This window comes from Rhinatrema bivittatum, chromosome 7, assembly GCF_901001135.1.
Source record: "Rhinatrema bivittatum chromosome 7, aRhiBiv1.1, whole genome shotgun sequence".
Taxonomy (NCBI): Eukaryota; Metazoa; Chordata; class Amphibia; order Gymnophiona; family Rhinatrematidae; genus Rhinatrema; species Rhinatrema bivittatum.
The window spans coordinates 114,151,203-114,295,381 of record NC_042621.1 but is presented as its reverse complement, the minus strand read 5'-3'; positions in this window follow the sequence as shown (position 1 = coordinate 114,295,381).

The window sequence follows — 144,179 nt, the reverse complement described above, 5'->3', positions numbered from 1 at the left end:
TGTACTTTCAAAACAGTATATGTGCTTACTTTGTAAAATACTTGCCTCCGTGTATAAATCAGGGTTATTACACATACTTGTTAGATTTTTATATCTACCTAAAACATACATGCATATGTTTATAAATAGGTAAAGTAACTATGCATTTTCTTGAACTAGAAATATTTGCATGTACTGAAACATATGCGCATACGTTTGGAGCAATAATATGCAGAATTCTATAAACTGTGTAGTTACCACCACACAGTTTATAAAATATTAGCATTGATCTCTGCGCATCCTCTTACACGCTTAAATGCTATATCACAAATAGGTTTGAAAATCATGTTGTATGTTTTTAGTATAAACAGAAAAAAGTCCTCCCTTGCTCAGACAGTCACATAACAATATAATGGACACTAGGTAAACAATTTGTCTATAAACCCGCCTGTATTGATGACTAAACACTCTATAAGAGGTTTCAGCAAGTTGGTAAACACGTCTGGCTTTAAAAACAGCCAATGTCGATCTTCTGCATTATCAATCCCAAGAATACTGTCTGGGCCCAATATTCAGCCAGCAGATAGCTGGTTAAGTAGGTTTTATCCAGCTATCTAGTGCCTGCTGAATATCTGCTTAAGTTCAGCAGCTGCTAAACAGCCAAATAAGTCACTTAAGAAAATGGTAGGATGTGAGGCGCTTCACCCGATGCTGACCACCATCCCCCGATGCAGTCAATGTTATGAAACACCAGCTGGTGCCAGGACTTTTATCTTTTTTTACTGTTTCCAATATATGGAGCTTTGGTGAAAGAAATGTTGAGAAACATGTTATTTGTAGATTAAATTTGAGTTATACCTTGGAACACTATAATAGTTAATGTAGATATCTGTGCATGAGCAAAAAATGACATTCACACTACTGCTAAAAAATAGACAGTATTCTTGGGGCTGATAATAGAGAAGTCCGGCATTGGCTGTTTTTAAAGCCCGACGTGTTTACCAGCTTACTGAAACTCATTATAGAGTGTCTAGAGTCATCAAGACAGATGGGTTTATTGTTTACCTTGACTCCATTATATTGTTGGTTTTAGCATACTACATTTCAAAGTTGTGCATTATGTTTCCTGTAATTTCTGTCACAAGGCTTTGAACATGCAATTTGTGCATAGTGTATTTGTGGATATCTCACATTGCCACCAGGGTGCCCTAGGCAAGAACTAACCACATAGAAATAATTAAAATCAGTTTCAGAGTACTACACTCCCTACTAGCATTGACTCTCACACCTCTTCCTTATTACCTTCCTCCTCACCTGGACCCTTTACCCACTTCCCCTGCCCCTGCCCTCCCTCGCCCCTTCTGGCTGCCTCCTCTGCCCCTTATCCAAAGGAACTGTCATGCTCGAATTGTTTATTTAAACTAGCTGCTAAATCAGCACACCAAGCTAGTCAATTGTTTTCTGCTTTGTTGCACTACTCCTTTAGTAGCGTTAAGTTAAACTAATTCTTTCTCTCTTAATGGCCCTGAATTGTACACCCTGTTTATTGTACCTTTCTTTCTAGTTAAATGGTTTTCCCCTGGTTATGATATAAACCGGTACGATAAGACTTCGTCTTGAGCATCGGTATATTAAAAGAATTTAAATAATAAATAAATAATAAATACATATCAAGTTAAACACCAAATGTAGTTATTTATTACACTTTCTCATCCCATGGCTTTGGTTCATTTTATTGAATGAAGTCACATTTCCTTGATTGACTGTTTCCCAGAAAGACAGTATATTGTAACACGAAAGTTTCTGAGAGGGAGAAGGGACAGGTGGAAGAGCTGTCTCGGCAACCTCTGTTTGACCCAGGGATACAAAGAAATTCACATCTGGGTCACCACTTCAGATCTGACTCAGGTTGGTGTTGAATGAAAGTCATTACCGTGTGGATGTCCCGATGTGAAATGAGTTGGCGACCTCAGCCCACTTTCCAATGACTGGTGTCCACATCATTAAAGCCAGCAGCAATATTGGCAATAATAGGTAAACCCTTCTGGTAGTTTTTGTAGATAAGCTAAGAACTGAATGGACTAGGAAACGGAAGCATCCTCTCATCCTTACTAAGGGTCTGTCTAGAACAAGTTTGAGGCACAGGAGAAACGTGCACTGCTATTCAAGCTGTTTCTATTCTGTGATAGGGCAGGGCGAGGGAAATTTACCTTACTGATGCCCAGGCTGCACCTCTTCTGTGGCAAAGCAATGTGAGTGGGAAGCTGACAGTGCTGTTCTCTGTGCTTTTTATCTGTTCTGTGGTGAGGCAATGTGTGGGGTGCTTTGCACTGCTTCCATCTTTCCTGTACCATTTCTGGGGGAAGGTAGTGTGTGTGTCTGTGAGGAGCTTGCACCACTGTCTCTGCTGTAACTATTTCCGGGCAGGTCTCTTTCAATAACTATTGCTGTGCATTATGTTGTGATTTATGTTGCTGTGTCACGTAACATCATGCAGTTTTGCTCCCTGGACCCCTTCTGTAAATTATTCATTTAGCTTACGTATGCTGTTCCAGTTGGAGAAGAATTTAATAATAATAAAAAAAAAATTACAATTTCAGGGGCTTTAAAACCTGCTCCAGCAAACCCTATTATGTATAGTGAACATTTGCTGAAGTTGCATTTTGTAACTAATGCATTTTGGTGGAGGAAAAATCAGGATAGATCATGTTTTCCAATGGCCTGTTGCCATTGTTCTTTTGTTAGTAGTACTAAAGTGATTTTTCCTACCTGTTAATTGGGTTTGCCAGAGTTCTATCATGAGCCTTTTTACTTTATTTGTCTTCCAGTGGATTAATTATCTCATCTATTATAGTGGACATTTCCTGAAACCACATCATTTTACACTGTACAATCCAGCTACAGCAACTCTTCTGCTGCAGAGAAACCCTTCCTAGCGGCAGTGCTGAAAACGCTGGCTTTCTCGATGTTTATTATCTCATACCCAGACAACACATATTGCAGCATCTTTATTCATGACAATGTCATAAAAGAATTGAATGAATAGAAGACTGGCACTGGGATAGGGAGATGACCAGCTCAAATCAGTGGTAAAATATGGTCTTGAATTGTGGCATTAATCTTGAGATGAAATTTATTTGCTGAAATATTTGGAGAAATCAGGAAAGATATATATGTGCAACTCTTCTTTTACTAGGGGCCATCTTCTGATAACTCAGTGCAACTCTGGAATCAGAATGCAGCTGTGGGGGACAGGCTAACGTGTAAGGCCTAAAGGGATCAAGCACAGACTCTTGTAAAAAAGCAAAACCAAAAGCAGTCTATACACAAACTTTGTGTTCCAAAACAAGAAGTCAGGTTTACTGGAAAGCAAAGGAAAAAGAGTTCATCAGCACAAAATGAAAGAAAATGCTAGAAGTAGTTCTTCCAAATGTAGCAAATGCAAAAATAGGAAAAACAGTCTGTAAAGAGTTCACAAACTCAAAATGCAAATCCTCATGCACACTGAGTAAAGTATGATAGGAAAAGTGGACTTAGGCTCCTGAAAGGTTTCCTGTCGCCCAGATATTATTCCCTCAGAACTCAGGATTCCTTTTCTACCAATCTGATAGGAATTCTAAAATACTGCGTAGGTGAAGCACTGCCTCCTGGATGAACTCCCCACCCCAAGCCCCGGGAATAGAACCCACCTGAACAGCTCTCAGTCTCTCTCATGGAAGCCCTGCCATTGACCAGGTTTATAAAGGAGTCACAACTATCCTGCTGGCAAGAAAGGCTGCTGTCCTTTCCTTCCCTGGAGACCTGCTGTTCTCACTTGACGACATCTGCCCAGTGACTCATCCAAACATCTTTTATAACCTCTGACCACTGACCCAACCCTGTAGAGGATGGACCTTACTATACCTCAAAATAGCAATTACTCCCATGGAACTTCCCATTGTTGGAACCTTCCTCATATAAACCTGTGGCAAAGCCTAGGGGCCTTTACAAATAGTAATATGCTGAGTTGAAAAATAGGTTGATGCATGTGCCATACATCTAGGCAGCTTCTTTTAATTGAAGTCCATGTAACTTCCAAGAGCTGCCCCTGTTTCCTGCCAAAAAATATATTAAGGTCAATATTCAGAAATGCAGCAAGCGAACAAATTATCCAGCTAATGTTAGATGAATGACTTCTCAGTGATAATCAGTGGGATAAATCTCCTGCTGAATATACTCGGCTGAAGTTATCAGGGGAAACTTTAACCTTAACCAGCTACATTTGTACTTAACATAAAGCTGGTTAAGAAAAAAACAAAGAAAACAAAACACCCTTGAGGGCAGCAGACCTGATCCTTCACATCCTACTACCCAAAATAATTAAATGTCATCTAGGGGGGGCACTCTCGAGCAGCGATTAAAATGGCCGCCTAAGCTAGCAGCTCCGCTTGACTTCTCTCCTATTTCTTGGGTAACCGTATCCACAGGAGCCTAATCCTCATCTCACTTCTTTTCTGAATGCGGTAAGACTATGGCTACCAACAAAGCAGGGAAAATTGAGGCGGCCTTCGCGGCTAGTACTGGATCTAAGCGGACCAAACCGGACCCTCCCTCGCCCGACAAGGCCCCACTGCCTAAAGTAATGGCGTCGGCGGATTTGGTCCTCACAGAACTTAAACAACTGAAGGACCTCGTTCAGGTCAATATAGACAACACTGCCGCCATTCGCACCGACTTGCAAACTATGGCCTGGATTTATCATAATGCGGTAAGTACCAATGCAATAGCAAAAGGGGTGTGTTTTATGCTAATATAGCATTTATCTGTGCAAAGAGCTAAGTTAGTACAAATTGTGATACCATTTTCAGATTCTGTGATAAGTGCCAGACCTGTTGTATTTCCTTCATTCAACCACCAGGGGACCAAGAGAGAGAGAGAGAGAGAGAGAGAGAGAGACTGGCTGTAATGTCATGGCAGGAGATCGACTGCAGGAGGTCGTTCAGCAAGGGTAGACCCCCGCTGAACGACCTCCTGCAGTCGATCTCCTGCCGGCGCCATTTTCCGTACGGAAACGATTCGCGGCAGGAGATCGCTCCAGGGCCCCCGCTGGACCCCCAGGAACTTTTGGCCAGCTTGGGGGGGCCTCCTGACCCCCACAAGACTTGCCAAAAGTCCAGCGGAGGTCCGGAACGACCTCCTGCGTCGAATCGTATTGGTCTATGGCCGCCGCCATTTTGCGGCGGCCATTTTGCAAAATGGCACCGGCTGAAGACACCACGATTTAGTGTGCCGGATTTCCTGCTCTCCCCCTTCCCCCGATTTAGCTACAGACCTGGGGGTAATTTAAGCTACGGACCGCCGCTACGGACCCCCAGGTAATTTAAGGCATTTGGGGTGGGGGATTTAATTTAAAGGGTCGGGGTGGGTTTTAGGGGGTTTTAGTGTGCCGGGAGTGGGTTTTAGGGTGCCGCTGGACCCCCAGGTAATTTAAGGCATTTGGGGGGGGGTTCAAGAGGGTGGGGGATTTAATTTAAAGGGTCGGGGGTGGGTTTTAGGGGGTTTTAGTGTGCCGGTTCACGATTTTAACGATTTTAACGATACTCTAAGCACCCAAATGGCGACGATACGATTCCCTCCCCCTCCCAGCCGAAATCGATCGTTAAGACGATTGAGGACACGATTCACATCTCTAATATCCATGTTAACTACTCACCCTAAACTAACCAATTGCTCTCCATCCCCTCCTCACCTCTCTTTCCCTCCTCTCTCCACCTCCCGTTCTGACCTGATCCTCCCACCTCCCGCCTCCAAACCCCAATCCCCCCCTCAGGCCATACACACCGTTATATTAGCTTGTTGCTAGAAATTATTATTATTATCACTCTGTTAAAATGTTATAGTTGATCAATAAGCATATATCATTCATCAATAAGCATATATCGTTCAATTGTAAAATATCTGTTCTATTCTGTTCCAATGTCATTTCGATGTAACAAGTTGTTCAACTGTAAACCGTGGTGAAGGCTAATTGCTAAACACCGGTATATAAAAGCTCTGAAATAAATAAATATATTCTTTGTTTATTCCTCATACTAATTTTCTTTTTTGTTCTCTACATCTCCTGTTTCCTTAGCCTCTTTCTGTATTTGCTTATTCTCCTTCTGCTTCTCTACCTCTTCTCTTACTTTGGTCTTACAAGCAGGCACCTTGTCTAATTTTTACTCTGATCTAGATCCTCGTATTGCTGGATACCCATAATTTTAAGAAAAGGGATCACTACTACTCGTTTGGATTTTACTATGGCATCGCAAAAATCATTGATTAATATTGTTTCACTGAATGTCAATGGTTTCACTAATCAGATCAAGAGGAAACAAATTCTCATTTATCTGCAGTCTCTACACGCAGATATTGCTTTGTTACAAGAGACTCATTTGTCGACTTCTGCATCACTAAAATTGAAACAACAATGGGTTGGACAAGTTTTTTTTAGTTCAGCGTATCATAAAAAAAGGGGTTAAGCTATATTACTGCGTAAAGGTCTGACAGCTATGGTCACTCATCAAGCTGCTGATCCAGATGGCCGGTAGAACCTTATTCAGGTTACGATTCATCAAGAAGATTTCACCGTTCTCAATTTGTATGCTCCCACCACGGATGATCCTTCTTTCTTCCAGACTGTTTTCCAACAAATTTTGACTGTAAATTCTTCCCCTACTTTTATTGGGGGAGATTTCAATCAACCACTGAATCCATATCTAGATAAGAAGTCTACAGTTCGGCCCTCACACTCTAGATCTTGTAAATTGCTCCACCACACTATGAAGACATTTGGTTTATCGGATCCCTGGAGATTGCTTAACCCCACAGAAAGAGACTACAATTTTTTCTCCTTTCCCAACTCATCTTATTCCAGAATTGACTATTTTTTGATCTCCAAGCAGCTGGTCCCCAGAATTGCTACCGCTTCTATCTGCCCAGTCTTGGTCTTTGATCATGCTGCCGTTCTTGTAACCTGTGATCTACAAACGCCTATTACTACGGATAGACAGTGGCGATTTAATCCTGCTCTATTAGCAGACTCGGAATTCATTACCAAGATACAGTCCAAAATCTCTGAATATTTTCATTTCAACAGCTCACCTGACATATCCAAGACTTCACTGTGGGCAGCCTTTAAAGCCTCGATATGTGGAAACGTTATTAGCTATACAAAGCTTCAAAAGGCGGAATTGGCCGATCTACAATCTACAGTCACAAAGATGGAACGGGCGCACGTTCAATCTCCCTCCTCATCAATGCTCAATGCGCTCATTAAAACAAAGATTCAATACAATCAAAAATTAAGTGCTAGCATTAAACTCCATCTTTTTCAATCAAAGGCACACTATTATGCAGAAAACAGTATATGTGGTCATCTCCTTGCTTCATACCTTAAAATACTGGCTGAAAAAAAGCGTATAGCCAAAATTCTCTCAGCCACCAACCAGATTCTCACCAAGGATGAAAACATCTTATAAGCCTTCCGGGATTTTTACGCTGATCTATACAAGTCAGAGATGTCAGCTACTCCCTCTAATGTACAACGATTTCTCTCACAATTGTCTCATCCTATTTTACCATCCAATCTCTCTGCAAAATTGGACCATCCAATTACACCTCTGGAAATCGAAGCTGCCATATCTGCTCTCCCTAGAGACAAAGCAACTGGCCCTGATGGCTTCATGATTGACTTTTTTCAAGCTTTTACAAAGGACCTTATACCACATCTTCATGATTATTTTACAATGTTTTCTTCTCATCCTGATGCTTCTGCGGCATTTACTGAGGCTTGTGTAGTAGTCCTTCCTAAGCCAGGTCACGATGATACTCATGTAGTTAATTACAGACTGATCTCATTGTTGAATACTGATTATAAGATTTTCACCAAAATCCTAGCCACAAGATTATCTAAAGTACTCCCAATTCTTATCCATCCAGATCAATCTGGTTTTATTAAAAACCGCCTGATCTCCAATAACACTCGTCTTTTTTTTAACATTCATGCTATGGCCCAAACTATTTCGCAACCCGCTGCTGCAATTTCGTTAGATGTAGAAAAGGCCTTTGATCGTGTCGAATGGCCCTTCCTTTTCGCCAGCCTTCAAAAATATGGCCTCAGCCCTCAATTTGTGTCCTGGACCCATTTTCTTTACCATTCACCCACTTCCTACTTATACATTAATGATAGATCTTCACCAGTTTTTCCATTATTTCGAGGCACCCGACAAGGATGCCCTCTTTCACCCCTACTCTTCAACCTGGCTTTGGAACCTCTGTTCACAGCTATTCGTCAACAGCCGCTTATTGAAGGTTTTATAGTTGCGAATGATACTGTTAAGCTCTCTGCATATGCTGATAATGTTCTCCTTTTTCTCTTACACCCAGATAAATCATTACCTCATTTATTAACTTTAATTTCTGATTACTCTGATATCTCGGGTTACCGAATCAATTGGCATAAAACAGAGTTGCTCCCCTTAAATCATCTGGGAAAAATGGTTGACTTTGCACATTTACCTATTCAAACAGTTACCCAAGGCCTGAAATATTTAGGGATTAAATTGTTTGCAGATCCCTTTGCCACTATAGCTCAATATGAATCTCATATCCTACAATTGTTACGTGATATCACTCTTAAATGGTCACCATTTCATCTCACTTGGTGGGGCAGGCTGGAGTCTATGAAGATGGTATTGGTGCCAAAGATCACTTACATTCTTGCTATGGTGCCCATTTTTTTCTCCAAAGATTTTTATGTAATTGTGGAAAAACTCCTCTCCAGATTTCTTTGGCGGAATAAGGCACCAAGGATCTCTCTCGCCAAATTAAAGGCTAATAAGATACATGGTGGGGTAAATTTCCCTGACTTCTTGGCTTACCATCAGGCCTTTCTATTACAACAAGGTTATTATTACTTCTCAGACTTTTTGACATCCAACGGAGCCAGTGACCTGCCACGCTGGATGCTTTTTGAAAAACATTTTTTTTAATCCTTACCCACTTCATTTTCTTCCTGGTATGGTACTACCTCACTGTTATCTAGAGAATGCCATCCTTCACTCGATGCACAGGGCTTTCACTGATTTTGGCTCCAGGCTCTCTCATGTAAGTGGCACTTGGCACAACTCTAAATTTGCTCCACTCTGGCATAACTCGCTCATCAAGAGCGGCAATCACCAGCTCAGTTGGCCTATTTGGCAGAAACAAGGTATTTGGTCTCTCGAAGATGTTTGTGAAAATGCTAGTCTCATGTCTTTTACTCTTCTCCAGCAAAAATGTGATTTGCCTCCTACTCAGTTTTATGCCTGGTTACGCTTACACAGTATTCTCATCACTGGTAAAAGTGCTCAGTTGAAAGTAGATTTTCTGCCGTTGTTGTATCAGATTTATTTGGATTATGGTTCTAAAGGACACCTGGCTTCTAGAATATATAAAATGATTAAGAATGCTTCTATTCCTATCTCTGAAAGGAAGTTATATCCGCTCTGGGCGGCTGATATGAGTGAGTCTCTTACAACAGAGAAGTGGACTTATCTGTGGTCCATTTCAAATCATATGTCATTTAGAGATGTGAATCGGAACCGGAATCAGTTCGGATTCCGGTTCCGATTCACATCGTGGGGGGTTTTTTTCGTCCGGCCTGATCACGGTTTTGTTTATCGGCTGTGCCCGAGCTGATAAACAAAAAACCCACCCCGACTCTTTAAAAGTAATCCCTTAGCTTCCCCCACCCTCCCGACCCCCCAAAAAACATTTTACAGGTACCTAGTGGTCCAGTGGGGGTCCCGGGAGTGATCTCTTTAAAGAATCACTTTAAAGATAGAAACTATCCTGAGACTTATCTTAACAGTGGGTTATTAGGTGCCACACAAAAAACCTGCTGACACCTAGAATTAAGTCTAACAATATGAAGATTGTCTGTCTGATCACATATACTCATATGTCTAAAGGCATCACCAAGATCCTAAAGAAACACTGGCACATCATGCAGTCCTTACTTGTTCTCAGAGACAAAGATGGTATTAATCAGAATATCAGGCCTGCGGGACACAGACCTTGTGGTCGCTGCACGGTCTGTAATGTGAACATGAAGACATGGGGTAGATTTTACAAATCTACGCGCATGCGTACTTTAGTTCGCGCACCAGGCGCGAACAAAAGTACGCGGGATTTTATAAGATACGCGCGTAGCTGCGCGCGTATCTTATAAAATCCGGGGTCGGCGCGCGCAAGGGGGTGCACATTTGTGCACCTTGCACGCGGCCTCGGAGGGAACTTGGAGCGGCCTCGGAGGGAACTTTCCATTCACCCCCCCCCAACCTTCCCCTCCCTTCCCCTACCTAACCCCCCCCCCCCCCCGGCCCTATCTAAACCCCCTCCCTACCTTTATCTTAAAAGTTACTACTGCCTCTGGGCAGTAGTAACTTACGTGCGCCAGTGCGGCAGGCCCCGACACAGGCCGCTGTGTCGGGGCACTCGGCCATGCCCCCGAGCCGGAAACACGCTCCCAGACACGCCCCAAAAATGCCGTGTCACTCCCGACACCCCCCCCCCCCAGGCAAGCCCCGGGACATACGCGTGTCCCGGGGCTTGCGCGCGCCGCCGAGCCTATGCAAAATAGGCTCAGCGCGCAGGGGTTTTTTTAAAAGGGTTATGCGCGTACCTTATGCGCGTAACCCTTTAAAAATCCGGCCCTAATAGCATTAACGTCACAACCACAAATAGGTCATTCAAATTGAATAGTTTGTTAGCTTCACCAACTGTAAAAGTGAAGATGTCATTTATGTAGCCATTTGCTCATGTAATAATAAGATGTATATTGGAAAGATCATTAGAGCCTTCAACAAAAGAATTATCAAACACAAAAGTGCTATAAACCACAAAAAACACAGAAAACTGGTTGTTGAACACTCAGTTGTAGCTCAACATAGGTTTGAAGAATATAAATTCTGTGTAATTCATAAACCTATAACAAAATGCAGAGGTGGTGATTTAGATAATCTCTTGCTTAGACTGGAACAAAAATGTATTTACGAGTTTAATACTATGATTCCGCATAGTCTAAACCAAGAAATGGATCTCTTGTTTTTTTGTAGTTCATATTCAGACTCAGGAACATTTCATCTTTTTTATTTATAGTTTTAATTCTTTATTTATTTACAATTTATATCTGATGTCATTCATTTTCAATATTCTAGCTTTTGACATTTTTTTTTAACCATATTTAAGTATTAATTTTTAACAGATATTTAATTATATGTTCTTCTTAAGCTGTAAATACTAGTGTCCATCTTTATGAGATATCATGCAATATGTGTTCGCAGTATGATCTGATGTGGAGTTTTTATCAGTTATTCTGGTTGAAGTGCTACTATTTAACAATGAAGTATCTATTGCTGCAAGTTTGTTTCAACTGAGACAATCACTCTCGGTTCATGACAAGGGTACAGGACACATTTTTTACACACATTCTTTCAAAAAATGGCTTGGCCACTTTTAATTAACCTTCACTTTTCCTCTATTGGGTTTGATATGATTTTTATGCCTTCTGATTTTTATTTATATGTTTATATTTTTGTAATAGCAAGACTTTTCTATATGTGCACTTTTTAGCATACAATTTAATATTTTTAGTTTCAATTTTTTACTATTGCTTAAAAAAATGATTTGAAATAAAGAAGAGTTTTATTACATATATTTAAATGATTATATAAAGAGCTAGGATTCAGCGGGAACACTAAAACTGTAAACTTCCGGTCTGTAGAACACCGGCTGGTTTATTATCGTTGTTCAATTCAAGTGAGTACTTGTTTAGTTCAAGTGAGTACTTCTCCTTTATCTTGTATTTCAAATTTTTGTTTAAGAATCTAGAGCATTAAATACATCTTTATTAATTGTAAACAATTTTATGTACTAAGGGGTAGATTTTCAAATAGCGCAAATTGGCCTACTTTTGCTGGCGCATCAAGCGCAAGCAAAAGTAAGCTGGATTTTAGTAGATACGCGCGGAGCCGTGCGTATCTGCTAAAAACCTGGATCGGCGCACGCAAGGCTATTGATTTTGTATAGCCGGCGCGCGCCGAGCCGCGCAGCCTACCCCCGTTCCCTCGGAGGCCGCTCCGAAATCGGAGCGGCCTCGGAGGGAATCCTCTAACGCCCTCCCCTCCCCCTCCCTTCCTCTACCTAACCCACCCGCCCAGCCCTGTCTAAACCCCATCCTTACCTTTCTCGGGGGATTTACGCCTCCTGGAGGGAGAAGTAAATCCCTGCGCGCCAGCGGGCCGCTAGCGCGCCGGGACGCGACCTGGGGGCGGGTCCGGAGGGCGCGGCCATGCCCCCGGACCGCCCCGGGCCGTAGCCACGCCCCCGAGCCTGCCCCCGGAATGCTCCCGACACACCCCGAAAATGCCGCTGCGCTCGGTCCCGCCCCGACACGCCCCCCTCCGAAAACCCCGGGACTTACACGAGTCCCGGGGCTCTGCGCGCGCCGGTAGGCCTATGTAAAATAGGCTCACCGGCGCGCAGGGCCCTGCTCACCTAAATCCGCCCAGTTTTGGGCGGATTTAGGCAAGCAGGGCTCTGAAAATCCGCCCCTAAGATAATATATACACAAGCAGTATGAGCGCGGCTGTGCTCCACTGAGACAAATGCAGGTTTACATACCACCCAGTTTTAAATAGGAGTAATGAATCTATAAAGATTTTTAATATTAGTGCACTATTACACTGGGCATGTGTATTTTATTTAGAGTTGTATTGTCTAATGCACTTATAGCAACATTTAGCGATAATGTTGTGCTTTGTTGTCAAATCTAAGTGGATACTTCCTCTTTACCTTGCGCTCCAAATTGTGCTGAAATTTCAATTACAGCAGTATGAATGCGGCAATGTACACACCACCAAGATTTTAGCTCATAAATAATGTGCTTATAACTACTTCTAATATCTTGTTGACCATCATTGAGAGCATGTACCTTTTCTAAAGTTTGATTACATATTTGGTACTAATGCATTATCGTTTTGCCAGCATTGAACTGGGCAAGTAGTTTTTTGCTATATGGGTTTTCACATTTTTTAATGTCTTTCATTACATCTTTTTTTCTTTATTATTTTTCATCTTTTGATTTAGTAAGATTTTATAATCATTTTATAATCATTTAGCAAGGGTTTCACTTTAATATATTTGGCACTAATGCTATGTTTTTTGAATGTGTGAGTTCTACAATGCACATAAACCACAAGATCCATTGTTATATTTGTCTTGCTACTTTGGGTGTTTTTTTTGGGTAAGACGCTATAATCAACTTAGTTGGACTTTATTTTTCTCAATGTATTAAATAATCTACATATGTACTAATAAATGATATTTATGATCCCAATAGAATAGAATTGAAGCTGTGCTCTAAATTTCTAAGAGAGAGCCATTGACTATAATTACGGTTTGACTTGTCACCCATTTCATAAGCAGTCTGGACTAATATAGGTAATATTAGTTTGTATCAATTATCATATTTATTTTGTATGTGAACATATGTGTCTAGTTATTTATATGTGTTTTATGCTGTTCGTATCAGATATATATGTGTGTACTTTTTTTTACATATGATTTTCATGTATTTATTACTGTTTATTATTGTTTAGGTATTTTAATTATCAATACTAATCTATTGATTTTACTATTGACACAGCCCCTGAAGCAGCCCATGTTGATGGATGAAACTCGGCCCGAGTGGGTTGGAGTAGGGATAGGCGCAGGAGTAGAGAGAGGCAGTATGGAAGGGATAGAAGGGTGTGGGAAGGGGAAGGGTCTAGTCAGGTGAGTTCTGAGGGAGAAGTAGGGCAGGCTAGGGATAGACAAAGAGGGCAGAAGGGAAGGGAGTTGGTAGGGCAAGTGCGGGGGGGGGGGGGGGGGAGGAAGGGTGGGAAGAGAGGAGTGGGACTGAGAGTGAGAAAAGGGAGGACACCTCTCCGGAAGAGGAAGTGAAACCCCTTCAGGCTGCCAACCAGCACCACGTGTTCATGTAAGGGCCATATAGTTCAGCATGCAGGAGAACAACCTGGTGATCATAGGGGTTCTGCAGAACTATCCTCTGCTGTTTGGAAAATGGGCAGCAAAGATGTCTAAGGTAGTGAAGGGGCAGATATGGTGCAACATGGCGCAGTCCATCAGCAGACAGAGCGGCGTGGTAAGAAGTGGGGAGCAGGTCGCCCACTGATACAGGGACATTAAAGCCCAGCTCAATGCCAAGGTGGTGGTGAGAGCCAAGTACCAACACCTGACAGGCGGAGGAGGAGCACCCTGTCCAATCCAGCTGATGCAGATGGAGGAGTGACTGATTGAGAGGCTGGGACCGGACATGTTTGAGGTCATGGCTGAGCAGCTGGACATGACGCATGCTGCAGCCGGTAAGTTCACCACACCAGTAAATGGGCAGGCTGCAAGGGGTGCACAATGCACATATCATTTGGCAAAAGATGCTCACTATGCAAAGAAGCTGTGCCCCTCTCATGCCAAATTAAAAAAAAGGATACTTGCTGGCATATGTACTTATGTTTGTTTTTTTTTTGGTTTCTTCTCTTTTGTTTCTACCACTCTCAAGCGCCAAGCTGCCGGTCCCAGCCAGGAATGCCCAGGGCCCAGTTGGGAAGCCCCAGGGCCTAGCTGGGAAGCCCCAGGGACCAGCCAGTATGCTCCAGGAGCAGCTTCCCACTTGCAATACTACAGAGGCCCTTACTGATGGATGCCGAAATGCAATGGAACGAGGAGGAGGAGGAGAAGCAATAGCCACAGGATTCAGAGCCATCGCTGTTGCTATACCAGCTGACCTCATCAAGCCCACATCAGGTATCCCTCAATCTGTCCAGATTCATGAAGGAAGGCGATTTTGACTGCCACCCTTCAGAACCGCATGTACCATGAGCCAGCACCCCACACCAGCATGTGGATCCACCATCCCCAGACCGTGGAGGGCACCACCCCACTGATGCCCATCTTGTGCCCTCACACACCAGCAGCACCATCAGAACCATCAACAACAGTCCCACCATCAATGACACCGCCACCATCAATGACAGCACCAGCAGTACCGACACTGCCACTGAACCAGTACCAGCACTGGCACCAGCAGCAAGCATGCCTGTAGCTGAACCGAGGCACTTGCAGGGAGAAATACAGCTACTTAGAAGGTCTGTGGACTGGCAGAACAGGATCCTCCAACAGAATATGGCTGCCAACAGTCAAAATATTAGCACCCTTGTTGCTGCCATCAGCAATATAAGTAATGTGCTGACAGAAATACTGCACCGCATGTCAGAGCAGCCTTCTGAGTCCTTAGCCCTATCCCTCGAATCAACACCATGCCACAGTCCTGGAGAGACAAGATGCTGGAGGGGTAGGCCCACAAAAGTTATAGCCCCCCTCAAGTGGGAAGGCACTATGGCAAGGGGCCTTGAATATGTAAAGAAAATGGCCAGTAAGGGTCAAGAAGACAAATTTTGTGACAAGACTGGGTTGGCCTCTTCACAGAGTTTCTATGTCATCTAGATGGAAGAAACCTGCTATGTGTGTCCTTACCACAGAGTTGCTGTACCATCTAGATAGAAGAAACCTGTTTTGCGTGTCCTCACTGCAGAGTTGCTGTGCCAGCACGTGGAATGCATTGTGTTCTGTGAAGCATTTTCATCAGCAAACTAACTAAGAAGTCCTATTTGAGATTATGCCCCTATTACAGGGTTGTTTAAGTAGCCTACAATCTTTACTGCTGCTGGCTTTTGTCATGCTGTCCCATCTCTGCCTCCATACTGCTGTGTGCCATCTGAGCTCATCTCCTGCCAGTGGTGCCTCCATGCTGCTGGGTCTTGTGCTGCTCCTGCTGTGGCGATGCTGCACTCTGCAGTCCTGCTCCTGCTGTTTTCATGCTGCTGGGTCTTGTGCTGCTCCTGCTGTGGCGATGCTGCACTCTGCGGTCCTGCTCCTGCTGTTTTCATGCTGCTGGGTCTTGTGCTGTTCCTGCTGCCTTCATGCTGAACTGTTTGGTCCTGCTGCTGCTGCTGCTGCCACCTTCATGCTGAACTTTGCTACCATGGCCCTTAGGCTGTCTCCTTTGAGTGCACTCTTTCAACATGGACTGTGTGGAGCCTTTGGCTTGACAGCACATAGTAGTGCTGCATGTAGCTGTAACTTAACAACACTACTATCGTTTTGGGGTGCCACTTCCTCTTTCTATATTCTTAGTTGTAATTATGATTGTGCCTGAAGGATAAGATGCAATGCCTGTATATGTAATGATGCTATTTCAATCTATGAATGCACAGGTGTACACTGTATGTGCTGTTCATGAAATGTACAATGTTTTTTGCTATTAGTTATCTATCTTGTCCTTGCAAAATGTGATTACATAAGACATTGCGTTTATCACTGTTTGGAAAAATCTACTTTCTGGTTGTGTCCTTTCATTGTATAGTTTTAGTGCTTATGGTACTGAAGATTAAAGGTTTGCTCTCTACATGACCTTGCATGCTAGAATGGCCTGCCTCTTTCCAATTGTGCAGTTATCGAGCATGCCAAACCATATGGGCTATGGCATAAAAATAAAAGCTGTGTTTATGTTGATAAAGAAGACAGCCAGAGGTCAAGAAGAAGTTTGTTACTGGGGATGAGGTACTGTCTCTTGGTGCCTTTATCACACACCATACCATTTGGTAACTCTTGCTTACATGCAGCTGTTTGTGACCTGCTCAGTATCTTCATGGGCAACACATTAAATAGTGTGCATGGTTGGGTAGTGAAAAGCCTAACTTGGAGTCATCATGACACAACAGTTAATTTTCTGTCTCCTTATTTCTGTCAGTAGTGCAAAGGTATTGGACCAGATACATTTGTAGCTTACACTGTAAATCTAATATGATGTGTACTTGCTGCGTGTTGCTACACACTGTTAGCTGCTGCGTTACAAGTAGGGATGAGGAGTGAGGGAGTACCATCTTCACTACAATGTCCACGGCAATCACCAGAGGGCCTAGAGGGATGCTGCTGGTGCTGGGGGCCAGGCTCACTTCCACACTGTGGCTCCCACCCCAGAACTGGCATGGCTTGGGGGTCTGTATAATACGTGTATGGTAAGGATAACCTTACAGGTAGCATCCAGATCTCAAAGGCAGGCCACTATAGCAATGTCAGTCTATGGAAGTCTGCCTGGTCCACAATACCAGCAGCACCCCTCTACGCCCTGTGCTCTATACCTGTGCAGATCCTGTACCACACACTACTCACTCACTCCTCCTCCCTACTTGGCACACAGCAGCTGACACTATGTTCCAAGAGTCATCAAGTACACAGTGTAGTGGAAGTGAATGTTTGGTTACTGTAGAAGTTAAGCTCATACAGTGTTTAGGAAATGGTGCCTCCTCCAGTTGCAGGTATATATAGGCATACCACATCTACTTTTGAACACATAAGGTAGTGTCCTTCATATGGGCGAAAGACGGTAGGCCTAACTTTCCACTGTCTATACAGCACCAGACTGAGTGCTAAAAAATCGGGGCTGGTGTGGCAACTTCTATGTCACCTTTCCATGATATGAGCAATGGAGAGGTGCCAAATGAGAAAAGTGAGAGCAAAAAGGGACTATGTAATAGGAGATATACAACGCCTGTGGCACATGGCTAGCAAAGCAACAACAACCACACACACCCCACACATAAACCCAGGCACCAGCTTTCTTAGCACATGTAGCATGTAAAGCAGCATGATGCTAAGCACACATCTGAATCTGCCCTATAGATATTGCATTACATAGTAGAGATGTGAATCGGCTAGAGGGGGGAATTTTTTCCCCCCTCTAGCCGAACCCGATCGTCTTAACGATCGGGTTCGGCTAGAGGGGGGAAAAAATCTGATCGTGGGTGATGTGGGTGATGTGAATCGGAATTGGTTCCGATTCACATCGTTATTTTTTTTTTTAGTGAGGCCCGACCCTTTAAAATTAACCCCTTACCTTCCCCCACCCTCCCGAACCCCCGCAAAACATTTTACGATTACCTGGTGGTCCAGTGGGGGCGCGGGGACCGATCTCCCGTACTCGGGCCATCGGCGCTATTTTGGCTGCCACTCAAAAATGGTGCCGATGGCCCGATAAAAAAACCCCCACCCGACCCTTTAAAAACAACCCCTTAGCTTCCCCCACCCTCCCAAACCCCCCAAAACATTTTAAAATTACCTGGTGCTCTAGTGGGGGTCCCGGGAGCGATCTCCCGTTCTCGGGCCGTCAGCTGCCACTCATAAAGATGGTGCCGATGGCCCTTTGCCCTTACCATGTGACAGGGTATCCGTACCATTGGCCGGCTCCTGTCACATGGTAGGAGCACTGGATGGCCGGTGCCATCTTTAAAGATGGCGGCGGCCATCTTTACGACAGCGGCGGCCATCTTTAAATACGGTGGCAGCCATCTTTAAAGATGGCGCCGGCCAGCCAGTGCTCCTACCATGTGACAGGGCCAGCCAATGGCACGGATACCCTGTCATATGGTAAGGGCAAAGGGCCATCGGCGCCATCTTTATGAGTGGCAGCCTACGGCCTGAGAACGGGAGATCACTCCCGAGACCACCACTAGACCACCAGGTAATTTTAAAATGTTTTGGGGGGATCGGGAGGGTGGGGGAAGCTAAGGGGTCGTTTTCAAAGGGTCGGGTGGGTTTCTTTTTATCGGGCCATCAGCACCATTTTTGAGTGGCAGCCAAAATGGCGCCGATGGACCAAGAGCAGGAGATCGGTCCCCGCGCCCCCACTGGACCACCAGGTACTCGTAAAAAGTTTTGGGGGGGGGGGGGGTTCGGGAGGGTGGGGGAAGGTAAGGGATTCATTTTATAGGGTTGGGGTGGGTTTAGGGTTTTTTTTGGTGTGCCGGTTTTCTCCGCCCTTCCCCTCCCCCGATTTACGATTTTTTGCGTTAAATCGGGGGAATTTCTATTGTATCGCGACTCAACGATTTTTGACGATTTAAAATATATCTGACGATTGTTTTAAATCGTCAAAAAATGATTCACATCTCTATTACATAGTCCTTTATACTGCCTGTTCCATGTATCACAGCATTCCCACATTCACTGGTCAGTTTCTTAACCAGCATGACCTCCCTCCATTAATTTCCAAGCCTCTGCGCCAGGCCTAGGTGTGGATAGGCAGCACTATTCAGCCTATTTCAATGAGTAGGTGGTAAATCATCAGTGTGTGTGTGTGTGTGGTGGTGGGGGGGGGGGGGGGGGGAGGGAGCTCATGCTCACAACAACAGCGAAATGCTAACTATAACATTCAAGTTGTATAACATACTGGATGTGTCACCATGCACCTGCACACCTCTGCCCCTCTGTCAACACTACAGATAAACTGTGAGTATACTTGGGGAAAATGAGCAATACAAGGCATCAGACCATTCCTATCATTTTCCATATGCTGGCCTGACAGAAGCACACCTTCTCCAGAGGGCAAACACTCAATCAATGCTATACAAAAGATGTCTGTACTCACCTTAAGGAAACACATTGCCTGCTAAGTGGTATTGGATTGCAGGGCCAAAGGAGCAACCTCTGAATGCCACAGCACCTACACACACCCATAGAGCAAGCCACACATAGCACGTCAGTCACTGAGTCACACAATCACTTTAGCAATAGGGACTGCATGCTCCAGTTCCTGCCCCTACACATGTGCAAGACCTATGTTCCTGCAATGTTGGTCATAAAACAACACAGAGGTGTGTGTCAGTTTGCAGTAACTGCTAATGAGGCTGTGATATGATACAGATTTTCAGATACTTGAAAGGTTTTAATGATCCAAAGTCAATGACAAACCTTTTCTGTTGGAAAAAAACCAGCAGGACCAGGGGTCACGATTTAAAACTCCAGGGAGGAAGACTCAGAACCAATGTCAGGAATTATTTTTTCATGGAAAGGGTGGTGGATGCCTGGAACGCCCTTCTGGAGTAAGTGGTGAAGACCAAAACTGTGAAGGATTTCAAAGGTGCGTGGGATAAACACTGTGGATCCATAAAGTCTAGAGGATGTGAATGAAGAGAAGAGGCATGGGGTGGCTTGTGGGAATGATGGCTACTACCTGGTGATTAATACCCTTATTCAATAAACATACACAAGGTTAATGCGACTCCAACATTGCTCTATGCTTCAACGGTAAGAGGAAATGTGGGAAAAAGGATTTCCATTCACTAATAAGCGTGGGAGTAGCTTGCTTGTTGCGGCGGTTACTAACCCAAACCAAATAAACCTGATACTTCACTTTGAATACATATAGGGCCAGATTTTAAAAACTACACACAGGGGGCAAGGGAGAGAGGAAAGAGTTTGTGGGGAGAGGAGCAACTCCGGCCCTGCAACGTTTATTGCCTGTAAAGTTTACATGCTCTAAAGAAGTTCTTCTACAGAGCATATCTGTCCGGGTTCCTGCTTTGTCGCGCCGTAATGTCATCAAGAGGAGGGACCGGTAGGGCTAAAACAGGCCCCCCTGTGGTGCACAGTCGTCGCCGGCATGCTGCCGAAGCTGCGCGCTCCAAAGGGGCGCGCGGCTTTGTCTGGAACTTGGTGGGAAAACAAAAAATTGGAAAACAGAATTGCATTCTTCTCAAGAACTGTAAGTTTGTTTTTTATATTCTCTCCCTACCTCCAACGGAGATCCTATTTAAGATAAAGTGGGAGTGAATTGAGAAAGATTGAAACATTTTACTTTGAATTATGCCTCATACAAAGAGAAAGGGCAGACTGCGTCCGGAGACCCCAACTGTTCCTAGTTCTGCCCTACTCAGCCGTTAATTGAAAACTTTCTCAAGTCTTTAAATGCAACAGCATCAGGAGGTTCCGAATTGGATGCAGATCAGGAGCAGACCTTAACATCTCAGGAACAGCATCAGATCTCATTAAGTCCCGGCACACCTAAGACTCCAGAACTGCCTAATCCCACTTATAACACGAGTTCAGAGGCGACAATTTCTACCGAAGATATGACTTTGCCGTGAAACATCGGGGGTGAAAACGGGAAAGATGTGGGTATAAGAGGAAATATCAGAGATATCCCACTGGTGCTTGTAGAAGAGAGCAGCGGAGAAAGACATCTATCTCTTGATCCCTCAACTTCAACACCAAATGGCACTAACAGAGGGGTAGTATCCCCAATATTGAGGATAGAAAACTACCCGCAACCTGGGGAAAATATAGCCAAAGATGGGAGCTCTGTAGTGAAAGATACTCATGGGGTTACCTTGGAAAATATATGGGGTGTGTTAATGGACTTGAAAGTTTCTATGAACAATTTAGAAACAAAAATGTCTGATGTGCAAGCACAAGGTAAAATAATAGAGGAAAAAGTAAAGAAATACTCAGAGAAATATGAGAGTTTAGAAAAACAGTTAAATCAGGTACAGGAGGTCCAAATAGGATTAATAAAAGGGGAAACAGCAAATTCAAGAAGAATAGAGATAACTGGAAATAATCAATGATATAATAATGTTAGGATCTTAAATTTTCCTTCTGTAAAATTTATATTTCCTATGGAACAGTTTAAAAGATTTTTAGGTGAAAATTTATTAATTACCCCAGAAAAAATTCCTTTTGTAGAAAAAATCTTTTTCATTGTAACAAAAAAGAAGGAAAATGTTAACTCTTTGAGTCAATCCCAACAATTAGATAATCTCACAAACTTCTTAGAACAGTCAATGGAAGAACAAATTGAGTCAAGAGGTACCTTATGTGTACGGTTTCAGAAAACCAAAGATAGAGATAATATTTTAACATTATTTTTGAGAAATCGAGAAAAACTTTACCTTGCTGAGAAAATCTGGATGTATCCAGACATTACTAGAAACACCCAGATAAGAAGGAAATGTTTTCTTCAGATGGGCCCTTAAGTAAAGCATTTAGGAGCCCAGATGATAGTTTATGTTCCCTGTAAATGTGTTGTAAAACATTTAAATGAGCGATATGTATTTTTAGAACCTTCAGAGCTTAGGACATTTTTGGATTCAAGATTGTTAAAACAAAATCTCTAAGTTGGTCTCAGGTATATAGTATTAATGCATTTAATTCACCTAATTAAATGTAAATGTTTTCTTTATTTGCTCCAGTTTAGAACATATGTAGGATCTCCTGATTCTTTATAAAGGGCATTTATCTATTTATTTATTTATTTAATTATTTATAGTTTTTCCTATACCGACGTTCCTGTAAAATATACATAACACATCGGTTTACAATGCAACAAAAACGATCACTCAGGGCGGTACAGAGAACATAGGCGGCAATTAACAGTAAAACGAGTCATAACATAACTTATCCTAACATCTTAACTCAATGCAAATCAAAATTCAATGCAAGATCAAAACACCATGCAAATTCACTCTGAACAAATGAGATGTAATCTGAAAGAAGATGACAACTGAAATAATGAGCAGGACTATGGAGACCAATTAGAAGGAATACTTGAGCAAAAGAGGTCTCAGGTGAGGGAAGATTAAGTGTCCGTGAAGGCTTGGCTGAATAGCCAAGTTTTAAGTTTCTTAAAGGTCCGGGGGTAAGGCATTCCATTGATGGGATCCTGCTGTCGAAATGGCGCGTTTTCTTAGGGATGTTTTCGCTTGAGGGGCATATAAGGTGTCTATGTAGGCATTCCTGATTGGTCTAGAGGAGGTGTGGGGTCTTAGTTGAGTGGATGTGTGGAGGGAAGTGAGGTTGTTTTTAGCTTTATGAATAATTGTAAGGACTTTGAAGAGGATCCTGTATTTGATAGGTAGCCAGTGGAGGCTCCGAAGAATGGGGGTGATATGTTCCCTTTTATTGGTATTGATGAGGATCCTGGCTGTGGAGTTCTGCACATTTGAAGGGGTTTTATGGAGTTGGCCATGAGACCGAGAAGAAGGGAGTTGCAATAGTCCAATTTTGACATGATGATGGATTGCAGCACCAATCTGAAGTCCTGGAAGTGGAGCAGTGGTTTTAAGTTTCTGAGGACTTGCAGTTTGTGGAAGCACTCCTTAATGGTGGTGTTCACAAAATTCTTTAGGTTGAACTGTTTATCCAGGATTATGCCTAAGTCTCCAACCAATGGATAATTATTTGAAGTTGTGTTGGTTGGTTGGGCTGATTGAGAAGGGGACCGCAAGATAGGATACGAAGCGCTGTCGTCTTGTCAGATGATTAGGATCTCTGTCTTTTTGATATTCAAGACCAGGTTTAGTGTGGAGAGAAGGTGGTTAATTGTTTGGAGACAGTTGTTCCAGTGGTTGAAGGTTTTTTGTAGGGATTCTGTAAGAAAAGAAGATTATATAAGAAAGTTTGGGAATATTTCATAATATGTTGGATTACCTGTAATATAAGCCTTATCATTGACATGTATAATTACTGTCTAAAATTTGTAAAATTGTATAAATAAATAAATTTTAAAAAAACTATGCGCGGGCATAGATTTTATAACATGTGTGCGCAGCCACGTGCATGTTATAAAATCCAGGGTCGGCACGCGCAAGGGGGTGCACAATTGTGCAACTTGCGCATGCCAAGCCGAGCAGCCTTCCTTCGTTCCCTCCGAGGCTGCTCCAAAATCGGAGGGAACTTTCCTTCTGCCCCCCACCTTCCCCTCCCTTCCCCTACCTAGCCCACCCCCCAGCCCTACCGAAACCCCCCCTTACCTTTAATTTTTGTTGCGCCTGCCTCTGGGCAGGCGTAGGTTGCGTTCTCCGGTGCCGGCCGGCCCGCGATCCCAGGCACAGCGGCAAATGGCCACTGTGCCCGGAGGCTCTGCCACCCTGCCCCTGGCCCGCCCACTCCCAGCCCATTTTTTCAAGCCCCGGGACATACACGCGTCCCGGGGCTTGCGCGTGTCGCTAAGCCTATGCAAAATAGGCTCAGCGCGCGCAGGAGGCTTTTAAAAGGGTTACTCACATATATTACGTGCGTAACCCTTTTAAAATCCACCCCATACAGCGCAACTCACTGCTTCATTGGCAGGGGGAATGAAGAAAAGAGGATTTATATTCAGACAACAACCAACAAAGGACTAAATTGCACAGGCTGGATAAACAAATAAGCATGGGAGTAGATTGCTTATTGCAGCGTTTACTACCCCTAACCAATTAGGCTTGATACTTCACTTTGATGCAGCTCCAGCACTGCTCTCTACATCAATGGCGGGGGTGAAAGGAAATTAGAACCAGAAAGTTACAGATAAGGGCCCTGAACTCAGCAGTCAGAGTAACAGATAAGTAGAGATGTGAATCGTGTGATCGATCGTCTTAACGATCGATTTCGGCTGGGAGGGGGAGGGAATCGGATCGTCGCAGTTTGGGTTTTTTAAATATCGTGTAAATCGTGTAAATCGAAAACTGGTACACTAAAACATCCCTAAAACCCACCCCGACCCTTTAAAATAAATCCCCCACCCTCCCGAACCCCCCCAAAATGCCTTAAATTACCTGGGGTCCAGTGGGGGGGAGGGGAAGGGGGAGGGCGGGAAAACCGGCACACTAAAACAACCCTAAAACCCACCCCGACCCTTTAAAATAAATCCCCCACCCTCCCGAACCCCCCCAAAATGCCTTAAATTACCTGGGGTCCAGAGGAAGGGTCCCGGTGTGATCTTTTACTCTCGGACCTCCGTGCGTTGTAGAAATGGCGCCGGCGCTACCTTTGCCCTGTCATATGACAGGGCAAAGGTAGCGCCAGCGCCATTTTGTTTTTTTGTCCCCCGACGGCAGGAGCGTAGGAGATCGCTCCCGGACCCCCGCTGGACCCCCCAGGGACTTTTGACCAGCTTGGGGGAAGCCTCCTGACCCCCACAAGACTTGCCAAAAGTCCAGCGGGGGTCCGGGAATGACTTCCTGCACGCAAATCGTTTTTCCATACGGAAAAACGATTCGCGGCAGGAGCGTAGGAGATTGCTCCCGGCCCCCCGCTGGACCCCCAGGGACTTTTGGCGAGCTTGGGGGGCCTCCTGACCCCCACAAGACTTGCCAAAAGTCCAGCGGGGGTCCGGAACGACCTCCTGCAGTCGAATCGAGTTGCCGTACGGCCGGCGCCATTTTGCGCAAAATGGTGTCGGCCGTACGGCAACACGATTCGACTGCAGGAGGTAGTTCCGGACCCCCGCTGGACTTTTGGCAAGTCTTGTGGGGGTCAGGAGGCCCCCCCTAGCTGGCCAAAAGTCCCTGGGGGTCCAGCGGGGGTCCGGGAGCGATCTCCTACGCTCCTGACGTCGGGGGACAAAAAAACAAAATGGCGCCGGCGCCATTTCTACAACACACGGAGGTCTGAGAGTAAAAGATCACACCGGGACCCTTCCTCTGGACCCCAGGTAATTTAAGGCATTTTGGGGGGGTTCGGGAGGGTGGGGGATTTATTTTAAAGGGTCGGGGTGGGTTTTAGGGTTGTTTTAGTGTGCCGGTTTTCCCGCCCTCCCCCTTCCCCTCTCCCTTCCCCCGATTTACAATTTTTTGACGATAAATCGGGGGAATTGTTATTGTATCGCGGCTCTAACGATTTTTGACGATTTAAAATATATCGGACGATATTTTAAATCGTGAAAAAACGATTCACATTCCTACAGATAAGTATGAGAAAAATAAGTGTGAAAGCTTGCTGGGCAGATTGGATGGGCCGTTTGGTCTTCTTCTGCCGTCATTTCTATGTTTCTATGTTTCTATCCAAACACTGCCCACAGGAAACACTTCTGTCAAAGACATATATCTGAATGTCGCACTAAGTAGGGCTTAGTGCGACATTCTGACATGGACCCCTGAAGGTCTTAGGTGGCACAAAATGCATGTCTGTTAAGCTAGCAACACATAAAGGCCATCACCTATCATGGCTTTTTGCTAATGTAGACATGCAAAGTGTATAGTGGTTCCTCACTCAGCAACCTTTAAGTCCCATGCATTGTTTTCCCTCACTCATTTTGCCAGCCTATGAAACATGGGGACAAAAAAGCATGGCCTAGGTCAATGGCCTGCATACATGACTGTACAAGGCTCTTGATATGCCACCGATCGTGTCCTCCCCCTCAGCCACCCCCAATTTGGGTGCCATTAGCCACTTACCTATAAGCAGACATGGAATTGACAAAGAAAAGTGTATCTTACCTACGAACCCACCGTCACCATACAGCCCAACCTCAAAATTGTGAAACAACCCCAATTGCCTAAGCATAAAGGAATCATGTGCGGCTCCCGGTTACCTGGCCACCATGTCCAGGATGCACATTTCAATGTTGTAGACCACTTGGACATTGAGGGAGTAAAAGCGCTTTCTGTTGCAGTACATCTCCTCCCTCTGATGGGGTGGAACAATGGCCACATGAGTGCAGTCGATAGCACACTTGGGAAAGTCTGCAGAGGCATAGAAACTTCTCTTCAGGTCCATTAAGTCTTGCCAGTCGCAAGGAAAGTTTATATAGCGATTAATGCGATCGGTGACTACTTTGATGACCTGGATGAGATAGCATGAGAAAGTGGTTTGTGACATTCCCCCCACGACCCCTACTATACTTTGTAAGAAGCCACTTGCCATGAAATGGAGGGTGGCCAAGAGTTTGGCGTGGGAGCTTTGGGAGATCCAGATCCCCTTGGATGTCTTCATATAATTCATGGATTGCCCGAGAGCTGAGGTGATACCTGATAACCACAAAGTCCTCTGGCATGCCCAGCAAAGAGGTGGGTGGAGGAAAGATACACTCCTTGTATCTCCAATGTTGTGGCCGCCTATGTGATGGATGCTGGAGTGGGCCCTGAGCCAGCCACACCAGAGCCTCTGCCTGCACTGCTGGTATTTCCCTCAGAGGTCTTGGAAGTGGCCTTGGCTGTTGTTCAGGTTCTTCTTCTTCCATGTGTTGTCATCTGTGGTGAGCCTGCCAAGGAATCAAGTATACCTGTACAAGTACACTTGATACAAACAAAATGGCTTTAGGAAGGGTGACCTGGTAAAAACACACATTTTTATTGGCCCAAGAAGGCCCGGAAATGTGTTGGTAATGTTTGCAGTTTTTATCGCATGCAATACATGCCATGAGAATATCGCAGTCCGTGATACCAGCTGTGATAATTAATTTTCGTTTTATACTTCCAAGAAAAAAGGTGTACTTATTTCCCGCGAAAAAAAACCTCATGATAACATGTGATAGGCACTACCACCCCCTATTTTACATTAATCTCACTCACACTCCACCTACTTTAAGATTAATTTGAAATTTGCCTACACAATTTGTGATGTGCTGTTTATTGCATGCGTTACGGCGTTATCACATGTGATAATGCCATGACTTGTACAATAACGACCTATTGCAAAATGATGAATGACCCTGTTAGATGAATAACTTTTCATTTATCCAACTAAATGGCTTTTGAATATCTTTTGAACGACCGTCGCCCGTATGACATAGTGAGGGCAAAGGTAGCACCGGCACCATTTTGAATATTGGCAATACGGCCCGCGTGCAGGAGGTCGCTCCTGGACCCCCGCTGAACTTTTGGCAAGTCTTGTGGGGGTCAAGAGGCCCCCCCAAGCTGGCCAAAAGTCCCTGGGGGTCCAGCGGGGGTCCGGGAGCGATCTCCTGCATGCGTGACGTCGGGAGCCAGGAACCAAAATGGCACCGGCGCTACCTTTGCCCTGTCACATGATAAGGGCAAAGGGCCACCGGCGCCATTTCTCTTAACGCAGCCATGGCCAGAGAGCGGGAGATCGCGCCGGGACCCCCCCCCCCCCCGGACCCCAGGTAATTTAAAACATTTTGGGGGGGTTCGGGAGGGTTGGGGATTTGTTTTAAAGGGTCGGGGTAGGTTTTAGGGTTGTTTTGGTGTGCCGGTTTTCCCGCCCTCCCCCGATTTACGATTTTTAACGATTTAAACAAAAAAACAAAACACGACGATCAGATTTCCCTCTCCCCCCAGCCAAAATCGATCGTTAAGACAATCGATCACATGATTCACACCCGTAATATCTACCCCTTAGTTACCCTAATATCTTACATATTGGAGTTAAATAGATATTGAAGAGCACTGTGAAGAGGGCTGAGCCTTGGTGCACCCCTGATTTTATGGGGAACCAGGAGCAAGGTGAACCAATTTTAACCTGTTGAATCCATTCAGAGAGGTATGAGGAGAAACAGGCAAGTACTGCACAGATGTATCAATTTCCCTGAGACATGAAAGAAGAGTTCAATGATCTAATATGTCACTGCAGTGATATCTATAAATTGGTCTAAATAAATAAAAAAATAAATAAATAAATAAATAAATAAATAAAGAGAACTAGACTATAACAGAATCAAAACCGCGATGAATAGTGTCTAAACTGAAAATAAGTAATGTTTCAGTATTATAGAATCTGCAAAACTCAAACTGATATTGATCCAGTGCTGTATGGTCATCAAGGAATTCGGATAGCTGATACAGGACTGCTGATTTGATCACTTGAGTAATAAAAGGAAGAGATGATTTGGTATGGTAGTTAGAGAGATCTTCAACATTGTGAGGGCTTTTAAATGGTTTTACAGAGGCCTTCTTTAGGCTCTGTAGTAGCATGTCAGATAGTTAAGAAGCATTAACAGTTTCAGTAATGGGTTCACAGCAGTGAGCGTTTTGGAGAACGAAAGATACACGCCGGAGAAGGTGATGAAACAATGCGAAGCATTATAGCTCGCGACAGTTTTGACAAAAAAAAACTTTCCTGCAATTTAGAGTGTTGGGAAAGAAACATCTTCAAAGAAGTCAACAGTAATTCAGAAAGCCGCCTACCAGCAGCTTCATACAATGCTGCAAGTGTGGGAAACCATAGTGTAATGACAGTTTAAAAAGACGCCAGCAGTAGAAGACTCAGCTTAAGATAAGTAATTCCGACTATTTACTAATATAGCGTACATCCCCTGAAGAAAGACCTATCATGGTCAGAAACAAGGCCTTGTCGGGTGGACTTTAAATTTTATAGTTTATAAGTTGGTATTACGCTGGCAGAATGGACATTAAGCAGAATAGTATGTTTTGAACTTAAATGAGTTCATCTCACACTCTAACAAATTATTGTTAATAATTTTAAAATTCACTGCGCACTTTTCATTCACATAAAAAAGATTTTCAAGGTTGGTGGTGGAAAGTTCGTGATTAAAATGGAAACATTGCAAGCCAGTAATGCATTGTAAATTTATGAAACATTCCACTTCCTCCTTTAAAAATTTTTCAGCAAAGTCATTGCTTATTTAGTGTCTTTTATAAAGTTAGAGGTTTGTTACCTCTCAAAAAATCATAAATCTTCTAGAGTAATTCATTGGACATTTTTCTTTTAACCTGGGCATTATGAGCCTTGGCCTGGCTCCTGGGGCTGTTGGACTGTGTGGGGTCTTAGCCCCAGCACAGAGTGTGACCCCTGCCTTCATGGATACTGGATAATTAAGACCAGAATCATGCAAATATGTCTGAGGTATATTGATGATGTATATTCTGAAAATCAGACCTGTCTGTGAGTCTGAAGAACCAGAACAGAGTACCCCAGAAGTAGGACCACATATGAATTCTTCATGGAGAAAAAGCTGTTTTTTCTACAAAAAATTTTCAACAGAACAAATATAGCCATCTGATTTTGGATGCAAAAAATTGTGCAGATATCTTATCAGGGTAAATTGTGATGCTTCTTGCAAAATGATATGGCTGTTTCTGTGCCTGCTCTGTCACAGTAGAAAACCTGAATTTCTAGTGCTGCCATTTTTTTCTTCCAGAACCAAAATGGTAACTTTCAAACCAGTGTGTGGATGCACATGTGCGTGCATGCATCGGCCTGCACCCAGGGATATGGCTATTTTATAACTTGTGCCCATATATGCCGCATGCTATAAAATAGCCTGGCTTTGCACACATGTGGGCCAAATTTTAAATGGTTGCACAAATCCCTCTTCTACAGTGTAAATCAGTGGATTTTAAAAGGGGAGCACACCAATGCTATACCCAGTTTTACCAGTTCATCCCTAGTTCGCCCAGTTAAGAGATAGGTGTTATGATTCTGCTCACGGCTAGGGCTGCAAGCAGCCTCTCACCTCTACTGCCTGCCTGCTCTCTCACTGCCGACATCCTGCTTCACGGCGGGTTGGCCACCGCTGCCATCGTTCCTCCTGCGATGGGCTGGGCCGCTGTTGCCTTGCTTTCGTGCAGTGGTTGGAGCCTCTACTGTCCTGGAGGCCGCCTTTGATCCAGTGTTCTTGCGGCTGGTTGTTGCCGCCGTCGTCCCTCTCTTGCGACAGGAAGCTGCTTCAATGCCTCTGGTCTGCTTTGCAGCCTAGTGCCGCTCCTGCTCTCTCTTCACAGTAGAGATGTGAATCGTGTCCTCGATCGTCTTAACGATCGATTTCGGCTGGGAGGGGGAGGGAATCGTATTGTTATCGTTTGGGTGGTTAAAATATCGTGAAAATCGTGAGCCGGCACACTAAAACCCCCTAAAACCCACCCCCGACCCTTTAAATTAAATCCCCCACCCTCCCGAACCCCCCCCCCCCAAATGCCTTAAATTACCTGGGGGTCCAGCGGCGGTCCGGAACGGCAGCGGTCCGGAACGGGCTCCTGCAATAGAATCGTGTTGTCTTCAGTCGGCGCCATTTTTCAAAATGGCGGCGCAAAATGGCGGCGGCCATAGACCAACACGATTCGACTGCAGGTCGTTCCGGACCCCCGCTGAACTTTTGGCAAGTCTTGTGGGGGTCAGGAGGCCCCCCCAAGCTGGCCAAAAGTCCCTGGGGGTCCAGAGGGGGTCCAGAAAACGATCTCCTGCCGCGAATCGTTTTCCGTATGGCGCCATTTTGAAAAATGGCGCCGGCTGAAGACAACACGATTCTATTGCAGGAGGCCGTTCCGGACCGCTGCCGTTCCGGACCGCTGCTGGACCCCCAGGTAATTTAAGGCATTTGGGGGGGGGGGGTTCGGGAGGGTGGGGGATTTAATTTAAAGGGTCGGGGGTGGGTTTTAGGGGGTTTAGTGTGCCGATTTTCCTGCCCTCCCCGTTCCCCCGATTTATGATTTTTTGACAATAAATCGGGGGAATTGGTATTGTATCGTGGCCCTAACGATTTTTGATGATTTAAGATATATCGGACGATATTTTAAATCGTCAAAAAACGATTCACATCCCTACTTCACAGCATGGCCACTGCTGCCCTTGGTTCTGCCTCCTTAGGCGCGCGGCCGCACCTTCTTCAGCCTCTTAAAGGGCCCGCGGTGGGAGTAGTCCTGCGACCCCTCCTGATAATGACATCCTGGGTGTTCCTCTTCATCCCTATAAAAAGGGTCTTTTGTCAGTTCTTTGAGGCCTTTGCAAGGAGCCAGTCTGCTCCTGGACTTCTCTTCGTTGCCAGCTTCTTCAAGGCATCTCGTTCTTTATGGGAATTCCCTCGTCGTCTTCTTCTGTGTTCCTGGTCTCTCGTCAGATCCTATGTCTCCGTCTCGTTGGTTCCTGATGTCTTTGCCTTGATGTTCCTGATGTTTCAGATGTTCTCATGCCCAGATGTTCTGTCTCTCTGCACCTCCTTGATGCTCTTGACTGAGTGACTTGGGGGTCCGAAGTTCAGATGTCCTGATGTTCCAGATGCCCAGTTCTCCTGATGTCCTGATGACCAGCCATTCCGTGTCCAGATGTCCTGATGTCCCGTGTCCAGAGGTGGTGCATTACCTTCTTCAGTCAGCAGTCCTAGCCTCTGGAAGACCCTTGTTTTTAATGCCTAGTTCCAAGTATCCTGAGCCTTGAATCCTGAGTCTTGAATCCTGTCCTGGTCTTCGGAGTCCCTGGTGCTTGCTTCCACCCATGCCTAAAGACTTTGCCAGAGGCTGCTTCGCCTTCAGCGTTGTCAGCAACCTGTCTTGAGTGGTTGCGGCGAGGCAGCACTCAGTACCTTTTCCAAAATTCTGAACCCTTGCCTGAAACCTCCAAGCAATCTGCATCCTTGTCTGAGTCTTCTAAGTAACCTGAGTCCTCCGAGAATCCTGAGTCCTTGTCTGAGTCCCTTAAGTAACCTGAGTCTACGTCCGAGTCGTCTGAATTTCCTGAGTCTTCGTCTGAGTCTTCTTGTTCCTGCCCTCAGCTTCTGTCCGTCCTGTCGCATCTGCCGTACCCAGCAGCAGGTCCGAAAGGGCTATCAAGTGGCCAGAGGGCTACTCCAGAGACCAGCATTGCGTTGTTGGGTCTCGCTCAATGCGCTCAGGTTTGGCAGAGGTCAGGGCTCCTAGTCTTCAGCTTGTCTGCCCGTGCTTGGACATGCCTCGCCTGCCTCAGCACTTTTTCAGAGCTCTCTGCAGTCACGCCATGGTCTAAGGGCACACTACATCTCCAAAATGGGGACCACTCCTCAGAGGTCCCCTAACAATAGGTCTTCCAAACCCCCCTAGTTTAATAGCCATCACATTTAGAGCCTGACTTTAAAAAGCATTTACATGCTTAAAATTGGGTTTTACACATGTAAATGCACTTTGCCCAAGTAAATGGGCTTTTGAAAATTGCTACGATAGTATGTTACATTTACATGTATAACTCCTTTTGTAGTTGCCTCCATAAAATTGCCTCCAGTATGTGTAAAACCTTTTTAAAATTACCCCCTATGTGTTCAATGCATTAAAATACTGGCTTTCAATGCATTGCATGTATTTGCGCATATGCACACATGTGTGCTTATGTTCCAGGGTAAAGATACATGTATTTTATAACATATGCATGTATGATATGTGTGGGTTCTAAATTCCTATCATAAATCTACGCTGCTATGTGTAGTTTGAAAGTTACTCTCTTAGCATATTATTTTCAATGCCGTCCAAACATGCCCCAGGAATGCCTCCTCTACATGGAGGTAAAAAGACATACATTTTGGAGCACTACACAGTACACACACTTTTAGCTGTACTGAGGAATGGTAATTTTCAGCCAGCCACGTTTTATGCACGTAAATCACTATTAATTCATGTACATTACTGAAAATGATTCTGAGAGTCAGATTTTGTTTGGAGAGGCTCCCCTTCTGCCCTCAGTCCTCTAAATATCAACTTCATGAACTTGAGGCAAAATTTAATGCCGACTCATTTGACAGGGTGTAGGTGCAAAACAATGACACAGTTTATAAGAGAACTCCCAAGCTCCTTCATCACTCTGGAGTACCTGCCAGTCTTTATCACCTTAGTGAAAAAATCTCTAACATCAAGTGGCAGTTACAAGCTCTCATCTATTAATCAGGCTGCTGCCTGATGCCAACAGAGAAGAGATATTACCAAGAACTGGATGGAGATGACCATACAGAAACAGTGCCTGTGTACAGTTCTGCTACATAACAGTCCCTTCTATAAACAGGCTCTGAGAGCAGCACAGGAATTTGGGCAGAATGCTGCTGAAATCACCGACAGTCAGAAGGAAACAGCTGTTCCAGGTGCAGGGATGGCCTCACTCATCAGAAGGATCTACCCTCCTCCCTATGCAACACAGTCCATCATAGCAACAGTCCTCACAAGGAGACCATGGTCAACTGCTTTCTTTAAAGCAGAGCATTTCAACCAGTGCTATATAAAAAGGGGCAAAGTAGGGATTTTAAAATAGGAGACCTCAAATGGTGTTTACATTTAAACTTGTGCATAAACAGCAACAGGAGAAATATTGCTATACCCCATACAAACACCTCTACCACATCTATCTTCTTTTTATACAATCATAAAAGAAAATAACTCTTCTTTTGTTATTGTTAGCAGTTGTTTTGCTACGGGTATTGTTCATCTATCTAGTATCTGGTAAAATTGTATCTTTTATTTTTATTTTCTGTTGAAAATCACGGTATATAGACAGGGGAGCTGCTAGCATCGATTTTGTAGCTACAAACTAGTATTGAAGCTCATTGTATTTTTATGTATTTTTATTTTTGATGTGTTATTGTTATGACATATGAAGCAGTACATTTATGATATATTTCATAATGTGTTGCTATTTGAGGGGTTTTGTAAATTATTTTGGGTTGGACTGTGTCTAAGGAAGGCAGTATAGAAATATTAACATAACATAGCTTGTCTGTTTCCTAATTTTGTTGCTTCTTCTTTGCATCTTATTCCTAGGTCTCCTTTCCTTTTAAACTAATATTTTAAGTCTTACAGATTCTGTACATATAGTCAGCAACAGAGCAACCTGGATTTAGTGGACTAACTTCTCCATGTAGGAAAATTTGGAGTCTATTTTCTTGAAATGGAAACTCTTCTGAAATGCAAGTATTTAAAAGTCATTTTTCTAATCTGCCAGATGTTTAAGTTGTTCCATATTAGGATACAAATCAATTTGCCCTTTACTTTGTAATAATTTATTTAAGAAATAGTTATGTTTTGCAAAATAAAATCTTTTTTTTTTTTGCTGTAGCTGGTTTGTGTTGTTTGGAGCATAGCAAACACATGTGATTAATGTCCTTCATGGAGATGTATGCATTTGTGCAATAAAAAAAAAAAAAGACAGAGATGCATAAAGTCCAGGATCTGGATTAGAATGTTTGCACTGAGCATATTCTGCTATCCGGTCCTAAACTAAAACTGGACAGAATGTTTCATATTTCTTATTTTTAACTAGGGATGGTTATCCAGAGTTTGTCAGCAAAATTTAATAAATCAAGATTGGAATAATCTCTACGAAAGTTGTTTCTGGCAAGTCTCATGTGACACTGCCCTTATTCCATCTAGAGTATATGACACTAGTTAAGAAAGCATAAAGCTATCAGGTTACAGTATGATAGTTTTGAAAAATTGGCTTGTTCTACCTGTCTTGCCATTACAAATTGGGGAGTATTAGAAACCATTAGGTGATATGGGAAACTTCAACTCCCATCCGTGCCTAAGAAGGGGAAGGAAGCCCCCCGAGCAAAGAGGAGACTGGGTGAATAGAAAATCTTCCTGCCTTTTTCTCTATTGTAATTAACCCTGACGCTAATGAAGCAGAGCCATTCACTTTGTGTCACCTGATGGGGTGTTCATCAAGAGCAGTGGTGGCTAATGACACTATTATGGGCTCTTCTCCTTCCCTGTCTTTTCTTTCTATGTTTTCAATATTAGGTTAATTTGCCTTTGGTGTAAACTAATTAGCTCATCTCCATCTTTAGACAACAATAGACAGGTTTTTAAAATGAGATTTAAGGCTCCCCGTAGAACAAAGTCTCAGGAGCTCAATCCTGTATGTATGTTTATGCTGTTATGGAAAAGCAAAAGAGTTGGAGAGATGGGATGTTTTATCATCCTCTAGTGGCCAGAGGTTATCATTGCTGTTGATAGAGTTAATATAAGGCAGGGATGGCTAACTCAAGCCCTCAAGTGCCACACATAGGCCTAGTTTTCAGGATACCTCATGAATATTCATTGTGAATATCCTGAAAACTAGACCCGTTTGTGGCTCTTGAGGAACAGAGTTGGGCACCTCTGATATAGAAGCTGAAACCGAAAGAAGCCTTTATTCCACATACGGGGTCTCAAATAGTAATATAGAAGATAATAGATTTAATTTAAAGTGGACAAGTTCAAAGTGATGCACAAGGACAAAAATAATCCCAATTATGGCAGTAATTGTAAAAGGAGTTACATGTGAAAATGTAACATACTATTGAAGCAATTAAAAAAAACAATTTATGTGCATAAAAGGCCAAATTTTAATAGCCCAGTGTGTGCAAATACCGAGAGGTACACGTGTGGCCGGGCCGTATGCGCACTGAGTGAATTTTCACAATGGCCCGGCCACACGTGTATATCTCAATATATACACGTGTGGAAAGGCTGGGCTGAGGGGTGGGGTCTGGGTGGGGCAGGGCAGGGTGGGGGCCGAATGGGACAGTGGCCATTAGGCCCTGTACTGGGAAAATGCGCTCCGGCCGGCTGCCGGCGTGTGGAAGGAGCAGGTAGATTTGAAAATAAAAAGAAAGAGGTTAGGGTAAGTTTAGGGGTCGGGGAGGAGAGGAGAAAAGGGAGGAAGGTAAGGTAGAGGGATAGGAAAGTTCACATCCAGTCCTCTCCTTAATTGGAGCGGACTGGGAGGGAACTGGTGTAGGCTCGATTGCGTCACCTGCCCACACATGTACGCGCCGATATAAAAATTGATGCGCATGTGTGCAGGAATCATATTTTATAACATGCACACGGGATCGCACACACATGGATGCAAGCGCATGTCTTTGAAAATCAACCTCAAAGTGCACTTGTTCTATGGACCATTCAATGGCATATATTGTAGCAATTTTCAAAAGTCCACTAATACGGTCAAAATACATTTACATATGTAAAACCCAATTTTAAGTGTATACATGCTTTTTAAACTCAGGCTCTTAATGGACAAAATACAGGATCCCATTTTATGTATTTATTTATTTATTTGTAGCTTTTATATACCGACAGTTTAGTAACATCACATCGGTTTACTATTAACATAACGTCTAGCAACGGCGCTTTACAAATGAACAATTGAGCTAATTAGAATAATAACAAAACTCATTACATCTAAAGAACATTTGAAGAAATTAGAAAAGTACAAACTAGTTAAGTCAGTGATTAATTAAAAGATCAAAACACATGTTAAATAAAGTAAGTTAAAAATGCAAGTTGTAAACAAGATGTGTCCCATCTTAGGAGTTAATATTTAGAAAAAGGACCTTAAAGTCATTGTGGACAATTCATTGATATCTTTTGCTCACTGCACAGCAGGGACATAAAAAGCAAATTTGTTAGGAATTATTCATAAAGGAATATAAGTTAAAACAAAAAATATCCTTCTTCCTCTGTATAACTCCATGGTATGCCCACATCTTCAGTATGGTGTTCATTTCTAGTCACCCTCATCTCAAAAGATATAGCAGAAGTACAAATAAATTGCAGAGAAGGGAAACAAAAATGATAAAAGTCTATGGAAATTAAGGATTGGTTTTCAAAAGACTTAATGGGTTGTCTTTGGGATTTTGCTGGTTAAACCTCTGCTTTTACAAATATCCCTCCACTCACCAGCTAATTTTAGTCATCTAAATTCACACAGCAGGAAAATTTATGTAGAGCACCAAGTATAGGAATATTATTAAGCACCGTGTCAAGTATCAGTAGCCAAGTAGATTAAGTTAGTTTCCCCAATTATTGATATTTAGGATAGTTCCTCTATCTCCTTGTTTTTATAATACCAGATACTCTTCAGAAGAAAAAGAAAAAGATTACCAAAGGTAAATTTCAAAGTAATCAAAGGTTTATTTGTTATCAATAGTTAAACTAGTAAGGTGTGTGGTAACAACTCCATATTTTCGCAACAATTTGTTATATTCTATTGGCAAAATGGTTAAGATAATTTAAATCTATTAAACAAACTTTCACATAACAGTAAATATCTGCTGCTTTAAGATACCAAGCAAAAGGATGAACAATTCTGTATCACAAAATCGGATTCACATTTGATAAGTGTTATTATTTTCAGTTAAACACTCATGCATGAGTTCATATATGTATATGTATAATACTTGTATTTTTAAAGAAGTGATTGTTGAAAAATTTTTGTTTTTCAGGTGCACTATGGACTGCCAGAATACAGAATAGCACAGGTATAATACAGCGCTAAGTTGAGTAGAACTATAGAAATATTTAGATTATTAGTACTACTCAATATCTCTTGTGGTTGTGTGAATAATATTTGCTTAGCTTGTCTCATCAATTATTTGGAGATGGAGGGTGGAGCTTGTGAATGTGGCTGGTGATCATGGATTTGAGATACCCAAGGATGAGATGCATTAGTTGCTAGCAGTATGAGGTTGGCAAGCGATGCTGGCGTTCGCGGGCAGTGTTGCGCCGGAGGTGAACCCTTGGGCCGAGGTGGGGTTGACACTACCCGTAGGAGGGATGCTACAGGTCCCCACCATCGGCAGGTGGGGTGGGCTGAAGGACAGAGGCAGACTGGCGCTTCACCAATACCAGCCCTCATTCCCTGCGGGTTGAGCCTTTGGGTACCGGGGCCGGCTGGACTTAGGTGGGCCTCCATATGTCGTTGTCGATGAAAGGACCAAGGGGTCAACCCAGAAGCAGCAACAGTGGAATGAAGAAGTCTGTACTGGATGAGACGGAGTCCAGGAGACCCGAGCACCAATAGAATCAAAGTCAGACAGGGGGCGTCCGAGCAAGAACAGGCCGAAGCCTGAATAGGCCAAGTCCAGGATGTAGACTGAAGAGGCGTCATAGAGCAAGCTGGAGTCAGGGCTGGCGGCAATCAGGAAGCAGTGGAAAGACAAGGCTGAGGTCTGGACGAAGAGAGAGTCAATAGCATAGTCAGGCAATGCAGAGGTCCGGGCTTGGAGAGAGTCAACGGCAAGGTCAGGCAATGCAGAGGTCATGTCCGAGAAAGCAATCCGAGGAAAGGTTAGGAATCAGGAACGAAGTTGAACAGGAACAGGAACTAGCGAGGATCAGGAACCAGGAACGCAGGAGAATCACCAGGAGGCAATGAGTACATGACCAGCGTGGAGACCTATTGCAAATGCGATCATAGGGAGTCAAGCCCGGCCTTAAGAACCGGAGCTCAGGTGATGTCACTATCTGGGGCTGCGGCCAGGTTCCCGCCGCAGGACCTTCATAAGGATCAGTGATGCGCACGCCTAGGGAAGGGTGCGATGCTGGACAGCGGCGTCTCTCCATGGGCCACGTGGAGAGGCCCAATGCAGAGCCCATAGCTGAAACTGAGGCACCAGGGGCGGCCTGAAGATGGAGCCGTTGGCCCACCACTGCCAGGGATGAGGAACCAGGCACTGGATTCATCTGAGAAAGGTGAAGGGGCCGGGCCACGGGTCTGCCATGGCTGGCACATGTAACAGTTCCCCCTATTATGTCCCCCCCCTTTGGAGGTCTGGATTTGCCCTGATGGGCACGATGAAATTGAAGGAGGAGGTTTTTATCCAGGATGTTATGAGCTGGTTCTCACAAATTCTCTTCGGGGCTGTAACCCTCCCAGGAAAGGAGGTATTCCCACTGGCGACCCCTATGGCGAACATCAAGGAATTCAGGAACCTTGTAGATAATGTCGGTCTCCACAACCAACGGAGATGGTTCGGGAGCTTTTCGTGAATGCCAAGATAGGACTACTGGCTTCAGAAGTGACACGTGGAATGTATTATGGATTCCCAATGTAGGTGGCAACCGAAGCTGGTATTTAACTGGTCCAACACAATGAATGATGGGAAAAGGTCCAATGTACCTTGGTGCAAACCTTTGGGAAGGTATCTTAAGCCGAATATACTGAGTGTTCAGCCAGACTTTCTGGCCAGGAAGGAACTCAGGAGCCGAGCACCAATGGATGTCCACAGACTTCTTGGCCCGGGATGCAGCTTGTGTAAGCAAAGATTCGTCTGATTCCAGAGTGCCTTGAGGACATCAGCAGTAGCTTGCGCAGCAGGAGAGGGCACCGATAACGGTATGGGTAGTGGTGGTCGTGGTTACTTCCCATAAACGATGGGAAAGTGCGACCTACCTGTGGCAGTGGCAATATGGGAGTTGTGAGAGAACTCCACCCAAAGAAGGAGTTCAGACCAGTTGTCTTGACGGTCATTTATATAGGTGCGGAGGTCCGGGCTTGGAGAGAGTCAATAGCGTAGTCAGGCAATGCAGAGTTCTGGGCTTGGAGAGAGTCAACAGCGTGGTCAGGCAATGCAGACATCCGGGCTTTGAGAGAGTCAACGGCGTTATCAGGCAATGCAGAGGCCGTGTCCAAAAAGCAATCCGAGGAAAGGTTAGGAATCAGGGACACAGGAATGAAGGAGAATCACCAGGAGGCAACGAATACATGCCCAGCGTGGAGTCCTGTTGCAAAGGCGATCGTAGGGAGCTGAGCCCAGCCTTAAGTACCAGAGCTCAGTTGACATCATCATCCAGGCCGCGGCCAGGTTCCCGCAGAGGGCCCTTCATAAGGATCAGTGATGGGCGTGGCGCTGGATGGCAGTGTCTCTCCGCGGGTCACATGGAGAGGCCCAACACGGAGCACAGGAATCCGTAGCTGAAACTGAGGCACCGGGAGCAGCCTAAGGACGGAGCCGGCGGCCCACTGCCACCAGGGATGAGGAACCAGGCACTGGATTCATCTGAGAAAGGTAAGGGGGATGGGCTCCGGGTCTGCCACAGCCAGCACACGTAACAGCAGTATCTGGTGTAAACATATCTCTCACAGTGTCACAGCTCTTAGGATCAGTCTGATCAATCCACCTCTCGACCACGCTGTCTATATTTATTACCTGCTACTGACTGGAAGGATGACAGTAAGTAAATCCACGGCTCTAGCGCTGAACTTTCAAAGGGGAAACTTTGAGAAAATGAGAAAAAATAGAAAAAAACTGAAAGGTGCAGCTTCAAAGGTAAAAAGTGGCAACAGGCATGGACATTGTTAAAAAATACTATCCTATCTCCCTATTACCAATAGTCTTCTTCCTTTGTCTAGAGTCTTGCTGTGTGTATGTGACTGGAACATTAGTGGACAATAAAGTTTATTATCTATCAAAATAAGGGCTAATTATGTTCTCTACCTTTTTCAAAGAGAGATATTCTATTTGCTATCTATCTTAGTGTTAAACTTGCTAATAGAATATCTGTCATGAAGCAATATAAAAGAATTGTAGCAATTTCTCATTAACACATATGTACACACACTTTGGATATGCTCTATTAAAGTCAACAATAGTATTATGACTTAATTTTAAATAATTACTCTCGGGCTTAAATTAATTAAACTTTTAAATTACCATAACATGGTTCACAGAGGTACTGGTTTATGCACACCATTTTTAATCCCCTTTATATAAAGATACTGGTTTAGTGCACCAGTTTTATCTATTATTCTTCAAATAGTATTTTAAATTAATAATAATTTATTGCGCAAATTCTCTATTAATTTCACATTTATACTTTTCTACTCATACAACTATCAATGCTGATATAGAATCCCATGGGTTAGCTTAATTAAAATTAGTTGTTCACCAAACACTTTCCTACCTTTTTCATATTAATAATTATTACTAGGGTCACATTCTGTTGGCTGTTGCCAGCCGGAGTGTGGACCCTAGGCTGAGGTGAGGTGGGGCTACCACGAGGTGACCGTGGATCCTCACCATCAGCAGGCAGACTCAAAAGGTGGAACAGGAAAACTCCTCACCTGGTAGGATGGGATCCAGGCACGGTCCATGGTCAGAGGCAGGCAGCAGGCAGGCAGAGTCCAGAAGGTAATCCAGGTCAGAGACAGGCAGCAGACAGATATGCAGAGTCCGAGAGCAATCTGGGTCAGGGCAAGCGGAAGGCAAGCAGGCAATTCAGGCAATCCAGGTCAAAGGCAGGTGGCAGACAGGCAGGTAGAGTCCAAGAGCAATCCTGGTCAGGGCAGGTGGAAGGCAAGCAGGCAGTTCAGGCAATCCAGATCAAAGGCAGGCGGTAGACAGGCAGGCAGAGTCCGAGAGCAATCCGGGTCAAAGGCAGGTGGCAGACAGGCAGGCAGAGTCCAAGAGCAATCTGGGTCAAATACAGACGGCAGACAGGCAGGCTGGTCAAACAATCTGGGTCAAAGGCAGAGACAGGAAGGCACCAAAGCAGCTAGCACAAGAAGACCTGTTGCAAGGCAAGGCCGGCAGGCAGGGGCAAGGCTTTTAAAGAGGCTGTCTTCAGATGTCACTTCCTGGGGCTGGGACACTTCTTGGTCCCGGGCCCCTTTAAGAGGTGGGGCGAGTGCCTGGAGGCCCATCCGCATCCCTTGACGTTGGAGGTCCGACTAGGAGAGGTGTCCCGGATGCCCCATCGAGGAGTTATGGCCGAGGATCTGGCTGTATCGGTAAGCAGGGCCGGTTGTGCAACTGTGCAGCCATGCCGCACAACAGTACCCCCCCCCCCCCCCCCCCCTTTTAGGCCTCCTCCCAGGAGGTTTGAGTTTCCGGGGATGGGCACTGTGAAACTGGCGCAAGAGATTTTTATCAAGTATGTTGGATGCGGGTTCCCAAGTATTTTCTTCGGGGCCAAAGCCTCGCCACGATATGAGATACTCCTAGCGGTTCTGGCGACGACGGATGTCCAGAATTTCTTGAACTTCAAAGATCTAATCATCCTCTGTCGTCACCTTGGAGGGTTCAGGTAATTTGCGAGAAGGCCAGGATGAGAGTTTTCAACAAGGAGACGTGAAAGATCTCATGTATCTTGAGAGAGGATGGTAGCTCAGTTGGTAGGAGACTGGCCCCATGCACTGTACAACAGAAAAAGGGCCAATATAGCATGGTGCAAACTTTATGGATGGAACCTTAAAGCGGATGTTACATATACACAACCAGGCCTTTTCTCCAGGGTGAAATCGGGGCGCCGGTCGTCCATGCCGGTCAGCTACCTTCTTGGCCCATAGGCCAGCTTTACGGATCAATTCTTCAGTCTGTTGCCAGAAACTGCAGATTAGCAGCTGTCAACTGAGCAGCAGGGGAGGGTACGGAGAGTGGTAAGGGAAGGGGGGGGGGGGTAAAGGTTGTCTCCCATATACTACCTGGAAGGGAGAAGTGCCTGTAGAGGAACTGATGTGAGAATTATGTAAGAATTCTGCCCAGGGAAGAAGGTCAGCCCAATTGTCCTGAAGAGTATTGATAAATGTCCTTAAGAAGATTTTAAGGGTATGATTGAGTCTCTCCACTTGCTCATTGGTCTGGGCATGATAAGCACTAGTGAGACCTAGATAGATATTGAATTTCCGGCAAAGGGATTGCCAATATTTAGCTGTAAATTGTACACCTCAATCAGAGATGATATGACGAGGAAGGCCATGTAGACGGAAGACATGGGAGGTAAACAAATGTGCCAGTTCTGGCACAGATGGGAGGCCGGGGAGGGCCACAAAATGAGCCATCTTCGAAAATCGATCCATGACTACCCAGATGACAATACGAAAATGGGACGTGGGAAAATCCACAATAAAATTAGTAGATAAACGTGTCCAAGGTTGTTTGGGAGCAGTCAAAGGTTGCAGAAGACCCCACAGTCATCTACGAGTGGCTTGTGTTGGGCACAGGTGGGACAGGATTCTACATAGGATTTAACATCATGGATGGCCACCAGTAATGGATGGCTACCAGTAATATCGTTTGAGTAGATCCAAAGTATGGCGTTGGCCTGAATGTCCTGCCACGAGAGAGTCTTGGGCCCACTCCAAGACATTTTGATGATGCCTAGTGGGAATCACAGTCTTCTTTAAAATCGTCAGCTCACAGTCTTCTTTAAAATCGTCAGCTCAGTGTGCTGCAGCAGTCAAAAAAGCAAATAGAATGTTAGGAATTATTAGGAAGGGAATGGTTAATAGAACGGAAAATGTCATAATGCCTCTATATAGCTCCATGGTGAGGCCACACCTTGAATACTGTGTACAATTCTGGTCGCCGCATCTCAAAAAAGATATAGTTGCGATGGAGAAGGTACAGAGAAGGGCAACCAAAATGATAAAGGGGATGGAACAGCTTCCCTATGAGGAAAGGCTGAAGAGATTAGGGCTGTTCAGCTTGGAGAAGAGACGGCTGAGGGGGGATATGATAGAGGTCTTTAAGATCATGAGAGGTCTTGAATGAGTAGATGTGACTCGGTTATTTTCACTTTCGAATAATAGAAGGACTAGGGGGGGCATTCCATGAAGTTAGCAAGTAGCACATTTAAGACTAATCGGAGAAAATTCTTTTTCACTCAACGCACAATAAAGCTCTGGAATTTATTGCCAGAGGATGTGGTTAGTGCAGTTAGTGTAGCTGGGTTCAAAAAAGGTTTGGATAAGTTCTTGGAGGAGAAGTCCATTAATGGCTATTAATCAATTTTACTTAGGGAATAGCCACTGCTATTAATTGCATCAGTAGCATGGGATCTTCTTAGTGTTTGGGTAATTGCCAGGTTCTTGTGGCCTGGTTTTGGCCTCTGTTAGAAACAGGATGCTGGGCTTGATGGACCCTTGATCTGACCCAGCATGGCAATTTCTTATGTTCTTATGTTCCCAGAGGTTATAGGTAAGGTCACAGCTAGAAGAATCCGGGAAGGATCTATGATGTATGCTGGTGGGTCCGGGGTCTCATTGGCTTCAAAAGAGCGCTAGAGCGCATCCACCCTGGCATTCTTTTCGGCCGGGTGGTAACGTAGTTCAAAATCAAAAAGTGCAAAAAAAAGTGACCATCGGGCCTGACGAGGATTATGATGTTGTACCTGATGCAGGTATTCGAGGTTCTTTTGATTTGTGAAAATCGTGATTTGGTGATGTGCCCCCTCCAACCAGTGCCACCATTCCTCCAAGGCTAGCTTGATGGCAAGAAGCTCCTTATCCCCTATGCCGTAGTTACATTCCGTGGAAGTGAACTTGCATGAAAAAAATGAATGGTTGTCAGGTCCCGGAGTCTTCCATTTGGCTTAGCACTGCTCCCACTCTCAAGGAGGAAGCAGCCACTTCCATAATGAATGGGCGTTCTGGATCAGGGTGCCAGAGGCATGGTTCTTGTAGGAAGGCTTGCTTAAGTCTAGTAAAGGCTAAGCATGCCTCAGGTGGCCAGTTCTTTGAGTCAGATCCCTTTCGTGTAAGTGCAGTTAGAGGAGCCATTAGTTGGGAAAAATGCAGAATAAAATGTCAATAAAAGTTCGCAAATCCTAGGAATCTTTGGAGGCCCCGAAGGGTAGATGGTTGGACCCAATCCTGGATGCAGCGCAACTTTTCAGGGTCCATGTGGAAGCCTTGGCAGGACACAATGTAGCCCAGGAAAGGCAGACTCTCTTGCTCGAATGCCATTTTTCCAGCTTGGCATAAAGTTGGTTGACTCTCAGGTGTTGTAACACAGTTCATACCTGTTGTCGATGACTCTGAATGTCGCAGGAAAAAATAAGGATGTCATCAAGATAAACGACCACTGAGTCATATAGATCTCTAAAATTCTCATTCATCATATGCTGGAACACTGCAGGAGCATAACATAGGCCAAAGAGCATGATGAGGTACTCGTAGTGGCTGTCCCGAGTATTAAAGGCTGTCTTCCATTCATCCCCCGGCCGGATAAGGACAAGGTTGTATGCTCCACGCAGGTCCAGCTTTGAAAAAATGTTGTCAATTTTAAGACGATCTAGCAGTTCTGTGATGAGTGGCAGGGGATATCTATCCTTCTTAGTAATAGCATTGAGTTCTCGATAATCTATACATGGCCTTAGGGAACCATCTTTCTTGGTGACAAAGAAAAAACCCGCACCAGCCAGTGAAGAGGATGGTCGGATGAACCCTTTCTCGAGATTTTCCTGGATGTATTGGGACATGGCCCTGGTTTCTGCTGGAGAGAGAGGATACACCCTTCCCCAGGGAGAAAGAGTGCCTGGTAAGAGGTTAATTGCGCAATCAAAACTTCAGTGTTCAGGCAGGATCTCTGCTTTATTTTTGGAAGACATCTGCAAAGTCCCGATACTGTGGTGGAAGATCCAATGAAGTGGTAGCCAGGGCAATGACTCTTGGAGGATATACGTGCTGTAGGCAAGTTTTGAAGCATTGAAAACCCCAGATGGCAAGCTGGAGGGTCTTCCAATCAAGCATGGGAGAATGTTGCTGGAGCCAGGGTAACCCCAAACCATGGGGTGTATCACCTTGTCAAGGACATAGAAGGAGATCTGCTCCTTGTGCAAGAGTCCGGTGCAGAGATGAAAAGTCTTAGTTGTAAATCAGATATGCCCCAGAAGGGGCTCTCCATAGATAGAGGAAATATATAGAGGACGGTCTCGAATGCAGAGGGGTAGTTGTAGTTCTTCCACCAGGGATCTGGTGACAAATTTCCCCCCAGCCCCAGAGTCTACCAATGCCAGCGAAGGATACTCCCTTCCATCCTTCAGGATGGTTACCGGAAGAGTTAGTTGTGGGGATGCATGGGTGCAGCCTAGAAGCGTTTCCCCTCTGGCGACTAGGCTGGATCGTTTCCTGGCTTCTGGGGGCATGTATTCACCACATGCCCTCTACCGGCACAGAAAAAAACACAGCCCCAAACGGCGGCATCTAAGTTTTTCCTCAGACGAGATGTGGGTTCTTCCAAGCTGCATGGGTTCATCGGCTTGTCCCAAAGAAGAGGCCTCCGAGCTGGTGGGGAGAAGGGGATGAGAGAAGGAAGGTGGCAAAGGTAGGAATCTTCTTGGAGGGCATGACTCCCAAGCACGTTGCTGAAGGCGTCTATCAATTCTCCCTGCGAGATCAATCAGAGTATCCAACGAATCAGGTAACTCCCTCGCCGCTAATTCGTCTTTGATGCATGGTGACAATCCCTCAAGGAAGATTGCTCGCAAGCTGTCCTCATGCCAATTTAACTCTGAAGAAAGGGTGCGGAATTTGATAGCGTAGTCTATCAAGGGCCGGACACCCTGACGGAGGTGGAGCAGATCTGTGCTTAACGTGGCTGATCGTCCAAGGTCCTTGAAAGCCTGTTTAAACATTCATAGAAAAATTTGAATGTCCTGGAGCATAGGATCAGCCCTTTCCCATAAAGGTGATGCCCAGTCAAGCGCCTTACCATCCAGTAGTGAAATGATGAAGGTAGCCTTAAAGGCGTCGGTGGAGAACTGGGCCGGTTGGAAAGAAAAGTGCATCAAGCATTGATTCACGAATCCTTGACAAAGTTTGGGGTCCCCGATGTACCTGGGTGGTACTGGAAGATGAGGAGGAGCAGAAGCTGCTTCCAGACCTGGAGGTGCTGGGATGGGTTGGGCTGCAGCTGTCATTAGAGCGTCGAGACGTGTGTTGAGGCGATCCATGGTGGCTGCCACCATCTTGAGACATTGCTGTTGCTGATGAAGCTTCTGGGCTAACCTGGGAATGGCCCGGAGTCCGGAAAGGTCCGCTGGATCCATGGCCTTACAAACTGTTGGCTGTTGCCAGCAGGAGTGTGGACCCTAGGCCGAGGTGAGTGGGGCTACCATTCAGGAATAGATTTTAAGACCTGTGTGCGTGCGTCCATGTGCACGCGCTACCTGGCGTGCACACATGGAAGCCCAGTTTTATAACATGCTCGCACAGGTGCGTTCATGTTATAAAATCGGGGGTTGGCGCATGCAAGGGGGTGCACATTAGTGCAACTTGCATGCGCCGACGCCCGCGGGCTTCCCCGTTCCCTCCTAGGCCGCTCCGATTTCAGAGCAGCCTGGGAGGGAACTTCCCAACCCCTTCACTAACCTCCCTTCCCCTTCCCCTAACCTACCCACACCCGAGCCCTAACCTAGACCCCCCCCCCCCCCCAACCTTTGTCTTACCTTTAAGGCGCAGGTTGTGAGCCCCGGCAGCCTGCTGGAACACGATCCCCCGGCACAACATTAAATGGCCGCTGTGCCGGGAGCCTCTGACCCCGCCCCATCCTGCCCCACAGACCACCCTGCCCCCTCCCTGCCCCTTTTCCGAAGCCCTGGGACTTACTCGCATCCCAGGGTTTTATGCACATGGCTGGGTCTTTTTAAAATAGGCCCAGCACACGTAGGCTTTTGAAAATCAGGGCTTAAGGCTTTGGTGTTTTTACTAGGCCTCTACACAGCCAGGGACAGTGCAGGTCTCCCTCTGAAATTCAGCTCAGGACTCCCCACAGTATTCTAAACTGTTACTGCTAAGAATCTTTCAATGGATTCCTACTCTGGGTGATGTCATGAGGTAAAATAGTACATTCCCTATTTATTTTGTTCATACATTTTAATTTTAACCGACCTGGTTATGAGTATTAGGGCTAAAGATATTTTTTGTAAACTTTTAATTTTGTATAACTCAACAAAATAAGTGGTTACAGAACAGTAAAGTTACACTGACTTTTCACCATAAGAACTTTTCAGCAGGTTTCTGCTGTCATGCAGTCTCTATAAAAACGGCTTCCCTAACTACTGTATCTCCAATGCTTTGGCTAATAGAACTCTTTTTTTTTTTGACTGGCAGGGACATAATTTAAAATAAAATGAAATCAATGTTCTCCAAATAAAATGGTTTTTTTTCTACAAAACACAAAAGAAACACTTCAAACTCACTCACTCTTTACTGAGAATGCTTCAGAAATCTCCCTAATCTCATGGAAGATTTCTTGGAACTTCTTAGTTGCTCACTAATCCAGAACATATTTTTGTTTGTTTGAAAACTTTTGAATGGTTCCTAGTGCTTCTGTTTGGTACTTGTGGAGATAACTTTAAAAATATATACTTCCAAAATCCCCTCTTTACATGAATCATGTTTTTAAAGCTTCTCCATCAGACCACCACCAGCAAAGGTACTGATTTGTGTAGTTTTAATGGTACTCTGGCACCCCACCCCCCCCCCCCCCCCCCCTCACATCGGGTGTATAATTGGGTGGCATTTCACTTTAAACACAGAAACAGAGAAATGAAGGCAGAAAAGGACCAAATGGTCCATCCAGTCTGCCCAGTAAGCTTATGGTAGTTTGTGCTGTGCCGTGTAGCTTACCCCATGCTTATATGTTTCCTAGACCATAAAAGTCAGGGCTCTCATTGGTTGTTGTTTGAATCCAGTTTCCCATTACCTCCACCCCCTCTGTGCTTATCAGTTTCCCACATTAGCCCTGATTGATTGCTGTTGAATCCATTTCGTCTTTTCCCCCTGCTGTTGAAGCAGAGAGCAATGTTTGAGTTGCAACCAAGTATCAGTCTGGTTGGTTAAGGGTAGTAACCACCGCATCAGCAAGTTACCCCCATACTTGTTTCCCCAGTCCGTAAAAGTCGGGGCCCTTGGTTGCTGAATGAATCCAATTCCCCTTCTCCCCCTGCAGCGAGCAATGATGAAGTTGCATTAACAGTATCAAGACTTATTGGTTAAGGGTAATAACCGGCGCTGCACCATCGTTACTCCATGCACTCTTTTTTCATTTCCATCCTTTAGTCTTTAGGGATCCACAGTATTTATCCCATGCCCTTTTGAATTCTTTCACCACCTCCTCTGGAATTGCATTCCAGGAATCCGCTACCCTCTTCATTAAAAAATATTTTCTGACGTTGGTTCTGCAGCATCCTCCTTGGAGTTTCATTTTCTGACTCCCAGTTCTACTGATTTCTTTCCAATGGAAAATGTTTGACGTTTGCACATCATTAAAACCTTTCAGGTATCTGAAGGCCTGTATCATATCACCCCTGCACCTCCTCTCTGCCATGGTATGCATGTTCATATCCTTCAGGTTCTCCTCATAGGTTTTCTGACTCTGACCCCATACCATGTTGGTAGCCCTTCTCTGGACCACTTCCATCTTGTCTCTATCCCTTTTGAGAGACTATCTCCAGAACTGAACATAATGCCCTCGGTGAGGCCTCACCTGGAGTATTGTGGGAGCCTCCTCACTAGCTGCCCATCGAAATCGCTAAGGTTTTGAATCATAAAATTGTTTAAAACCTTACTGATAAATTTTAAATGGAACACACGTGCGCCCATAAATGTGCGTACTGCAGCACAAACAAAACTACGCCTTATTTTATGAGGTACACAAGTAGTATTTAAAATACTGTTGCCATGTGTCCTTCTCTACAACCTTTATATGCATATCTTGCATGCCTGGTGAGAGGGCAGAGAGAGATCAGTCTGATACTCTCTATAATATATAGGTACCACAGTAGAGGGGCTCTTTGAATCGCGATGGGTTTTCCAGAGTTGGGTTGGGGTTGGGGTTGGGGGGGGGGGTGCTGTTGTTACAGACACATTCAGAGGCATTCAAAGTAAAATTGACATCAGTAAAGAACTGTAGTCCTCATAAGTGATGAAAAGTCTAACAAGAGGAGTTGTACAATGCAGCTAGCACCCTGGAGTGCTAGCTGCATTGTACAAATCTACTCCTTTTCATCACTTTACTGATGTCAATTTTAATATGAATACCTCTGAATGTGTCTGTAACACCCCCCCCCCCCCCACCACACACACACACACACACACACACACACACACACACACACACACACACTCCAACCCAACTACTGAAAACCCACCCCGGTTCAAAGTCCCCTCTACATTGGTACCTATATATAGACCTCATACAGAGGTGCTCTCTCTCTCTCTTTCTCTGCACTAGCAAAGTTACATATGCACATTGCCTTTGCAAAAATTGTAGTTACAGGCACCAGTTTTGGCCCTGCCCCTTTTCTACCCCCTTATTCTGGATGCACATGACCTTCCTGGCTTCTTAAAATATACATGAGTACATTCTTGCTTCAGCAATGCTTTTAAAATCTACCTCTTATTTTTTAATTTAAAAACAGCTTTCAGGCACTCTATTAGTCAGTGCTGATGTCATCAGTGACATCAGCGGGGGCCTTTATTTTAAAAATATACTGGGAGCTACCCCATGGCTCCCGGTACTGAGTGTATGTACCCCTACTCAAATATATACAGCGGCAGATTTCCTAGGGCTGCCGCTGCCATTCTGGGAAATTGTGCAATGGTGCATCTTTTATTTTATTTTATATTTTTACTTTTTGGATTGGTGGGCCCAGCAGCTGCATGGGAGATCCGGAGTGGTGACAACACCGACATCTGCTGCCCGTTCTGGTCTCTCCCATGCACGTGACTGCGTTTGTTTACTGTGTTGAAGGGTGTCTCCACTCTCCTGTGGCACTTCAAAGACTGACCGGCAGCTTTGACGCACATCAGGAGACTCGGAACTTATCAGCCGCCCACTCTGACCTCTCAGTGCTTCTTTATGCCTCCCCACATGGCTTTTGCCAAGCTGATGGCCACATTGAAGAAAGCCTGGAGCATTCATTGCAGTCATTGCTCCAAGTTCCCAACACATGGTCTGCCTCTTATCGATTTGTGGCACTCATGCTACTTTCAACTTTAAGGACATGGCGCGAGCTGCTGAAGGCCATACTTGCTCCATCCGGGCCCCACCACACACACTCACGGTAAATGCCACTTTTACATTTAACAACACAGCACTTATGCTGCTAAGGCATAAGAACATAAGAAATTGCCATGCTGGGTCAGACCAAGGGTCCATCAAGCCCAGCATCCTGGTTCCAACAGTGGCCAATCCAGGACATAAGAACCTGGCAATTACCCAAACACTAAAAAGATCCCATGCTACTGATGCAATTAATAGCAGTGGCTAGTCCCTAAGTAAACTTGATTAATAGCAGTTAATGGACTTCTCCTCCAAGAACTTATCCAAACCTTTTTTGAACCCAGCTACACTAACTGTACTAACCACATCCTCTGGCAACAAATTGCAGAGCTTTATTGTGCGTTGAGTGAAAAAGAATTTTCTCCAATTAGTCTTAAATGTGCTACTTGCTAACTTCATGGAATGCCCCCTAGTCCTTCTATTATTCGAAAGTGTAAATAACCGATTCACATCTACTCGTTCAAGACCTCTCATGATCTTAAAGACCTCTATCATATCCCCCCTCATCCGTCTCTTCTCCCAGCTGAACATTCCTAACCTCTTCAGCCTTTCCTCATAGGGGAGCTGTTCCATCCCCTTTATCATTTTGGTTGCCCTTCTCTGTACCTTTTCCATCGCAACTATATCTTTTTTGAGATGTGGCGACCAGAATTGTACACAGAATTCAAGGTGCGATCTCACCATGGAGCGATATAGAAGCATTATGACATTTTTCATTTTATTAACCATTCCCTTCCTTATAATTCCTAACATTCTGTTTGCTTTTTTGACTGCTGCAGCACACTGAGCCGACGATTTTAAAGTATTATCCACTATGAAGCCTAGATCTTTTTCCTGGGTGGTAGCTCCTAATATGGAACCTAACATCGTGTAATTACAGGAAGGGCAGCACACTTCTCTGCCCGGCTCCGGACCTCTAAAAAAAAACAACATGTAGCCATGCTTTCCCTGGCCCCACAACAACGGGCTTCCTCCTTTTTCATTTTGTTTTTTAATCAGGCAAATCAGGGCAACATCTCCACAGTCTCCCAGATCCAGGCACCAGGGCAAAGGTAATTACTTTATTTTTCCATCCTATCTATATTTAGATGGGCAAAAATGGCAGTTTCAGGGCATTTCTAGAGCAAGCTCCTGACTTAGCTGGTTAGTTCTGATTTTCAGTGCTAACCAGCTAAGTTTAGGCGGATGAACCCAGCCACAAAGCTGTCCTATATCCAGCCAATCAGAATTTGAATGGATACACTTAGGGAAGTGTTCAGCAAAAATTGTGCCAGTTGGATGTGGCCATAAAGTTTCCTGAAGATAACTGAATAAATTACCTGTTAGGTTATCTACTCAGAGGATCTTTGAAAACTGATCCCACTCTAGTAACATAGTAGGTGATAGAGGAAAGAGATCACTTGGCCCATCCAGTCAGCCCACTTATTCCTGTTCATGCTGCAAGCATATAAAGTATACCAGCTGCCAGTCACAAAGGCTTGACTGCTTGCAGGATATCCATCTTATTCAAGTCAGCTTTTGTTTTCTTCTTCATTGGTTTTTTAATCCCATACACAACACCCAGACCCATGTCCCCCCATCCCCCCCCCCCCCCCCCCCCCCATCTCAGACAATCAAGTTTTATAATAATCCAAACATCTACCCAGCCCAATGATTCTGTTGCTGGACTACTGGGCCCCCTAGGTCCCCATGGCCTTACTGGACATTATCTGACAACCACTAATCTGCCGCATCTACCCAATTGGTTTCTGGGGAGGTGGAGTTTAAGTTTACCAATCTGGCTTTCCCATGGCCTGCAGTATCTCTAAGTTGTCTTTCCTCCATTTGCCCTTTGTGTTGTCTTTATCACCTTTGTGTTTGCCTCTGCTCTGTGAAGAGCAGGTTGCTTGCAATACTGAAACCTTACAACCCCTATTCCTTCTATTGTAATAGAATATGAGAGCAGATAAGGAATATTAGGTTCATATAGTCTGACCAATTTCATTTCTGGAACAATGCCATAAATCCCAGTTAATCTCTGACTTTCCCTTCATATCTTTCACATTGCAGATCATCTGTGCTTACTTCATACTTTTTAAATCCTGTTATCATTAGTGTCTCATCATCTCCACTGGGAGTTCATTCCATACATCCTCCACCCTTTATGTGAAAAAATATTTTTGATGTTTCTTCTTAGTCCACTCTTTCCTTGGAAACAGGTTGTTTTCTTGAAACTGATTTATACCTCTGATGTGTCTGAATGACTTTATCATACCTCCTCTGTCTCTCCTCTCGAGTACACATATTTAGGTCCTTCTCATTTCATAGGCTGTTGGTTCAGACCCTGGACTATTTTTGTAGTCTTTCTCGGGACTGCCTCTAGGCTGACTATATCCTTTCCAAGATACAGCATCGAGACTTGGACACAATGAGGCCAATAGTCAGTAGGCCATTTAGAGGATAAGTTATCCAGCTAATGTTCACTTTAGTGTAAAACTACACTTACAATGTTATTATCTATGAAACATAGAAATGAAATGACGGCAGAAGAAGACCAAACGGCCCATCTAGTCTGCCCAGCAAGCTACGCACTTTATCCATTTTTTTCCCCTTTTTTTCTCTCCCACCTGTTACTATTGGCTTCCAGTACCCTCCAGCCCTAATCAATTAGGGGTAGCAACCGCTGTAACAAGCAGGCCACACCCTTACCCCATACTCTTACCCACCCCTGTTTTTATTTTTTATTTTTTATTTTTTTTGAGATAGCAGCCCTCCATCCTTCTGCTCCGTGAAGGTGGAATACCAACTACTGGCCACTGGCATCCCGCTCCGTGAATGCCTCTGTGGCTACTGCCGCTCCGTGCAGTGTTTGAATGACTCTGTGGCTACTGCTGCTCCGTGCAGTGTTTGAATGCCTCTGTGGCTACTGCCGCTCCGTGCAGTGTTTGAATGCCGCTGTGGCTACTGCCGCTCCATGCAGTGTTTGAATGCCTCTGTGGCTACTGCCGCTCCATGCAGTGTTTGAATGCCTCTGTGGCTACTGCTGCTCCGTGCAGTGTTTGAATGCCGCTGTGGCTACTGCCGCTCCATGCAGTGTTTGAATGCCTCTGTGGCTACTGCCGCTCCGTGCAGTGTTTGAATGCCTCCTCTTTATTCACACCCTCTAGACTTGATGGATCCACAGTGTTTATCCCATGCCCCTTTGAAGTCGTTCACAGTTTTAGACTTCACCACTTCCTCCGGAAGGGCATTCCAGGCCCATCTAGTCTGCCCAGCAAGCTACGCACTTTATCCATTTTTCCCCTTTTTTTCTCTCCCACCTGTTACTATTGGCTTCCAGTACCCTCCAGCCCTAATTCCCCTCCACCCCACCACCAATTTAGAGAGCAGCGCCGTATCTGCATCCAAGTGAACGTCCAGCTCAATTAGGGGTAGCAACTGCTGTAACAAGCAGGCCACACCCTTACCCCATACTCTTACCCACCCCTGTTTTTATTTTTTTATTTTTGGAGATAGCAGCCCTCCATCCTTCCGCTCCGTGAAGGTGGAACACCAACTGCTGGCCACTGGCATCCCGCTCCGTGAATGCCTCTGTGGCTACTGCCGCTCCGTGCAGTGTTTGAATGCCTCCTCTTTATTCACGCCCTCTAGACTTGATGGATCCACAGTGTTTATCCCACGCCCCTTTGAAGTCCTTCACGGTTTTAGACTTCACCACTTCCTCCGGAAGGGCATTCCAGGCATCCACCACCCTTTCCGTGAAGAAATACTTCCTGACATTGGTTCTTAGTCTTCCTCCCTGGAGCCTCAGCTCGTGACCTCTGGTTCTGCTGATTTTTTTCCGACGGAAAAGGTTTGTCATTGTCAGCTAATTTTCCCACATTTGAAAGGGCAATTTGGTTTAAAAACATCATCTAGTTCATCTCATTTCAGTGGTGCTTTTACTTTAAAGCTTGTATCCCTTCTTTCTGATCACACACGTTTGAAATGTTCCTTAAAATCAGGGCTTCTCATACCTGTCCTGATGATTCCACAGCATATGAAGACCCACTATATGAAAAATTCTCTCTTGCATATTCATTGTGGGTATCCTGAAAACCAAACTGGCTGTGGGTATCCAGGATAGGTGTTACATTCGGCGGCCCATGGGCTATCCCAATTTACCGCCGCACTCACCCCCAGCCTTGTGAGGTGGGTGCATCAGGTCCCAGTATGAGTATGTCATTCTATACGCTGTGCCGCCGTGCACGTCAGGGCTGGTGTGGTGTGCTTGGGCCCTGTGTGTGGGTCCTCGTGCTGGGGCGTCCCCTGTGTGGGTCGTCCCCAGTTCTTTCTGCTCCTCCCCCCTTTTGGCACATGTGCACAGGACAGCCTAGCCTCTTAAAGGGCCAGCAGCTGGGAAGACGGGTCCTGAAGCCCCGAGGCCCTTGCTGATGACCTCATCAGCCAGGGCCTATTTAAGGCCAGGCCCTGCCTTCAATCAGGGCCTCAACAACGGGTCCTGCTCCTTCGTGAGTGAGAGTTGTCTGTGTACCTGAAACCTGCCTTGTTCCAGCGTTCCTGCCTTGCTTCTTGTTCCTGATTCCTGGTTCCAGCATTCCTGTTCCTTGTTTCCAGTCTCCGCCTTGCTCCTCGTCCCTTCAGATTGATCTTCTGATTCTGACCCTGCCTGCCTGACTCTGCTTGTCCTCCGCCTGCCTGACTCCTGCCTGGTATCCTGATTCTGCTGATCTCCGCCTGCCCTGACCTTCTGCCTGACTCACAGACTCTGCTTGTTTGCCGCCTGACCTGACCTCTAGCTTGTTCCTGATTCTGCTTGTCTGCCACCTTGCCGACTCCTGCTCATCCGATGCCGCTTCAGCTTCTTCCTCTGGTTCCACGCACTGAGAGTCCTCCACCTAAGTCCTGCCGGCTCCAGTATCCAAGGGCTCAACCTGCAGGGAACGATGGCTGGTATAGGTGAAGGTCCAGTTGGGTCTTCTTTGCCCGTACTGCATCCCGACGACAAGGACCAACAGGGTCCTGGTGGTAGTGTCAACCTCGTCTCGGCTCAAGGGTCCACATTTCCAACAATAGGTTTGGGAAATCTTGCTCAAAAAGCACTTGAAACTTCATCGTCATCCTACAGGGGTTGCCAGACTTTAGAATTATACTTAGCTACATTAAATAAACAGTTATTCAGCAAACACCTCCTTATTACAAGTGTTGACTAATTTGCTAAACTCTCACTAGTAAGCATTCCAGTTTCATACATACCTTGCAATCATGGAATACAACAATATATAGTTGATTTTATACTGTGACATTGAATGCAAATGTTTGTTTATGTTTTAATTTCACTATCTGCCTCATGTAAACTACCAGTTAAAATAGCTATGTAATTGAACTATTTTTTTGTGACAGTTGGAATGTAATTTGATTTCCTTCAACAGCAATTCACCTAATTTTGATCACTAAGAGTTACTTAACCTTTTTCAGTTTAGAGTATGTAAATGCCATATGTACTCTCAGTTATAACAAATTATGTATTTGAACTTTTTAAATTGCAGTTCCTTCTGATGGTACTTGCTGTGACTGCCATGTGTGTTAATTACAATGTATCTAATGGTTGTTTTCTAAAATTTATATTTCTTGTTGATAAAGATTATTTTGTAAAAAAAACATTAACAAATCCTGGCACAATGGTTTACTAGATTGAGCAATGGCTTTCAACCCAGTCCTCATATCCATAATGAATGCACATGAGATGCATTTGCATACAGTGGAGGTAGTGCATGCAAATCTATCCTATGCATATTTATGGTGGAAATCTTGAGATCCAGACTGGCTGTGTGATCTCCATAGAACAAGTTGAGAACCACTGGGAAAGAGCAGATAATCAAAAGAAGTCCTAGAAGTTGTGAGTGGGAAATTTGGAGACAGCAGACATAACAGTTACTTTAGGGCTCAGGACAGCACAAGGAAGAAGAACAGTTAAGCTATCTGATGGAGCCCCTCCTGCTGGGTTGCTGACAGCAGAGAGATGGGGAGTGGAACCGTGAAGCTCAGCACATTCATTTCCGCCAGGCACCCAGAAAAGGAGCCTGGGAGAGTTGGTGCAGTAGGTGCATCTCTGTGGAGCTCAAATTGGGTTGCCACCAATCACAAGACTAGGGATTAAGACAGATGAGGTATTATTTATTTATTTATTTTTGATTTTTATATACCGAGGTTCTTGTATGAAATACAAATCACTCCGGTTTACATAAAACGATGAAACGCCCAAAAAATGGGGGGGTGGGGGGCCTTACATAGAACAAAGTACAAATTGAACATAGTACAGTTACAAGAAACATTTGAACCCCGTATCATAGTACAGTTACAAAAAACAATTGAGCACAGTATCTTTAATAAGGGAACAAGGGAACAAGTCGACAGTCAACGAGAATGACTATGGAATATATAGTATGTGAGTACAAAAACTTGAATAAATCAACTCCGAGCTCAAATCTGTTATTGACATTAGTTCTGGGAACTGCGAAAAGAGGTTTTCAAATTAGAAAAAGGGGAGGGGAAGTATATTGTGTAGAAAAAGGGCGGGGAGAGAACCTTTAGGAGAGGGGGCAAGGGACTAAAGATGAGAATAGCGATATAACATAGTCCTATGACTTGATAGAGAACATTTAGATGAATTGAGTGGAAGACTGACCAGGAACAGCGACTGATCAAGAGAGTCAGAATAAGAATAAGGTATTAGCAAGGTTTCATTGGTTAGGCTCAAACCAAGACCTCCAAAGAGTGAGGGCGACAGAACTCAAGAGCCTACAACTCAGTGTGGTTTGTATGGGAATGAAATAGGAGATGGAAAAAGAAAATGAGATAATGGAGGAGGAAAGAGGAGGGAATCACTGAGGAAGAAAAGAGAGGGACAGATGAAACAAGTGGTAGGAAACAAGGGAGAAATTGAAAAACAAAATAGAGAGGAAAATAAGGTCTATCAGGGGAGTGCTGATAGAAAAGACCTCTGGAGAAAAGTAGATTCTCTAGCCATATGTTGAAGGATAAAGGATGCTTGCACAGCATGCTGAACTTGTGCACAAATAAAGCTCTGTGTTGAAATTGTAACGGAGATGTAACCGGTGGGTGGACAAATGACAATAAATGATTAAATAAAGGAAGCTCTTTAAGCTGACAACAGCCTGCGGCCCATTGCGTGGCGAGAGGCTGCAGATTACACTACTTGAGCGGATATCTTTATGATATTGTCATTTGTTGGGCAATTAATCGTTGCACAAAAATTCTTTTGAAAAGTGTATGTTGTAATTATTGAGTGGGTTTAGGCTCCTCTCTCCTTTGTTTTGTTGATCAATTTGGAGAGGTAGTTGCTTCATTATTGTAGAAAATATACCTTTCCAGATATATAAGATTGCCCAATGTTATTGGCCTGTCCTGGCCCTTTAAAGATTTTCTCCAAAATGCTTGGGTTTGCACTATATCGGGGCTGTAACCTGCAAGACATGCTAGTCTCTTCGGATTTACTCTCAGGCAATACATCTGCATCAGACTGTGCTGGACACCAAGCCTTGTGGCCAATGTCTTTCTTGCAACTTTTCTTTGACTCTTTCTCATTTTACTCATCGGTGCTGATGCCCACATAACCCACTTTGATTCCCTTCAGACTGTGTGGTTCTTTACAGATTGTCTATGTAATTAAGTGTCCTTATATGTAGGCAAAAACTTCACGCACACTTAGGGCACATATTTACAAACACTGCAAAATAGTCTCAGATCTAATATAAATGCTCTGCTGGTTTCACATTGGCTAACAACAGATCATGACATCTCTGAGTAGTGATTTTTTGTTACTGATATGATCAGGGCTCATTGTAAGGTCTGTGTGTGTGTATGACTCAATTAGGTTGCTGTTACAACTGAACAACCCTGGACTTTCACTTTGTGCTATCTTTATCCACTCAGCTTAAACCATGTTTTTTGTTTTGTTAAGCATATTATCTTGTTTGTCCTTGTTTTGTTTTTCATGCATTTTTTGTGTGGGGTTTTTTTTTTTCATTGTCCCTAGAAGAATAGATAAACTTCTGATTATCTCCTCCAAGGACCACAAAAGAATAAGACACTTTGGACACCTCTGTTAAGAAATTCAGAGGAAAATATGTAATTTCTCCCATTAATAAGAAAAGCCAGTAATCTGGAAAATTATTCATATTTCTTACTACAGAAATGTTAATGACTTATTTTGCTTCCGTTCTCTTCCCCACTGAGAAAGCAAATGTTTTTTTTTACACCTTGACTAATTCTTCATTATTCATTGTATCTTCAACACACTTTCCAGAAAATGACCGGGCAATAGTGACAACTCTAGAACTGGAACTTGTCTATAAAAGGTTAAGATGCTAATTAGCAAGTAGTTTTTCTCTAGCCAGAAGAGCTAAACAAAGAAAAGAAGCTTCTTGTGAATGCGTTTTCGACACACACACATTTATACACATTTTATAATAAGACAAGGGTCCCCATGGGAGTGCAATGTTACTAGAAATCCTTGGAGCCTGTACAAATGCAAGAAAAAGGTTAATTTGAAGTTCTGGGATGCCCAAATATTGAGCTAAGTCTGGTTTTATAGCTATCCTGTCAGTAAGATAGCAGCATGAAATCCTGGCTGGATGTAGACAAGAGCATAAGGAAAAGGTTGAATGAAAGTGAAATGGTGCAAAAGAAAGTAGGAAGGAATGAAAAAAAGGAAAAAGTATGATGCAGTCTGGCTCAGACCAGTAATGAACAAAAGATGGGAGACATTTTGGTGGTTTAAGCAAAAGAAGAACTGGTGAAACTTCAGCTTGGTTCTAGTGAGTGCTGTGGAGGGACCTTCTGGGCACACCCTCTTAATTATTTTACAAAAACAAAGAGGACTTTTGTGGCTGAGTGGTGGTGTCTGAATATCCAGCTGCATTCAGTGGACACTAAATAGCCAGATAACAATTTATCCAGCTAAACAGCTATCTGGCTAAGTGCTGGGTGAGATGGGGGTGACCAGGGAGGAGCTACTTACCCAGCTAACTTAGGGCCTCTTTTACTAAGCCACTGTAAGAGAGAAACGCATGAAAGACAGTGTTTATTATGCGATAACTGTATTGCGGCAGTATCACGCAATATTCTTACCTAAATACTACCCGCTATTGAAATGCGCTATTTTGAATGCTTTTGCATGCATGATATTTTCTAATGCATGCAAAGCAGCTAATGCATAGAAAATCCTATGCAAATAGAATAACACTGCTTCCTGAAGCTGTGTTATTTCCTCAACAGTTATCTACAGCTTAGGAGTTTTAGCTAACTATTCCCCAGAGTCATCGGGATGCTAATGCACATCCTGATGTCTCTGGTTTGCTCCTAAAAGGGCCACATGGCCTGGACCATCCCAATGTGCAAAAAACACCCTTGAGAGTCTGAGTACACTTCTGCCAACACCCAATGCCTGAACAGGCAGCCCAAAAGTGTAAATGGTAAAGAAATAAATGTAAGAATCACATGGCAACACTCAGACCCTCCCAAACTCCTCCATTTTGTTCAAATTAAACCCTCCAACCAAATAACCCCCATTCAAACAATCCCCGACCCCCTAGTCCTGCACCAACCTTACCACAAAAGCATTCTCTGTTGTCTAGTGATTGCCAAACTCCTCTTTCACAGAATAGCATTCCCTGATAAGCAAATGGCCCTTCCTCGCCATGGATCCCATTACATAAAAAAAGTGTCCCTTGTAGGGTGGTGTGGCCCAGAGTCCAGCCAATACCTTTTTTAAAAATGGTGCCAACCTGCCTTTGCTCCTATCACTTCATCAGAGGGAAGGCTGGTCAAAAACATTTTGGAAACAACAAAGAATAGATGCCCAAGGGTCTTTTCCAAATCTTTAATTAGTGGAGACGTAAGTGATTAGTTAAAATGCCCGACTCGTGCCGAGTTTCGCCACATTCCAGTGGCTGCCTCAGGGGCTTAAATCAAAACACACTGAATAAATACTCGGTGGAGACAGTGTACGCTGATGCGCAGATACACGTATGCGGCACCATTACAGAATGGAACCGAGAGAGGCTTAAGCGATACAGTTTGCATTCAAGATATGTTTGTACTGCGGATGCGTGTTTGGAATTAATATATTTATTCAGTGTGTTTTGATTTAAGCCCCTGAGGCAGCCACTGGAAAGTGGCGAAACTCGGTGCGAATCGGGCATTTTAACTAATCACTTACGTCTCCACTAATTAAAGATTTGGAAAAGACCCTTGGGCATCTATTCTTTGTTGTTTCCTCACAGCATTGTTTGATTGCCTACCTTGCTGTTTTCTGGGCCATAATATTTTGGGAAATGGTGTCAACTGCCCTGGAGCCTAGGGGAGACTCCAGACTGCTGCTAGACTATCAGGGACACTTTACCTAGGTAAGGGTGTGGGTTTGTGGGGGGGGGGGGGGGGGGGGGAGGGGGGGGGGGAGGGAGATACTGGGAAGATGGATGGTGTTTGAATGGGGGGTATTTGGTTGAGGGGGCCAGTTTGAATAAAGGGTGGTGTTTGGGTGGGTGGGGGGACATCTTACATCTATTTCTTACTATTTGCACTATTGGGCCACTTCTATAGGTGGCAGGAGTCTATGCAGATCCTTGGGGGGTATTTTGCACATGGAGGAGGGGGTTCTGGGCCACATGGCCCTTTTAGAAGATGGCAGCTGTGGGTGATACTGTCTGCTGACATTTGTTTTTCAGCCTTTCCCTGTGATGTTTTTTCTCATGGATGTTTTTTGTAAGAAACAAATATCACAGGGAAAACTGTTGTAATATTTTCTCTGGGAGGGTCTAAATATCATGGGAATACCCACTGCAATATTTTGCCCCTCCTGCGGTAAAATATCAAGGTTTAGTAAAGGATCTCTTAGTCGGATAAGTGGCAATATTCAGCCTTATCTAGCTATCTCCCTGATTCACTCAGCCACGATGTTTTATTGTAGGAGGAGTCACACTACTGTAGGAGGGGGGAATGTCGCCATGATAGTGGCTGTATAGTGCATTCTTTTGTGCTGCGGCCAAACACAACAGCTCAAAAGAACATGGTGAGCAGCTCTTTAACACAATGGTGACCTCAACCTTACAGGACTGACATTGCCTTAAAGGGCCGCTGGCCTAAAACAAAAAAATTGCTGCAAACGAGGAGGGTTGCGCGAGGGTCAGTGCTGACTCCGTCTGAACCCGGGCACCAGTCAAGGCAGCCTTGATACCCCTAAAATGTTCAAAAGTAAAACAAAGAACTGAGTGGTGATAGCCCTAGCGCCCCTTCCCTCCCCAAAGCACACAAGTAAAATGTGGCCCCTGCCCCCAATATCAATACCCTGACCCCCAAGCCACAACATCAACTTGAGGTCCCAGGTTGAGACAGGGATCAGCACTGACCCCTGCTCAACCACTCTGTTTGCAGAGATTTTTTGCCTTTTTCTCCTACTGCTTTAAGTATGTGGCGGGAGCCTCAAGACCCACGTTAGGATCCTGTGCCCCCTGCCACACATCTAACACATTTCAAATAGGTGTAGATAGATATTTTATCGTGGCTGTTTACCTTCTCGGTCAGCCATGGTACAATATTTACATAAAATCGACTAGTAATGACCTTCTCTGCATGCATTTGCATTATTCATGCATGCAAATCACATGCAAAGAAAGTCATTGTAATAGGGGAGAGTATCTGGATGGGGAGATCCAAAATATTGTGTATACTGCATGATATTGCCAAGATGCATGTGATATAATGTGCATTAGAGCATTAAAGCAGCTTGATGAATCACGTATGTTAACTAGAGATGTGCTTCGTTTTTTTCTACCGGGTCGTTTTTCGGTTCGGATACTTTGTGGTACAATTCGGGTTTTCTCGTTTCGTTTTTCAAAAAACGAAACGAGGAAACCCAAAACCAGGCCAAAAAGCGAATCGGGAAACGAAGCTAAAAAAACAACCCACCCCAAGCATTTAAAAGCATTTTCAAGCATTTTCGTACATATATACAAACCCCACCCCCCATCCCGATCCCTCCCCAAGACTTACGAACATCCCTGGTGGTCCAGCGGGGTCCCGGGTGCCAATTGATCCTTCATGCCCATGTGCGCTATTGCCAGGTTGCTCAAAATGGTGCCGACTGCCGAATAGCCTCTGAACTACCATGTCACAGGGGCTACCGGCGCCATTGGTCAGCCCCTGTCACATGGCCATCGGCACCATCTTGTGCTCCTGTCATGTGACTGGAACTGACCAATGGCGCCGAAAGCCTCTGTGACATAGTATGGGCAAAGGCTATTGGCGCCATTTTGATTACTGGCAGCCAACAACTAAATCGCTCCCGGACCCCCGCTGGACCTCCAGGGATTATTGGCAAGCCTTGGGGGGTCAAGAGCCCCCTCCTGACCCCCCCCCCAAGGCTTGCCAATAATCCCTGAGGGTCCAGCGGGGGTCCGGGAGCGATTTCGTTGTCGGCTGCCAGTAATCAAAATGGCGCCGATAGCCTTTGCCCATACTATGTCACAGAGGCTTTCAGCGCCATTGGTCAGCTCCAGTCACATGACAGGAGCACAAGATGGCGCCGATGGCCATGTGACAGGGGCTGACCAATGGCGCCAGTAGCCCCTGTGACATGGTAGTTCAGGCTATTTGGCACCATTTTGAGCAAGCCTGGCAATAGCGCACAACATGGGCATGAAGGATTAAATGGCACCCGGGACCCCGCTGGACCACCAGGGATGTTCGTAAGTCTTGGGGAGGGATCGGGATCAGGGGGGGGGGGGTGTTGTATTATAGTTTATTTAAATGTTTGGAAAAACGAAATTTCCCCGAAATTCGGGGAAAATTCTTTTCGGGTTTCGGGGCCTCCGAAACCACAACGAATTAGGAAATTTCGTGTAATTTCCTAATTCGGGCGAAAAACAAACCACATCTCTAATGTTAACCAGGTAAGTTAGACCTGCTTTAAGTTATCCAGATACACTCATCCAGTTAACTAAAAATTATTTGGATATAGTCAGTGGCACAGCCACACCCTTAATATCTTGGCTAAGTTAGCCAGATATGTTTATCCAGGGAACTTCCCTAGCTGTAAAGTGTTTGATTATCTACCTCCCAGCGACTTGCTGAGTGGACCAGATCTAGCATGAATCCTTGATAACATATTGGTAATGATCTTCATTTTCAGTTTTTATTTTATTTTTCTGAGGAATGAATCAATATTTATTACAAGATGAACAAAAAAACAGGAGAAATCAATGGGAAAAAAAATAACGTGTCATTTTTCCAGGTAGATATCATTTTATGTTCTTATTGCAATGAAGATTGCTAAATACTTGGGAAAAATTAAAATTAAAACTGAAAATGAAGGTCCCTAGATATTGGTTGCACATCACTTTCTGCTTCTCATTGGACAGATATCTATCTAATACAAAAAATAAATGCATTACAATTGTTTAGCAGAATTCTTGGCACCTTTAGAAGAGGTTAAAGTGGTAGCTCCTGTTCCAACATGAAAGAAATTAGCTAGACAGGTAGGGGAGTCGCTACCCTTTACATCTAGAAATGAACAATAGGGAAGGGATCTTCCAGGTACTTCCAAGTCACCCAGATTGATCATTCTCAGAGACAGGATGCTGGGCTCAAGGGACAATTGGTCTGATCTAGCATGGCACATCTTATCTATATAAGCTTTGTGTCAGTCAGGTTGGTAAGTTGCTTTGGTCACACAGTTGTATCTGTTTATGGCCACCAGGTGGTGCCCGGAATGGTAGAAAGTGCAACGTGCAAAGACAATATGCTCTTTCTGCAAAGCACTGTCGCAAACACACACACAGGTTCGCACACGACTCAGGCACATGCACATGCACAAGCACACACATATATACATATAGGCACAGGAACCCACACCCACAGGCAGACACATACATGGTAGGCAGACACACAATTACATAGGCACACACACATAGGCTTCCCCAAACACAGACATACAGGCACATGTATCCACACACAGAGGCAGAGGTACACATACAAGTGCACGCAAAGGCATAAGTACACACAGATGACCTGAGAAGTTCCAGGTAATGTTAACTAATATGCTCTGCCTGTGAAGTTCTGTCTCTCATGCCCCCCTACACAGGGACAGACAGACATAGGCACACACTCATAGGGGGACACAAGCTCATGCAAGTATGTACAAGTTTACATTAGCATGCATGCAAGCTCATGCTAGCATGCACAAGTGGACACAAGCACAAAGAAACATACACAACAAGCTCACACAAGTGCACAGAAATGCACACAAGCTCCCAAAAGCAAGCACACATACACATGTTGTGTTCCGGAAGTGGATCCTTGGGCCGACCGGCGAGGAGACGGTCGGAAGGCAGATCACGCACAGCCGAAGAAGGATCTTCACCGGAAACCCGAGACGCCCCCAGAGGAGCTGTTGACGCCCGGGTCGCTAGGGCTTAGGTGGCTTCGCCCTGGAAGTCCGAGGTCCCCCCAGGAGGAGCCCGTAGGGACCCGGACCGCTGGGACTTAGGTGAGAGTAAGAGCTGAAGTCACAACAGGCAGCAGAAGACTGAAGCGTGGAGACGTACCGAGGTCAAGGCAGGCAGCAGAAGTCAGAAGCGTGGAGACGTACCGAAGTCAAGGCAGGCAGCAGAAGTCAGAAGCGAGGAAACGTACCGGGGTCAAGGCAGGCAGCAGAAGTCAGAAGCGTGAAGACGTACCGAGGTCAAGGCAGGCAGCAGAAGTCAGAAGAACAGGAACGCTGAAACTGGCAGGCAGGATCAGGAACAGCAACTAACACTCAGGAGTGACCACGTTGCAAGGCAAAGCAGGAAGGAACAGTGCAGGTTTAAATCCCCCGCCGGCGCTGACGTCAGGGAGAGGGCGGTTCAGCACTTCCGGGTGCTGGACCTGTAAAAGGAGAGCCCGCGCGCGCGTTCCCTGCAGGGGGGAGGAGTCAGGATCGGGCCTTGGCAGCGTCGGCAACGTCTCCCTCGTGGAGACGCCGCTGCCATGCGGCCAGGCCGGCCCCGGATCCCGCGGCTCGCGGCAGCGCGGAGAAGACCCCGGTGGAGGTAAGGACCCGGTCGCTATGGCGGCGACCGGGGCTGCAACAGTACCCCCTCTCTTACGCCCCCTCCGCAGGGGTCCCGGTTTCCCAGGATTGGCTTGATGAAACTGAACTAACAGGGACTTGTCCAAAATGTTCCGAGCAGGTTCCCAAGAGTTCTCCTCGGGTCCGCATCCCTCCCATGCTAGAAGGTACTCCCAGCGGCGGGCGCGGAAGCGTACGTCCAGTACCTCCCGTACCTGATACGTGGGTTCTTCGGTAGAGGAGGTTGAGAGTGCATCAGTTGTTGGATGATGAAAGCGTGAAAACACCACTGGCTTCAACAGTGATACGTGGAACACGTTGTGAATGCGGAGAGATGAAGAAAGACGAAGTCTGTAGGACACTAGACCTATTCGTTCCGCTACTTGGAAAGGACCACAGTATCTGGAAGCCAATTTCCGAGATCGACCTGGCAGCTGAAGATTCTTGGTACTCAACCAGACTTTGGTACCCGGTAGGAATACTGGTGCAGGGCGACGGTGGCGATTGGCACATCTTCGAGCCCTCTCTGCGGATGTGATAAGTCGTTGCTGGATTGTCTTCCAACGGTGATGAATCTGATGGGCTACTGTTAGGGCTGCTGGTGAAGGAACCGTAATTGGAACAGGTACTGGTGGTCTTGGGTGGCGTCCAAACACTATCTGGAAAGGGGACTGGCCAGTGACAGAGTGAGTATGATTATTGTAAGCGAACTCGGCCCAGGGGAGAAGAGAAACCCAATTATTTCTCTTCTCGGAGACGAAACTTCGAAGAAACGTTTTCAGAGACCTGTTCATCCGTTCAGTCTGTCCATTACTCTGTGGATGAAAGGCAGTAGACAGGTTTAGCTGAACTCCGAACTTTTTGCAGAGAGACCGCCAGAAGCGAGCGGTGAACTGAGGACCCCTGTCGGATACTATACTTTGCGGAAGTCCGTGAGTCCTGAATATATGTTGCGTGAACAAATTTGCCAGTTCAGGTGCCGACGGAAGCTTGGGTAAGGGTACCAGATGCACCATCTTGGAGAACCGATCCACGGTGACCCATATCACAGAATGTCCCTCGGACAATGGCAGGTCCACCACAAAATCTGTGGCGATGTGAGTCCACGGCTCGGTGGGAATGGGTAGTGGTTGTAAGAGGCCCCACGGCCGACCGCCAAGAGGTTTTTGTCTGGCACAGACTGGACAAGAATCCACGTATAGTCGTACATCTTGTCTCACCTTGGGCCACCAGTAGTAGCGGTTCAACAGATCGAGCGTCCTTTCCCTGCCGGCGTGGCCCCCTGAGAGGGAGTCATGGGCCCACCCGAGGACTCTCCTGCGATCTCTGCGGGGAACAACCACTCTCCCAAGAGAGGATACCGAAGTACTGGCTACTTGAATCTTGGCGGGGTCAATGATGTATTGAAGGGGTTCCTGCCTTTCCTCCTGAATGTCATAACGAGACAAAGCATCTGCTCTGACGTTCTTAGAGGCCGGCCGATACTTGAGGACGAAGTCAAACCGGCTGAAGAAAAGCGACCAACGCGCCTGTCTGGGATTGAGTCGTTGGGCCTGATTCAGAAATTCCAAATTCTTATGGTCCGTGTAGATTGTGACAGGATGAAGAGACCCCTCCAGCCATTGTCTCCACTCCTCTAAGGCTAGTTTAATTGCGAGTAACTCCTTGTCTCCTATTCCATAGTTGCCCTCGGCGGGCGTAAACTTCTTGGAGAAATAGGAGCAAGGTAGTAGGTGTCCGGAACTAGAATTCTGAGACAGGACCGCTCCAACGGCTATGTTGGAGGCATCCACCTCCACAAAGAAGGGCCGTGTCGGGTCAGGGTGACGTAAGCAGGTGTCATGGAGGAAAGCTTCTTTCAAGTCCTCAAAGGCCCTACATGCCTCACTAGGCCATATTCGAGCGTCCACGCCCTTCCTGGTGAGAGTGGTGAGCGGCGCCACCAACCGTGAATACTGGGGAATGAAATGCCGGTAGAAATTTGCGAATCCTAGAAAGCGTTGCAAAGCTTTCAGACCCACCGGCTGGGGCCAATTTCTGATGGCAGATACCTTACTGGGATCCATGCGAAACCCTGTTGAGGACACAATGTACCCTAAAAAGGGCAATGACTCCTGCTCGAAGAGACACTTTTCCAGCTTCGCATACAAGTGATGATCCCGGAGAATCTGAAGCACCTGTCGAACATGTCGCCGATGGGAACTCAAATCGGGGGAGTAGATGAGGACATCATCAAGATACACAATTACACAAGATTGTAGTAGTTCCCGAAGGATCTCATTCATTAAATGTTGGAATACGGCAGGAGCATTGCAGAGTCCGAATGGCATAACCAAGTATTCGTAGTGCCCGTCCCGGGTATTGAAAGCGGTCTTCCATTCATCCCCGGGACGGATACGGACTAAATTGTAGGCACCCCGTAAGTCCAACTTCGTGAATACCTGTGCTCCCTGGAGTTTGTCTAATAGCTCAGGAATTAAGGGTAACGGGTAGCGATTCTTCTTAGTGATGGTATTGAGTCCTCGGTAATCAATACATGGCCTCAAAGACCCGTCTTTCTTGGCGAAAAAGAAGAAACCCGCCCCTGCGGGAGACTTTGAGGGTCGGATGAATCCTTTGGCGAGATTTTCGGTGATATAGTCAGACATGGCTCGAGTTTCAGGTTGAGACAAGGGGTACACTCTTCCCCGAGGTGGAGTAGAACCGGGGAGCAAATCAATCGCGCAATCAAAGGGGCGATGTTGAGGTAATAATTCTGCCTTTTCCTTAGAAAAGACATCAGCAAAGTCTGCATATGGTGACGGAAGTAGAGACCCAGTATGTGCCAGCGGAATTCGTTGTTCCTTCGGGGATTGAATGCAAGAGTGGAAGCACTTGGGACTCCATCGAGTGATCTGTAGATCATCCCACCGGATCTATGGAGAATGTTGCTGCAGCCAGGGTAACCCGAGAACCACTGGGTGGACGGACTTCTCTAAAACCAGAAACGAGATTTTCTCAGTATGGAGCAGACCGGTCTGGAGGGTGAGTGGCGAGGTCATGGAAGAGATACTGCCGGACAAAGGTGTGCCCTGGATAGAGGTGACTCGTAAGAGCGGTTCCCGGAGTTGCGTGGGGAGCTGAAGTCGTTGCACTAAATCCTTCGAGATAAAGTTCCCTCCGGCCCCCGAGTCGATGAGAGCCTGCGCTTTGAAGGAACCACGGGGGTATCTCAAAGTTACTGGTACTACACATTGAGGAGCAGCGTTAAGACAACCTAGGGAACACTCCTCTCTCAACCCTAGGCGCGGGAGTTTTCCGCCCGTTCCTTGCACTGGGCCAAGAAATGGCCCTTACCGCCGCAGTACAGGCACAACCTCAGATCACGACGGCGTTGTCTCTCCTCAGGTGTTAACGAGGACCTGCCCAGTTGCATGGGTTCCTCCGTGGAGGACTCTGCCGAGTTACTGGAGCTACGAGGGCTGGGATTCAGTGGTCTGGAGAGAACCGGAGGTAGGGGAGCCATTCGCCGAAGAGGACGCCCCTCCTTCGCTCTTTGTTGTAATCGTCGATCAATGCAAGCTGCTACGTCGATGAGGGAGTTCAGATCCTCCGGAAGGTCGCGAGCTGCCAGCTCGTCCTTAATCCTAGCTGCCAACCCCTCCAAGAACACGCCTCGGAGGGCATCATCTCGCCAACCAACCTCTAGGGCGAGCGTGCGGAATTCCAATGCGTAATCAGCTAGCGTCCGTGTTCCCTGTCGGAGTTGAAGTAGCTCAGAGGTCGCTGAGGTCTGGCGTGCAGGCTCGTCAAAGGCTGCTTTAAACTCCTCCACAAATCTGTTCAAGTCGCTCAAGGCGGGGTCATTCTTTTCCCACATGGGTGACGCCCAATTCAGTGCTCGACCGTCTAATAGTGAAAAGATGTATGCTACCTTGACGGCATCTGATGGGAACTGATTGGGCAGCAAGGCAAAGCGTACGTAGCATTGGTTCAAGAAACCGCGACAAGCCTTGGAATCCCCGGCGTACCGTGATGGAGCTGGAAGCTGGGTAGGAGCATGGATTGTAACCACTGGCGCCGGTGCAGGTGCGGGAACTGGAGCAAGGGGTTCAGCATCCATTCGAACCGCCAATCGTTCCACAGTGGCAGCCAGCGAATCCAATACCTGTTGCTGCTGCACCAAACGCTGGGCAAGTCCGGGAATGGCTTGCAGGCCGGCGAGGTCTGCCGGATCCATGGCCTTGCAAACTGTTGTGTTCCGGAAGTGGATCCTTGGGCCGACCGGCAAGGAGACGGTCGGAAGGCAGATCACGCACAGCCGAAGAAGGATCTTCACCGGAAACCCGAGACGCCCCCAGAGGAGCTGTTGACGCCCGGGTCGCTAGGGCTTAGGTGGCTTCGCCCTGGAAGTCCGAGGTCCCCCCAGGAGGAGCCCGTAGGGACCCGGACCGCTGGGACTTAGGTGAGAGTAAGAGCTGAAGTCACAACAGGCAGCAGAAGACTGAAGCGTGGAGACGTACCGAGGTCAAGGCAGGCAGCAGAAGTCAGAAGCGTGGAGACGTACCGAAGTCAAGGCAGGCAGCAGAAGTCAGAAGCGAGGAAACGTACCGGGGTCAAGGCAGGCAGCAGAAGTCAGAAGCGTGAAGACGTACCGAGGTCAAGGCAGGCAGCAGAAGTCAGAAGCGTGAAGACGTACCGAGGTCAAGGCAGGCAGCAGAAGTCAGAAGAACAGGAACGCTGAAACTGGCAGGCAGGATCAGGAACAGCAACTAACACTCAGGAGTGACCACGTTGCAAGGCAAAGCAGGAAGGAACAGTGCAGGTTTAAATCCCCCGCCGGCGCTGACGTCAGGGAGAGGGCGGTTCAGCACTTCCGGGTGCTGGACCTGTAAAAGGAGAGCCCTCGCTCGCGCGCGTTCCCTGCAGGGGGGAGGAGTCAGGATCGGGCCTTGGCAGCGTCGGCAGCGTCTCCCTCGTGGAGACGCCGCTGCCATGCGGCCAGGCCGGCCCCGGATCCCGCGGCTCGCAGCAGCGCGGAGAAGACCCCGGTGGAGGTAAGGACCCGGTCGCTATGGCGGCGACCGGGGCTGCAACACACATACTGGTTCACACATGCACGCAAACACATATGTATTTTATACAGACACACCTACACAGGAAGACATACAAGCAGGTGCAAGGGCAGGCAAACATACCCAGGCAGACACACACATTCACAGGCAAACACACAAGCAAACAGATATACACACACACACGCTGTTATAGACTAGACTACCTGAGCAAAGTCAGATACTTTTCGCTAGTGTTCTTATAAGGAGACAGAATTATCATTTCTGTAGCCTGCATGGCTCAAGCTGTACTCTTCCAAAGATAAATGGAAGAGTCTGCTTTCTTTATCTTCCCTTTCTTTTAACTTTGCATGTATCAAGCTATGAAGGAACAAAGTTACAAAAGGATAGTTCTATAACATTTTGTTCCTAAAATGAATATAAAGGCTGTTCACTTCCCTTCCTTTATGCAACATGACTATTTAAAAACACATGTTTTACTAAGTGCAACAAACTGCTTCAAAGCTGGGGAAAACTGAACATTGTAATTGATGGTTTGTGTCCAAATACGTTAGGTCATGGTTTTGGGAAATGTGCAGGTTTGTGAAAATGTATTCACAGAAATTTTCAGGGGTTGCTGTAAATAGAAATCTTTACATTCTGAGGTCAACATCCCAGGCCATTTAGACAGATAACTCACAAGTTATTCATCTAACTCACAAGTTTTCCATTTAAAGGTTTAGATATGAATACTGGCCTTTCTGGGTTCAAATAGAAAGTCTTAGCGGTGCTGCAATGCCATGTTAACTGGAGCTTTTACAGTCTGCAGCTCCTGCCTCTGTTTTCAGATGTAGACTATACTGTCCTCCTCCAGTAAATATCTCATTGTTCCTTATGCAATATGTATTCCCTTGCACTCCCTCTCTCGTCTATGACATAAGGGCTTCCGGAAAAGGGTAGAACAATCACTAATGAGCATTGCCCTAAACACTGACCCCCACAGAGAGTGAACATGAGATGGGCCAGTAGATCATAATCCAAATTTTTGCCTCTCATTGGGGTTTTCCCCGCAGGTAGGATGTAGAATATTTCAGTCTCTGATTGTAAAAGTACAGGGGGGGGGGGGGGGGGGAAGCAGTGTGAGCGCCATGCGGAGAGGAAACGGGCAGCGAAGTAAAACCGAACCAGTTACTTTCTCTGCTCGTTCTCTCAGCTCCTCAAGACTCAGTTCAGAAAGTTCAATGACGCCTCTATCTCGTTCTCAGGATGGGGGGAGGGGAACCAAAGAGTACAAGAAGTTCCAACTACTTTCCAAAGCGTGTACCTGTGTTCCCAGGCCAAGAGAAAAAACCCACCCTCCCCGGTAACAATCCTCATGTCCCCTCTGCCATAGCCTGAAAATCTGGTGCGGGCAGAAGAAGTGTGCAAGAAGACAGTGGGGTCTAATGGTTGGGAGGAGAGGTAAGGGAGATTTCAGTGATTAATGGAACTCTGTTAGAAGGATAGCCTGGATGCTATGTTATTTTTTTACAGTGTGCTGCGGCAGTCAAAAAAGCAAACAGAATGTTGGGAATTATTAGAAAGGGAATGGTGAATAAAATGGAAAATGTCATAATGCTTCTGTATCGCTCCATGGTGAGACCGCACCTTGAATACTGGGTACAATTCTGGTCGCCGCATCTCAAAAAAGATATAATTGCGATAGAGAAGGTACAGAGAAGGGCGACCAAAATGATAAGGGGAATGGAACAGCTCCCCTATGAGGAAAGACTAAAGAGGTTAGGACTTTTCAGCTTGGAGAAGAGACGACTGAGGGGGGATATGATAGAGGTGTTTAAAATCATGAGAGGTCTAGAATGGGTAAATGTGAATCAGTTATTTACTCTTTCAGATAATAGAAAGACTAGGGGGCACTCCATGAAGTTAGCATGTGGCACATTTAAAACTAATCGGAGAAAGTTCTTTTTCACTCAACGTACAATTAAACTCGAATTTGTTGCCAGAAGATGTGGTTAGTGCAGTTAGTATACCTGTGTTTAAAAAAAGGATTGGATAAGTTCTTGGAGGAGAATTCCATTACCGGCTATTAATTAAGTTAACTTAGATAATAACCACCGCTATTACTAGCAACTGTAACATGGAATAGACTTAGCTTTTGGGTACTTGCCAGGTTCTTATGGCCTGGATTGGCCACTGTTGGAAACAGGATGCTGGTTTGATGGACCCCTGGTCTGACCCAGTATGGCCTGTTCTTATGTTCTTACATTCATTAATGGCTTCAGTGAAACTACCCAAAGTTCTGTACAAGCAGCAAAATAAAGAACAAAATAAAACAATTCAAAAACCATACAATTACATTATTATCAAGATAACGCACCTCCCAACACCCAAAACTAGGGATGTGAATCGTTTTCCATATTGTCTTAACGATAGAAATCGTGTGGCAGGGCAAGAAAATCGTCTTAGGCACGATTTTTTAGTTAAAAAATCGTTAAAAATCGTTTTTTCCGATTAGTGCGCACTAACTCGAGTTAGTGCGCACTAACTGGGAGTTAGTGCGCACTAACTGAAAATGATACAATTTGACACTTTTCAGGTCAGTTAAGGTCAGTTTAGGAATGAATATGTATTCCTATTGGCTGCCCTCTTATTATTCATGTTACCAAGTTTCCTACTGACAGTATATGGGGGATGGGAAATGGAAACAGTTGGTAGCTTGACAAAACAAGTAATGTGATCAGTCAATGTGACTAGAACTTGTGCCCTAACCCTGATACCAGGGGTATTGTGATCTTCCTGCACACAGTGCCCTATCCCTATTAATACCAGGAGTGTTGTGATCTTCCTGCACACAGTGCCCTATCCCTAATACCAGGGGTGTTGTGATCTTCCTGCACACAGTGCCCTATTCCTGATACTGGGGGTGTTGTGATCTTCCTGCACACAGTGCCCTATTCCTGATACCGGGGGTGTTGTGATCTTCTTGCACACATCCCGATATCAGGGATAGGGCACTGCATGCAGGAAGATCACAACACTCCTGGTATTAATAGGGATAGGGCACTGCATGCAGGAAGATCACAACACTCCTGGTATTAATAGGGATAGGGCACTGCATGCAGGAAGATCACAACACCCCTGGTATCAGGGATAGGGCACTGTGTGCAGGAAGATCACAATACCCCAGAGGAGTGAGGGTCAGGCAGCTCCCCCTGTCTGTGAAGCCAGCCTCTCACTAGTAATGCAGGGAGGGAGCTGTCTCAGACTTCACCATCCTCCCCCCCCCCCCCTTACCCACACACCATTCACTAGCTGGGACATGGGGGAAGTCAGGAGTGAGGGTCAGGCAGCTCCCCCTGTCTGTGAAGCCAGCCTCTCACTAGTAATGCAGGGAGGGAGCTGTCTCAGACTTCACCATCCTCCCCCCCCCCCTTCACCCACACACCATTCACTAGCTGGGACATGGGGGAAGTCAGGAGTGAGGGTCAGGCAGCTCCCCCCTGTCTGTGAAGCCAGCCTCTCACTAGTAATGCAGGGAGGGAGCTGTCTCAGACTTCACCATCCTCCCCCCCCCCCCTCACCCACACACCATTCACTAGCTGGGACATGGGGGAAGTCAGGAGGGAGGGTCAGGCAGCTCCCCCCTGTCTGTGAAGCCAGCCTCTCACTAGTAATGCAGGGAGGGAGCTGTCTCAGACTTCACCATCCTCCCCCCCCCCCCTCACCCACACACCATTCACTAGCTGGGACATGGGGGAAGTCAGGAGTGAGGGTCAGGCAGCCCCCCCCTGTCTGTGAAGCCAGCCTCTCACTAGTAATGCAGGGAGGGAGCTGTCTCAGACTGGTATCAGGGTTAGGGCACTGTGTGCAGGAAGATCACAACACTCCTGGTATTAATAGGGATAGGGCACTGTAAGAGATGACTGTAGTAGATTGAATAAAGATCTGATGTTTCTGCTCTCCTCACACCAAACAAAAACAACACACAAGCAGAGAAGCCCTTCTTACAAAGCTGAGCTAGTGAGTTAAGTAGGAGGAAAAGTAAACATACTGGTGCCAGTGTGGCTACTTAAAAATACACTTACCAACAATCAATTACATATATTTGAACTGTGTACAGTTCCAGCCAGGACCACCTTTCTAAAATGCACAGTGATTGGCAAATTCAACATGCACTAGCATTTCAGGTGCCTGCTAACAAAAATAATAAACAAACAAGTTCTAGTCACGTGAGTGCTGATCATTACATTACTTTTTTTGTCAAGCTTCCAACTGTTTCCATTTCACATCCCCCCAACCATATTGGTAACATCAATAGATAAGAGCACAGCCAGCCAATAGGAATACATACATACATATTCATTCCTAAGTGACCTTTACTGACCTGGGAAGTGTGAACACTTTGTTTCATTTTCTGTTGGTGTTCGTTAGTTTCCAGTTCCATTTCCCATCCCCCCAACCATCACCTCAGTGGTAACCTTGGTAATATCAATAGATAAGAGGGCAGCCAGCCAATAGGAACACATATTCATTCCTAACTGACCTTCAGTGACCTGGAAAGTGTTTATTTGTATCATTTTCAGTTAGTGCGCACTAAATCGAGTTAGTGCGCACTAACTCGAGTTAGTGCGCACTAACACGATTTAACGATTTTTAACGATAAATCGTTAGAATTTCTATTGTATCGTGTTCTATAACGATTTAAGACGATATAAACATTATCGGACGATAATTTTAATCGTTGAAAAACGATTCACATCCCTACCCAAAACCCCAAGCAAGCCACCTGCCCCCATACCAGCTGTTCAGCTACTCCCCCACTGCTTCATCTGGCTAAGATTATCAGACATGATGTCCCTAACTTTCATTTCCTCCTTTTTAGCAGTAGTTTCTTCGGCTGTTGCCTTTTCCTGATTACCCACATTTCTTCCCTGTTCTATTCCTATTACCCAACCAATCAACTTCTGGGATGTGAAATCCTCTTTCCTGTCTCTACTGGAAAGATACTGAGGGACCCTCCAGTGGCAGGGAATAGCGCTGCTAACCTGACACAGGTCAATCCTCCAAAGCTGAGGCAGTCCTGGCTATGCTGGTCTTTTCAGAACTGTTAGGTAATTCTTATTTTGCATTACACAAAACTGCCTATTTTCCTGGCATGGTTTTCTAAATCTTGTCATTGAATGTACTTCAACAGGGGGTGAAGATGTCTCCCTCTTCTCTTTTTAAAAAGTCCCGGGCCAGAGTTTGTTGGCAGAGGTTTTGTGATCCTTCACAAAACTGTTTTAATGATAACTTTGCCTCTGTTCACAGCTGTATTATTAGCTGCACATATTTAGCAAATGGTGTCATTAATAAATAATTCTGAATTCATTTTTGATAAACAGGTGATATATTTGCTAATTATTAAATGTACCTAATTAGCAGTTAATCCTGTTGAGCTTTGTAATTATACTTGAAAGATATTACCATATATAGTTTCCACTTAGCCTCCACTTTAGGGCACCTATAGACTTTAATGATATTATTGACATTAATATCAGTGACAGTTTATTATATGACTATTTATTTTCTGTCTAAAAAATTATCACATCTCTCTGCATGTGAACATCTATGACTATCTGTGCATTTTAGGGTCTATAGATATTTCCCTACAATAGGGAGGGTGTAGTCCAGGTCACCCTTAAACGAGCTGTGTGTCAGAGAACTAACAAATTTGTTACAAACCAAAGATGGACATTACAGCAATGAATGGGACAAAGAACTGCTAAAACAGGACATTGTTTAAATTATCTGACATGGCAAGCTGGACACAAGATCCTGAGCCTGAATTAGCCTTCTCAGACATTGCATCCAGTTAAGCAGCACATATTGAGCATCAAGCTGTGTTTCCTAGCACGTGCACCAGTTTTAAACAGCCACCAGTGATGATGATACTCATGGACAGTGCCGGGATATCCAGTCAATGCTCACATTTAGGACACAGTGGGCATTCATGTCTGGCCTGGGAGCCATGGCAGACTGAGGAGAAAAGAACCAGGGAGGAAGAAGAGGAAACCTGAAGGTGGACAGCGTTTTTCCGGCTAGACTTTTCCTTAAATCCTGCTTTGTGCTAATACATGGTTTTTGAATGCCACATTGGTACACTTCCTGTGGGCCCTGCCTGTCTGCATGTGCTGTGAGCGAGACTGGCTGGTAAAGTCTCATGATTAGCTTGCAAAGCTCCATCTGTCAGTTGTTCTTGCAGAAAATCCAGTATCTTCCCAGGACTGATAAGAAACATTTCCCACCTTATGGGCATTGTGGAACTGTTTCCAGCAAGTCTAAAGGGGTAGTTAGTTAACTCCCTGCGTGTGCTGCCAGCCCCAGAGAGCAGACCTTTGACCGGACAGCTAAATTGCTGCCGAGAGATTTCCAGATGTTCCATGCTTTTTCCTGGATGCATTCATAAGACCTGGGCCAGTTATTACTTTCATGCTGGGCAGTTAGGTTTGCAACGCAAGTGTTAAAAGTGCGGGTTGCGTCTCGTTCTGATATTGGTGATATAGTTATTTCCCAAATCCAGAATGATTACTAGTAGCTGTTTCCTAACAAGTCTAAGCCATGTCTCACATAACTGACATTTATTGTGAATTATAAAATGTCTCTATAAAAATACATTCTAGAAACAAAAAAAAGGTGTAATATGAATCTGTCCTTGGTGAATTTGGATTGTTTTATTAAATGGGATACAGACCGTTTCAACTAAATATCTGTATATAGAGGGGTGTTATGTGCCCTACACTTCCCAGAGGGGATAGGGAAGTACCTACAGTACCTGAATGTAATCTGCTTTGAAGCATCACTAAAGGTGAACTATAAATAAAATCATTATTACAAAATAAATTAAAAATGATTAGAAGAACTGAGACCCATAACATTAGTATGCTTCATGGAGGTAGTATACTAAGACTTAGAAGCAAGGGAAAATAATCTTGTACTGCAACTGGTGAGTACAGGGGAGGGCAATAGAACAAAAATGCAAGAATAGTGAATCATATAGAACAGTCACCCAACTTTTCCTGGTTTGGTGTTTTAAGAGATATTAGTCACGGCCATCTTTATTTAATAGGGATGTGCTGTTGTTTTGAAATGACAGGGAAATCACAACATCTGTTTTGTTTTGTTTTATTTCTCATCTGAAAGGATGCAAAACAGAATACAATGTTGTTTTGATTTTACATTTTAGCATGCGCTAAAATACAGAAGGGAAATTTTAAAAAAGCAAGAAACAACACAAATGTTTTTTGTTTTAAGTTTTTAAAACATTTTAAAAGCCCAGTGTATGCCAAACCCGGGAGATAGGCGCACAAGTTGGGCTGGTGTGCGCCAAGCAGATTTAAAAAAGCTACCCAAGAACGTGCATATCTTTCAATACGCAGACAAATAAAAAGTTCCACAAAAGGGGTGGGGAATGGGTGTTCATGGATTTCACATTGAAGTTAGTGCATAAATACTTAGGGGCACAGGCATGCACCAGGGTCCCCTGCTGCGTAACTTTACTTCTACTATGGGGATGATGTGTAAGTAAGGGTTGGAGCTAACATGGAGAAAGTGAGGCAATTAAACTAGTGGGGTTTAGAAGTCCTATACCTTACCTGGGCAAACTGGTAACAAACTGGGAAAACTGGTAATGGCGCCAGCACATGTGCCTTTTAAAATTCCCCCACTTATGCAGTAGAAATGAGCGCACATTTGCACACAGTCAGGCTATTGTATAACATGCACACATATACACGCGTATGTTAAAGAATGACCACATCCCTAGCATTCGTTATATAGATGATTTATTATTTTTTTGGACAGCTGAAACAGCAATGTTGGATCTATTTTTAACATGGATCAATAACTTGGATCCAGATCTTAAATTTACTCTTCAATTCAGTGATACACAATTAGCATTTCTAGATATATTGATCACCAAACAGGGAAGTAGCCAAGAAACTACAGTTTATCGTAAAGCAATTGACAGGAACAACCTTTTACAGTACAATAGTTTCCATCCTCGAGCCGTTAAAAATGGCCTTCCAGTGAGTCAATTTTTTAGAATACGCCGTCTCTGTTCAACGAATTGTGAGATTAAAGTACAAGCACAACTATTAGCAAAGAGGTTCTTCGATCATGGCTATCCTTATCACGTAGTTTACAAAGCCTATAAATTAGCTTATTATTCACCACGCAACGCACTACTACAGTATCAACCAAAAACACCTGTTACAGCTAATATTTGCATTCTTCAACATACTGATAAATCTTACTTGATAGCACAAAGTATTAAAAAACACTGGCATGTGTTGCAACTTCATCCTTCTTTTTTGGAATTGCCCTTGATTTCGTATCAAAGAAGCAAAAATATTAAGGATCATGTGGAACGTGCATCTTTGTCTTGGCCTAAATCGTTGTCCTTTAATGGAGTACATCGACAGTGTGGCAAATGTGACATGTGTATCTCTACAATAGAAGGTAATGAATGGCAGCATCCCATTACAAAGAAGAAATATATATAAAAAATAAATAAATGCCAATACTACGTGTGAATCTACACAAGTAGTATATCTAATTCAATGTCCTTGCCCATTTCTATATGTGGGTCGAACAAGCAGACAAATTAAGATCCGTCTACGTGAACACAAAAGCCGTGTAAACACAGGCAACATAGAAGCTCCAATTGTTAATCACTGCCTCCAGGCTCTCCATACATTTGATCAATTACAATGGACGATACTAGAGCAAATTGTCAAAAGTGAATGTGGCAGAAACACTAGCTGTCATCTCAACTATCACGAGCAATCATGGATTTTTACTCTTGCATCGGAAGCCCCAGATGGCCTAAATGACAGCGTCGAATGGTCATCACTACTCTAATTTTCTATTGGTACACGTAGCCACCCTCTGTTTTTCCATTGGTCTGCTGGAAATCTAATGATTGCTTTAAAAAGTCCGGTTTAAACAATGGTGAATCCCGCTTTCAGTAAAGCTGAGACCGTGCAACAGCGTAATATAACGGGCCAGACTTTAAAAACGTATGACTTAGCGTACAGCGATATTTTGTTGACATTCAATCATCGGATAAGTTAAGTATAACTTTCTTTGATTTATATTATAGACACCGCAAAATGTTCCACCCCTGAAGAAGCCCACAAAACACATACCGTGTCGGGTCGGGCCAGTGTTGTTAAAAGCTGTCACAACCACACTATGCAAACCATAAGTGTCTCGTCTCTTTAAAATATTTAAAAATAAGAAAAAAATGCAAATGATGTGGAATGTGGTTATCAATGATTAAAATAAGGTTGATCCAGTCTCTCAGTTAAAAAACAGACTGGTAAATAGCATTTGTCAAGCTATAAACACCTGATTGTGAGCATTCTTTGAAAGTATTGAGAAGCTCAATTGATATATGAGGTAGCACATTCTCCTTTATAATATCTTTCAGCTTTGTGCATATGATGTTGAATGAAGTATTTCTAGGAAGTAGAGCAATGCAGAGAGATTGAAACAGTCATTATCTTTCTTATAAAAATTAGTTATGCATTTAAAAATTAAAATTAGTTGTAAATGTTGAATTATGCCTACTACCAGCTCAGAGTAAAATAAATCTGAAATTTGATAACAATTGAGATTTTGGCTGTACAGATAATTTAGATGAGAAAATTAATATAGGCTATTTTGATTTCTTTCATATTTATTGTGGTTATGGTCTTCCCTAATGTTTTTTCCTTACAGTGATTTTATATTCCAGTAGTAGGAAGATAAGTGGCCAAAAACTAAATTGCACTAACATGGAACAATTGAAAAAGGAACTCGTTTTAGTATTTTATACACTAGTTCAATTCCTTGGAAATAAATTCTGTATATCACTGTGACACATCTGAGTAGTACATGTACCTCAACCATCCTTCTAATAAGGGTTTTGTACATCAGACAATGGGTAGATAAAAGGTACACAACTCTGATCCTGGGGAGCTAGAAACGGATGTGGTTTGCAAGTTATATGCAGTGCATGTTCATTGGGTAATAGTTGCATACATTATCAGAAAAGCAGTTTAATTTGCATCGCTTGGCGATGTGAAAAAAATAGACCTGTTTGCAGCCATAGAGGGCCAGGGCGTGCATATCTGTGTTTCCTTCTTTTCTAGCATTTATTCATATTTTTCATTGTGTGTGTGTGTGTGTGTGTGTGTATGTGTGTGTGTGTGTGTGTGTGTGTATGTGTGTGTGTGTGTGTGTGTGTGTGTGTGTGGTGGGGGGGGGGGGGGGTGGGGGGGGAGTGATCTTTGAAGCCATGAATTGGAATTTAGTTATGACAATAGGACGTACCTCAGAACTCTTCAAACCTGACCCAGAGTCTCCAGCATGATCTTAGTCTTCCCTATGTCATTAAATGAAAGAAGAATATGAGGAGGACAGCACCATTAGACGATGGTGCTAACTGACAACACTGCCATGGAAGGAGGAGTCAGCACTCTGTCCTGGTGCTTAGAGAACTATCTGGGAGTTTGCCCAGAGAATGGAAGTTTATTGTTATAATCATCAGAAGATCAACTTGTTTATGCACTGAGCTGTCCAATTTCCCTGTCACTATTGCGCAGCTTTCTGTCTCATACATTTGTTTTGCTAATGCTTTGGAACAATCATATATTCCAGGTAGGAGGAGCCACTTCCAGCTCTAGTTCAGGTAAGTCATATATATATATAAAGTTTACTCTCTGTACTGAATCTTCTTTATAATAAGCAGAAGTCTTGTCCACCAAAATAAACCCAAGCACCATATTTGTTACTCAGCTTAAATACTGTTACACCAAACCCATTGCTTGGGCTTAAAGTCTATTAGTTGTACTTTATTTCTTTATTATTATTATTATTATTATTTTTACTAGTTATACATTTATTAAACATTTCCACAAAGTAACTTTGCTACAGGAACAAAGTAAAATTTAACAAGGCAAAATACAATAAAAAATAAAAAAAAGAGGAAAAATATATCTTATTGAAACATAATTAAGAAACTTAAAAGGGAGAGAAGAGGAAATATTGGGAAATATCTCCCAGAAAAACAATTAAGGAAATTGGTATCCAGCATGGACTTTACCTATTACACACATTAACTGGAACTACACCCTAAACTACTGAGGCCGTCACTGAACAATCCTAAATGTTCAGGCATGTGGAAAACATAATTGACAAAATTCTATTTATTTATTTATTTATTTATATATATATATATATATGATTTATATTTAACCGGGATTCCTCATGGATACCATAACAAAAAGGGAGTGCCAAGAGACCGAAGTCTGTTGGCGCATATTTAAAATTTCCTCCGCCTTTCTTGAGCAACTTAAGCCAAATCAGTATATATATATATATATATATCTCCATCCCCTCTGCCCTTAAAAGAGAGTACTAGCATTACGAAAGAATTTGCAAAATCAAATTTAAATCCTGTTCGAACACCATTGACACAAGAAAAGAGTCTCTCTCTCTCTCTCTTGCCTATCTGTAATGGATTTCTCCAAGAAAGTAGTCATATCTGATAAATCCAGATACTACTGGCAAAGATACAACAGAGAACCAAGTGAAACAGTTGGGACTATATTTTTGACTATAAGCTCGTGAAAGACTGCACATGTGTGTGCCCATTTCATACTGTTAAAGCAGCATCTGCATTATTCCGTCCTGTTTGTGGAGTGAAGCAGAAAAGTGCTTTAAAATGTCCTCCTCCTCCCCCCCCCCTCCCCAGCAGCCCACCTGCCAGCCCATTAATTTATCTGTGTGCAATAAATTAAGTCTCCGGCACAGCCCCTTAAGCCTTTTTAGACACTTGAGACGGAGGTGTTCTTAACCACATTAGCAGCTTGATGTCTATTATTATTCATTGGATATTTCCAGGGCAATGTGCATGGCCCCCGTATAATTGTCTGCATGCCCCTCTATCTCTCTTTTATCATCAAAAAAAAAAAAAGAAAAAGAAATTGGAATCGGGTTATCTCATTACACATCTGGCCCCCAAAATGGAAAAAGAATCTTTTCTTTTCTGACCAGAGGGTGACGGAGGAGGGCACATCTACCATTTTACATATTAATGGCAAAATGTCTCTTGGCATATCTCACAGCCCACTGGTGTTAATAACTCACAAGTTGTTAGCATTGCCAGCTGTATATAAGCTGCTTCTTGTCTGCAAATGAACAGATGGGTGGGGGAAGCGGGGAACGTGGCGGGGGGGGGGGGGGGAGGCTCTGTCTTTGACGGGTATGACTTGGAGGAGAGACAAGATATGGATAAACAGCTGCTTAAAACAGTCAACGAGGTAGCCTTACATGTCCTAACCTATTCTCGACCCTTTACTTCTTTCCTTAACCATGAGTGAGGATGAACAGAAATCTCAGCCTCCTATAAATCAGACATGATTTCTGATTTCCCTAAGCCCTATTTTCAGAGCTACTTGCAAAGAAGGCAATATATGATTCAGTCTAACCTTTCTGTGTAGTGACTCAAATCACGTGGAAGTTGGACGAGTACTTGTCACATTGTTTGAAATATACTGCTAGGCCAATCCTTGACATAAGTCTCGAATCGCATCTGTTATCAAGTACACAGGTTTCACAGAAAACATAATTATGCGACATCACATAATGCCTTTTTATTGAGTAATATTCTGTGCCAGACCTAGAAGAGAACTGCATGTCTAATCTTGCCTTTTGACTGAATGGAAATCATCTGACTTCCTCTGAAAGTAGCACAGCACATGTGTTCTGCCTGGCTCCCTGCCTGGCTGTGCAATCATAACAAGACTTGAATAATTGCATGCTGGTACAGCAGGGTTGCCAGCTTTTCCATAGACCATAACTGGACACAGACCAGGGCTGGGGGAGGGGAGTCCTTCCAAGCCTGAGGATCAAGGGGAAGATAAGTGTTCTTTCCATCTGTAGTGAGGTGTCCTATGATGGTGAAGAGAATCATTCTAAGAAAAATGTAATTAGTACCAAAAGCTAACATAATTTAAAGGAAGAGAAAAATAAACTAATGTAGCCCATCTCAAAATAGAATACTGAAATATCAAGGCAGGTACTTGGGATTTTCATCTATCTATTGCTGAGAACTATTTTTATCTTTATTTTTGCTTTTGAAATGTACTTACTTTTTGAAAACTTTCATTTAAAACTTTTTAGGTGGATGGCTAAACTAGTGAATGAGTGAGAATTTTGTATGATGCACCACAATAAGCATTCATTCATGTGTGCTGCTTTTGTACTTAAGACACCCACTTGGACATTACAAATAATTTTGGTACGTTTGCTTCCACTTTCTTGATTTGATTGGTTCTTTTGTGGTTTTTTATCCACCTATTTAGCAGGGTCATTTATCAAAATGTGTTATTGCCCTAATGCCCGCGATATGTGGTGCGAATGCAAATTTTTTAATGTATTCAAAGGATCAATGAAAATGAGTATTGCAAATTCCATGTTTTTGGGGGGTGGGGGAGGAGAAAGAGAACCTCTAGGATGCACCCCTATTATCTAACTATTTATACCACTATAGGAATACCACTATAGGAGGGCCAGCTAGTAACTCGAGGTGAGGATTTACGGGTAGTCTAGGGTTTTGGAGCCAGTTTTACATGCACAGTGAATTGTACGAATGGCACAGTACACATCAGTGAAGATTTGGAGTGTGGAAAGTCACACAAAGATGAAATTTCTACAATTTTCTCTTGCCCAAGCTTGATAACTACCCTGGTAGAGAGTCTAACCCTTACCACCCTTAATGCACTTGGATTTAAACAATTGGTTTCGGGCCCTACTCACAAAGGAGGTCACACACTTGATGTTATATTCACTAACTCTCTTATAGACATGGACCCACCCAAATGCACCCCCATTCCCTGGTCAGACCATTACCGGATAGACACATGCTGCACTATTACATGCAATCCCCATTCTCCTCACTACAATAAAAGATCTATTACCTTCAGAAAACAATGCAAAACCGAAGACATCGCTGAAGCGCTTTCGAAAGAACTCCATAAGTTAGACCTCTCTGATGCCAACTCGGCATGCTCCTCCTGGTATCACAAAAACTGAAGCCGCTGGTATCACTGGTATCACAAAAACTGAAGCCCCTCCTCCACGCCCATGACTTCTGCACTGTTATGCAAACCACCATACTATCTAAACTCGACTATTGCAACTCCCTTCTCTTAGGTCTCCCAGCCTCCTCTATTAAACCCCTTCAAATCCTTCAAAATGCTATGGCTAGAATCTTAACAAACACTAGAAAAACTGGTCATATCACTCCCATACTACAAGATCTCCACTGGCTCCCCATTACCTTCCGTTCCCAATACAAAACACTCACCATTCTCCATAACACGTTATACAAAACAACTCCCCCTGGCTTGAAGATATGCCACAATTCTGTCAGACCAATCGCCCCACTAGAAACTCCCTTCCTGGCATCCTCCAAACCCCCTCACTCAAAATTGGTCACCTTACTACCACCAGAGGTAGAGCCTTCTCCATTGCTGGTCCCACCCTCTGGAACTCCCTACCCACCAAACTCCGCTTAGAACCATCCCTGAGCCATTTCAAAAAAGGAATCAAGACATGGCTCTTTAAACAGGCCTACCCCAACTCCTCTCAATCCTAGTCTTTTACCTCCCCTGAACCACTTCAGCTCCTGCCCGGCCCACTTTCCTTCTCCTTGACCACCCCCTTACCACCCCCGTACCCTCCCTGCCCCATCCCCTACTCCCCCTTCCCCCGCAAAGTTAAGACCCTCCCTGCCCCATCCCCTACACCCTCCCCAGCGCCCTGCAGCCTCCCCCCCACCCCGTCCTCTCACCCCCTAGCAACTTTTCCTTGAAAGTACCCTTGCTCTAAAAGTACCCTTGTTCCCCTTGCCCCACCTTCGTCCCCTGCACCTTTCCCCCCCCCCCCCCCCCCCGCTTTTCTCCCTCCTCACTCACTCCCCCCTGCCTCCCCCTGCCCCCCCCTGCCCCTGCTTTTAATTGTACATAGGTGCACTTGCCTCCTTAATATTGTTTATAAGTTCATATGCCTATCTAATCTTGATATGGATAATCAAAATCCACTTTGTTCAACAAAGTTGTATTTCTGCTCGTTAACTCTCTCTCACTGTACTTTCGTATATTATCTAGTTAGCCTTCTATCATCGTTCATTGTAATTTCCTTTCACAGTTACCTGTAAACCGACATGATGTGTCCTACGAATGCCGGTATATAAAAGGCGTTAACTAAAAATAAATAAATAACTAGCAACATAGCTAATGAGCTCTGCCCACTACGTAATAAAGAAATCAATACAGAGAAGAAAGACAAAAAACCCTGGTACACCCCTGATCTTAGAAAATTGAAACTTGAGCTCCGTAAAATGGAAAAGAAATGGCGTAAAAAACAAATGCCAGTGCTACTTCAAAAATTCAGATCACTTCTACATGAATACCGGAAAACGACAGACGAAACCAAGAAAAACTACTATGCCTCGAAGATCCACCAATAGCAATTTAACCCACGCGCTCTCTTCCAATATGTCTCTATCATCATCACTCCCCCAGCAAACTTCAATTCAGATAATGATGACAAAAATAAATGTGAAACACTAGCAATCTACTTTCATGACAAAATTAATGCTATTATGACTCGCATCTCTACTTCCCCCCCTTCTAACCTCTCTACAAACACTACCCCACCCTCGATTTCCCCTACACATAGACCTCCCACACACAATCCAAATCTACCCATTCTCTGCTCAGCTTCCCTCACAAAATTCAAAACCACAACGACACTAGAAATTGAAGGTATCCTCAAAAAAACTAAACCAGCTGTTGCGGTCCTGGGCCGTGCCCCGGTCCCTCCACCTACCTCGGGGGCGGCCCGGGCCGTTTCAGAGCTTCCTCGGGCCTGCAGGCCCTCCAGCACGTCTCTCCCTCCTTGGGAAAGACGTCGACGACTCGGCACGGCTGGCCCCGCCTCCTGACCCGCGTGCGCGGGGAGGAGCTCCCCTTAAAGGGGCCAGCGCGGGAAAATCAGCAGGACAGCTGGGGATGACGTCAGACACCTGCAGGTATATGAGTCCTGCTTCTAGGATCCTCCAATGCCTTGCAATAGGTTCCTGGGTGTTGCCTGTGGTTGCTGCGTTCCTGATTATCTTCGTCCTGCTTTTGCCTGCTCCCCTTGCTGTTGATTCTTCTGGCTCCGACCCCTTGGACTGGCTCTGGATCGTGTTCTGGCTCTGACCCCTTGGACTGGCTCTGGATCATGTTCTGGCTTTGACTGGCTGTGAACCGGCTGTGAACCTCTCTGGATACCGACCCCTGGACTGGCTGCGGACCACCCTTGGACTTCGACTCCGGGACCGACTTCGGGATTACCTACGACCTGCTGGAGGCGCCAGCCGTCCGGAACTACGACCTGCAGGAGGCGCCTGCATCCGGACCACCCTCTCCTTCAGGAGTCACCTAAGTCCCAGCGGCCGGGTCCCTACGGGCTCCTCCTGGGGGGACTTTGGCTTCCAGGGTGAATCTCCTAAGTCCCAGCGATCAGGCTCTTAAGGGCTTCTCCCCGGAGAGTGCTGGTTTCCAGGGTGAAGATTTTTCAATCTTCAAGCTCCCTCTTTGTCCGTCCGCCCACGGGGTACAGAGTCCTTGGTCGCATAGGGCTCCACCATAAGTCCTGGGTCTCAGCCTGCTTCGAACCTCCGAACCGCCTCCTGGTTGGGACAACTAAAGTAGACTTCTACAGCACTTTGTCTTCTGTCCTAACCAGCCCAAGGGTCCACAAACATAACACGAGCAATGCACCCTTTTGACATCATGCCCACAAAAACACTCCTCGCCTTTCCATCTAGAATTGCTATACCCATAATCAAGATTCTTAACAAATCTATCACCTCTGGAATGGTACCTGCACAACTCAAGCACGCCATAATAAAACCAACTCTGAAGAAACAAGATTTGGACCCAACGGAATCAGCAAACTTTCGCCCAGTTTTGAACCTCCCTTTCCTATCCAAAATTTTAGAAAAAGTCATCAACAAGCAACTCACTGAATACCTAGAGGAAAATCAATTACTATCCCCATCCCAATATGGATTCCGTAAGTACCATAGTACCGAAACTCTTCTTCTAACACTCTGCGATTCAATTCTAAAAGCACTAGACAATGGTCACTGTTATATCCTTGCCCTGCTGGACATTTCCTCGGCATTTGACACAGTCAACCACAATACCCTTTTAACTCGCCTATCACAAATCGGCATTACTGGCGTAGCCGCGCGTATCTTATAAAATCCGGGGTCGGCGCGCGCAAGGGGGTGCACATTTGTGCAACCTGCGCGCGCCGAACCCAGCGCGGCCTGCCTGTTCCCTCCGAGGCCGCTCCGATTTCGGAGCGGCCTCGGAGGGAACTTTTCTTCGCCCTCCCCCCACCTTTCCCTCCCTTCCCCTACCTAACCCACCCCCCCGGCCCTATCTAAACCCCCCCCCTACCTTTGTCGGCCGGCAGCCCCGCTCCGTCCTCCGGTCCCGGGGGCTGGTCTGGAGGCCTCGACCACGGCCCCGGGCCGGCGCCACACCCCCGGGCCCGCCCCCGAAATGCCGCGGCATGCCCCCGAAATGCCACGTCGTTTCGGGAATGCCCCCGGACACGCCCCCTCCCACCCCTTTTCGAAAGCCCCGGGACTTGCGCGCTGGCGGCCTATGCAAAATAGGCACGCCGGCGCACGAGGGCCCTGCACGCGTAAATCCGGAAGGATTTACGTGCGCGGGCCTTTTAAAATCCGCCCCTATAGTTGTTGGATTGTAAAGCTTGTTGCTAATTTAATGTTCATTGTAAACCGAGGTGATGTTTTCTAACGTGCCGTGGTATATAAAAAACCATTAAATAAATAAATAAATAAATAGATAAATAAATAGATAAATAACAAATTAGGGCGAGAGAACATTGTTGAAATCTAATCTTTCAGTGACTTTCCTCACTCCAAATCACATCAAAACTTCACTGATGTGTACTGTGCTGTTTGTACGTCTCATTGTGCATGTAAAACTGGCCCCAAAACACTAGACTACCCCTAAATACTTACCTTGAGTTACTAGCTGGCCCTCCTATAGTGGTATAAATAGTTGAATAATATGCATGACTTGTAAAGTCAGTCTCTCTCTCCTCTCTCTCTGTTGCATTTCATAAATCTAGCTATAAGCCATAAAAAAATGCTCCTCACCTAGTTGCCTGCACCAGAAAGGAGATGAGTAGTACCACAGTGTGAGGCCAGAATACTCCAGGAAGAGGAGATGATGATATTGGTTGAAGGGTTGGTGAACACAAGCACACTTCTTCTGCGGTTGTACTGGATGCCTAAAGAAAAGAATAGGTGCTTGTTTGGAGGATTATTGCTACTGTTGCTCCATTTGGCCAGCACTTGAGTAAGCTTTACCTGACTGGAATTTACAGGGTCCAATTACTCTTGTAACTGGACACTGTACAAATGGCTGAAAACCAGACTGTGCATGCCAAAAATGGACTCTCCAGTTAGCCACCCTATCATACTCTATGAACTTATATAAATAAGGAAGGCTGAGTAGTTTGGTTTAGCGGGTGCAGTCACATTCAAATCCTATCTCCACTTCCCAGAGTGAAATAGATCCTTCAACATTTTGCACCCTGGAACAATATTTTTGCCAGTTGGTGAGGATGTGCATTATCATTTCCAAGTGGACATAGGCCTGCAGTGCTTGTGTGCCTTGGTACTGCTCCTCATGCAAATCAAAATCTAGAAGCAGCTATGTTTTAAAGGACAACTCCATATCATGATGTGTATATATCATAGGCTATTAAGGATGTATGAAAAATTCAAAGTTTAATTTAAACATGGCAGGTTTCAACATGTTTCCAAATTGATTGAAATTTCTAATTTACTGCAGATTCTCTAGGGAAACATATGAGATATTTTCAACAAATCTAAGCTAAAACCAAAACACTGGCATCTTCAAAGAAATGTGTTCTGATTCCCACTTTGGATTTCTGACAGATCTGAAGCAGATTTTGCTGCAAATGTGAACTGTCTGTGTGAAAAACAAAAAAATTAAAACATTTGCACTGCAGCATAGGGGGATCAGATTGGGCCTGGATGGACCACAGGTATCTTCCAGCCTTTGAACCAGAAAAGTTCCAGCAGCCATACAGACATGCCATCTGTGGAGGGGGATAAAAAATGGAGAGCTTTAACTGGAAAAGCACAGACACAAGAAAAGTTCAGAAACTGATTTTTTTTTTGCATGTTCCTTGAATCACATTGACCTATGGGTTTTCCATATTAACTTCCTTAATGCTAATAAATGTCCTCCTCCAGTGAAGGAATATATCTGTGATACTAATTGACCAAAACATTTCTTTTCCTTCTGTACTTATCTAGGGATTTCCCTAATTCCCCTTCCCCACTGGATGCAGCAATAAATCTCATAAGCATATGTATGAGCAACTGTTGTACCATTACTACAGATCCAGAAAATACACTCTGATGAGATAATTTATAATGTTAAAATGAAATGTGGACCAAGACATCTGCATCTTTTTCAAAGATTGGCACTTGCATGAGCAAATCATTTAACCAATCAGTGCTCAAACCTTATCTTTTAAGTTCTTAACAGAGGAGATCTTACAACTTTCGAAAATAGAAATAGCTTTTTCTGGAGGGATCTTCAATTGTTAACAGGATAATGAATATATTCTCATTCCTGTGAGAACAATAAAAACCCAAACAGTTCATTAACAGTTTTTAGCCAGGTAGATGTAGGGATTATCACCTTTTGCTTTTGGGAGAGAACAACAGGGATGAGATCTCCTCATTAGGATCTGCCAGGCAGTGGCGTAGCTAGAACTGATTTTTTGGGTGGGCACAAGGTTAACATGGGTGGGCTATAGGCATGGAGGTCTGAGACCTACTAGTTGTATTCTTATTGATAACTAATGCCATATACTGCACCTACAATGGCTTTCTAAGTAGTTTTCAACAGCCATTATGCATCATGTGTGAAAATTTAAAACATTTTACCTCAATTATTTCAAGCACTTACCAGCATTAAAAATTCTTTATTAATCTGTATTAATTTATTTTATATTTATTGCAGTGCATAGTATAATCATGTAAAAAGCAAAGAAAACAAACAGATCCAATCAATCATCTAATAAAACAAAAATTAATGTATTCTTTCATGAATCCTCTTTGCAGAAAGCCAGAAATCATCATAACTACAATAAAATATCATTAATCATCAGAACAGGTGCAGAGCTAGGACAATTCACATTACAACCAAAATGAAAAAACATATTCAAATTCTGGTGTCACCTCAGCAAAAAATATCCCTCCACTGATAAACATTTTGTGAAGTAAAACAAACTCCTGCAAAAAAAAGAGACATCTAGAACCTTGCCATACAATATAGGCCCAGCACTGACTCTCAGGACTCAAATTAGAGTAAACATAAAAAAGCAGCAATGCAAATACTATACCAGGCCTTAGAAGATTAATACATCACCTACTTGAGTAACAGAACAAGCTGGACTGCTACAGAGAAACTACACGCTAGCAGAAATACTGAACTTCACTCACATGGGCAAAACAAAGAACACCTTACCTAATATAGAAATAAGAGACTACAAATTAGAATCAGAAACCTGCAAACAAAACTGAAATAAAAAACCTCAGTATTCCTCTGAACAGTGGAATACTGAAGAAAGAGTAAAATACAAAAATACAAGAAATGCACATTCCCAAAGATGCCATATTCCAATTGCTAAAATCACAAAATATTTTTTTTTTACCTTTGTAGTCTGATCTTTGTATTTTTATTATCAGTTGGTCCCAGTCTCTTTTTTCCTACTTTTCCCTTGTCGGTCATTTCCTAATTCCTTTTTAGGGTCACTCTTCTCATTCTGTTTCTTCTCCTATTGTCTTCTTCCCTTCTTCCCTCCCTCACACACACACACACACACGCGTGTGCATGTGTGCACACACTCACACAGGCTCATGCTTTTTCTCACAGACTCCCTCACACACATAAGCTCTCATACTCATATGCTCTACCCCCAAGCTTTCACTTGTATTCTCTACACACACACTCACACACACACAAGCTCTCACTCTCATATACTCTCCCCCACACACAAGTTCTTGCTCTCACATTGTCTACATACACACATAAGCTCTCACTCTTACATGCACTACTATACACACTCACACACACACAAGCTTTTACTCTAACATGCCTACCATATACATACACACAAACTCTCATTCTCACTTGCTCTACTACAAACACAAACTCTCATTTTCTCACCCCCCCCCAGCTCCCATTCTTACTCACATACAGATACACACCTAGGCTCCGATTCTCACCCCTCCACACACACACACACAGAGGCTTCCATTCCAATCCACACACACACACATTCCCCCAGGCTCCCACTCTCACCCACATACACACACCCAAGCTCCCCTTCTTACCTACCTGCACATGCACACATACACCTAGGCTCCCATTCTTTTCATTCGGCAAAGCCAAACTCCTACTTTCGTCACAGTGGGGATGGGATTCCACAACACCCTTGCTGCTCCAGCCCTCTTCTTCGCCGTTGTGGGGATGGCATCCTGCGACGGCATTGCAACTCTGGCTCTCCTCCTCACCATCGCGGGGATGAGATCCTGCGACGGTATTGCAGCTCTAGTCCTCTTCTGGGTCAGACAGCCCCACCCGTTGCTATGCCACTGCTTTTGAAAATGCAAACATATACACAAAAATTCAAAACTCTCTCCAACTGCACCCCCAGAAATGTATATATGTAAGTTTATCCAAATGTTGGGCAGTCACAATTCCTGACTTCAGGCAACCATATACCTGAGATTAGAATGTGTGACTAGGCAGGACAACTCAATCAGGACAATGAAATCTTCAGGAAAAGGTTCATTTAACCTTCAACAACAAATAAAGCACAGTTTGGACTTCATAATCAGACAGGGACAAAAATAGCTTCACTTCAGTATATCACGAAAAGAGAAACCAGTTTTACCATGGGCCTAGGTAAGAAATCTGAAAGGAGTCACTTTTCTTCTTATAGACCTTAAGCCCAATCTAGGTAAGGGGTCTTTGTAGGATGTCCCAGACCTCTGGTTGATCCTTTGACCACTTTCTCTATCTTCTTATTTATTCAGTAGATGGACTTTGGTTCAAGAGCCCCTTTAGCCTCCCAATAATCACCTTTTACTTTTACATTGGGTTTTCCACACCAGATTTGCAAACTCTTGGCTGCTCAGTGGAAAACCTGTCCTGGATTAGAAGAAATGGTTTCAATCCACTGTAACAGGGTTGCATCATGTTATAGTGAGTATGAGTTATTACACTATTTTAAGGATGTACCTAGTTCTGCTTTTCTTTTCATATTGTTTAATTGAAAGTTTTAATCTTGAATGAATTATCCTGAATAGTTTGCCAATCAGTTTTGTAATATACTATATAATATCACCAGTTTTTGTGAGAAATTTGTGGTGTCATTTAGATACAGCTGATTTTAAAGCTATTCTGCTATAGATTATTGGAATCTAATTTTCTATTTGTGCAAATGAAACAAGCTGCAAAGTCATTTGGTAAATCTTGAAAGGGCTATTAAACAGTGAGGTCGATATTCAAAAAGGTATATCTGTCTTTTAGTTGGCTGGACAAACCGCAAGATTTGAATATCCTGCCTCTCTTACCAGCAAACTGTATCCGGGTAAAATTTAGCTGGATTAAAAGAGCCAGGGAAAGTGGCATTCCAGAATTGTGATTAAAATTTTTCTGGCTAGTGCTGATATTCATTCACATCCCCATCCATGTGGCCAGGAGAAGAGCAGAGCTACTAGGGATGTGCAGGCAAAAAGTTTGCGTTGATAAGTTGAAGTTGAGGGTCGATTTCGTTCAATATGGACATATGGAGAATTCCATAAGTTGAGGGTCTGTCCATACGTTCAATGGTTCCCTAAATAAAAATGTAAACCCCTCACCCTCCTTAATCCCCCCCCCAAGACTTACCAAAACTCCCTGGTGGTCCAGCGGGGAGTCAGGAAGCCATCCCTGTATTCCTTTGCGAGGAGCACGTGACCCCCCCAAGCTGGCCAAAAGTTCCGGTTGGGTCCAACGGGAGTCCGGGAGCGGAGGCGTGGAGGAGCACGTGATGTCGGCGTCACTCCGACGTGACGCCGACATCATGTGCTCCTCGCAAAGGAATACAGGGATGGCTTCCTGACTCCCGCTGGACCACCAGGGAGTTTTGGTAAGTCTTGGGGGGGTCAGGAGGGTGGGGGGTTTAAATGTTTATTTAGGTTCAATGTATTCAACATAGCAATGTTGAATAAGTTGAAAATCGCGATGCGTTGCGCATCATCACTTTTTTAAGTTTAAAAAAAAATAAGTTGCGTTTTACATATGCGTTCAAAACGAATGCACACCCCTAAGAGCTACATACCTTCTCTCTTCTCCCAACAAGTCTCAGTAAAGTGATGCATTGCTTTGCTGTTCTCTTTCTAGCTAGGTTAGGGGAGGGAAGGGAAAGAAAGAGCATCTGGACCCATGCCACCTCTATCATCTTACTTTCTTCTTCTGCTATCGGGGTCTTGTTGATCATATGGTCTGTCTTTCTTCCATTGACTTCCTCTCCAACTGATGCCAATTCTATGGCTCCGTGTAAATCTGTGAATTGGTACTGCATGATGCACCTACTCTTGCATTGTTCTCACAAGAAGAATCACAAGAAGTGTAGGATAATGAGCACTATGGGGCTCAAACTCACTGAAATCCACGTGTAGCCATAGAAGTAGCAGCAGATGGGCAGAGAGCCGATGGGAGAAAGTTGGACAGTGCAGTTAGTGAGGTCCCAACATGGGTAATTCTGTGGAGCAGAGAAGCACCGTAGTGTAGTGTACTAGTTCAACTTTGGGCTGAAATGTGCAGGGGTCATTCTCAGTCCTGGAACTAAGTCTTAACAGTTTCACAGAGTCAGATATTCAGCGTCACTTAGCAGGATAAGTTTGGATTTATCCGGTTAAGTGGTGCTGTTTGAATATTCAGCCATGTTAAGTGGCTGCCACTTAGCCAGATAACTATTTATGCAGCTCAATAGTTATCTGGCTAAGTGGTGGGCAGGACATGGCTACTTATCCTGTTAACTTATGGCCTAATTAATCAACGTATTTTCCCATAGACACAGAATGGGAAAAAAGCCTTATTGAATCAGGCAGTTAGTTGGATAACTCTTAGATAGCCAGGTATGTTCAGCAGCATGGCTGCGCCTCTGATTATCCCAGCAAAGTTAGCCAGATAAGTTTAGCCGGTTAACTTGCTGAGCTGGATAGTGACTGAATATGGATCTCCAGGTCTGTGTTAGCTCCTTGCCAAAGCATGACAAATGGAGTGGTTGAGGAGTTAAATGAAGTCCACGCTATGTGATATGCAGCTTCCTTTTATTAGACCTAGGATCGAAGATGCAATAGGATGAATCAGTAAGTATACAGGTTCATCCCCTACCATGATGAGGATGATGTACTTACAGCACATTGTTAACTAGAGGCTGCAGAGTACTATAGACAATAATATATAATTAGATGAATGTGGTGACTCTCCATATAGGTGTCATTAAACTTGCAAAACTACTCAACAACTAGACTGGAAGTAATGATTAGTCTAGTGTATATTAAATCTCCAGCAAAATCAGCAGATTTCCAGCAAGGTCAAAGAGCTCATTAGATAGACAACATATGGGTTTGTATTGCTATATGCTTGCAGGATTGAGTGCTTATAATCAGGGAGGCCTTTCTGGAATAAGAGATAAGTGCTATAGCAGCACTACCAGCTAATGACTGTAAAGCTGGCTGCAACAAAGCCTCTTTTATTCCATCAGATCACACACAACAAAAAAAAAGGTTAACTTTCCCCTGTTTTTGAACATTTCCTAAAGTTTTACACGGGGAAGGCAATTTTATAATAGCCCACGTAAGTTAAAGTCAGCGGGTATGTTGTAAGTTTCATCTGAAGTATATGTATAGATGTTTCCTGCGCCCCTGGTCCATCCCGTCCCTCCCCGGAGGGCATCTTCATAGTGGAGGCAAAGGAATGCATGAAATGGGGTTTCCTGCATACTTCTACTTGCAACATCCCCCCAATTGATTTTCAAAGTGTCTCTTATCACATAAAAAAAAGGACTTTATGCCCACAAGTCCCTTTAAAAATGAAGCCCAAAAATGTTGCTTGGTGGAGGGCAATTTTCAAAGTCACAAACCAAGGTAAACTGGCTATCTGACAATTGCCTGCTCTCAGTCTGGTTAGAAGTGTGGCAGGGTTCTCTAGCTCATGTACCTTTAGCCAGGTAGAGGGGGGAAAGTGGCATATAAAATTCAAATAAAAATAAAAAGTTGTTCCTGGGAGCATATTTTTTGGCCAGGATAGGAAAATAACATACATAGATTGTATTTTCAAATCTACACACATTATTTTCATAGAAATTTACACATAAATAAATATCAGGTGCAAAAATCTGTTGGTTGGGCAGTTTCCAAAGGGAAAATAGGCATGTACTTCTCCTTTGAAAATCAGAATATTGTTCACATCCATCTAGGTGGATAGCTTGATAAATGACCCCTGCAATTTCAGGGCTGCTTCTCCTGTAGGGATCATGGCAGATAGTATTAAAAAATATAACCTAGCCAGACCTCTAGGTTATCCTAAAATATCATTTGTGCCATTGCTGAAAGGCATAAATAATGCACAAGAAATAAAGCTTTTCCAATGGAAAGGAAGCTGTTGAACTAGGGGGTCACTGCATGAAGCTCCAGAAACAATGAAGGTCATTTATCAAATTGTGATAGGGCTTTATCGTGGGCATTTGGGCCCTAACGCCTGCGATAACCCCATAATACATGTGCAAAATAATGCATTGCAAGATGTGTATGCAAATTTGAAAAATGTTGTCAAGTGGGAGGAAATTATGAACATAAGGGGTGCTTAATGTTGTGAGTGATAGCATAATGCATGCAATCATAGCATTAATGCTGAAAATAACTTCACCTTTTTTCCTGGTGTTATGCTGTGCATTATGCCCAACATGGGATTTGTGATAAATAAATATGGCAAATTCTGTTTTGAGCAGAGAGGGGGGAAAGGGAGAGGGAGAGAGCCTCTAGGGAGGCACACATATTAGACAACTTTTTATACCACTGAACTCGGGGTGAGATTTCGGTGGTGGACTAGGTTTTGGGCGGCAGTTTTACATGCACAGTCAGAGATACGAACAGGAGAGATACCATCAGTAAAGATTTTATGTGATTTGCAGTGATAAACGCTATAAAAAGATGAGATTTGTACAATATACTCTTGACCTAGCTTGATGCACTTTATAGCTTTCACCACTCCAAATCACATAAAATCTTTACTGATGGTAATTGTGCTGTTCGTACCTCTGACTGTGCATGTAAACCTGCACGCCAAAACCTAGCCCACCACCAAAACCTCACCCTGAATTACTAGTTGCTCCTCTTACAGTGGTTTAAAGAGTTTTCTCACTAGCTCTCCCTCTCTGCAGCCCAAAATGCAATAAAAGCCTGTCTGGCCAAATTTAACATGTTTTGCGGTAAAATTGCAATGCGGCATCAGGAAAATTACCCTAACCACACCTCCTTTTTATCATGGGTGCCATTTTTCATAATTTTATAGCAAAATGATAAATGTAGGGGAATGTTAGGAATTTTTTTTTTCATAAAAATGGTGAAATGATGGTGGATGCTTGGAATGCCCTCTAGGAGGAGATTATGGACACAAGAATGTTCATGAAATTCAAAAGGGCATAGGATAATCATAGAAGATCCCTACTGGCAAAAGGATAGAAATGAAGCAATGGGGTAACCGGAATGGAGCAGCAGTTATAACCCTAAACAACTTGTTGAACAGACTGGATGGGCCATGTTGGTCTTTATCTGCTGTCACTTACTATGTTACTGTGTTTCTTAGGAGGACAATTTTGATTATCCCACATCATTTGAGATATACTTATTAGGGATGGGCATTCGGGAGAAACAAAATAGAAATTAGGCGAAATTTCCTATTTTGTTTCATTTTGTTATCAAAGCAAAATGATTGAAAATCTGATGAAAGTTTGTTGGTTTTCATGTTTTGTTTTAATTGATCTGTTGGCACTAGGCCCAGGCCCAGAGCCAGGGCCTTGATTAAGGAATAGGCCCTGGCTCTGTTGGTCCTAGGCCGAGGCCCAAAGCAAGGGCCTCAGCCTAGGCCAGAGCGCGATGCTGGGGGCTAGGCCTAGGCCCAGGCCTAATGCTGGGGTCTTGACCGATACCCCAAAATATAAAATACTAGGGATGTGAATCGGGCTTCGGACGATTGAAAATATCGTCGATATTTTCAAAATTGTCAGAAATCGGGGGATCTCCCAAAACAATAGGAAAACCCCACAATATTGATCGTGGGGCTTCCCTTATTGTTTTGGGGGAGGGCGGGAAAAACGGCACACAAAAATAACCCCTAAACCCACCCTGACCCTTTAAAAGTAACCCCTTAGCTTCCCCCACCCTCCCGACCCCCCCAAAACCTTTTTACAGGCACCTGGTGGTCCAGTGGGGGTCCCGGGAGCGATCTCCTACGCTCCTGACGTCGGAGGACAAAAAAACAAAATGGCACCGGCGCTACCTTTGACCTGTCATATGACAGGTCAAAGGTAGCGCCGGCGCCATTTCTACAATGCACGGAGGTCCGAGAATAAAAGATCACACCGGGACCCTTCCCTCTGGACCCCAGGTAATGTAAGGCATTTTGGGGGGGTTCGGGAGGGTGGGGGATTTATTTTAAAGGGTCGGGGTGGGTTTTAGGGTTGTTTTAGTGTGCCGGTTTTCCCGCCCTCCCCCTTCCCCTCCCCCCCCACTGGACCCCAGGTAATTTAAGGCATTTTGGGGGGGTTCGGGAGGGTGGGGGATTTATTTTAAAGGGTCGGGGTGGGTTTTAGGGATGTTTTAGTGTGCCGGTTTTCGATTTACACGATTTACACGATATTTAAAAAACCCAAACTGCGACGATCCGATTCCCTCCCCCTCCCAGCCGAAATCGATCGTTAAGACGATCGATCACACGATTCACATCTCTACCTGACACAAGGTGAGCTACTATCTAGATTCTTGTACCTTTGAAGAACTGTAAATAAATATCTACACCATAAATAAATTGGTCCAGTCTTATTATATTTCTGAATTATTCCTGCGGCTGCGGCAGACACAAATATGCTGCACGTAGTGTCAATTCACGGATTTATTTTGTTTATGTGGGAAGCACAAGAAAAAACCCACAGTCTCTAAAAAGAAAAAAAATCTGCTTGCAGAGTATTTTTCCTGAGGTCTTCTGACTTCAGTTTCTACCACAGCAGGCCAACGGAGCTATCCCCACTTAGACAGTCAAGAGTCAAGTAGGGCTAGACAGGCCAACAGGTGTTTTTGGTTTTCTCTGCCTTGTGTGAGTTATCTGTTTGGGAGCTGGCTCCAAAGGGATATAAAATGGTGCAGGTAATACAGGGGCCTGGCCACAGGACAGCAACAGCTGCAAAATGCTGTACAAACACAAATAAACTACAGTGGCTACAAGACCAATTAACGCAACAAGGCACAGTCTTAACTCAGCTAGCTGAGGCCCTGCAATTGGCTATGTCCAGAATACCTCAAGCACCTTCACCTTCGCATATCCTGTTTAAGATGAAGGGAGGAGAGGACCCAGAGGACTTTCTAAAGATCTTTGAATGGACTCCCTGCCTGTTGTCCTGGCCAGAGACCAGCTGGACAACTTACTTGGTAAATTTGTTCACCAGCAAGCATCAAGCAGCTTTCCAGAGCACCAATCCAGATGGGAGGGCTTCCTATGAGGACATCAAGGCCACTGTACTGCAGAGAGTGGGGTACTCCCCAGAATACTATTGGCAGCAGTTCTGATGAGCATCCCTATTGCCCTGGGAGAGCCCCAGCAGCCTCTTTCATCATTTGAAAGATACCAGGTAGAAGTGGCTCCAGCTGGAGGGAAGGTCAGAACTGGAAGTGGCTCATCAAATACTCTTGAAGCAGTTCCTATATAGTCTGGACTGGGCCCTGGTCCATGTGGGATTGGGGCTATTGATACATTGGGTTCATCCTGGAGAGAGTGGAAGTAATGGAAGCCTTCCACCAGGCACAGTCAATGACAGATACCATAAGATGCTCAGAGAGACAACCCATAAAAACTGCTTGGCATAGTACAGAGGATAAAGGATATCAGAAACAATCTCTGAGATAGGGGCCTCAGCCTCCGTACCCATTTTCCAGATGCCAATCTTGTCCATATGTTTTAACTGTGGACAGAAAGGACATTTGGCAAGGGAGTGTCGGTATGGCCAAAGTGGACCTATGGACTTTTGCCTGGTGACCCAGCCTCGCCCAAGAAAGAAGTACACATACTTAAAAATAACTTTCTGAAGCAGTGACAACCCGCAACCCAGAAATAAAAGGGGAATCAAGAGAGACAGAAATAACATGTATACATAGGGATGAACAATTTCACCCCTATGTCCTCTTGAAGATTGCTGCAGGACAAGGCATATTAGAAGTAATTGTCCTCTCCAAGCTTCTGTATCTAATAATCCTGGGTCGAGATTATCCCCATTTTGCAACCTTATGGGTGTTGGGGACAATACAACTGTAGGGGTGAGGTTCTTGAAGCAGAGCTGGGTTGTGCCCTGGGCACATCTGGACACTCAACTGGACATAGCTGAGCTGAGGGGTAGGGTATGTGATGGAGTGTGCCAGCAACTCCCTCATTCTACCTTAAGGAGCCTGGTTCAAGGTTTTAACCCAGTCCTCCTTAAGGCAGAATGCCGCAAGGGATTCTGGGTGAAGGGATGTTCTCTTTACCCTACCATAAGAACCCAGGCCTAGAAATGCTTGAAGAGGTTCCAGGGAGCTAGTAGGACTTCATGATACTCCCAAATGGTGGACATTTACCTGTTAGTTGTGCCTGATGCAAGGTTAGCTACTATCTTGATTCTTGTACCTTTGAAGCACCATAATTAAATATCTGCACCATAACTAAGTTGGTCTAGTGTTATTATATTCCTGAACTATTCCTGCAGCTGCAGCAGACCCAGATATGCTACAGGGTGAATAAACATGTGGATAAAGGTGAGCCAGTAGATGTGGTATATTTGGATTTTAAGAAGATGTTTGACAAAATCCCTCATGAGAGGTTTCTAAGAAAACTAAAAGTCATGGATAGGAGGTGATGTCCTTTTGTGGATTTCAAACTAGTTAAAATACAGGAAACAGAGAATAGGTTTAAATGGCCTGTTTTCACAGTGGAAAAGGGTAAACAGTGGAGTGCCTCAGGGATCTGTACTTGGACCAGTGCTTTTCAATATATTTATAAATGATCTGGAAAGGAATGTGATGAGTGACGTAAACAAATTTGCAGATAATACAAAATTATTCAGAGTAGTTAAATCACAAGTGGATTGTAATAAATTGCAGGAGGATCTTATGAGACTGGAAGACTGGGCATCATAATTGCTGATTAAATTTAATGAGGAAAAGTGCAAGTTGATGCATATAGGAAAAATAACCCTTGCTGTGGTTACACAATGTTAGTTTCCACATTAGGTGTTATCACCCAGGAAAATGATCTAGTCATCATAGTGTATAACACATTGAAATCATCGGCAAAAAAGCAAACAAAATGTTAGGAATTATTAGGAAGGGAATGGTGAATAAAACGGAAAATATCATAATTGCTTCATGGTGAGACTGCACCTTGAGTACTGTGTGCAAGTCTGGTCACCGCATCTCAAAGATATAGTTGCACTGGAGAAGGTACAGAAAGAGCAACCAAAATGAAAAGGGCATGGAATGGCTCCCCTATAAGGAAAGGCTAAAGAGGTTAGGGCTGTTCAGCTTGGAGAAGAGATGGCTGAGGGGGGATATGATATAGGTCTACAAAATCATGAAAGGACTTGAACTGGTAAATGTGAATTGGTTATATACTCTTTTAGATAATCCAAGGACTCTTTGGTACTTCATGAAGTTAGCAAGTAGCACATTTAAATCTGAGGAAATTCTTTTTCACTCAACCACAATTAAGCTCTGGAATTTATTGCCAGAGGATGTGGTTAAGGCAGTTAGTTTAGCTAGGTTTAAGAACAGTTTGGATAAGTTACTGGAGGAGAAGTAAATATACTGTTATTAATCAGTAGGGAATAGCCACTGCTTGTTTTCTATATTAGTAGCATGGGATTTATTTAATGTTTGGGTACTTGCCAGGTACTTGTGACTTAGATTTTTGGAAACAGGATACTGGGGGTTTGATGGACCCTTGGTCTGATCCAATATGGCATATCTTTTGTTCTTATGTTCATATGTATCGTAACAAAGCAAAGAAATGAAATTTTTGAAGTAGCAGGGATTTACAGATGAGTTCAATAAGTTAAGATATTACTTGGTTCTAGAGATGTGAATCGGAACCGGTATCGGTTCGGATTCCGGTTCTGATTTACATCATGAAATTTTTATCTTGCAGTCCGATCGGGTTTTTTTTTTATTGGCTGCGCCCGAGCCGATAACCAAAAAATACAGCCGACTCTTTAAAATGAGTATGTTAGTATCCCCCCACCCTCCAGACCCCCCCCCCCCAAATTTTTAAATACCTGGTGGTCCAGCAGGGGTCCCGGGAGCATTCTCCCGTGCTCGGGCCGGCGGCTGCCAGTAAACAAAATGGCGCCAATGGCCCTTTGCCCTTAGCATGTGACAGGGTATCCGTGCCATTGGCCGGTCCCTGTCACATGGTAGGAGCAATGGACGGCCGTCGCCATCTTTAAAAATGGCGTGGGCCATCCAGTGCACCTACCATGTGACAGGGGCCGACCAATGGCACCGATAGCCCCTGTCACATGGTAAGATCAAAGGGCCATCGGTGCCATTTTGATTAGTGGCAGCCGAAGGCCCGAGCGTGGGAGAATGCTCCCGGGACCCCTGCTGGACCACCAGGTATTTAAAAATGTTTTGGGGGGGTCCAGAGGGTGGGGGGATACTAACAAACTCATTTTAAAGGGTCAGGCTGTGTTTTTGGGTTGTGTCCTTTCTTCCCGCCCCCCCCAATAACGATAAGAAAACCCACTAAATTATTCATGGGGTTTCCTATCGCTATCAGGGACCCCCTGATATCTGACGATATTGAAAATATCGGACAATATTTTCAATTGTCAGATAAACGATTCACATCCCTACTTGGTTCTCTCCATTTATAGTTTCTTCTTGCTTTTCTTACAAAAAAGCCTTGTGAATACAATACAGGTAGATATCACTCAGATTGTTAACACAATTACTTCTTTTCCCTAACAGAAGCAGTTGCCAACAATCTCTCCCATTCTATTTTTTGCCAAATTCTACATTTATGATAATAACAGAGACGTATCAGCTTTTCTCTACATGAGCCTTCACAGACAATGAAACTATTATGGAATCATTCATGATTCTTTGCTGAATTTTCTCTGTAATGTTGTTTCATAGATTTGTTGTTTTTTTATGCTTGTGCCAGGGCAGGTAAGTATACCAATTTTACCTTTATTATTTCTGATCAATAAAATATGAGTGTTTGTGTGGGAATAGCATATAGCATGGGCCCTTTTTTGGTGTAGTCTCAATCCATCACAGGCACCCTTTGCTGCTCTGGCTAATCAGTCATTTCTTTTCCCATTTCCAGCAGTTTCTGGCTGTGTGAGACGCTTGGCTCATCACAGTACTATAGGGCATTGGGGTTAATGCCTGGGTTTAATGCATGTTAACATGGCTATTACCCAATACCCACATCCAACATGTATTATTTGCATTATTCTAACTTGCATGCAAAGTAAGTCAATTAGCAGAACATTTAGGATACTTGGCTCATTAGGTATTAACTCAAGACATAAGCATGTTAACATAGGCCACTTAATGTAGAAAAGTAAACTACACGCTTTGGCACTCAGGACAGAGGGAATAAAGTGACATTTTGAATTTGGTTTCCTCCTGTCAATAAATATTCCTGGGGTGAGAGGTAGGGTACAACAAAATAAGTGTAGTCTGGGAGGCTAGACACAACTCCCTCTTGTAAAAATGATAGTTAAGCTTCATATTATATTCATAAGTTATGAATCGTTGCAATGTTACCCTATCTGTATTCTCTCATGTTCTTTGTTGCACTATAAAGCACTGATTTTCGTTTTAATGTGAACCGATGAGATGTTCCCAACGTTCATCGGTATATAAAAGTGCAAAATAAATAAATAAATAAATAGATAGATAGATAGATAGATAGATTGAGTGAGTTAGGGATTCCGAGAGGAGTATGCAGATGACCCAAATGTTTTGGAAAGGCAGATGATCTATAGGGTAGCCTCATATGGCCCATGTGTCTTGAGGATTGTAGGGGTTTAGAGGGCAGCCATATATGGACCAACAATCTTCCAGGATAGAGGTGGGAGCAACTGTGTTTGAACTGGAAATTTTATAGGGTAAGCAGTGTATGCTATGATTCCGCCATGTGATTTTGGGGAGAATGGGGTGGGAGCGCCAGGAAAACATGATCATTCTCTTGTGGGTAGGGGAGTGGTTCCTCTCTCTAATCATCCCTTTCACTTTGTAGCAGGCAATACAGAGAAACCTAGAATGCAGATTGTGGCCTATGGTTGTGCAGACTTTTCCAGGGTCATAATATCGCAGCCTGCAGTCTGCATACTATTAGTTAATAAATAGGCTTTAAAGCTCCCAGATATTTGCAGGACATGTAATCCTTGGGTAAAAGATGTTCTAGTTAGCAAGTAAGAAACTTGAATTCAAGGCCTTTTGAACTTTTTTTTGCCTTATGTTCACCTGAATTTGGCCCTATGTTGCTTGCAGTGGCAAGTTTGCTCTAGCAAGTCTTGTTTTTGTGTTTCATGATTCATACATTTTGGGGCCGATGCAATTAAAATGCGCTGAAAGCGGGCTTTGAATGTTTAGCGCCTGCTTTCCTAACACACCCCCAGACACCCCTCCTGGGGGTGCCATACAATATTTAAATGAGGGGTCACACTGCAAGGAGGCATTATGGTTGCTTGCGCGCCCCTAGCACCTCCTTGGCAGCGGGAGCCCGCGAGCGGTCAACTGTCCGCCAGTTTACAAAACGGATGCCGATTTTATTGGCGTCCTTTTCCCTAAACAGCGCACAGCCAGGGGTTCGGGAAATGGATGCTTGTTTACTGAGTGTTCGTTTCCTGAACCTGACCGCTGGCACTTTTTTAAACTTTTTTTTTTAACTGTTTCAAAGTTTTTGTTCCTCCTACTTAATATCGCAAAGATATTAAGCACTATTTTCTGCTTTTCTGTAAAACTTTTGGGAGTGCTCAGCAATTAACGCCTGCTCTAGGCAGGCATTAATTTTGAGTATAAAAATGTGCATTTTAGATGCACATTTTTTTTTTTTGCATTGCGGGTGAATCGCTAATAACCTCATCAACATGCATTTGCATGCGATGAACTCTATTAGTTTCGCCGCTGGTTGGACGTGGGTTGTGGAGGCGCTAATCCCCTTATTGCATAAGGGGATTAGGTAGCACCTACACAACCCACGTCCCACTGCAGGTTAAACAGTCTGCTTGGCTGAGCGTGCTGCATTGCATTGGCCCCTTCATGAGCTCAGCTAAGCCTGAGCTTTTTCAGCTTTCTTTTCGTCAAGCCCATAGCACTTTCTGAGGAGACACTGGGGTCAGTTTACAGTGGGATGAAACCATCTATGTGGCTAGATTTTGCAGGGGGATAGGGAGAAGGAATGTCCCCTGTGACAAAGGCTAGATTTAGTCACCCTAAATATGGCTAGCCCAAGGGTCAGCATTTGGTGACAGAAGGGTACCTAACTAAGAGGCCTAAACCTAGGCAATACAACGGGAGACCTAAATCTAGTCATTCAAGTTTTGGGCAGCATACTGTTGCTGCCATACAGAAAATTATGCGCATATATAGAGAATGTTTTGAGTGCATTCCGGGGCAGGGTTTGGAAATCTGTGCACATTTGCGTATTTTATAAATTGAGTATGTGTATTTATCATCAAACATACGCACATACTTTTAAACCTGCTAATCAAGTCACGAATTTTAAATCTGCAGTTTTTGGGTGGGGGTCTACAGCATATGATGGAGGATGTGGATGAATTGCTGGATGATGTGGATGAAATGATGATGGTCTGGGTCAACTGATGAAGGTCTTGGCAAACTGGTGCTTGGATGTACGTGCAGAGGTATTTTCATAAGATATCCGCATATATCTGTCATCTTTATAAAATATCCTTTTCTGTTCATTGGTCGCCTACCTGGAATACCCCACAGGGAACTACCACATGTCTCCTTTTCTTTTGCCCAAAAATGAATTCATCCATTAAGAAAAGTGGCTGGTATTATAGTTTGAAAAATTCTATCATTCCTGAACTCTGAACTGGAATTCCTCATATGTACAGTACTTATGTAAAGTAGTTTTAAGTGTCTATCTCATGAAACTCAAGCTCATTCTGGGTTATTAGATGAGTGCTTCCTTTCCCTCTGTAACTTTCAAGTCAAGCTTGCCCAGTTTACTACATTTTTTGCCAGTCTCATCTATTCTAGATCCAACCAAGCTGTGTTTGTTGTCGTTATCATATCAAATATAGGAAAGCAAGATGCTGATTCCAGAATGTTTACTGTTAACCATAGCTGGGGATGAACATGCTGAATGAGAAAGGAAGAGCTCTGCTTGAAGGCTTTTGGCTAAGGTTTCTTAATAGTAGATGAGAGTATCATAAATGTAGTCTTGCAAAGTATCATGAAACAGATGATCCAGACACAGATGAGCCAGAATTTTAAAAAAAGTGACATGTTTGTATCAAGTGGATGCTTTAGAGACTTGTGTGCCCAGTAGATATGGTTGACTGTTTGTGCATCTCTTTGCATTTTATACTTGCATGTATTGCCCTAAAAAAAACCCCTGTGGGTTCAAATCTCTCCAGCTTGCAGCCAGACAGCTAGGAAAGGCTGAGCAGTTTCTGATACAGTAAATGAACAAAAAGCCACTTCATGTTATTCCTGTGTTATTTTCATTGTCTAATCAAGCTGCAATTGCTGAAAACATGGGTTGCCATTGTCAAACTCATCAACTGACAATAAAGGGAGGATTAAAAGAAGAAAAAAAACCCCAGATATTGTTTGCAAAGTGTTAGCATCAGCAGTATGCCAGAAGAGAGGTTATTCTACTCTGGCTTTAAAAACACCAGTTTTTAGAATGCAACCTTGTGAAAACAGGTTGCAAGTCACTGGGAAATTATACAGTCCTTTGCTAAAAAACCGTATCCTGCCACAGACTGGGTTATGTCTTTTAAATGTGTCATTTAAATCTTAGCTAACAGCGCTTCCCAATTATTATTGAGACAATAACTATTACTAAAGCTCTTTGTTTATAGATATTGCAAATCATGGAATACAAGTCTATAAAATTATGCATAAGATCCTTAATACAAAACAGTTTGTGCTTTATAGAATATTATATATGATATTAATCTTGAACTTTAAGAGATTCAAGGAAGAAAGAAATATGTTTACAAGCAAAGGAGAGGATGTGAGTCTTGGATTGGGATCTAAAATGAGGAGAGAATATTGGTGAAGCAAAGAGACACCAGCTGGTTATTCCAGAAAGTGTAGTAGTACTAAATTATCTCCAAATAACTACAGGGTGTGTTGCTAAAACAGAGATAAGAGAGAAGTTGAACCAGCAGAGGGAAGAAGAAGAATGAATGAATTCCTTCTACTAGGTCAAAGTAGAAGGGAAGAACAAATTCATTCAGGAAGTCAGTTTGAGGCCCAGAGTCAGTGGATTTCTCTTACAGCTGGGATAATATGAGTGCCCTTTATTTAGATTGTGAGATGGCAGGAAGTAGCATAATGAACACACTGAAGACCAGGGTCTTAGGCTGGTCCAATAAGAGTTGCAGTGCTCAAGACATGATGAAACACATTTAAGAATGAGGATCTCAACAAACAGGTAAACACTGAGGTCCATATTAAAAAACCATTTAGGTGGATAATGTTAAGTTATCCATCTAAATGGCACGATTTCAGATATTCAGCCCCTTATCCAGCTAGATTTTAACAGGATAAGTAATTATCTGGCTAAAATCTAGCTGGATACAAAAAGGAGTTCTGGGTTGTTTCAGGGAGCAGTCAAGTCATCTGGCTAACCTAGCCAATTTTAAAGTATAACTGGCTAGGTTTTCTGCTTCAGAGCAGGGCTAAAGTTATCAGTTCTCATGTGTCCAGATATTTAACCAGCTACTTAACCAGATATCTTCAAAGGTACCCGGTTAAGTAGAGGTATACAATGGAAAAACACCAGTTATGGCTGGCCTTCCATCTCCCACTCCAGCAAAGCCCTTAAAGTATCATTACATGGCCAACCCTATTACCGATGTCAATTTTAAATCTCCCTCCCCAGACCCCTCCTATCTATTCATCGTTTAAGAGTAGCTCAGTTCTCACCCACCCCAGTCCACTTCCCGGGCCCTTCCTCTATCCCCCCCTCCCTGATTTCCCAAGGCCCTGCTGGAAGCGAGGTTATTACCTTGCTTGCCCCCGGTGCTCCAGCACTAAATCTGTCCAGGGGTGGGGCAAACATACCCTGGAATTTTAAATCAAGCACATATTTACAGGTGTATGGTTTTAAATACGCCTGCCACACGTATGTGTGCCCCTATTTTTAGGCAGTTACTCGAGCAAATGTATTTTCACGTATCTTCCTTAGGACTTTGATGGCTTTAACATGCGCAGGGAAGTGGATTTTTAAAAGTGCTTGCGTGAAGGACATTCCCAGTTTTACTTCTTAGTCCACCAGTTTGACCATTCTGTTGTAAGGTCACCCAGGTCCCTTTGGTTCTTCAGCTTGCACTCCTCCCCACTTGACTCAGACCCCTCATCCAGTCGATTTAGTCCTACACGAGATTTATGAAGACTTGTACTTCATCAAGAATAGAAGAAAACAAACACGGCTAACAGCCCACCACACGTTGCAGTGGCTGGTTTTATAATTTGGATTTACCCATGGAAGTGTTGGCCCATGCCCTGCTCCTTTTTTTTTTTTTTTTGCTCGAACACATGCATAAACACATTTAATTAGCGGCTTTTAAAATATGCATCACTCACACGTAGCCCAGATACTCACGTACGTGGGCCTTTTAGCGCAAGCAATGCTTTTAAAATTCGCCCCTTAAAGGACGGTCATAAAACTTATTGATAATTCCAAGACATATATTGAAGCAATTTTCAAAAGCCCACTTAAGTGTGTAAAATGCATTTACACATGTAAAACCTAGTTAAAAGCTTGTAAATCCTTTTGAAAATGACCCTGTGGCACTCGAGCAGTCAAGGACTTGGACATGGCCAGAGGAATCACACTCAGACTCTGCTGTAACTTCAGAGCACTTATTTACAGTGCCACACTCAACAATATCAGGATTGGCAAACACACTTGCAAACAAAGACTACTCTCTAGTCTCAGCTAACCAGGCACTTCACAGAAGTTTGCCTGATTCCACTCTTAGGAGCCGATGCAATAAAAGTGCATCAAACGCAGGCGCTCAGTGTTGAGTGCTCACTTTTCTAACACGCACCCAGGCACCTCACCTGGGTGCGTGATGCAATATTTAAATGAAGATTTGTGCTGCCAAGGAGGCGCTAGGGTCAATTTCACACCCCTAGCGCCTCCTTGGCAGCAGGAGCCCCCAGGAGAGGTCAGCTGTCTGTGGGTAAGGAAAACGGATGCTCAATTGCAATATTTTAAACAATTTTTCAAAAAAGACTTTCTGGACACAGTGAGATTGATGATTATAATGGGTCATAGATTATAGAGATCATGTGACTTGCCCACCCGTATGAAGCTCTCACTGTTTATTATATATTGATTGCTCGTCAGCCAGATTAAGTAACAGAGTGGTGTTTGCCTTACTATTTATTGTCCACTCTGATGTGGTTTTCTTCTTCAATATAGACTATGTCATTGACATTTCTATGTCATTTAAAATGAACTGACTGAGACACTTGAATTCACTGAATTTCCTATCGTATTCTAGAATATTTCTTCAAATTTTACAAAGAAGGAAATCATGCACAAGTATACTACATTAAAGTTCAAATATGCAAAATAATTGAAGAACATTAAACATTATCTGGAACTTAATGCCATGTGTGACAGTGAGGGGAAGTTCAATTATTAGGAAGGTGGGGTATAATGTGAGATCATGAACACTACCTATCTTTGAAGACATTTTAGTTATCCATACTAACAGCAGGTACCTGCAAATTCAGGATTATGGGTTCATATGGCCAGCCTGAAAATTTTCCCTTTTCAGCCTGCCTAAAACAACACACAGTATTCCACAGTTCATGTAATTATAGCCATGTTAAAAAGAGAAGCTTCAGGGAGCAGGAGCAGGTTAGGGGACTATAACAGTGTGCATATATTCAATTTTCAAAAGCTTGTGCACTATTTTGCCCCCACCCCCCCAGCTTGTGGTCACCTGCACAAATGCTTAAAGATTAAAATGCTGCTATTGGCATTTAGAGCCTTGTATAATCTGGGCCCAATTTAACTTACTTATTATATTATAAACTGTTGTGATGATATATCCGATACGACGGTATATAAAACTCAATAAACTAAACTTATTTATTTATTTATTTTTTAATTTTTTTAAGGAGGGTACTTTTTTAAAGGCCTGCAGACTTGAGCCTTAATTTTCAAAGTGGATATATGTGCATACAGTAAATCCACTTTGAAAATTCAATGATTATGCATGAAACCTAATACAGCATGTGGATTTTTTTTAAATTTTCCACTTTTTGGCACTTCAAAGCAGATTATGTTCATGTAGTGTAGGTATTTCCTATCCCCAGAGGGCTTACACCCTAAGACCTGGATTCATCAAGCCACCATGATAGTGGGGGGGGGGCAGTGCCCCCCCCCCCCAACACATTGTGACTAACAGGGGCCAGTGTGACCTCATTTCAATGCAGATCCACTGGTTGAGATCGCCCTGACTCTCCCAAAATAAAATTTTAAAAAGTTTTAATTATAAGCACAGCAGCAGTGGCCCCCCAGGATGTCCAAGCCTTCCTCCTCCCACCCCCTAATTCCCCTGATACTTCAAGACCCCCTTCCCCAGCCCCCTGGCCCTCTAGATACCACAATAACACTGACCCCCCTGATAGCTCAAAACCCCAACCAGCTAGACCTCCAGCCCCCTTGATAGCTCAAAATCCCCCTCTCCCCAGTAGCCCAAGATCTCCATCCCCCGGCCACCTCCAGAGCCCCCTGATTTTATCCAGGGGACGAATGCACCCTCTCACCCAACCTGGTCAGCACCAATGACACCGACCTGACCCTGCCCTAACACAGTTTGATGAATGACCCAGAAAGTTTGGGAGGTTAAAGTGATTTGTCCATGGTCACAAGGACTGGAGGTGGGATTTGAATGCTGGCTTCCCTGGTTCATAGCCCACTGCTCTAACCACTAGGCTAATCCTCCACTCCAAAAGTATGCTTGTAAATCCTTATCCCCATTTCCATCCCCTGGAATGCCTCTTACTATTCACAGAAAAGTCTGCAGAAACTCATGTTTCACTCATATGTAAAGACCCTGAATGAATTTTCGAATGGCAATTTACACACAGAAACGTACGCCCAAATCCTATCAGCCTGGCGCGCGTAAAACCAGGGGATATGCACCTGGCCGGTGGTAGGATAGGTAGGGGTTAGAGGTCGGAGAGAAGAGAAGAGAAGAGAAGAGGGGGAAAAGATAGGAAGGTTAGGTAGGGGTATAGGGAAGTTCCCTCCCAGTCCGCTCCTTAATTGGAGCGGACTGGGAGGGAACTGGGGAAGGCCTACATGCGTCACCACATGTTGCTTTTTAAAATTCCACCTCCTGCACGTGCGAGTCCTAACCTTCCTGCACATGTGTATTTTAAAATCTAGCGCACATGTGCGCGTGGGAACTGCATTTTATAACATGCGCGTACCAACACGCACATGTTATAAAATAGTTGCGTCCATGTGCGCGTACCAGGAATTGCGTGCACATGGACGCATGCCCAGACGTTTTAAAATCAACCCCTTAGGTTTGTATGTTTACATCCTTTTGAAAATCAGGCCCTTAATGTTTATTTTGATTCAGCAAATGAAATGTACAGAAATAAACATTAAACAAACTGAAACCTGAATAAACCCTTCACCTCCCCAAATAAAAGAATACTTTTTTTCAATGCATATCCTTTTAGTTCTTTTTGCTTTTGGGAGAGAGGTTCTGGAAGGGTCAACCTAATGACACATTCCTGTAAGCCCTTTCATCTGCTGCTATACAGGCTTTCGCAAGAGTAGACGTAGACAAACAAACTTCTGCCTTTCTTCTCCAAGCAGCACATATACAGCAGTCTTTCAGCAAGAAGGCTCTGGCTGTTGCGATCGTCGGTCTGTGACGGCTTCGCCCCACCTACCTCACTCTTCTTGCGGCTCCTCCCGCTCACCTCGGACTACTGGCTGCCGCGGCGTCTGTCTGCCGACCTCTCCGGCGTCCCCGGCCCGGCTTTGGTGCTGCTTCCCGCCATGCTCCTCCAAGGTACCAAAGGGCGTGCGCGCATGCCACCTTCATCTTTATTTCCTCATTGGCGCAAACTTCAGGGGCATCCCCCTGAGATGATGTCACGCTGCCCGGATATTTAAGCCTCTCTCTTTTGCTAGCTCATCGAGTTAGCAACTACTCGGATTACTACGCATGGGATTCGCTCTCCATACCGAAGCTACTCTGCCACTCCAGCGTTCTCTGGAACTCTTATTGCTAATGGGGTACCCACTCCTCAGGGGCCTCTTCTGCTTCTTTCAGGTGCTATCAGGAAACCGGTACTCGTTCCTTGAGGGCCCATGTTCCCTGAGTCGCTGCCTGAATCTACAACCCTTTCTATTTGGAAGACTTCACTAACAGTTTCCATCTGTGAGTACAACTACCATCTATTCCACAGCACTGCTTCCCTGGAACCAGGTACTCGCTCCTCGAGGGCCTGCCCTCTGTTCCAGTGCCAGAACTCTTGTCTAGTGGAATCGTTGTATGAGTACAATACCACTGAGTCTCTACTAAGGGATCAGGTACTCGCTCCTCAAGGGCCTGCTCTCCCTGTCTCGGAGCTTCTCCTATTCTACCTGGGATTCTGTATGTTTCTCACTGTGTACTCATAACTCTCAGTCTCTTTCCACTACAGCACAGCCAAGCAGAGGATTCATTGTTCCAGCGTCCTATGGGATACTCGCCCAGCAGGGCTCAACATCTACTACTCACTACTGCCACCTCTGGTGGTTTCCAAAACTGTTTAAATAAAGATTCAAATCTGTGTTTGTGTGTCCAGAGTCTAGCTTGAAACCGTGGTCCCTCACGGGACTGCCCCCCGTGGGCGTGGTCAGTTGCCACAGTGTCCAAGGATCCACCCAAACATCAATAACCATAACACTGGCAGAGTAGGGCTTATCAATCCTACAATTTTCTTCTCCCATCTAGTTTTTCATAGTGAATCTCTCTAAGACTAGTGTCCGAGTTATTGCCTCCCTAGCAACCTAGGACTATTTTTCACATCTCAATTTCTGTCTCAGGGATAGACAAGCTGTTCTTCATACGCTTTCTATTCCCTCACTATTTACCTCTCCTTCTTTCCATCTCTCCACCCCTTCACCTTTCCAGCCTCTTAAAACTTGTTCTTCCTCTTGTATCTCCTTATTTCCTCTTTATTGCTTCTCATCTTTCTCATCTGTCTCTTCCCTTTTCTCTCCATGTTGCTTCTCTATCCTGTTTACCTCTACACCTTCATCTCCTTTCAGCATTCATGTTTCTCAACCTTCCATTAGACTGACTGTTATAAGTTTTGTGAGAGAATTTCCTGTAAGGGTGGAAACAATGCCAAAATATGCAATCATATTTGCAAATTAAATCAAATAATTCGTGGAGACTGGAAAGTCACCTAAGTAAACTATTTTATTATAACGACTACAAATACTCCAAATTGCAGCACTAATCAGATTATACCATATGATTAAACATAAATTTAGATATTTTGCACTCACTAGAGATCATTAGAGAGGGAATATGTCAACAGAAAGCATGGCTCTGTTTTTTATTATCCTTGCAAGCAATATATTACTGGCAATTTGCCAAACTGCTTCTTGTAGATTAGATCATCAGATGTTCAATCTATTCCATTGCTTGCTTCATGATGGTAATGATGGTAGCCCCTCTGAAGTTTCTCTGTCTTGGTTCATGTGTCATATTTTTTGGCAGCATGTCTCTAACAGTCATGGATATTAATATCCTCCCTGTCAATCATGGGTCACTTTGCATGCACTCTGGTTGCATGCACTCTGGATGGATCAGAGTCACTATAACTTTCTACCCTGGATTTCTTTTGGTTTTGCGAAGGGATGAATTTCCCATTGTTTTGGTAAAACAGGAGAAACACAAGAATATGGTTTTGCAATGTCTGCATACATACAGTAGCTATAGACAGTTCTTAGCAGTTTCAGCAAATATGTTGATTTTGGCTTTTTTTCACTAGCATCAGCATTTTGTTGTATTCCATCTTGGTGCACAGTAGGTAACATGAGTTGTCACAGAAGTTAGCATGACAACCTGTAGAAAAGAATGTATTAATATATATATATATATATATATATATATATATATATATATATATTTATTTATACGGTATTTAAATATATAATTAATTAATTGATTGATTGATTGATTAAAGGCTTTTTTATACCGGTATTCATGGGTACATCTATCGGTTTACATGTAACTTGAACGTTGTACAAAGAACGGGAAGCAAAACTTGGAGGGGGTAGCGTAACATATAAACAGATAACTTGAATTAGGCTATGTACCGGGGTAGGAGGTATACATTGTCGTGGGGTGAAGAGGGAAGATAAAAGGGGTATAAATAAAGAGAATAATTTGGGAGAAAATGAAGGGGAAGGGGGGAGGGAGAACATGGAGCAATATAATTGGAAATATATAAATATAGAAAATACAATAAATTGATATTTGGGCTAACACATAACATTATTAGACGGGGGAAGGGAGGGGGTGGGGCAAGTACATAACATAGTTGAGCATATACGATGCTTTATTGGAGCAGAATGAAATAGCGGTTTTTGAGCGAATATATAGTTTTGAAGCGGTAGGAGTTGTAGGGTGGGGGAGGGAGATGAGAGGAGCAGGGTAGGAGGTAGAGAATTGAGTCAGGGAGGGGGAGGCTGGTGTGGCTAAGGGGAGGAAAGAAGCTTTGGAACTTCTTTGGAACCTTATCATTTGAATTTCATGTCAAACATAATTGTTGCAACACAGCAACTTGGGGAAAGACTGAGTGTACTCTCTCAGCCCCAGTGGCAGCTCCTCTTTCATACATTCTTGGTTTTTGATGGATTCTGAAGAGAAACCAGCCTGATCTTTAGCCTTTCGACAGGTAGAGATCAGGTTGTCAAGCCAAATCCTGCCCCACTCTCATCTCTTTATTTGTTTTACAAACTTGCCCCTTGGATCTTTTCTTCTCCACATCACCCATCCAACAGAAAACTTTTACCCAGTGCATCTAGTGGCTCTGTTTAAGTAATTATTAAATTTTAATTTATTTTCCTTTTCAAAGGTCATGATCCCTTTAAGAAGTCCACAGGGCCCTGGTGGTAGTGGGAGAAGAGTTCCTCACATCAGGTGCAGCAGGATGAAGGAGAGAAGGTGCCATTAGTCTGGAAAGTGAAGCTGCATTTACAGGGCTCGGGATGAAGGCACTGCTATGGATGGACAACGGTGGCTTTATCTGGCCACTTTGGAGCAAGAGCTGGGGAAGAGACCTAGGAGAGAGGTGCATGACAAGCAGCAAGTTCAAGGAGGCTTTGGCAGAGCTGACCATTCTTCAGGGAGTCAGTGCCTGCTCTCTTTCATCCAGCTGCACCTGATGTAGATGACTTTCCTCCCATTACCATAATGTTTTGATGAGGTTGACTTTTGGGTAACAATTATGTTTCCAGTTTAAAGATCCTGCCAACTACAGGCCTATATTTATGAAAATAAGCCAAGCCAGCCAAATACCAGCTGGTTAACAATCCTACATAGAGACTTTTGCTCTCTTTTACTCATTCCCACCCCCAACCCAGACAGTACTCTGTTTATAAAGGGGGCTCAGCTCAGTATGTGAGTGTGTGGTGATGGAGGTGGTTGAAGGGGGGGGGGGGGGGGGGGGGGGGGGAGAAGGGTAGATTCTGCTTCTTTTTTCTTTTCATAGTCCTTATTAATAGAAACATAGAAACATAGAAATGACGGCAGAAGAAGACCGAATGGCCCATCCAGTCTGCCCAGCAAGCCTCGCACATTTTTTCTCTCATTCTTATCTGTTACTCTTAGCTCCTTGTTCTATTCCCCTTCCACCCCCACCATTAATGTAGAGAGCAGTGATGGAGCTGCATGCAAGTGAAATATCTAGCTTGATTAGTTAGGGGTAGTAGGGGCAGTAACCGCTGCGATAAGCAAGCTACACCCATGCTTATTTGTTTTACCTAGACTATGTTGTACAGCTCTTGTTGGTTTTTTTTTTCTTCTCCCCTGCTGTAGAAGCAGAGAGCCATGCTGGATATGCCTTGAAAGTGAAGTATCAGGCACATTTGGTTGGGGTAGTAACCGCCGTAACAAGCCAGCTACTCCTCGCTTTGTGATTGCGAATCCTTTTTTTTTTCTTCACCCCTGTCGTTGAAGCTATGCAGGATATGCGTGAAGCATCAGTTTTTTTTTTTTTTGTTTTTTTTTTTTTCCCCCTGCCGTTGAAGCAGAGAGCTATGCTGGAAATGCGTGATGTATCAGTCTTTCTCCCATGCCGATGCAGCAGCGAACCATGCTGGATATGCATGGAAAGTGAAGTATCAGGCACATTTGGTTTGGGGTAGTAACCGCCGTAACAAGCCAGCTACTCCCCGCGTTTTGAGTGCGAACCCTTTTTCTTCTCCTTTGCCGTTGTAGCAGAGAGCTCTGCTGGATGTGTGAAGTATCAGTTATTCTTCTCCCCTGTCATTGAAGCAGAGAGCTATGCTGTATATGCATTGAAAGTGAAGTATCAGGCATATTTGGTATGGGGTAGTAACCGCCGTAACAAGCCAGCTACTCCCCTCTTTATGAGTGCAAATCCTTTTTTCCATTACCTCTTGCTGTTGAAGCTTAGAGCGATGTAGGAGTCACAGTAAGCATGTGTATGTTTATTTAATAAGGGTATTGTGTCACCCACTCTTCATTGGCGGCCTCTTGACTTTATGGATCCGCAGTGTTTATCCCACGCCCCTTTGAAGTCTTTCACAGTTCTGGTCTTCACCACTTCCTCCGGAAGGGCATTCCAGGCATCCACCACCCTCTCCGTGAAGAAATACTTCCTGACATTGGTTCTGAATCTTCCTCCCTGGAGCCTCAAATCGTGACCCCTGGTTCTGCTGATTATTTTCCTACGGAAGAGGTTTGTCGTTGTTTTTGGATCATTAAAACCTTTCAAGTATCTGAAAGTCTGTATCATATCACCTCTGCTCCTCCTCTCCTCCAGGGTGTACATATTTAGATTCTTCAATCTCTCCTCGTACGTCATCCTATGAAGATCCTCCACCTTCCTGGTCGCCCTTCTCTGTACCGCTTCCATCTTGTCTTTGTCTTTTTGTAGATACGGTCTCCAGAACTGAACACAGTACTCCAGGTGTGGCCTCACCAAGGACCTGTACAAGGGAATAATCACTTCCCTTTTCTTACTTGATATTCCTCTCTCTATGCAGCCCAGCATTCTTCTGGCTTTTGCTATCGCCTTGTCGCATTGTTTCGCTGTCTTCACATCATTAGACACTATCACCCCAAGGTCCCTCTCCTGCTCCGTGCACATCAGCCTTTCCCCCCCCATCGAGTACAGTTCATTCGGATTTCCACTCCCCATATGCATGACTTTGCACTTCTTGGCATTGAATCTCAGCTGCCATATCTTCGACCACTCTTCCAGTTTCCTTTTACTCTTCTGAACCAAATCACGGTGAACCTAGAAGATGTGGTAGACCTGATTGACAAACTTAAGAGTAGTAAATCACCTGGTCCAGATGGCATACACCCCAGAGTTCTGAAGGAACTAAAAAATGAAATTTCAGACCTATTAGTAAAAATGTGTAATGTGTCATTAAAATCATCCATTGTACCTGAAGACTGGAGGATAGCTAATGTAACCCCCATATTTAAAAAGGGCTCCAGGGGCGATCCGGGAAACTACAGACCGGTTAGCCTGACTTCAGTGCCAGGAAAAATAGTGGAAAGTATTCTAAACAAAATCACAGAACATATAGAAAGACATGGTTTAATGAAACAAAGTCAGCATGGCTTTACCCAAGGCAAGTCTTGCTTCACAAATCTGCTTCACTTTTTTGAAGGAGATAATAAACATGTGGATAAAGGTGAACCTGTACATGTAGTGTACTTGGATTTTCAGAAGGCATTTGACAAAGTTCCTCATGAGAGGCTTCTAAGAAAAATACAAGTCATGGGATAGGTGGCAATGTCCTTTCGTGGATTACAAACTGGCTAAAAGACAGGAAACAGAGAGTAGGATTAAATGGACAATTTTCTCAGTGGAAGGGTATGGGCAGTGGAGTGCCTCAGGGATCTGTATTGGGACCCTTACTTTTCAATATATTTATAAATGATCTGGAAAGAAATATGACGAGTGAGGTAATCAAATTTGCAGATGATACAAAATTGTTCAGAGTAGTTAAATCACAAGCAGATTGTGATAAATTGCAGGAAGACCTTGTGAGGCTGAAAAATTGGGCATCAACATGGCAGATGAAATTTAATGTGGACAAGTGCAAGGTGATGCATATAGGGAAAATAACCCATGCTATAGTTACACAATGTTAGGTTCCATATTAGGTGCTACTACCCAAGAAAGAGATCTAGGCATCATAGTGGATAACACATTGAAATCATCGGTTCAGTGTGCTGCGGCAGTCAAAAAAGCAAACAGAATGTTGGGAATTATTAGAAAGGGAATGGTGAATAAAAAGGAAAATGTCATAATGCCTCTGTATTGCTCCATGGTGAGACTGCACCTTGAATACTGTGTACAATTCTGGTCGCCGCATCTCAAAAAAGATATAATTGTGATGGAGAAGGTACAGAGAAGGGCGACCAAAATAATAAAGGGAATGGAACAGCTCCCCTATGAGGAAAGACTAAAGAGGTTAGGACTTTTCAGCTTGGAAAAGAGGCGGCTGAGGGGGGACATGATAGAGGTGTTTAAAATCATGAGAGGTCTAGAACGGGTAGATGTGACTCGGTTTTTTACTCTTTCAGATGATAGAAAGACTAGGGGGCACTCCATGAAGTTAGCATGTGGCACATTTAAAACTATTCGGAGAAAGTTCTTTTTCACTCAACGCACAATTAAACTTTGGAATTTGTTGCCAGAAGATGTGGTTAGTGCAGTTAGTATAGCTGTGTTTAAAAAAGGATTGGATAAGTTCTTGGAGGAGAAGTCCATTATCTGCTATTAATTAAGTTGACTAAATAATAACCACCGCTATTACTAGCAGCGGTAACATGGAATAGACTTAGGGGTAGATTTTATAAATCTACGCCTGTGCGTACTTTTGTTCGCGCACCAGACGCGAACAAAAGTACGCGGGATTTTATAAGATACGCGTGTAGCCGCGCGTATCTTATAAAATCCGGTGTTGGCGCGCGCAAGGAAGTGCACATTTGTGCGCCTTGCACGCGCCGAGCCCTGCGCGCACTGCCCGTTCCCTCCAAGGCTGCTCCGAAATAGGAGCGGCCTCAGAGGGAACTTTCCTTCCACCCCTCCGCACCTTGCCCTCCCTTCCCCTACCTAACCCACCCAGCCCTATCTAAACCCCCCCTACCTTTATCGCACAAGTTACACCTACTCGAAGCAGGCGCAACTCGCGTGCGCCGATGGCCCGCTGCTGCACCATCACCCGACCCAGGGGCTGGTCCGGAGGCTTCGGTCACGCCCCCTGGAATGCCCTCGGGCCGGCAAAATGCCCCCCAGAATGCCCCCTGGAATGCCCCGAATGTCGCGCCGCCTCCCGACACACCCCCCGAAACTCCCCCCTAGCAAAGCCCCAGGACTTATGCGCGTCCTGGGGCTTGCGCGTGCCGCCGAGCCTATGTAAAATAGGCGCAGCACCTGCAGGGGGGGGGGGGGGGGTTTAAGGGTTACGCGCTTAACTTAAGCGCGTCACCCTTTTAAAATCCAATCCTTAGTTTTTGGGTACTTGCCAGGTTCTTATGGCCTGGATTGGCCACTGTTGGAAACAGGATGCTGGGCTTGATGGACCCTTAGTCTGACTCAGTATGGCATGTTCTTACGATCTTATGTTCGTACGTTCTCCTAAGGAAGCACATCCACTTAAGGTTCTTTCAAAAGTGGAACATATCATTTTGTTTCCAACTAATGTGATACTTTGTCAAAAAATGTTTATCAGAATAAATGGTAAAAACCACACGGGCGGATTTTCAAAGCCCTGCTCGCGTAAATCCGCCCGGATTTACGCGAGCAGGGCCTTGCGCGCCAGCGCGCCTATTTTCCATAGGCCGCCGGCGCACGCAGAACCCCGGAATGCGCGTAGGTCCCAGGGTTTTCGGAAGGGGGCGTGTCAGGGGCGGGACCCGATGATGCGGCGTTTCGGGGGCGGGGCGCGGCATTTCGGGGGCGTGGCGCCACCCGGGGGCGTGGTCCAGGCTTTCAGACCAGCCCCCGGGTCGGAACACGGCGCGCCAGCACTCCACTGGCGCGCGTAGATTTACATCTGCTTCTCGCAGGCGTAAATCTACGGAAAAAGGTAAGGGGAGGGTTAGATAGGGCCGGGGGGGTGGGTTAGGTAGAGGAAGGGAGGGGAAGGTGAGGGGAGGGCGAAAGAGAGTTCCCTCCGAGGCCGCTCCAATTTCGGAGCGGCCTCAGAGGGAACGGAGACAGGCTGCGCGGTTCGGCGCGCGCCGGCTGCCCAAAATCGGCAGCCTTGCGCGTGCCGATCCAGGATTTTATAAGATACGCGCGGCTACGCACGTATCTTATAAAATGCAGCGTACTTTTGTTTGCGCCTGGTGCGCTTTTTTTAAAAATCTACCCCACAATTTTTCAAGTATTCCAAACTCTGACTTCTTAATCCTTTCCTTGATATGAGTGATCTAGTTTACATATGCACTGCTATGGGGCCAAAACGGAGATATGTCATTAGATGTTGCTGAGAAATCTCTGGAGAAATTTTTCAGAAGCTTTTGGGAGGTTACAAAGTTTGGAATCCACGAGAAATTTCCTCGAGAAAAGGCTCAATAGAAGAAGCATTTCTAGCTGTTATTTAAAGTGGTGATACTGCTTTGTACCAAATGAAGGTCAGTATAGGTGAAATCTATAAGGGAGAAAGGACATGACTTCAGTGAGCCTGATTGTCAGACTGACAATGGGCTGAAGAAATAAAAACATTATATTGATAAGTCTAGCATTTTACTTTGTAAAACTGACTATTGTAATTCAATTTATCTTGGTTTACTGAAGAAATGGTTACAAACCTTAAATTTGATCCAAAATGCAGCTGAAATATTAGTCACAGGAGAAAAATACAAAGATCATATTAGTCCTTACCTGTATCGAACTTCACTGGCTCCTTGGGCAATTTAGGATTCGGTTTAAGATCCTTGCATTTATTCACAATATAGTGTACAATGATTCCACAAATGGTCTAAATTCATTGACAACTCATTATACAATCTCTAGGGTTCTTCAATGCTCTGAGTCACATTTACTTGCTACTCTGCACTTTAAAAATTACAAACTTCAATTAACAAGGGATAGTTCTTTTGCTTATACAGTAGAGATGTGAATCGTGTGCCGGATGGTCTTAACGATCAGGTTCGGATGGTGGGAGGGAAAAATCGGATCGTTAGAGATTGTGAATTGGAATCGTTCCGATTCCAATTCACATTGTTAAATTTTTAGTGAGGCCTGAGCAGATAAACAAAACCCCACCGTCGCTTCCTGTGACAAGGTAAGGGCAAAGGCGATAGACTGCCAATATGGCGCCGATCGCCTTTGCCCTTACCTTGTCACAGAGAGCGACCGTCGCTCCCTGTGACAAGGTAAGGGCAAAGGCGATTGGCGCCATTTTGAAACCTCCAGCACCGGCACCGGCACGATTGAAGGGATGGCTCCTGGACCCCCCCGCTAGACCACCAGGTACATCTAAAAGGTTTTTGGGGGGGTCGGGAGGGTGGGAGAAGCAAAGGGGTAATTTGAAAAGGGTCGGGGTGGGGTTTTGTTTTTCGGGCCATTGGCGCCTTTTTATCAGTAGTAGCCAAAATGGCTCCGATGGCCCGAGAGTGGGAGATCGCGCCGGGGGACCCCCCCCCCCCACTGGACCACCAGGTAATTTAACATTTTGGGGGGGTTCGGGAGGGTGGGGGAGTGTAAGGAATTTGTTTTAAAAGGTCGGGGTGGGTTTAGAGGTTGTGTTGGTGTGTTGGTTTTCCCACCCTCCCCCAAATAATTCCCGTGCCCTATTTAACGATACAATATAAATGCTCCTGACGATAAATCGTGGGCATATGTATTGTATCGTGTACTCTAATGGTTTAGAACGATTTTAAAATTATCGGACGATAATTTTAATCGTTCAAAAACGATTCACATCCCTATTATACAGCTCCTTTATTATGGAACTCACTTCCAACTGTACTGAGGCAAAAGTGATTACTTAAGATTTAGGAAGCCTCTTAAAGCTTATTTATTTCAAAAAGCTTATAACTAGTTAGTAGATGTTATTATTGTAAGGTGTCCTAGTATTGTTTGTGGCTAAATGTGATTTAAATTGTGAATGATTTATTGTAATCTGCATTGGACAAGTTGTCTTGGAAAGGGCAGAATAAAAATGTTTTACAAAAATAAATTAAATAAATAAATAAGAGATGGAGTTAAAGGAAGGCTACTTTAAACTGCAAAACACAGAATTTAAAATGCTATCCTTTTGCTTTTAATTCTCAAATATTTTGATTTTTTTTTTTTGCTTCTTTTAGAAGCCCAACTTGTGTATTAATTAGGGGGATCCCTGAACATGTTGGCTCATGTGTGCGAGTGGATTTGAAAAGCCACCTGGATATGTGCGTAAATGCCGCGGCGCACACATCTCATAATCCTAAATCCCCCCTCCCCCCCCCAAAAAAAACCAAACCTTCCTCCCAATGAAAATCACACATACCTAAGACATGCAAAACTTACTTAGACTTCTTTCACTTATGGGTATGGGTCATCAATTTAATCTCTCTACTTCCTAAACTCTTCAGCAAAAGCATAGAGCCAATATTGAATAAAGTAGGGGGAACTACAAACATCAGATCCTTCTTCACCAACTCTCATACCAAAAATCTTCTTGCTAATAGGCAGGCAAGAATCAACTATCGCAGCAATCTCCAGTGGAGATGCTGTGACAAGATGGCACATTCCTCTGTTTTACACTACTTAGTCCTAACCACTAAGCCAAAATCCTCAGAGAGATCCCAATGGGGGTCTCCATATATTTGTCCCTACAAGGGGTTAATTCTCAAAACGTGTTAAGAAGAGGGCAAAAACTCTCTTTTATCTGCATGCACTATCTCACAGCTCTTAATTTCCCCCCAAAAGTTACTAATGTAAATAATAAATGATCTTTTCAAACTGCTTCCATCATCTCCTCTCTCAGACTGACAACTTTGATTGCTGTTCAGTTACATTTTTTTATTTCTCATCCCCTTTTTGATGTTTTTTTCTAGTTGTTCTAAAGATAGAAATGAGATAGAAATGGTTGAAATCATGGAACAGGATAGGATGACTCTGGCTGGTTACTGAGGTGGAAACCTGAAATAAATCTGCAGAACTTCTTAACCACGATGACCCCATTGCAATGAGTCGAGCATCAACAACAACATCAACCAGACCCTTGGGCATGGCTGGACTGCCACCTGAACCAAAGCCAAGCCTGATTTGGGGAGATGACTAAAACAGAGTGGGGAAAATGGATGAGGTGTCAGGAAGAAAACAGAGATCCATTTTTCTGCTGCTTCAGGTATGTGGAATAGAAAAAAAAAACCAAAAACAAGGCTTAAGTCTCTCTTTAAGAATGAATAATGTCATAGGAATTCAGGAAGGATGAAGAGAAGAGGGATTTCTTTTCAGAACAAAAGATTTTGGTGGAACAAGGGGAAAGAACCTGAAAAATCAAAATCTATTTTGCAAGAGACCCTTTTTGAGTATGAAAAGAAAACCCATTAAAATACCAGAGAGCTTAGCTGGAATGCTTGTGGAAGCTCCTGAGAACCAGTTTTCTTACTGACTGCTCTGATCTCCTTTCTTTCCTCCCCCCCCCCCTTTAAGATTGTAGTCTAAATATTGGGAGGGCTGTCTCTGAGGTACACAGTACAGGTATTAGCAAAGATTAGATTACAGGTTAAATGGAGGTTAATGGCACATTAAGGCAAGCCATCCAGAGTGTCATTTAACTCCTGAAATAGTAAAGCAGCAGCAGGCATGCTCAGCAGAGTCTGGCAGCAGGTAAAAACTGATTTCTATTGATGCTAGGTATGTCTCTTAGGAGAAATGCACTGGTAAATTGTTCACACTGAAAGTGAATGCTTGTTAAGCTGTAATATTTTCATTTTATTCTGTTTTGATGTGCTCTCCTCCTATAAAGCAGCTTTATATGGGTCTATCTTAGACGTGAGAGAAAGAGTTGGAAGGAGAGAAATTTAAAAAATGGAAAATATTCATTAATGATCCCTAATTTCTGTATTGCTCTGCTTGGGGGCTGTACTTATGCCACTTTCCCTTGGCAGAAGGATTGAGCAAAATGATTTGATAGAAATACTTGCTGGCCAATAAAAAAAATAATTAGTAAATCAGGTTTAAGCATGTATTCTCCTGATTAATTTAACACAGAAAGTTAGTTATTCTGTAGCAGGCAGAAGGGAAAAAGCAAGGGCAACACTGGTTCAAAATAATCTTTTCTTAGTATCCCTACTTAACCAATTTAGGGGGTCATTTTCTAAACCTATCGCACGCGAAAAGTCCCTTTTTGCGTGCTATAGCTTGCCGGGGGCGGGGAGGGGAGGGGGCGGGGCGGCGAGGAGGCGGACGCGGCGATGTCTCCGCTGGCGGTGATAAGGTAAGTTACGTTATCGTCACCAGTAGCACGCCCAACAGCACCACCTTTCACGGTGGCGCTATTGGGTGCGAAAGCCGGCAGCGATAACACCGCGGTGGTGCGATGGCTGCAGGCTTTTGCAGGCCCGTCCTCCCATTCACCCCCCCCCCCCGCCCTCGTTACCGCTGGATTCACCATTCTGTGCGAGAATGGAGAATCCAGGCCTTAGTTCTTCATATTTGAATCCAGCAAGTAAATAACAAGTTAAAAGGTGCTTCTCAGATATCAGGATAAAAGACTGAGGGATAGTGGAATGGGAAAAGATTGGGGACCCTGAAAGAGATGAGAAATACATCACTCCTGTTTCAATAGGTAATTGGGTAAAAATCAAAATAGTGATTTATGGTAACAGGAGAGGTTCCTGTTCTGTGATTTCTGATTCGTATTTATTTCATTTGGCAGTCATTTATGAGATGCACAGAATATTATGTAAATCTCAAGTTTCTGCTCCTAGGATATACTATAGGATCTGGTCCTTCAAAACTGAGCCATGTCTCAGCACTGGCACTCATTTCAGCATTGATAATCTTTGACCACCTCAAACTGCTATTGTTTCAAGGTCTTCTAGAGGTCAAGGTAATTCTATTCACACAGGTGGGCCGGGTCAAGCATTTACACTTTTTGAGAAATGGACATATTTTAAGGGGATTGTTTGGGTTTTTGGTTTTTTTTTTTTGGGGGGGGGGTGCAGGGGTTGAATCCTTTTTAGGAAGACAATGTTTGAGAATGATGGAGAGGAAACTGGGGGTAGAGGGAGTGGATAGTGCTGATCTTTCTGGCATCACCTACAACCTGATTTGAGTCATGTTAAATTGTCTTAGGGTAACAAAGAGCGTCACACGGAGTGAAACGATTCCCTTGGTAAGAACTGGCAGTACATCACTGCTTCAGTCTACTCAAATTATTTGAGATTTTCTGGCTATTTAAATATCTGACTTGGTGGCAAGCCTCAGAGTAGGAGGAAGGACTTTTTAAAAATGTGCGAAGAGACAGACTGTTGCCAAATCAGCTTAATGAGAAGAGAAGGAAGTAGATATCAACAAAAACATACACACAAACAAAATTAATGAACACTGATATTTAAAGGGAAAAACATGATTAAACATTCATTGACTGATGAGCCTCTTTATTTTTATTTTTCTAGTGATTTTAAGGGAACGCTGTACTAAGAATGCACTGTTTTGTGGAGATAATGGGTTTCCTGCAAAAATAGCACATATACTAAACTGAGCTTTAATAACCAATGCACTAACATTATATGCAGGGCACAACTGCTCTATACTTATATTTATGTTTACCTGTACCCCATGGTTAACTGGCACATAATTAAAGGACCAGTTAGCATGAGTGAACCTTCTTACCTTCTGAACCACCACACAATTAGCAAGACCAGTCTCCCTCAAATTAAAAGGAGTTATTACAAAGACAACAAATCTATATGTTAGAAAAGTAAACAAGAGTAAGAGGAAAAAGAAAACAATCTGGTTCTCAAAGAAGGTAGCTGAAAAAATAAAGGCAAAAAGAATAGCATTTAAGAAGTATAAAGGATCTGAAAAAAAGGCAAACAGGAAAGAATATCTGTTATAACTGAAGGAGACAAAGAAAGAAATCAGGAAAGCAAAAGATCAAGTGGAAGAAAGGTTTGCCAAAGAGGTAAAGCGAGGTGACAAAACATTTTTCAGATATATCAGAGAAAGAAGGACGGCCCAAAGTGATAGAGTGAAATTGAAAAGTGACAAGGAGCAATGTGTGGTGAGAGATGAAGAAATGGCAGAAACATTAAACAAATACTTTAGTTTGGTGTTCACCAAAGAATACCCTGGAGAAGGACCATTGCTAGTTAATAAGACCATAGAAGGGGGTTGGGTAGACAAAACTCAAGTTTATAGAAAAGAATATATGGGAAGAACTAGGAAAACTGAAAGTGGACAAGGTCATGGGGTCAGATGAAATACATCCCAGGATACTGAGGGAACTCAGAGATGTGCTGAAAGGGGCAGGTCTACTGAAATACCTGTTCAATAGATCCATGGAAATGGGAATGATGCTGCAGGACTAGAGAAGAGCGGTGATGGTCCTGCTTCAAGAGTGGGAGCAGAGAGGAGACTGGAAACTACGGTGGTGGGAAAATTAATGGAGACTCTGTCGAAGGAAAGGATAGTGACCTATCTACAATCAGGTGAGTTGCTGGACCCAAGGCAGCATGGATTCATGAGGGGAAGTCCTGTCATACAAATCTGATTTTTTTCATTGGGTGACTAAAGAATTGCATTGAGGAAGAGCGCTTGATATGATCTACTTGGATTTCAAAGCTTTTGATATAGTCCTGCATAATAGGCTTATGAATAAAATGAGAGGCTTGGGAGTGAATGTCAAGGTAGTGGTGCTGATAACAAACTGGTTGACTGATTGGAAACAGCGTGTGATGGTAAATGGAACCTGCTATGAAGAGAAAAATGGTGTTAAGTAGAGTGCCACAGGGATCAGTTTTGGGACCAGTTCTGTTCAATATCTTTGTGAGTGACATTGCAGAAGGGATAGCGTTATTCCTGTTGGTCGCAGAAGGCTGTGACCTCTCATGCTCACCTCTTTTTTCCACGCTCCATCAAGTCTGGGAAGAATGGCAGTCTCTGCCAATCCCCGCCAAACTCTCCGGCGTTCCCAGGACAGTGTGGGTGCTACCGACCACCATCTTGGATCCGGAATTACCTAGGCGCGTGTGCAAGGGCATCTTTTGAAGATGTCATGGCGGGAACCTCAGGGGCATCCCCTCCCAATGACGTCAACCCGCTTGTGTATTTAATTCAAGCCCTTGCCTTCTTTGAGTTAGCTAGGAGATCCATCTTGCTGAATTCTCCTCATTCAAGGACTTCCTGTTCCTGTCTTGGTCTTGGCATCTAAATGCTCTGAGTACCCGCTCCTCGGGAGCTCCCCTGCGTTCCCAGCTATCCGCTCCGCGGAGGGCCTATCTACCTGACTGCTACTAGATCTGCTTCTCAGGTCTCTATCTCTCTCCAGGAACCATCTATTGTGAGTACCTCTACTGACTTCTACTATACGAACTGTATTGAGGACTTCACATGGTGTACCCTGAACCTCGGGCCACTACCGCCTTTCTTCAGTAGAAGCCATTCATCTTTCCTGCACTGCAGAATATCTACATACCAACTACAGGACCCACTTCCGGGTTCTGGCATCTCTACCAGTTCTTCAACATCTACTGTACAGACATTCTCAGCATACCCCGCTCCGAGGGCCACTACCGGATCTTCTCATCTGTGGCCTTACTCTGGGTATTCCTCATTGCTCAGGACTGTACGACTACATCTCCAATTCTGTGGACATTACTTTTTCCTTCATTCATAATAAAGTCTCTACTTCTAGCTGTGCTCCACACCACTGAGACTGCACCTGCTGATGGTGAGGCTCACAGGGCTCCTCCCTGTAGGTGGAAACACCTCTCATCTCAGCCCAGGGTTCACATTCTTACATAAACATAACAGATTGCTAACTCCATGGACTTGGCTCAGCTCTCAGCCCTTCAGGCCATCCCTGGCCTGGCCCAGCATCTGGCTGAACAGCAAAGGACATTGGAGACATTGGCTATTGCCTTCAATCAGCTAAGTTCTCGACTGAATGCTATATCTCTGCCTGACAAGGCTACCGCCTCTTCACCTGCTGGACCTTTAAGACTTTATGTGCCCTTGCCTGCACCCACTCATTTTGCAGGTGATCCCCTATTATGCAGAGGCTTCCTGAACCAGTGCTGTATGCACTTCTCCTTCCAGCCTACCCATTTCCCAGACATAGTGTCCAAAACTATGTACATCCTGTCTCTTTTAGATGGGAAAGCCCTGGCCTGGGCTTCACCTCTCTGGGAGTGTAATGATCCTATCCTCAGTGATTTGACGGGTTTTCTTACCCTATTTCGTTCAGTGTTTGACGACCCTGCTCATAAGATCGTTGCTGGATCTGCACTCCTACACCTTCAACAAGGTAGCTAACCTCTTACTGACTTTGTTATTGAGTTTAAAACCTTGTCTTCCGAGTTACTTTGGGACCTGGGTTGTCTGCGGTCACCATTAACCGCTTTTCTAAAATGGCACATTTTGTGGCACTGCCCGGCTTACCATATGCCCTGGAATTAGCAAGGTTGTTCATCCTTCACATCTTCCGTCTACATGGCATGCCTAAGCATATCCTCTCGGACAGAGGGGTTCAGTTTACAGCTAAGTTTTGGAGATCTGTGTGCAAGAAATTTGACATCTCATTGGATCTTCTATCAGCTTACCACCCGCAAGCCAACAGACAGATGGAGAGAATGAACTGCACACTAAAACAATTCCTCCAGGCTTATGTTAATTGCAGACAAAGCAACTGGTCTGAATTGCTCCCCTGGGCTGAATTTGCACTGAATTCGCATCATTCTGCTTCAACTGGGTCATCACCTTTTCAACTAGTTTATGGACGTCAGCCGTTACCTCCATTATCCGAGCTTCTCCTGCAGCCCAGGCATCGGCGCAAGAGTTACATCAGTTATAGGAACACATAAAAGAACTTCTCCAGAAGGCTGGACAACAGGCCAAGAAGTTCTATGATGCCCATCACAGAGCCGCTCCACAATTACAACCCAGCGACAAAGAATGGCTTAGTACCTGCTTCATCCACCTTAAACTGCCATCGGTTCGATTTGCGCCAAGGAACCTAGTGTTCTGCCTGTTGGTCGCAGATGACTGTGACCTTTCATGCACACCTCCTTTTTTTTGGGAAGAATGGCAGGTTCTGCCAATCCCCGCCGACCTCGCTGGCATTCCCGAGACAGCGTGGGCGCTGCCGACCACCATCTTGGACCTGGAATTACATAGGCGTGCGCGAGCTCGCAAGGGCCTCTTTTGAAGACGTCATGGTGGGAACCTCGGGGGCGTCCCCTCCTGATGATGTCAACCCACTTGTGTATTTAATCCGACCAGCCCTTGCCTTCTTTGAGTTAGCAAGGAGTTCCGTCTTGCTGAATTCTCCTCATTCAAGTACTTCCTGTTCCTGACTTGGTCTTGGCATCTAAACGCTCTGAGTACCCGCTCCTCGGGGGCTCCCCTGCATTCCTGGCTATCCGCTCTGAGTACCCGCTCCTCGGGGGCTCCCCTGCATTCCCGGCTATCTGCTCCTCGAAGGGCCTACCTGCCTGACTGCTGCTAGACCTGCTTCTCAGGTCTTTTTCTCTCTCCAGGAAACATCTATTATGAGTACCTCTACTGACTTCTACTATACGAACTATTTTGAGGATTCCACGCGGTATACCCCGACCTTCGGGCCACTACTGCCTTTCTTCAGTAGATGCCATTCAGCTTTCCTGCACTGCAGAATATCTACATACCAACTACGGGAGCCACTTCCGGGTTCCGACATCTCTACCAGTTCTTCAACATCTACTGTACAGACATTATCGGCATACCCTGCTCCACGGGCCACTACCGGATCTGTATTCCTGAGGTGCCTACACTCGTCAGAGAGGATCCCAGCATACCCCACTTTGTGGGCCACTACCGGATCTTCTCATCTGTGGCCTCACTCTGGGCATTCCCTATTGCTCAAGACTGTATGACTACATCTCTAATTCTGTGGACAATACTTTTTCCTTCATTCATAATAAAGTGTCTACTTCTAGTTGTGTCCCACGCCACTGAGAATGCACCTGCTGATGGTGAGGCTCACAGGGCTCCTCCCTGTGGGGGGAGACACCTCTCATCTCAGCCCAGGGTTCACATTCTTACATAAACATAACAGATAGAAGGTAAAGTTTGTCTGTTTGCAGATGATACTAAGATCTGCAACAGAGTGGACTTGCCTGAAGGAGAAGACAGAATGAAAAGTGATTTAATAAAGCTTGAAGAGTGGTGAAAGACTTGGCAGCTAGGATTCAATTCAAAGAAGTGCAAAGTCATACATCTGGGATTTGTAATACAAAAGAACTGTATGTGATGGGGGGTGAAGAACTGATGTGCACAGAACAAGAAAGGGACATTGGGATAATAGTGTTGGGTGATCTGAAGACGGCAAAGCAATGTGACAAGGCAATAGCTAAAGCCAGAAGAATGCTGGGCTGCATAGAGAGAGGAATAACCAGTAAGAAAAAATAGGTGATAATCCTCTAGTACAGGTCCTTGGTGAGGCCTCATCTGGAGTATTGTGTTCAGTTCTGGAGCTTACATCTCAAAATGGATAGAGACAGGATTGGAGGTGGTCCAGAGAAGGGTGACCAAATGGCATGGGGTCTCTACCGGAAGACTTATTAGGAAAGGCTGAGGGCTCTAAATTCTGTATGTATACACTGGAAGAGAGAATGTGCAGGGGAGATATGAAACAGATCTTCAGATACATGAAACTTTTAAATGATGCACAACTTCAAACATTTTCCATTGGAAAGAAAACAGTAGAATTAGGGGTCACAAAATGAAATTCCAGGGGGAACAACTCAAAACCAACATTACGGAGAGGGTGCTGGATGCCTGGAATGCCCTTCTAGAGGAGATGGTGAAGACAAAAACAGTGACAAGGGCATGGGATAAACACTATGGATTTCTAAAGGCTAGAGGAAGGAAATGAAGAAAAGGGTACATGGGGTTAAACTGCTCGGTACAGCAGTTACTATCCTTAACAGAAGGCATGGGGAAAATGGGGAATTGGATTCAGACAACAACCAATGAGGGCACCAACTGGGGTACTGATACTTAAGCATAAGGGAAAAAGCACAGGACTGCTTCTATGGCCAAATCCAAAAGCAAAGCATGTCAAGCTGCATTGTCTGAATTTTCAAGAGGGCTCCTCACCCTGTAAAAACGTTGCTAAAAGTAGTATCTTATGAGTTTGACAGTGCTTGGTTTTAATTGTAAATATTATTACCCTTAACATAAGGCTTAGGGATAAACAGCACAGAGCGGCAGTTACTACCCTTAAGAGAAACATAGGGGTAACTTGCATAGTGCACAGATAGTACCTTAAGAAGCTTGCTGGGCAGACAAGGTATGTAGCTCTCAAGCACCAATTTTTGACTAATTTTTAAAGTTATTGTGACATATGTAGCTTAAAGAATGTCTTGAAACATGAAGTATACATTTCCGCAAAAAAAAAAAATCCCCTTCAGTTTATTGTATGAAATAGAAAAATATAGCAAATTCAGTATTGTAAAGATGCCTTTTTAAAAGGATGGTGAATGATACTAGAAATAAGCACAGCCAAAAAATGTTGTTTATGTTTTCATTTATCATTTGTCATGTTATTTTTTTCTGTTTTCAGCTATTTAATTCTTTTTGTTCTCATTTATTTTCAGCAAAGTATTGCACAGAGTGCACCCTATTTGCAATACTTTGCCAAAAATGAATGAGAGCAAAAGTTGGGGGGGGAGGGGGGGTTTTGGATGGGGGGGGGGGGGTCAAATTCATTTGTTCCATTTTCCATTTTTGTTTCAAATGAATGCACATCAGTGGTTAGTACTCTTAACACTCTTTATCTAAGCATTCTATACTTTTTTTTTGTTACCTTCTGTTTTATGTCAGTCTTCAGGAAACATGTCCCTGTGGGGGGAAAAAAAACACAAGATGAAATGAAGTGAAAGCATTTGACTAAAGCTTAGCTAAAAATTTTGCATTTTGGAAAGGCAGGCCGCTAGTGCCTCGAGAGAAAAAAGGAGAAAGTTGTTCCAATCCAGGGACATGCATCTTTTTCTAGTTGAGCCAAAGAATGACATGCTGTATTAGCCTTTCTGTTAAAGAAAACAATGGCATGAGAAAGGAACAAGACAAGAGCGGGCAGACATTGGAGCTGACAAGAAAAAGAGAATAAGATGTGGGATGATGGCTTCCTCTTAACGTGAGGTCACTGCTGCATGAAGTTGTTAGAGTTTTAGCAGCCATACCTTTGATGTCTGGAGCTGATGCTATTAGCTTGCAGAGATGAATGAGGAAATGAGTCTGTCTCATGATGAGAGCCACTTGAGAAGTATGGGAATAGAAGAAGAGGTAGAAAGAGGGGAGGACTGAGAGAGGGCTGATGGAAAAGACCATGTTCATTGGGGGAGGAATCAGGACTCCATGACAGAAACAGCAATAAAAAAGAGGGAGGAAATAGTAGTCATTCATATCATCTCCTGAAACCTGTACTAGTGATATCACTCTGAAATACCCAAATTAGAAACGCAGCATAAATAACTTGGAGAAGGAGATTTGGCAAAGTCAGGGGCACCATTTTAATTATAAGGAAATGGAAAACTATGCATAAAAAAATAAAATGTTAATCAGAAAACAATGAGGAGAATGGTAGCAACAGAGGAAGGACTAGATCAGATCCAATAAATTGGCAAACTAATATTTTCAAGACTATAGGTGATACTGCCGCTTTAAATATATTGACCTCAAGCCATACCAATTACTGACTGTTCACCCTCCTACCTGTACAAATGTGTGGGACTCAATGGCTTATGCTGCTTGCAGTTTTAATATGCTTTAGAGATCATTAGTGTGACTTGTGAACACACTGTAATAAATCATTTTTCTCTGTGTGGTTATGCTATACTAGTAATCCTACTTATTTTGGATTGTATCTATATTATTTCTACTTTTTTTTTTTAAACTCCAATGCAAAATAAAGTGTTTAAATAAAAAGGAGGAATTTCACAGGAGATAGATGGAATGGAAGAGAAAAATGAGGAGGGGTAGCGAGTGTTGATGAGAAAGAAAATAAAATAGTTTAAAGTATTTTCCAACACATAGGATCTCTGCAATAGTCCAAACCACTTATAAGATTCTTTCAAGCAAATATGTAGAGGTCCACAAGTGACTTCATTGCTAGCTGTGGTGCTACCCAGATTCCCACAGAAATCTGCATTGTATTTCACAGCTGATTTGGAGAAATCTCTCTTTATTCCTACATCAACTAAATGAGGATAAAGGAGAGGGATTGCTGAAACAAAATACTGAAGCTTATTGCTCATATTTTGACGCCAAGATACAGGTTTAAGTATTTAACAGGTACTGTGCTAAAAAAAAAAAATTGGCAGTAATTGTAGGAGCAATTATTTTAACACTTGCAAGTAATTTTAAGCATTCAGTAGCCCGAAATATTGCAGTATAATTATTTAAATGAAGCATGGAGAGACCTTTTGCAATGCTAACTTCAAGTCTGTAGAAATATGTCATTTTTATGAGGCTTTGATGACAATTTTATCTTCTGTGCAGGTTGTGATATCTTTTGCTGGACCAATGTAAGAATTATCCAAAGATGACGATGTGTATGAGCTTTTGTGACTGCACAGGTCTCTTTTTGAAATGTAGCCTATACTATCTTTCTCTGGATAATTCTTATATCGATCCAATAAAAGGTATTGCAACCTGGAAAGTGTCCAGGTTCTTCCAGGAGCGATATAGTTGCTAGAACTCTGGAGAAGAATATTTTGTAGGGTTTGAGAGTTTTTAAAAATGTTTATTATCATTTCACAATTTTCAATCAAGTACGACCTTGAAAAGTAATACGACAGGGATTATAGTCAGTGGTTCCAAATAAGAAATAAATAGCAAGAAACATAACAAATGCTGTCCTTTATGTAGCCAACAAACAGAGGGGAATCCAAGTAAGAAATTCCAAGGGTAGGAAACTAAAGAAAATTATATAGAGGGCAAACTGATATCAAAGGGGCAGGATTAACATATATAACCAAGTACCCAGTTAGTCTTATGATTCAATGTTAGCAGGCAAAGTCTCACTTTTTAAGTATCTAAGAAAAGTCTCACTATGGTATGCCAAAAGCAACATATCTCATCAAAATTAACCATGCATTTCTAGAGATAACATAGAAGCATTTCTGCATTTAGAGAATTAAGCCCCTGACAAATTCTTAGAAAAAACGTTCTCCTTCCCAGCCTAGTTTTACATATATCTGGGAAGACCCAGACCTTTTGAGCCATAAACAAATCTTTTTGTGCTTAACAAAAACAAATGGATCACATTCTTGAGGTCTTGTTCTAAAACAAAAGACTCAATAAGGGTTGCACTGTTTCTCTCTTCTACTGATCTCTCCAGGAAGGCAAGCATGTCCAAACTATATTCAGACAGTTGGCTACCCTCCTGAGGTCCTCTTGTATTCCCTCTTCCCACTCTCGTTCAACTTTATAATAAACTGTATTTGCTGGTGGTAAAACCTTAGATGGGATTTTCAGTATACCTCTTAAATATTTCTTTAGACTTGAGGGGAGATCATGCAGCCAGCCTGGGGAAATTAAAAAACTGTTAGTTAAGATGCCTTATATAGTTATCAAATTGTTCCAGTAAGTATGCAGTGTGTAGTTATGTTATCATGAACTGTAGCAACATTGCAGGTGTTTTATTCTGCAACAGCCTGTTCTAGTTTTTCTGTTGTCCTCTTGTACTCCAAGCACAGGATCTCCTGCTGCTGTGTCAGCTGCTGAATGGTATTGCTGAAGACACCAGTTTAAGAAGAAAATTTTGATATACTGTAGATCAGTCCAACCTTACCAAGATGTTCCACGGAGAGTCTAATGCAGGGGTCGGGAACCTTTTCGGCTGAGAGAGCCATGAACGCCACATATTTTAAAATATAATTCCGTGAGAGCCATACTAACTACAACCCCCCCCCTCCTCTCCTGACCTCCCCCCCCAAGACCTACCAAATTAATTTACTACAACCCCCTACTCTCCTGACGCCCCTCAAGACCTGCCAAATTAATTTACTACAACCCCCCACCCTCCTGACCCCCCTCCCCCCAAAGACCTGCCAAAAGTCCCTGGTGGTCCAGCAGGGGTCCAGGGCTCACAGACAAATCTTTAATAAAAAAGTAAAAATCTAACAAAAACCCCCACCCTCCTGATGCCCCCCAAGACCTCCAAAATTAATTTACTACAACCCCCCCACCCTCCTGACCCCCCCAAGACCTGCCAAAAGTCCCTGGTGGTCCAGCGGGGGTCTGGGAGCGATCTCCTGGACTTGGGCTGTCTTTCCAGCCTTTTTTCTCTTCCTTGCTTCATGCCACTATCTTGCTCTTCTCCCCAGTACCACCTCTGGTCTCTGACTTGCAGAGCCCCCAAGCTCAGTTATCTCAACTACCACCACCCCAAACTGCACAAGGGGCTGTTGCTGGATCTAAGTCCAGTCAATATCAACCATTTTGCCTCCTGTCAGAGTTAGGCCACCAGCTACCACACTGCAGTACTCATATGCAGGACCTGGTGGAAGTTCCAGAAGGGTCAATGGGACTACAGCAAGATAGCAACTCCCTCATTGATAACACTCCTGTCTCCCACAGCAGGAAGCTGAAGCTGTCACAACTTCCATTGCAAAAGAAGACTGCTCTATTGAGTAAGCTTTCTTCTTCCCATCACACTTTCCAATAGGGATGTTCATTCATTTGAAATGAATGGACAAAACATAAAAAAATAAGTCCATATTCATTTCATTTGTGGCTCCCCAAAACAAATGGAGGGTTAGATCAAATGAAACAAATATTCTTCACACCATTAGTTTATGTTTTTCATTCATTTTAATGGCCCATTGAAGTCTATGGCTGTGTAGTACTGAGAAGAAAAACAACTGGTAACTAGAGCAACTAGCTCTTTTCTGTGTGACCTCATCGCTTTGTCAGAGGAAAGGCAGGACAAATTGGCAAGGAGATTGGCCAGAGAACAAATCATGGTTCAGCATCATTTTAACTAGCATATAGCTGCTATCTGGATCAAGTGATGCTGACATCCTTCCACTGTAAAGTTGGAGCATGTGCAAAAAGCAATCTGTATTTCCTCTTTAGCTTTTTTCAGAGAAAGATGTGCTAGGAGAAGCTTTCTGAGAGTTTAAAAGAAAACTTTTGGATTTGGCAATGATAAAGAGCTACTTCTAATCTTCTGTGTGCTGCAGTTGTCTTACTGTGCTGATTTTGATTTTTCTTTTAATTGGGGGAGGGTCAGAGTGAGAGAGAGTGTGGAAATTGCAGTTGCAGCAGTGCTAGTGGGTTTTTTTTTGTCTCTGGACAGTGAGGTAAGCACAGCATACTCAGAGACTGAAGGGAAGAGTCTTATCAGGCTGCCAGTCTTCTTTGACTGTTATAGTTTAATTGTTTTTTTTTGTGTGCAGAGTCAGTTACCAGTACTGCACATTGCACAGCACACTGTCAGGCTGATATAGTACGAATGCACTTTTTTAGCATGTCCGTTTTCGGCATCCGCTGTTTCAATGCTTGCATACCCCCCTCTTCTGGGCACACGATACAACATGCAAATGAGGGGGTCGTGCTAAAAGGAGGCGCCAGGGACAACTGCACGCCCCTAGTGCCTCCTTGGCCCAGGAGAGGTGGCTGTCAGCGAGTTAGAAAAATGGATGCTCAATTTTATGAGCGTCTGTTTTCCTAACCTGTGCCCAGCCATGCATCAAAGCAGCAACTCACCATAGTGGAAATGGGGTGGTATTCCATAGCACTGTCCCAGGGCAAGAGGCAGGCAGCATCTAAAATAGTAATGATGATCATCAAGGACATGATTGCTTTTGATGACCAGTCCCTGATAGTGCTGTAGAATGTGGTAGGGATGTGCAGAGGGACGCCATACATTGCATTCGGGATTCAGATTCGTCGGGGAGCAGATACGTTACATTCGGCCGTATGGCGCCCTGATGTGTTAATACAGCAATTTCTATTCGTGTCCCAGTTAAAATTAAAATTAACTACAACCCCCCACCCTCCTGACCCCCCCAAGACTTACCAAAACTCTCTGGTGGTCCAGCAGGGGGTCTGGGAGCTATCCCCTGCACTCTCACACCCTCGGTGCCGGTTTCATCATGGCGCTGATAGCCTTTGACCTACTATGTCACAGGGGCTATCGGTGCCATTGGTCAGCCCGTCACATGGCCATCGGTGCCATCTTGTGCTCCTACCATGTGACAGGGGCTGACCAATAGCACTGGTAGCCCCTGTGACATAGTATGGGCAAAGGCGATCGGCGCCATTTTGAGTACTGGCAGCCGACGCTCGGAGTGCAGGAGGTCGCTCCCGGACCCCCCAGCTCCAAGCTGGACAGACAGGCACAGCGTTAGAGGTCGAGCCCTGGTAGGGACATAAGGCCTGGATGAACAGGCACAGAATGGAGGTCAAACACTTGAAGGAACACAAGGCCCGGACTGACAGGCAAAGCAGTCGAGGACAGAGGTCAATCCCACCTAGGGACACAAGGCCTGGATGAACAGGCACAGCAATCGAAGTGAAACACTTGTAGGAACACAAGGCCCGGACTGACAGGAAAAGCAGTCGAGGATAGAGGTCAATCCCACCTAGGGACACAAGGTCTGGATGAACAGGCACAGCAATCGAAGTCAAACACTTGTAGGAACACAAGGCCCGGACTGACAGGCAAAGCAGTCGAGGACAGAGGTCAATCCCACCTAGGGACACAAGGCCTGGATGAACAGGCACAGCAATTGAGGTCAAACACTTGTAGGAACACAAGGCCTGGACTGACAGGCAAAGCAGTCGAGGTCAAACACTTGTAGGAACACAAGGCCTGGACAGTTGACGGTCAGGCACAGCATTTCATGTCAGGTACATGTGCTGCAGTGCTTATATTATCTGGAGATTAGGAGGCAATTGGAGCTGCTGCAAGGCTTTGAATTGTTTTTATTCATCTTGCCATTCACAGGGAAAATTTGGAAACCCAAGCAAAGGCAGGTTTACTTTCAAAAACACTAGCATTTCCATCAACTCTGGTGCCAGCCTTGAGCGGTGAGGGCTCATGATATCCCCTGTCATTGAAAAGACACGTTCACTGGGCACACTGGTTGGTGGACATGACAGATATCGCTGAGCCACTTTGGCTAGGTGTGGCCAGACAGTGGACTTGTGTGCCCAATATGCCAGCGGATCTGTCTGCATTTTCTCTATCGGCTCTGAGAGATACCGTGTCACTGACAGCTGTGCTGCTGTCTCCTGTCTTGGGCGGGCTCAGAGTCCCTCAATCCAGCTGCTTTCTCTATCGCCTTTTGCACAACTGATGAATCTTTATGGGCAACATGCCTTGGGCGTTCTGACATGGAGGAGGAGGTACTATCTGTCGCTGACACAGTGCTGCTCCTGCTTGGGCTAGCAGCACAACTCTCTGACGTGCCTGCTGTTTCCACCTCTGCTTCAAGCCTAATCTGTCTCCGCCTATGGCGCTCCTGTTCACAGACCTTTGCTAACAGCAGTTCCTTCACAAATGACAGACAATTGGACTGTAGGGCGAGTTTACCTTTCACACGGGGATCACAGACAGAGGCGAGCATGTATGTGCGGTCTTCTGTTAAAGGCCTTAATCTGTCTTTCACCTGCTGCTGCAAAATGTCCAGACACTGCAGCACCTCAGCAGTCATTCCCTCTTCCTGTTGAAAGGCCTCCAAATGTTCATCCAGGAAATTAACTATAGGGATGATGTCAGCCAAGGTGGCACTTCTGGAACTCAGCTCCTCCGTGACATCCTTGAAGGGCTGCAGGATTTTTACCAGCTGACTCATGATTAACCAATCATGATGCCCTAGGGGATTCTGCACACCTATGTCCATTGTACCAGGGGTGTCTGCATCTCCAGTAACCTCTCCAGCATCATAAAGGTGGAATTCCACCGTGTGGCAATGTCTTGAATGAGACGCTTATGAGGCATATCCAAATCAGTCTGCTTTTGTCGGAGAACCTGCCCCGCCTTGACACTTCTGTGGAAGTGTGCTGCTATGTTCCTGCACTTCTCTATTAACCTATGCAGGTATTCATTCTCTTTATCATTAGACTCTAAGCCCAGAACTGACTTCACTACCAGGTGCAGAGTGTGTGCAAAACATTGGATGCTCTTAAACTGCCCATCGGTTATTGCCTTAACCATGTTTGCACCATTGTCTGTGAAAAAGAACCCTGCCTGCATTTTCCTGTCTCACTGGTGTAGTTGCCAATCCTCCAGCATCTGTCTGATGCATGCTAAAATATTGGCTGCGGTATGGGCCTGGTCCGTCAGGTGGGTGTGCAGTAAAGCCCACCTCCACCCTGATACATAGAAACATAGATAGAAACATAGAAATGACGGCAGAAGAAGACCAGTCTGCCCAGCAAGCTACGCACTTTATCCATTTTTTTATTTCCCTTTTTCTTTCTCCCACCTGTTACTATTGGCTTCCAGAACCCTCCAGCCCTAATTCCCCTCCACCCCACCACAATTTCCCTCCACCCCATCACCAATGTAGAGAGCAGCGCCGTATCTGCATCCAAGTGAACATCCAGCTCAATTAGGGGTAGCAACTGCTGAAACAAGCAGGCCACACCCCTGCCCCATACTCTTACCCACCCCTGGGTTTTTTTTTTTTGTTCTTTTTTTTTTTTTTTGGAGATGGCAGCCCTCCATCCTTCCGCTCTGTGAAGGTGGAACTCCAACCACTGGCATCCCGCTCCATGAATGCCTCGGTGGCTACTGCCGCTCCGTGCAGTGTTTTTCTGCCTCCTCTTTATTCACGCCCTCTAGACTTGATGGATCCACAGCGTCCATCCCACAGTAATAGAGCTGCTGGCTGCCCCGGCCATCCATTGCTCCTACCATGTGACAGGGGCCGACCAATGGCACCGGTAGCCCCTGTGACATAGTAAGGTCAAAGAGTATCAGCACCATTTTGAATACTGGCAGCCGAGGGTGTGAGTGCAGGAGATGGCTCCCAGACCCCCCACTGGACCACCAGGGAGTTTTGGTAAGTCTTGGGGGGGGGGGGTCAGGAGGGTGGGAGGTTGTAGTTAATTCAATTTTAGCCGGGAAACCAATAAGAATTAATGCATGAATGTATCCGGGGCCCCCTTGCTGAATGCAACGTATCTCCCCCCCCCCCCCCCAACAAATACGAATCCAATGTATGGCGTCCCTCTGCACATCCCTAGTTTTGTATATGAGAGTCAAACGTTTTTACTGAATACAAAAATAAATCGGTAACCGAAGGCTCATCAAAACAGGGGTGATGTGATCAAATTTTTAGGAATTTGTCAGTAGCCATGTGGCGGCATTCTGCAAAAGTTGCAAAGGGCGAATAGAAGATAGCAGAAGGCCCAGAAAAAGGGCATTACAGTAGACCAGTTTCGATAGTAAAAGAGCTTGCAGCACTGTTTGAAAATCATTGCTGTATAGCAAGGGTTTTAGTTTCTTTAAAATTTGCAATTTATAAAAGCCATCTTTGATTATAGCTTTTATAAAAGCCTTTAAATTCAATGTGCTATCTAAAATAGCACCAAGATCCCTGACTTCCTGTTTAATAGTGAAAGGGGGTAAACTTGAACTTAATATCAAGTGAATGTTTTTCAGTCACCTTGTTACAAATATAAAGAATCTCTGTTTTTTTGTATCATTAAGTGAAAGTGACATATGTGTAAGTAATTGTTTTATGGAATTGGAGTAAATACCCCAAAGTTTCAATGTATTCTGCAATGAGTCTTTAATTCGGAGAAGAATCTGAACATCGTCTGCAAATATGTAGTGTACTAGTCCTAAACCGGCTAGCAACCTGCACAAAGGGGCCATGTATATATTAAACAACGTAGGAGAGAGGGATGAACCCCTTAATTAGAGGCTGGAATTATAAACTGAATTTTCATATCTGTAATAGGAAGTTTGACCTATGATTAAGAGTTGGCAATTTGTGTAAATATACTTTTGCTTTATTCTGAAGTCTTTTTTCCTCCTTTAAAGTTAGGTGTTTGATATTGTATTACGTGAGATTTTTTTGTGTACAATATGTAACGTTCTCACTCTTTCCCTTTTTCTATTTGTTTATTTGTGCTTTACAGATGATGAATGAATACATGGATTTAATTATGTCTGGGGCATCTATTCTTAGGGGTTTATAAATAGTAAATGTAGGTGTTTATTTTCCAGCTAACCAGGGATTCTTTGAGAGTACAAGGAATCAATGTTTATCGGTATTATTGTGGTACCGGTACTCTTGGGTACCTTTTCCAACTGAATTTAATACTTTAATGTATGCAGCAGAGGAGTCATCAGCATTGAAATGGCACAGAAACAGAGTGTAGGACCAACCCAGACAAAGGAAGAACTGAGAGAGTACTAGTGAAGTGATATTTTTCTGGTATTTATCCAATAAACATTTTTTTTCCATTGAAGGGGGTTTATCAGTGTTTATTGGTTAAAATCTAAAATCAGAACCATAATTATACAATAGGCTTTTCCTCCAATTGCAATTTGTAAGGTTGAGCCCAGGATGCCAGATAGAATCATAGGCTTTTATGAAGTCAATAAAACATGCAAATATTCTCCCGGAGGGGGTTTATTTAACATGTTTATTGATCAGTGTCTGTAAGGTAAAGATGTGGTCAGTGGTTCTGGGTTTTGGAAGGAACCCAATCTGAATTCTGTACAGACTTTTGCTGTTCATTAGGAATTCTATTTCTGAGGACATTACATAGTGTTGCCAACTGGCTCCAGATTCAACTGACAGGGTTGATCTAGTCCTGAGTTTACCCCATTGCATGCAGGGACTTGTAGTCTTACTTTTCATAAGGAATACTTTTCTTAGGTAATGCAATAGGTAAATCAGAACTACAAGTTCCTGCATGCAATGGGATAAACCCAGGACTGGATCAACCCTGTCGAGCAAATCTGGAGCTAGTTGGCAATCCTATAACAGAACAGTTTGCTAATGTTACCGTTAATTGACACTGATCGCTCTATAATTATTTGGGTTCGTGCTAGTCTTATGTTTATAAGATAGGTTAATTACACCAATCTGATCATGCCTTAGGGAAATGGCCAGAATATAGAATCAGAATATAGAAAACAATTGTTCTGCTGCCTTTTCCAGCCTCTCCCTTCCTGTTTTATGCAGGCTGCCTGGAGGGAAGAGACTAGAGCAGTAAACAGAACAGCTGTTTGAGGTTTGGGGCACTGGCCAATAGATTCAGATCACAAGCCCTGTGCACCCATAGTTAGCAATGCCCCTGATGAAAGTGGCAGTTACTGCAGTACTTTTACAACCAAGGCCATTGGAATTAATTCCAGTTGATAGGTTTCCTTAAAGAGGGAAGACAGAATTAAAATAGGTAATCATACTTTGCATCAGCTACCTTTACTGATGACCAAACAAATAAGGAATATAATGTAAATCAATGTATTGTTTAGGGTAAGAAATCAAAGAATGCTTCAACAGTGTTTCTTGATGCTCTTAATGTTACTTGGCTGTAGGTTGTGCAATTCTTTGGCATCTGATGGAATGTTGCACATCTCACCGAGGGCAATTTTCAAAGCCTCTTACCCAGGTAAATTGTGATTTAACTGTGTAAATCAACTGTCTGAAAATTACGCTCCCTCAGTTTGGCTCAAAGTATACATATAGTGTCTTATTGTGTGTACTTTCACCTGGACTGGAGGGAAGCGGTTTTTGAGGGGTGTATTTTGAATGGGTTCTGAAAATAATGTATGCAAATTGAAGTTTCAAATCTACAAACATTATTTCACAGTTAAATTTTATCCATACTAAAAGCAGTTGCACACTGATCCTCAGATACTTTTTAGCCATTACAATTTTCCAAGCAAAAGTGTGTACATATTTTCCTTTTGAAATTTTATGCAAAGTCCATAAATAAAATGTACTGTAGGCTTTACACCAGTAGTTTGAA